The 144,179-nt window shown below is 41.0% G+C and overlaps 1 protein-coding gene, 1 non-coding gene, 3 pseudogenes and 11 gene segments (V, D, J or C); 3 read left to right on the plus strand and 13 right to left on the minus strand.

Annotated features, from left to right (window-relative positions):
* Positions 1-1,558: 1,558 nt before the first annotated feature.
* Positions 1,559-2,040, minus strand: LOC126024186 (immunoglobulin kappa variable 1-16-like). The segment is given in 2 exon segments: positions 1,559-1,878; positions 1,986-2,040. Coding segments are annotated over 2 exon segments (369 nt in total).
* Positions 2,041-15,694: 13,654 nt separating this feature from the next.
* On the minus strand, positions 15,695-16,160 carry LOC126024188 (immunoglobulin kappa variable 1-39-like). The segment is given in 2 exon segments: positions 15,695-15,993; positions 16,106-16,160. Coding segments are annotated over 2 exon segments (348 nt in total).
* A 1,808-nt stretch (positions 16,161-17,968) lies between these two features.
* LOC126024533 (60S ribosomal protein L37-like) lies at positions 17,969-18,262 on the plus strand. The gene has a single exon (XM_049784968.1). The coding sequence runs from the start codon at positions 17,969-17,971 to the stop codon at positions 18,260-18,262; it is 294 nt and encodes a 97-aa protein (XP_049640925.1).
* Positions 18,263-28,166: 9,904 nt separating this feature from the next.
* LOC126024189 (immunoglobulin kappa variable 2-24-like) lies at positions 28,167-28,935 on the minus strand. The segment is given in 2 exon segments: positions 28,167-28,504; positions 28,887-28,935. Coding segments are annotated over 2 exon segments (387 nt in total).
* Positions 28,936-32,885: 3,950 nt separating this feature from the next.
* On the minus strand, positions 32,886-34,643 carry LOC126024190 (immunoglobulin kappa variable 1-5-like). The segment is given in 3 exon segments: positions 32,886-33,066; positions 34,199-34,481; positions 34,589-34,643. Coding segments are annotated over 3 exon segments (519 nt in total).
* Positions 34,644-40,838: 6,195 nt separating this feature from the next.
* Positions 40,839-41,315, minus strand: LOC126024191 (immunoglobulin kappa variable 1D-33-like). The segment is given in 2 exon segments: positions 40,839-41,158; positions 41,267-41,315. Coding segments are annotated over 2 exon segments (369 nt in total).
* Positions 41,316-44,827: 3,512 nt separating this feature from the next.
* On the plus strand, positions 44,828-49,534 carry LOC126024192 (immunoglobulin kappa variable 1-39-like). The segment is given in 3 exon segments: positions 44,828-44,846; positions 48,952-49,014; positions 49,122-49,534. Coding segments are annotated over 3 exon segments (495 nt in total).
* Positions 49,535-55,278: 5,744 nt separating this feature from the next.
* LOC126024193 (immunoglobulin kappa variable 1-39-like) lies at positions 55,279-55,752 on the minus strand. The segment is given in 2 exon segments: positions 55,279-55,598; positions 55,704-55,752. Coding segments are annotated over 2 exon segments (369 nt in total).
* A 16,759-nt stretch (positions 55,753-72,511) lies between these two features.
* Positions 72,512-73,192, minus strand: LOC126024194 (immunoglobulin kappa variable 2D-29-like). The segment is given in 2 exon segments: positions 72,512-72,843; positions 73,144-73,192. Coding segments are annotated over 2 exon segments (381 nt in total).
* Positions 73,193-77,756: 4,564 nt separating this feature from the next.
* Positions 77,757-78,238, minus strand: LOC126024195 (immunoglobulin kappa variable 1-27-like). The segment is given in 2 exon segments: positions 77,757-78,076; positions 78,184-78,238. Coding segments are annotated over 2 exon segments (369 nt in total).
* Positions 78,239-79,667: 1,429 nt separating this feature from the next.
* Positions 79,668-79,770, plus strand: LOC126025309 (U6 spliceosomal RNA). Its single transcript, XR_007501332.1, has one exon. It is a non-coding gene; the product is annotated as a U6 spliceosomal RNA (small nuclear RNA).
* Positions 79,771-116,934: 37,164 nt separating this feature from the next.
* On the minus strand, positions 116,935-117,406 carry LOC126024196 (immunoglobulin kappa variable 1D-33-like; annotated as a pseudogene).
* A 9,464-nt stretch (positions 117,407-126,870) lies between these two features.
* Positions 126,871-127,004, minus strand: LOC126025318 (uncharacterized; annotated as a pseudogene).
* Positions 127,005-131,445: 4,441 nt separating this feature from the next.
* LOC126024197 (immunoglobulin kappa variable 1D-33-like) lies at positions 131,446-131,912 on the minus strand (annotated as a pseudogene).
* A 3,980-nt stretch (positions 131,913-135,892) lies between these two features.
* Positions 135,893-136,371, minus strand: LOC126024199 (immunoglobulin kappa variable 1-39-like). The segment is given in 2 exon segments: positions 135,893-136,227; positions 136,323-136,371. Coding segments are annotated over 2 exon segments (384 nt in total).
* Positions 136,372-139,985: 3,614 nt separating this feature from the next.
* LOC126024200 (immunoglobulin kappa variable 1-6-like) lies at positions 139,986-140,470 on the minus strand. The segment is given in 2 exon segments: positions 139,986-140,308; positions 140,416-140,470. Coding segments are annotated over 2 exon segments (372 nt in total).
* Between the last annotated feature and the right edge of the window lie 3,709 nt (positions 140,471-144,179).

Consider the following 144,179-nt stretch of genomic DNA (forward strand, 5'->3'; position numbering starts at 1 on the left):
TTGGGGCAGATATTTAATTACCATTTTAATTTTCTCAATAGTAATGGGACTGTTTAGATATGCTACCTTATCCTTATTCAGCCATGGAAGGTTATAATAGTCCAGAAATTTGTCCATTTCTTCCAGGTTCGCATGTTTTGTGGCATAGAGTTTCTCGAGGTAGTCTCTGATTACTTTTTGAATCTTTGCAATAACTATAGTGATCTCCCCATTTTCAATTATAATACAGTTTATCAAGTTTCTCCCTCTCGCTTTCTTTATGAGTTTTGCCAGTGGTTTCTAAATCTTGTTTATTTTTTTTTCAAATAACCAACTTTTGCTTTCGTTAATTTTTTGGATTGTGCTTTGGATTTTTACTTCATTGATTTCTGCTCTAAGTTGTTTTTTTTTTTTTTTTTAATTTCTGGTGGAGAGGATCTAAATCCCAGCCTGCAGGACAGCAAAGATAAGGCCCAAGATGTCTACTGTGTTTCAGGTCACACAGCAGAAAACAGCCTACTTAAGGATTTTAATCTCCATGGTTTTTCAAAATCCTGAGACCTCTATTGCCATTCCATTGTATTGTTATTTCCTTTAGGTGTATTGCATTATGAAACTCATTCAATAAAACTATCTTGTAAAAACCTGAAAAAATTTTTTTGTTTGTTTTTGTGTTTTTGTTTTTGAGTTGCACCTGGAGGTCCCCAGTTTTTACTCCTGGCTCTTATTTCAGGAATCACTCTTGGCTGGGCACTGGAACCATATATGGTGCTGGGATCTAATCCAGGTCAGCTGTTGCAAAGTAAGCATCTTGTTCACAGTTCTATTACTAAAGCTCCTAAGACTTTATAAGATAAAAGGGACATGAAAGAAAGACTAAACTTAGGTGCAGAATACAAAGGAGAAAAAGTAACCGGAAACAGGTCACATTCATAGCATTCTGGAAGTGTTAAAACTATGGAGCAAGTAAAGGCCTCAGTTTTTTCAGAGATTGTGGGAATAACAAATGGTGGATTAGAGTATTTTAGGGGAGTGAAACTTCTTTGTAGGGTACTGTACAGCTGGACACAGTTCAAACTGTTACATTATTTAGCACCAAGAGGGAGTCCTCTTGTCCACTATGGGCTTTGGTGAAGGGTGCTAATGTAGGTGTAGAAACTATGATACTGTACCCCTGAGAGAGGCATGTGGACTTATAACAAAAGAAGATCCTGAATGCTAGTTAGCCAAGTCTCATAGAAAATATCTGTATGATTGGCCACATTTTGTAAGTAATATGACTATTTTCTTTTAAAAACAATTCTTGCTTGGACACTCGCGTGATTTTTTTTCCAGTCTTCTGACCCTGACTGATATTATCACTGAAATTTTTGTGTTTAACACCATCTAATGTTGTCACATTGGCAGAATTATTTTCATGTCTATGATGCTGGAATGAGGGTGAGGGGAGAGAATTGGGATATGCAGAAACCCCTTTGAGCCAGATCTACAATCTTCATCACATCAGAGCTTAGTTGTATCTGACTCTTAGGAGGAACAGCTGGGGCTGTCCAACCTCACACAGCTCAACTCTAGGGGTTTATATTGTGGCCTGTATCACTGTGAGAGGATAACTCATATGCTGCAGACAGTAATAATTGGCAGCATCTTCAGACTGTAGGCTGCTGATGGTGAGGGTGAAATCTGTCCCTGATCCACTGCCACTGAATAAGGAAGGGACACCTGTATCTAAATTGGTGGCCCAATATATCAGTTCTCTAGGAGCTTCCCCTGGTTTCTGCTGAAACCAATTCAAATACTTGCTAATGCCCTGACTGGCCTTGCAGTTGATGGTGACTTTCTCTCCCAGAGAAACCGACACAGATGGAGATTGGGTCATCTGGATGTCACCCCTGGCACCTGAGAGAGAAAAGAGAAACACTCATTACCACCATTCATCACACTTCATTTCCTTCTCTGAAGCCTAGTGAGCACTAAGCCCAGTGTGCCTTGGATTTGCACCTCACTTGGGAGCCAGAGGAGCAGGAAGCTGAGGAGCTGCACTACGGCCCTCATGTCCACTGTATGTCCTGACTGGGACAGAGCCTGTATAGGGAAACCCAGTGTTCTTGAGTGTCCTGGGCAGGGAGTTATGAGACATGCAAATGAGAGGGGGCTGGACCTGCTGGGCAGGCAGAGGGGTGGAGGGTTTGTGTGGGAGCAGCACAGCTGAGGGATGGTTATCTTTCAGTTTCCTCTGGGAAAGCAGAACTTTGTCCCCAGAGAGCATGCTCATCCCAAGGGACACAGGTGGCCACCAGTTTCAGTACTGAAGCAGTGTGTCTTATCGTTTACCCTTAAGTCAGGACATTACTTCCTGCTCTTTCTGCCCAGAGACAGACACATTAAAACACTCTGCAGATAGTCTTCAGAATGATGATTTCTCACCTATGCATTTTTAAGAAAAATTAGGTTTTGTATATTAATATGATGTTTTCATATATTCTTATACAAATATGTTATCCCAATATTATATTTCTCTGAAAGAAGTGAAAAACATATTTTCCCCTACACATTCCTGATGGGAGTTGTCTGTCTCTTTCTCATGCAATGCAATGTTCCCCCCTCACCCTCCCCTCAATTTATCCTTATGTTAACTACCTGCTTGTCTCTTATCTACTGAGCTACAGGTGCTGATCCATTTGCTGGCTCCCCATGGTTTTACAGACCCTGCATTAATCGTCCTGAAGACATCTTGGAGACTTAAAGTCTGGATCCCGCTCACTTGGAGACTTGAAGTCTGGATCCCTACTCACACCTACCCCCAAAATCTCTGGATTCCCCCATATCAAAGCCCATTCCTGTTTCCGCTGTAAAAATAACACAGCCCACCTGAAAACTGTATAAAACCCCCCTGATTTCAGACCTCGGGGTTCGCAACCTCTGCTCTGCTCTGAGCATGTTTCGAACCTCTGATCGATCAGATTAAAATTGGAACTTGCCTGCAATTTGCTGAGCACGTGCCTTTTTCACTATTCTGTGCTGGGCAACTGGGGGGGTCGGGTCGTCCGGACTTTTCAGTTTTTGGCGAGCCAGCCAGGAGACCCTTACACACCCCGCCCGAGCCGGACGAGTGAACAAGGTCTGCTTGGTAAGTTCCCTGGGATCCCTTCTCCCTCCTCCCCCCCTTAGCTCACTCTCTAGCTCCCCGCGTGCTTTGCTCTGGGTTTATCTGTGGGAAGCGCCGTTTTGCATTGCTATTGTAAACAGACCTGGTAATTCGACTAGGAGGCTTAATCGTGGAAGTGTGGCTTTGGAATCCCAGACTGAGATTCCCACTTGACTCGTATACCGAGTGGCAAAAGAGTCGATGGACCCCAACGCAAAGTCACATCCCTGGAAGCGCGCACCAGGGGGCCTAGGAGGCAATTCAAGGCAACAGGGAAGACGTTCCCTGGTTGCAGGAAGAGGTCTGTGTTGGCATGCTGCATTGTAGGGTCGCTTTCTGCCGCTATTATTGGATTTGAAACTGTTGTTGGAATATTGGCTTGCAATTTGAGTTGAATATCTGGCAATTCTGATATTGTCATTGTGTTTCTCTATTGTGAGTCCGTTGGGGGCTCGTCCATTGATTGTTACGCCGAAAAACTTTCTGTTTAAGATCTCTCTCTAACTGTATCTAAACTAACACTACTGAGTCCGACCAAAAAACTCCCCCGGAGCCAGGTTCCCGTCTTCTCCATAAAAGACGTGGTCCGATAGATAAATCCTGGTGAAGAACAAAGGGGTCTCAGACAAATCTCTCCAGATAGATTTGCCCTCCAGCAAAACTGAGAGCCGGCTAGGAACACATTGGTTTAAGCAATACACTACTCCCTCTAGTGGTCGGACATTCTTCTTCTATGTCTTCTGCGACTGTCTCTCTCTGTCCCCCTACTTGTGACTGGGCTGACCCAGCCGTGTATTCTGGCACACTCATCCCAGTGTGTTGTTTTCTCTCTACGGAACACCCTACCCTTGTTTTTGTGTTTCAAATCGGACTCTGTATTGTGTTTTATTTTTTTATTCCTTGTTGGTTGTTATACTGTTCAGTGTGGAAAGAGGGCTTGATACATTGCTGTCAAGTATTCTGTGTGAAAGAGAGGCTTGGTAACAGCTGTTTGTGTATAAGGCTGGTGAGATCAGGCAGCAATGGGACAAGTACAATCCACACCACTTACTCTTACACTAGAGCATTGGAAAGAAGTTAAGAAAAGAGCAAAGAAACAGTCTTGGGTTATAAAGAAGAGAAAATGGCAGGCATTTTGCTCTTCCGAATGGCCCTCCTTTGATGTAGGGTGGCCTCAGGGAGGCTCTTTTCATTTGCCAATGATACGGAAAGTAAAAAGCGTTATCTACCGCGCCAAACCCAAGGGACGCCCAGAACAGGAGTCCTATATTCTTGTTTGGGAAGATTTGTGTGAAAACCCCCCCGGAATGGATGCGCCCCTTTCTGTTTCCAACAGCTCCCGACAGCCTGGTCGCCATGCTGCCTGACCCTGAGCGCTCTTCCTTACCCCCACCTATTAACCATAGCATTCTTCCTGTAAGAACCCAAGAAGGAGGTGCCCCGGAGGAGATAACGAAGCCAGCCCCTCCCGGCTCACCTCTATGCCCACCACAGTTCCCCAACATTTATCCAGATACAACTGATCTTCTCCTTTTCGAGCCCCCTCCCTACAGGCCCACAGACCAAAGATCTGCTCCACCAATGCCTGCCCTGCCAGCATCTGTGAAACGGGAGACACCTGTCCCCTTTGTGCCTTCCTGTGAGGGCGTAGAGAAGCAGGGAGCAGGCCAAGGGGCGTGGCTGCTTGCTGCGTCTGCACAGCGAGAAGTGTCTACCCCCCCTGCATCTCCCTCAACTTGTGAGAGTTCAGAGAACTCAGACCAGGGGACGTGGTGGCTCACCGCAGCTCCTGCCCCCATCTGCGGGAATGCAGGAAGTGCAGACCAGGGGGCGTGGCGGCTCACCGCAGCGCCTGCATTGGGGAGAGGGTAACCGTCCACACTGTCTGCTCCCACTGCCCTTCCTCAGCCACCACCACCACCACTAATAACCAAGGGGCATGACCGGGTCCCTTGCCTACCTTCTGTTTTAACAACAGACGGACAGGAATCATACTATCCACCCTCCCCCCCTGACTCAGAGGGAGGGGATGGACACACAGGACCAGCTGCAGGGACCCGGAGCCAGCTAAGAGGACAAAGCTCTGCCCCTCATGCAGCATCTATCATGCCACTAAGACCAGTGGTCCCCAATGTTCCTTTGCCCGATGGGCATGGTGGAAATATGCCTACCTTACAGTACTGGCCTTTTCCTTCCTCTGATTTGTACAATTGGAAGTAAATCATCCTTCTTTTTCAGAGGACCCTACTAAGTTAATTAACCTTTTTGACTCCCTAATGAATACTCATCAACCAACCTGGGATGATTGCCAACAACTGATAAAAACCCTTTTTACTACTGAGGAACAAAACAGAATCCTGGCCGCAGCACAAAAAAATGTGATTGGGAATGGTGGTCTAATCACTGACAGGCCTGATTAAATAGATGACATCTTTCCTTTGCGCAGACCTGACTGGGACCCCAACGCTCCTGGAGGTAGGGAACATCTGTCCACTTATCGCCAGACACTCATGAGAGGTCTCTGGGAAGCTGCTAGAAAGCCCACGAATTTAGCCAAGGTGAAAGAAATAATACAAGGGCCAGAGGAGCCACCAGCTGTCTTCCTAGAAAGACTAATGGAGGCATATAGGCGATATACCCCATTTGACCCTGCTTCTGAGGTCCATCAGGCATCAGTAATCATGGCTTTTGTAGGACAGTCAGCAACAGATATTAGAAGGAAGTTACAGCGGCTAGAAAACATATAAGGCAAAAATTTGCAGGATGTGTTAAAAGAGGCAGAGAAGATATATGAGAAAAGAGAAACAAAAGAAGAGAGAGAAGAAAGGTTAGAAAAGGAACGTAGAGAGTGGGAAGAAGAGAGAGAAAAGCGTAAGAAGGAAGAGGAAGAGAAAGAAAGATTAGAGAGAGAGCGGAAGGAAGATCGGAGAGATTACAGGAGAACTAAGGAAATAGCACAAGCCCTGGCCATAGCAGTCAGTGCAGAAAGGGCAGACAGGGACCTGGGCCCACGTAAGAACCCGGGATGGAGCTCAGGCCCGCGTCGCGATTTAGGATCACGACGGAAGCCGCGCAAGCTCGAGAAGGACCAGTGTGTTCGATGTGGATAGATAGGGCACTGGGCACGGGAGTGCTCCCAACCCCCAAAACCTCGCTCAACAAAGACCCTAGCAATAGACTCCGAATGAGGGGGTCGGGGCTCCAATCCCCTCCCAGAGCTCAGGGCTAAGTTTAAAGTGGAGGGGACTCCCGTGGATTTTGAGTTAGATTCAGGAGCAGTATATTCAGTCCTGAAGAAACCACTAGGGCCATTGGCAAACAAACTAACTTTAGTACAGGGAGCAAATGGAAGCAAGTACAGACCCTGGACTACTAGTCGTACAATGGATCTGGGGAGAGGAGAAATAAAGCACTCCTTCCTGATCATTCCAGACTGTCCTTCACCTTTAATGGGTCGAGACCTATTAACTAAATTAAGGGCACAAATTACTTTTGAGGAAACAGGCCCTGAGGTAATTTTTAGGAATCCAAAAGTCCAACCTATTGGAACATCCATTTTAACCATGAGAGCTGAGGACGAGTATAGAATATTTGAGGAAGAAATCCATACCTCCAAAACAGATCTGAACTGGTGGTTAGAAATAGCACCAGCAGCATGGGCCGAGACTGCTGGACTAGGGCTGGCAAAACTATAGGCACCAGTAGTGGTGGAATTAAAGGCAACCGCAACCCCTGTAAGAATCAGGCAATACCCCATGAGTCAAGAAGCAAAGCAGGGAATAACTCCCCACATCAGAAAGCTCTTTAAGCAAGGAATTCTGGTAAAATGCCAGGCCCAATGGAATACTCCACTCCTCCCTGTCAAGAAACCTAGCTCCGGGGACTATAGACCAGTACAGGACTTGAGGGCAATTAATGCCCGGGTGGAAGACATTCACCCTACGGTGCCCAACCCCTACAATCTGCTTAGTACCCTCAGTCCAGACAGAATTTGGTACACTGTGTTGGATTTGAAAGATGCCTTCTTCTGCTTATCCTTGCACCCAGCTAGCCAGCCGTTGTTTGCTTTCGAGTGGACAGACACGGAGGCTGGCATCTCAGGCCAGCTGACATGGACACGACTCCCGCAGGATTTAAAAACTCCCCCACCATTTTTGATGAAGCTTTGCATCAGGACCTAAGTGCTTTTCGAGAACAACACCCACAGGTAACTCTGTTGCAGTATGTCGATGAGTTGTTGATCGCTGCCGAAACCGAGGGCAGTTGCAGGCAAGCCACTCTAGATTTGCTACAAGAGCTAGCCCAGCTGGGATACCGGGCCTCTGCCAAGAAGGCCCAATTATGCAGACAGGAGGTAACATTCCTAGGATACACCCTACGTGATGGCAAACGATGGCTGACGGAGGCTCGGAAAAAAGTAGTTGCCCAAATCTCGCCACCAACAACACAGCGTCAGCTGCGTGAGTTCCTGGGAACAGTAGGGTTTTGCCGTTTATGGATTCCGGGTTTCGTCAACCTGGCAGCACCTCTATACCATCTCACAAAGGGAGATGCAGCATTTGAATGGACTCCTGATTGCCAACAAGCCTTCCATGCAATCAAGACGGCCCTGCTGTCCGCCCCAGCGCTGGCTCTACCTGATGTGAGTAAGCCATTCACTTTATTTCTGGAAGAAAGAGGCGGGGTGGCCAGAGGCGTCTTAACCCAAACACTCGGGCCGTGGAAAAGACCAGTTGCCTACTTATCAAAGAAATTGGACACAGTAGCCAGTGGCTGGCCCAAGTGACTTAGGGCAATTGCAGCCGTGGCCCTTTTGGTAAAAGATGCTGACAAGATCTCCCTTGGGCAAAAGCTAACTATAGTAGCCCCACATGCACTGGAAAGCATCATCAGCCAACCTCCGGACCCGTGGCTCTCAAACGCAAGAATTACACACTATCAAAGTATTCTGCTAGACAAAGACAGAATTCATATCGGAGTACCTGCCACCTTAAACCCGGCCACTCTGCTGCCTGAAGAAGAAGCAGAGCCGATACTGCACAAATGCCAAGACATACTGGCTGAGAAAAGCAGTACCAGAAAAGACCTCCAGGACCAGCCGTTAAAGCAGTCAGATGTGATATGGTTTACAGACGGAAGCAGTTTTGTAAAAGGAGGAGAAAGAAGAGCCGGAGCAGCAGTAGTAAGCAATCATAAAGTGGTTTGGGCCCAACGGCTGCCAGATGGAACTTCTGCTCAGCGGGCAGAACTAATTGCATTAACAAAAGCTTTAAAATTAGCAAAGGGGAAGAAAGCCACCATCTACACAGATAGTCGGTATGCTTTTGGAACCGCCCACGTCCATGGCATAATTTATCAAAGATGAGGGCTGCTGACTTCAGCGGGAAAGGACATTAAAAATAAAAAGGAAATACTGGAATTATTATCTGCCCTTCAACTCCCCAAAGAACTGGCCATCGTTCACTGCCCCGGGCATCAAAAAGGAAATGGAGCAGTAGCAGCAGGGAACCGAAAAGCAGATGCAGAGGCAAAGGCTGCAGCTGAGGGACTACTGCCCTGCCCCGTCGCAGGACCAAGGCCACTTCAGGAGGAGGCATTAGTATGGGTCAGAGAAGACATCCCTATACCTCCACTCAAGCCGGAGTGGAAAACTACAAAAATTGCTGAACTAGATCCGGAAGAAATAGAAGAGCCTGACCCAGAGGCAAGAAGGTTGTTGCCACTCAAGGAAGTACCTAGACAAGAGAAAACTTCAAGAATTCAAGAGTACCTAAAAACATTCCATCGCCTCACCCACCTAGGGCCCAGGAAAATGTTAGAAATTGCAAGAGACTGGCTGGGGGGCACGCGCCCCGAGGAAATAAAAAGACTTGCAGAACAAGTTGTTAAGTCGTGCCAGCCATGTCAGCTGGTAAATGCCTACCCTGGAAGAATCAAAATGGGAAAACGATTAAGAGGAACACGACCTGGACAGCACTGGGAGATTGACTTCACCGAGATCAAGCCCACCAAATATGGACTGAAATACCTATTAGTTTTTGTGGACACTTTTTCCGGCTGGGTAGAAGCCTACCCCTGTAAAAATGAAACTGCGCAAATGGTATCTAAGAAAATTCTGGATGATATTTTCCCCAGGTTCGGACTTCCCCAGGTAATCGGGTCCGATAATGGACCTGCTTTCGTGGCCCAGGTAAGTCAGGGATTGGCCAGGGATCTGGGAATTAATTGGAAGCTACATTGTGCCTATCATCCCCACAGCTCAGGTCAGGTAGAGCGTATGAATAGAACTATTAAGGAGACTTTAACTAAATTATCTCTAGAGACTGGCGTAAGTGACTGGATTTCCCTCCTCCCTTCAGCCCTTTTCCGGGCTCGAAACACCCCTCTCCCCTCCCAGTGTAGTTTAACCCCTTTTGAAATCCTATATGGGGCTCCTCCCCCAGTAAAAGTTATAACTGATACTTATGAACCTTCTCTTGCTTCCTCTTCCCCCTTGACTGCCCGACTGGGCCACGCTGCAAAAGTGCATCTGGAAAAATCTTCAGCAAGCATACGAGCCCGGTGACCTGACAGTACCACACAACTACAAGCCAGGAGACTCAGTCCTCGTGCGGCGACATCGTGCTCTAACACTAGAACCCAGGTGGAAGGGACCGTATGTTGTCCTCCTCACGACCCCTACTGCAGTTAAGGTAGACGGTATTGCGGCGTGGATACACGCCTCACATTTAAAGCCAGCACCAATAGAATTTAATCAGAATGAGTGGGCAGTGGAGCGAGCAGAAAACCCGCTCAAAATCCGGCTTAAACACCAGCAAACTGCTCCTCCTGCCTCAACTCCTGTGGTTACTTCTAATGCCCCCAGTCTTAGGGGGGTTTGATCGGCCAGTGGAACACCAAAAGCTGTTAAGGACTCTCTACGGTAACCCCTGTGACTGCCCCGGAGGTCATCAGTTCAAACCTGAGTACCGAGCTACACAGGCAGTCGACTGTGGCACTAAAACGGCCTATCTCCAGCTCAAGCCATCAGCTTCCACAGGTGAAATCAAGGCTCAGTGGGTATGTAAGCAAAAACCCCAACCCCTTCCCCCGGACACGAAAGGAACCTGCCCCCCAGGATGTGTAGAGCTAACTCAGGTACACTCACGGTGCTATAAAACCTATCAGCAGTGCGTTAAAAATGGCCAACTCTACCTGGTGGCGAAACTAACTGATACCTACAAGGGGAGCACGGGAGGTGAGTGGGGTCCTGAAACTTTTAAAACTCCATACGGGGCAGCACATTGTCTAGCAAATATTGGAGATGTGGTCTGCTGGCCTCTAAAAGCCCCTTTACATATATCAGATGGGGGAGGGCCCACAGATCAAGAAAAAGAAAAGGAAGCCATAAAATGGGCCGAAAAGGAAGTTTATAACCTAATGCCAAACTGGCCCAAGCACCCCTCCCTTCAAGCTAGGATGCTAAATGAGGATCTGGATTCAAATATACACGACATTCTAAAGTACATTCACAAGCTATTAAATCAAACCAACCCAAGCTTAGCGGCTGACTGCTGGCTATGCATGAAAATGAATAACGATTGGCCATTAGCAATACCTGTGCCTAAACCAAATATAAGTAGCTTTTCAAACTGTACCTATACCAAGCCCTTTAAAGTAATCCCTCAGGGATTTGACTCCTCCACTTGCTATGTTAGAAATTACTCACTAACCATAGATTTAGGGCAAGTACCAACAACAAGGTGCTCTAATATCTCCAAAGTCTCGTTGGACTTGGGATGCCTCCCCCCAGGACAGGTCTGGGTCTGTGGAGGAAATTTGGCTTATCCAGTGTTACCCAGAAATAGCACAGGCATTTGTGCACCTGCCTTCCTGCTACCCAACATTGATGTTCTCCCAGGAACTGAACCAGTCCCTCTTCCCAGCATAGACCTCCTGGGAGGACACCGAACTCGTAGGGCTGTAGTATTACTACCCCTGCTGGCTGCGTTAGGGGTGGTCGGAGGATTAGGAATGGGAGCTGCAGGGTTAGGAATTTCATTGGACCGGTTTAATAAGTTATCTGATCGACTGGCCTCAGACATCCAGCAGGTTTACAAGTCTATCCAGGACCTACAAGACCAGCATGACTCACTCGCCCGGGTGGTCCTGCAAAATCGGAGGGGACTAGACTTAATCCTAGCCGAGAAAGGAGGATTGTGTCTAGCTTTACAAGAAGAATGTTGCTTTTATGTTAATAAATCCGGAATAGTACGAGACAGAATAAAGAAACACCAGGAAGAATTAGCAAAGCGAAGGGAGGAACTCTATGATCAACCGTTATGGTCTCTATGGGGAGGAATCCTCCCCTACCTCCTGCCTCTACTTGGTCCACTGCTAAGTGTACTCTTAATAGTTGCAGTAGAACCCTGTATCGTAAACAGAGTTGCAACTTTTATCCGCACTCAAGTGGGGGAAGTTAAGCTAATGGTGCTAAGACAGCAATATCAGGAAGTACCCACAAAACTCTGAGTAACCACTTGCTGCACCTTGAACTTAACCCCTGAAACTCCGCCCCACCTCAGCAGGAAGTAGTTACAGAAGAGAAACCGTCTGCCCAAAATCCCTTCAATGTTCTTGGCTAGCAGTGGTTACTTCTGTGTTAATTCTAAGATTAGAATTATTAACAAGAAGGAGTGGGAAATGAAAGAAGTGAAAAACATATTTTCCCCTACACATTCCTGATGGGAGTTGTCTGTCTCTTTCTCATGCAATGCAATGTTCCCCCCTCACCCTCCTCTCAATTTATCCTTATGTTAACTACCTGCTTGTCTCTTATCTACTGAGCTACAGGTGCTGATCCATTTGCTGGCTCCCCATGGTTTTACAGACCCTGCATTAATCGTCCTGAAGACATCTTGGAGACTTAAAGTCTGGATCCCGCTCACTTGGAGACTTGAAGTCTGGATCCCTACTCACACCTACCCCCAAAATCTCTGGATTCCCCCATATCAAAGCCCATTCCTGTTTCCGCTGTAAAAATAACACAGCCCACCTGAAAACTGTATAAAACCCTCCTGATTTCAGACCTCGGGGTTCGCAACCTCTGCTCTGCTCTGAGCATGTTTCGAACCTCTGATCGATCAGATTAAAATTGGAACTTGCCTGCAATTTGCTGAGCACGTGCCTTTTTCACTATTTTGTGCTGGGCAATTGGGGGGGTCAGGTCGTCCGGACTTTTCACAATAATGGGGTTTACTGCAGCCATTGTAACATATAACAGGATTCTTTGAGGACAGAAACTTGGAAATTACACCTGTGCTCTTAATACATTAGAAACACTTTTTCTGCCTCTTCAACAGTGTTGGCACAACTGGTTAGCCACTTGCAAAAAAGCAAGCTCAGACTCCCAGCTAACACCATGTACGAAGGTAAAATCAAAATGGATTAAAGACCTTGATATCAATCCTGAAACCACAAGTATATGAAGCTGAATTGAATCTGCTTTCACTCTATTGTTTTTCTGTCCCTGTAAACCCAGGCCAACTATTCAGATCTTAGCAAAACTGGTGCCTGACTCTGGGCAGGAGGCACTGCAACCATGTACCTGAGATCCAGAAAACAGAATCTCATTCTTCTAGATTTTGAACTCTGACTCCTGTCTAGAAAGGGAATATCCGGGCTCTTGGGAAGATGCCTGTGATCCTGAACTGAGATGAAAGTTTGCTCAGCTCCTGCATCTGTCATAGCTCTGTCTGATCAGGCAGCACAGTTTACTAGTAATATCTTGGGGGTCTTTACCTATTAACACAGATATATATAAAAGTTTATTCTCCACATCTGGAGTCCAGGGTAGCTTTTGGGCTCCAACATTCAGACTAATGAGAGGAAGTCTCCACACCTGTCAAAAGCACCAGATACCAGGAAGCTTCCAAAACATTGTCACAAGTCTCATACATAATAATCCTTGTATCAAACAAAACTTTCAATTGAAGGCCAATAATTATTGTGACCTTTTCTCTTTCTGTTATATGAAAACATAGTACTGAAAACACTACTATAAATAAGGTTAAATATGGTACAATTTACTTAGATTAAAGGAATACAAGTTACATGAAAATATAGCTACTTAGTATAGAAGGTATAATTTAAGGATCCAGTGGCCATTATGGATTCAGTGACACTATCAAGCACATTTTTCTTGTCACAGTGAAGTCCATGACAGGCATGCATCTCAGCTGAAGCAGCCATAATTTTCATGTCTGAGACCCAGAGTTATATTACTTAAACCAAGAACCACATAAGAATCACAATTGTCTCACAATTCTTGAAATATTGTAGTTGGTTTCCCATAATTCTGAGCTTTGCACTCAAACATGAATAACTCAGTCATGGTTCATAAGGCTGCTGGCTCCAGAAATGTTTTGCTGCTGTTTCACAGTGCAGCCACGAGATGGCAGAATCACCCCATAAGTGACATCACTGACAAGCGAGGAGAAGCCTAGTTTTCTTAGGCACCTATCCAAAGAGAGCTTGTCCCATTGTCGATAGGTACTGGAGTTCTGTGGACTTTCTGCAAAGTAGCAGTCGGCAAGTAGCTTTAGAGACCTTTTTTTTTTTTTTTTTTTTATAGAGAGGACCATGAGTTCTGTATGGTGAGTGAAAACTAGAACAACCTATCTGCTATGAAATCCTCAGATCCTAGAAAATAAATGCATGAGGAAATATATTAAAAAAATTGAAAATAAAAAACAATTATTCTGGTTAAAAATTTTTTAAATCTGGAACCATAATTAATGCAAGAAAGAGATTATCTGACAAGTGAACCTGAGTCTCCTTCTGAGACCTACATCCTCTCTCACTGCTTCATCCATTACAACATGTCATGGCAGGTCCGTGTCAATATCTGGAGGTACCTAAGAACTCTTTTTTAATTCCACCAGTTCTAATATCATCCACACTCAGTTTCCTGTCGTTTATCCCTTCGTGTTCTTAAGACATGTAAGTTTCTATGGCATATGGTCTCTGAGACTTGCTGTCTCTTAGTTATTTCAAGAAGTTGCTGATGAAGGTAGATGTGGGTGATGGGACAAAGCAGATTCAATAAGAAATTAGTCTATATGGATTGTATCATCCGTTCCATCTATCTAGACTTATATTCTTCTTGACAGTTCATGGATGATGCATGAAAGATATGTGGAGAAGTCAAATAGTCCATGGAGGCTGCAGTTCTAAAGTGACTCCGAATGGGGAGTGTGTCACGGCTTTACAGATATCAAGGGAACTTGATCTTAGCTAGAAGTAGCTGAGAGAATCTCGGCATTGAGGGAGGATGGAGGTCTCAGCAGAAGATTCTCAGGTTGGCCTGTCAGATACTTTCTTTCATGTACTTATTGTGGTTCTGGATTCTAAAAGTTTTTAACCAGAATACATGTTCTTTTATTTTCCATTTCTTCACATATTTCCTCATGAAGTCCAGCCTTTCTGGAAAACAAGAAAGATTTTTTTCTTCAAAAAACTGGAAATTGAGCTCTCATATGATCCAGCAATTATAGCAAACATTAATTTTAAAGTTTGAGAGCACAAATAAAGGATGTTAGAACCAGGATAAAATGTAAAGTGATTATGGTATATTAGAAAATGGAACTTTCCTCAGCATCCCAAAGACTTTACTTAAATTTTGATTTTGTTTTCATTTTTGTTTTTGTATTTAAGCTGCTCTTGGAGGTTTCTGGGTCTTACTTTTGACTCTGAGTTCAGGAATCCTGGCTGAGCACTGGAACTATATGTGGTGCCTCAGAGCTAATCCAGGTCAGCTGTGTGCAAGGCAAGCAAATTGTCCACAGATCTATTATTCCAGTCCCTAGGATTTTATAAAATAAAAAAGACATGAAAGAAAGACAGAACTTAGGTGCATAGTACAAAGGGCAAGAAAGCAACTGGAAACAGGTAACATTTGTGGACATTTTGCAAGTGATAAAATTATGGAATAAGTGTCAGTGATTTTTCAGGGATCCTAGGAAGGACAACTGAGTCAAAGAAGATTTTAGAACAGTGAAAGTAATCTGTTGGACACTGACCTGCTGGACACAGGCCATCACATATCAGTTAAAACCCTTAGGTTATTCAGCACCAAGAGGGGGCCCTCTTGTCCACCATGGGCTTTGGGTGAAGGGGTGCCAGTGTAGGTGCATCACCTGTAATACAAAGCCCCTGAGGGAGCCATGTGAACTGATTACTAGAGGAGATCCTGAGCTTGAGTTAGTTGAGGTCTCATGGAAAATCTCTGTAAGATTGGCCAAATTTTGTAAGAAGTATGACTATTTTCTTTTGAAAACAATTCTTGCTTGGACACTCAGGTGATTTTTCCCCAATCGTCTGACCCTGACATATTATCGCCGATGTTTCTGTCGATGATGCTGGAATGAGGGTGAGAGGAGAGAACTAGGCTGTCCAGAAACCCCTTTGAGTCATATCTCACAATCTTCAATCACATCACAGCTTAGCTGCATCTGACTCTGAGGAAGAACAGCTGGGGCTGCCCAGCCTCACACAGCTCAACTCAGGGGGTTTATGTTATGGCCTGTATCACTGTGAGCTACTATAACCCTGTTGACAGTAATAAGTGGCAGCATCTTCAGACTTTAGGCTGCTGATGGTGAGAATGTAATCTGTGCCAGATCCACTGCCACTGAATCTGGAAGGGACCCCAGGTTGCAAGCTTGATGCATAATAGATCAGGAGCCTAGGAGCTTCCCCTGGTTTCTGCTGATACCAGTGTAAATTTTGGTAAATATTCTCACTGGCCCTGCAGGTGATGGTGACTTTTTCTCCAAGAGATGCAGACATGAATGGAGACTGGGTCAGCTGGATATCACCCCTGGCACCTGAGAGAGAAAATAGAAACACTCATTATCACTATTCATTACCATTCAGTGCCTCCTCTCCCTGCAGTCCAGGGAACACTAAGCCCTGTGAGTCCTGGTGTTGCTTCTTCACCTGAGAGCCAGAACAGCAGGAAGCTGAGGAGCTGCACCAGGACCCTCATGTCCACTGTGTGTCCTGTCTGGATCTGAGCTTGCGCAGGGAGACCCAGTGTTCTTGAGTGTCCTGGGCAGGGACTGTGAGACTTGCAAATGAATGGGGCTGGGCTTGCTAGGCAGGCAGAGGGGTGGAGGGTTTGTGTGGGAACAGCACAGCTGAGGGAAGATGGAGGTTTATGTTCCTCTGGGGAAACAGAAATTTGCCCTCAGAGAACATGCTCATCCCAGGGGACACAGGTGCCCACCAGTTTCAGTACTGAAGGGGTGTGTCTTGTCATGTACCCCTTGAGTCAGGACACTGCTTTCTGTTCCCTCTGCCCAGAGACAGACATTCTAAGACACTCTGTAGATTGTCTATAGAAATCTCTAATTTCTCTATGCATTTTAAGGAAAATTAGGTTTCATATATGAATATGATAAGATATCATATGTGAATATGATATCCCAATATTATATTTCTCTATATTCTTAAGTAAAAATGTTTTTTCCAATATTTTATTGATTTTTGTTGGCTCTCAGACCCAATTGTCTCTATGAACAGCAAACATCAATCTGGCCCCTCATTGCATGGTCCCATGGAGGCAAAAGTATTGTGGTGCCTCAGTTCCAGAAACTGTCAAGCCTGTATCCAGAGTTGCACTGGGCCAGAAGGTTCCTGGGCTCTGACTTCACACAGCACAGATGTTGCTGAACCATCAACCCCCTCACGAAATGTGTCAGGTGGGAAATTGTCATTTGGTACTAGGGAGAAGATAGAGGTGTGACAAACAATAGAACAGCACAAAGATGGCTGTTTCACCCAACACAACCTGTTTCAATTTCTGGCACACATATGATACCCTGTGCACTGCTACAGGAGTAGTTTCTCAGCATCACTGGGTATGGCACATTAAACCCAAACCCAAACCAAAAAGATAACCACAGAGACCTGTACTGAGGGAAAAGGATCATAAGAGTCAGGATATTGATTCACAAATTAGAGAGAAACTAGAGTATGTGACATTATCATCAGTGTCTCCTTGAAGCCTGCATTCTCCTTCACTCTCAGATTCTTTCTCTCTCTCTCTCTCTCTCTCTCTCTCTCTCTCTCTCTCTCTCTCTCTCTCTCTCTCTCTCTCTCTCTCCCTCTGCCTTATTTTAGTGACAGGCTCCCTCTACCTCTGCTGAGATTTGTTTTCTTTCCAGCTCTGTCATTACACTGACTGAAAACCACCTTGCTCTTATTGAACTCTATTCTTTTTTTTTTCTTCCCAGAAAACAAATAAAAGACATGAGATTTCAGGAAAGGGCATGAGAACACCCCCAAATATGTAGGCATTCATAAATTGTAAAAGGACCCCTCTATGGGGAGCAGGAATGCCCATGCCCATGTGAGTTGTTGGAGTTAGTTTGGGTTGAAGAGTGACAGGAGAATCATCACTCTAGGGTGGAGCAGAATTCATTGCTGTTTGAGGGGGAGTGAGCATCATATCCGAGAGTAGTCATCCTACCACCAAACCACACCACTGCTGCTTCACTCAGAGGGTGTCCGGGAACTGCAAACCCAACAATCAGTTCATAGTTCCATGGTTCACCACCAATGACTTAAAAATTAATTGTACCTTCTTGCTTGGGATAAATTTCAGGTCAAAACCAGGGCAAAAAAGACTGTACAGTCTGCCATTCGTACCCCCAAATGCACCGGCAATATAATATGGCAACATTTTCTTTTGCATAGGCACAATATAAAAGGGTAAAATCTTAAGTATAGAAACATGCTCTTATCTATTAGGGATAAGAACCCATAAATTTTGCTCTTTGGTCCTGCCACAAAAGCGAGATGATGAAGGGGATGTCATCATTCAGGAAGCATCTCAACAAGACGCACACACTGTGCCACCACTGTGACTCCAAGGACTACCAACTGCAGAAGTTCACCTGCAGCAAGTGTGGCAACCCCGCAAAGCACAAAAGAAAATATAACTGGAGTGCCAAGACCAAAAGGAGAAACACCACTGGGACCAGTTGCATGAGACACCTTAAAATTCTGTACCACAGATTCAGACATGGTTTCTGTGAGGGAACAAAGCCTAAACCTAAGAGAGCAGCTGTTGCAGCATCCAGTTCATCTTAAGGAATTCAACAGCTAGTCTTGTGAATAAATGTCCTGGTTAAAAAAAAAAACTATAAATTTTACAATATGGGGTACCTCCCACCATGAACATTTGTCATGGGAACTTGTGTTTGACTCCATGTGATTGGACAGTTACCATCCAACCCCGATCCCCCAGATCCTAACCAAAAAACCAACACAGTTCTCTGCAACAACACCAGGAATCAAACTCCCCCTGGGGAGTCCCTAATACTGCTATGACACCAGCTGGCACCAGGTTGATAGGACATCCTAATAAAAAGGAAACAGCAACAACTTGATCTAAGAGTAGACTGCCCTACCTCATCACCTAATGGTAAGATGAATCAGAAGACACACTGTCCTTGATATAAAAAAAAACCAAGATCACTGATTAAAAAAGACTGCCTTTGACAACAGTGACTGATTAGAACTTTTCCTGGGACTAATAAGAAAGATCCTAGCCTAGGCTCTGGCCTAGGATTTATATTAAATATATATATATATATATATAATTTCAGAGGTCTGACTTTGACAACAGTGACTGAACAGAACTTATGGAACCACAAGGAAAGACAATACTCTAGGCTTCACCACAAGGAAAGACAATACTCTAGACTTCGTCTTAGGATCTGTGCAAAAACCAAGGTCACTCATTACAGAAGACTGACAATAACAATCTTGACAGAACAGAATTCCTAGAACCGTAAAGAAAGACTCGATCCTAGACTTCATCCTATAAACTGTGCAAATGCCAGGATCTCTAATTACAGAGGACTGATTTTGTCAGCCACAACTGAGGAGAACTAAGAAAGTCTCTGTCACTTTGTACCCTAAATATAACTGTGAAAGACTAGTAGTTAAAAAAATAATTGTCCATATTAAGCCCTCATGACATGGGGTTTGTGCACACTCAGGTCAAAATACTCCAGGAGTACTTTGAAGAGAGTGAAAGTTCCTCATAATGGGGCAGATAACAGAGGAGACCTACAGTGAACACAGAACTCAAGAGGAGTCAGTTTCTTTTTTGACTTTAGCCTGTGTTGGTGGCTGTCCTGTGCCTTCTGTCAGGAGACTCATGTTCTTTTGAATGCAGAGCAGGAGCCTACCAGGGCCATTTTCATCCCCACACCTGACTGAGAGATGGGCAGAATGATTCAGAAGAAGGCATGAAGCTGGGTTGACAAGTTCTCAGAGAATTCAGGAACCACTGCTTCACAGAGATCACTTCTCACTTAAACTGCAGATTCTTTCTCCTGCCAGAAATTCTTTCTGAAGTGCATGTTTTTTTATTGTAAGGATCATAGTTACTACACTGGATGACATTTCCCTCTTCGAAATCCTGGTCACGTATGAGTTATTTATGCTCAAATAGTGAAATGGTTTATGAAGCCAAGAAATAATTTTGTTTTTTTTTCTTCAATATTGATCTGGTGATAGATATTACAGTGTCTGTTTCCCAAAATGATGAAAAGTCTCTGGCAGCATCACTGGGATCAGAGCCTGAAATCTTAACGTGCAGTATCACAAAGCAGCCTGTAGATGGCAGACAGATCCCACATGTGACAAGACAGTGCTGGATGAATAACAGTGTCCCCTTGTCAGTATGGAGTGGAAACCTTGGTGTGATGGGTGCAGCATGAATTACTCTGTCAAAGGTAACCTGTCATGTTCACTGCAGTGTGATCCGAAATCCAGAATATCCAGTTTTCTAAAAACATTATTAGGGATTCCCTGATTTACACTGTCCCAATTAGTTATATGATTGCATTTCATTTTTAGTCAGGTGTGATAAACCTCATTTAATGTAAAATGAGGCAAAGGAATTAAAAAAAAAAGATGAGATCATAAAGAAACCCAGGAGTCCTTTCATTTATAGACATATTCCTTGGGGAGGCCTGTGTGAACAAGGTGAGAGAGGGGCTTCCAAAGACAGGAAGTAAAAGAGGGTCTCACCCAAAGTAGCTGTTATTTGTACTGTTTTCTTATCCCAAATATATCAAGCTCAATGAGCTGCTCTCTAAATATTCATGGAAGGAGGTGTCCTGTTGACCTTCAGTTATGCTCATGGGTCACTGCATGACCCATATATAGGGTCCTGGTTTGTTTCCCTGGACAGTATCACTCTCATGTACAGACCCCACAGAGAGTATCTTTGTCTCATTCTGAAATGAGGCAAAGACAGAACTAGAGAAAATATACAGAGGGCAAGCTCTATACTTACTATTCTATTACTCTGACCCACCTCGGTCTGATTTAAATGACAATTTACCACCTGACAATCTGGTGAAGGGATTGATAGTACATCAATGTCTGTGTTGGATCATCAGAGCCCATGAACCTCATGGTCCAGAGCACCTCTAGGTAAAGGCTTGACACTCCCTGACACGGCAGCACCACAATAGCTTTGCCTCCATGAACCCCTGCACTGAGACACAGCCCAGATGAGTGAGTTTGCTCAGAGTGACCACTGGATTCTAAAACTCTAAAGAAGTATCCAGAGGGCAAAGGAAGAGAGCAAAAGAGGTTTAGAAAAAGGGGTAGTAATGGAGAAATGGGAATCCTTGCTCTTGGGAAATCAATGTGGGAGATGGTGTTGCTGTATATCCAAAGCACACAGTCAAGCATTGAAACCATGAGATCAAAACTACAATTCTTGTACTTCAAAACTGTCTTGTCAAATGGACAGTGGAGTGAGGGAGGAATAATAGGGAATTTTTTATTTTGGAATTTTATATTCCTTGTACTTATTTATCAACACATTTGTAGTTCATTAAGTAATTAACTATGTAAAGATTAATGTATCTTTAACTTAATTTACCTTTAATTAAGTAAAACGATAAAATTAAATAGTAATTAACTAAAGTAATTAAATAAATAAAATATAGCCTTTGATGGCAAAATGAAATCCAATAATATTTATTATAAATACAATTTTTATAACTAAGAATTTTCCCTCATCAGAGTGTAAGGCAGGTGTATACAGATTCAGCATCCCAGAGTGAATCTCTCCCAGTGCATATTCCCTGCCAGGGGACCTTCTGATAAAGGCCAGTCAGAAAGTGTCTTTACAGGAGTCAGTTCCTACAGAAGTTTGGACATGAATAGTTATTAATGAAGAACATTAGTGACAGGAACAAAGATATTTTGGTATCTAAATCCTTGACTGTGAAAGGAGGTTTGGACAGTTGGTAAAATAAAGATTTTAAGGAAATTCAAGTGATAGGTCCCATGTAAAAGGAAAAAGTTCAGAGCCATGCTGCATCTAACACCATCTAAGTCTCAGGAGGAGATACCCTCCATCACAATGGTGTGCTTTCTGCCTGCTCAGGCCTTGAAAGTCACCAAGGGAAAGTAAACGTGTGAATCATCATTATCTAAGGGGATTCTTGTGGTGGTTACTATTTCTTCCCACTTAGGAAGCCCAATATCCAACATTAATTATAATAATTTTGATTGCCTATAGTTTTTTTTTCCTAGAACAGCAACATAAACTGAGGTCACAGCTATAAAACAAATCATGGCCTCTTTTCTAAGGAGAGAATCCTGATCTGCTTTTGCTGTTTTGTTTTTCTGTCTTCGTAAACTCAAACCAACTACTCAGCCTGAGCAAAACTGGTGCCTGATTCTGGGCAGGAGGTACAGAGCCATGTACCTTAAGTCCCCAATCCAGGCTCTTATTCTTCTAGAGCCTGAGCTCTGGCTCCAGCTGAGAAAGGGAATGTTGGGGTCTCATAGGTAGGTGCCTGTGATCTGGAACTGATGAAACCTTTGCTCGGCTCCTGTAGCTGTCATATCCTGGCTGATCAGGCAGGACAAAGCCACCAGTAATATCTTGGGGTCTTAACATATTAACACAGAATTATGTAAGAGTTTAGTTTGCATGTCTGGATTCCAGGGTAGCACTGTGGGCTGCAACATTCAGGCTACTTAGAGAACGTCTCCACACTTGTCCAACAGCACCAGAAACCTGGGAAGCTTCCAAAGAGCTAAGTTTGTATTTCTTCTTTGATAAAGTGTCTGTTCATCTCTTCTCCTCATTTTTTGATGGAGTTAGATGATTTTCTCTTGTTAAATTCTGTCAGTACCTTGTATATTTCAGCTATTAGCCCCTTACCTGATGAATATTGGCTGAATAGTTTCTCTCATTCTGTGGGTGGCTTTTGTATCCTAGTCATTATTTCCTTTGAGGTGCAGAAGCTTCTCAGCTTAATATAGTCCCAACTGTTTATCTCTGATTTTCCGTGTTTGGAAAGTGCTGTTTCCTCCTTGAAGATGCCTTTAGTCTCAATGTCATGGAGTGTTTTACCTACATGTTGTTCTATATATCATGTGATTTCAGGTCTGATATCAAGGTATTTAATCCATTTGGATTTAACCTTTGGGCATGGTAGAGGTCTGAGTTTGATGTTTTGCATGTGGCTGAGCAGTTGTCCCTATACTACTTGTTGAAGAGGCTTTACCTCCATTTTTCATGCTCCATATCACTAATCATCAGGGAGATGCAAATCAAAACAACTATAAGGTACCATCTCACACCACAGAGACTGGCATACATCACAAAAAAATAAGAACAATAAGTACTGGTAGGAATGTGGGGAGAAAAGAGCTCTCATTCACTGCTGGTGGGAAAGCCATCTAGTCTAGCCTTTATGGAAAAATTTTGAAGATTTCTTAAAAAACTGGAAATTGAGCTCCCATACAATCCAGTTATACCACTCCTAGGGACATAACCTAGGAACACAAAATCACAATACAAAAATGCTTTCCTCACACCTATATTCATTGCAGCACTATTTACACAAGCCAGAATCTGGAAACACCTTCAACAGATGAATAGCTTAAGAAACAGTGGTATATATACAAAATGGAATATTATGCAGCCATCACGAGAGATGAAGTCATGAAATTTTCCTATAGATGGAATCTATTATGCTGAATGAAATAAGTCAGAGGGAGAGATATAGACACAGAATAGTCTCACTCATCTATGGGTTTTAAGAAAAATAAAAGACATTATTGAAATAATTCTCAGAGACACTAGAAATGAGGGCTGTAAGGACTGGCTCATGATGTGGAGCTCACCACAAAGAGTGGTGCTTACAGTTTGAGTGATGACTGCACTAACAACTATGACAATGTTAATGAGTGAGAAAAGTAGAATGCCTGTCTAGAATGCAGGCAGCGATTGAGGAAAGACATTGTTGGAGGCATTGTGGTGGAAATGTTGCACTGGTGAAGGGGGGGGTGTTCTTTTTTATGACTGAAACCCAACTACAATCATGTTTTTTAATCATTGTGCTTAAATAAAGATAAAACAAACAATAACAAAAAGACCTCAAACATCTGAAAATAGTTTTAGCCACAATAATCCTTGACTCAAACAAAACTTTCCAATGGAGGCAAATATAATTGCGACCTTTACTTTTGGTGTTAACCAGAAACTTAGTAATGAAAACACTACAATTAATGAATTAAAAGTGGTGACATTTACTTAAATTAAAAAAATACAGTTACATAAAAATAAAGGTACTTTTTTTACATGTTATAATTTAAGGATCCTGTAGCTGCATTAGGCACAGTCACACTCTTGTTCCCATCAGGCATATTTTATCATCACAGAAATAATCCATGACAGGTATGCTCAGCTGAAGAATATTTTTCAACTATAAGACCCAGAGTTATATTCCTTAAACCAAGAACCACAGAAAAAATCTCAATTGTCTACTAATCTTGAAATATTATAGTTGGTTTCTCATAGTCAAAGCTTTGTACTCACACATGAAAAACTCAGTCATAGTTCATAGAGCTGATGGCTCCAGAAGCTTCTTCCTTTGTGTACCTGCTGCAGATCTCACTGCAAGTGTGAATAATTCTAGAAGTCTGGAAGCTGAATCAAAAAACCTAAAGCTGTATTGGGAGATCTCAGATTTCCCACCATGCCGCACTGCTCACCTGTCATTTCAAATGCAGGATCTTCCTTCCTGAAATTCTCTCTGAAATAACACCAGGGACTTCTCATGTAGAATCTCACAGCACCTCCTATGTGTGGTGACCATGTGCTACTAAAGTACTGCAAGCATCTCTCCCAAATTCCTGGTCAACTGGGAGTTATTTCTTCTCAAATAGTTGAACTATTTATCTAGGAGAGAAAGCAGTTGTGATGGTGGTGGTGGTGGTTGTCCTTACAGACAGGTCTGGTGATGGTATTCCAGTAGCTGTTTCACTGGTAAAAAGAAATCTGTCTGCAACACTGGGACCAATATTAGAAATCTTTTGCTGATCTTTCACAGTGCAGCCATGAGATAGCATATTAAACCCAGACCTGACAAAACTGACTTAATATGAGAGTGGAAGCCTGAATCTTCAGAGGCCATATTTTTTAGGGAAATGATCATGTGTTCTGTTGTGAGTGAAATCCAGTAAATCTCTCTGCGATGGAGATTGCTCCAAGATTCCCATACCCTAAATTCTATTTTGACACAATTTCACTATAACTGTTTGTAGACAGTGAAGATAAACTATACCATCATGTGAAATGAGGTTCCAGAAGGGCATTAGGTGAGAGTGGAGAGACACTGGGGACATTGTGGAGGAAGTGGACACTGATGAGATTAGTGTTGTGTATTGTATGCAAGAAACTCAATCATCAAAAGTTCTATACTTAATGATGGTTTAAAAGAATTTTTTAAGCATCCTAGCTGTTGCTGAGGGACAACCAGTCTTTGTCTCCATGTCTTAGAGTCTCCTGTGACATTGATATCCCCATGTTCTCTGGTCTGCTACCTGGAGTAATCATGGGCTGCCCGTAATCTCTGTTCCCCTCCATTTTTTTTTATCATTTTCTTTTGTCTCACCTTGATTTTGTTCCTCCTCTGTCCTCTCTTGCTCTGGAGTTTTTTTTTTTTTCTTCTTTGGTTTTTTGAGCCACACCTGTTTGATGCTCAGGAGTTACTCCTGGCTAAGAGCTCAGAAATTGACCCTGGCTTGTGGGGACCATATGGGAGGCCGGGGGATTGAACCGCGGTCCTTCGTTGGCTAGAGCTTGCAAGGCAGACACCTTACCTCTAGTGCCACCTCACTGGCCCCGCTCTGGAGCTTTTAAGCACACTTTTATGACCCCATTCCTTTCTATTCATTGTGGATCTATATAGTTTCAATAGTGGTTTCATAGTCAAAGATATTGTAGTTTGCTGTTTTAGCTCAGCCAATTAGAAATTGGGACCCATTTAGACCAGTGGCTGCACATGCCTACAGAGCAGTCCGGGTCTAGGCCTGGAGGATTACTATGTCCTTTTAGCATAATTGGGTCCTAGGATTGAATTGCTGAAGCAGATGACTGAGAATAGGTTCTAAGAGTATAGTGAGAAAGGTCTGCAAAATACATTGTTCAATTTTTTAACAAAATTTTCCTGTTTGGGGGCATACAAGGCATTTCTCAGGGCTTATTTCTGATTCTGTGATAAGGGAGATATATATATATATATATAGATATATAGATATATAGATATAGATATAGAATGGCTAGCAGACTCGGGAACGATATGAGACACCAGAATTTGTAAGGACAGGCTAGTTACATGTTTGCTTTTTTATTATTTCATATCCTATCAAAGAAATTCCATGACTTCAATTACATTCACAGATGTGCTTTCATATTTCTGTATTCTCTATAGAAACTTTCTCGATGGCAGAGGGAGTCAGAACAAGGGACACCAGGAAACTACCTTAATTTGGGGGGGGGGGAGGTTTGGGTCACACCCGGCAGCGCTCAGGGGTTACTCCTGGCTCTATGCTCAGAAATTGCTCCTGGCAGGCTCGAGGGACCATATGGGATGCTGGGATTTGAACCACCATCCTGCATGCCCTACCTCCGTACTCTCTCACTGGCCCTGTCTTAAATTGTTATTGCTCTTAGCATATCTTCAAACTACTTTTACAGGTAACAGAAAAACATAGCTATATTTTTAAATTTTATAGAGTCAGTAGTAAAAGGAAAAACATTGTCTAGGCTGGGAAATGCACAAGAGGGGGCCGGGAAGGTGGTGCTACAGGTTAGGTGTCTGCCTTGCAAGCGGATGGACCGCGGTTCGATCCCCCGGTGTCCCATATGGTCCCCCCAAGCCAGGAGTGATTTCTGAGCGCATAGCCAGGAGTAACCCCTGAGCTTCAAACGGGTGTGGCCCAAAAAACAAAAACAAAAACAAAAGAAATGCACAAGAGCAGCTGAATTAATAAACACAAAACTTCTCATACACTCATGGTTTTCTTCTCATAACCCCTGACTGCTTTTCCTCCATGAGTGTCAGAAACATGGGACTTGGCTTCTATCACTTAATCTTCTGTTCATGTAACTTGTCTCTTGCCAATAGATTTTCATTTCATTGCATGGTCCACCTGGTTCCAAAGTCAAACCACCCTCAGATATAATAAGATAAAGATCAACATCTTGAAGCTCACAGATACCCCATTGTGTTGATGATGTAGGTATGGTTTTATTAAGTCTAATGAGGAAGGAATTTCCTTAGCCCACTGAGCACTGAAGTCCTGGAGCCCTGAGATCTGCATTAGTCTCCCAGAAAGCTTTCAGCAGATCACTTTCCAACCTTGAAAACCAGGCAGGCATCTCAACTCTGGGATTCTCCCCAACACACAAATTTCCTCTGATTTATATAGCACCTGAGATACCCTTAGTCATCCAATCCCAAGAAACATGATCACAGGAGTTAAGTATTTCACCAATACTTTAACTTCACCATAGCTGTTCATGGTTATGTTTTATAAAGTGCAATTTTTAGAATCCTTATGTCTACTAGGGTGCAAGAAACATATCTCATATCATCTTTTATTCACCAATGTCAGTAAGCATCTGGCTTTTATTTTATGTCCTAGTCCTTCTAGATTGGTCACCTACTTTGTGGCATAGAAGAAAGCACTAAAGATTTCCCTCTTTTTGGCTTTAAGCTCTTGTATTTGGTTTGTGAAAGTCTATGTACAACCTTAATATAACTAACCTGACTATTTGTAGCAACTATTCTCAGCAGAGTAATAAGTCTAGGTTGCTGGGAACAAGTTCATGTGAGGAAAACATATAAGTGGAAGGAGGGATAAATACCTTAAAATCACCATATCAGGCAATAACTTGCATACTGGGAAATGCTCGTCTAAAATAAAATCTCTCTTAAATTGTTATATAGAGACCCAAATCTTATTTGTCCATGCCATTAAATGCATTAATTTTTATTTGTAATTTAAAATATTTAAAAGAATCAACCTGAGTTTCACAGTTACAAAAATGTTGATGATTGTGTTTCTGCTGTGCAGTTTCCTAATATTCATCCCTTCATTAGTGTTCAGTTCCTACCACCAATGTCCTCATTTTATCTTTCTTCCTCCACATGCATCAGTTTGCCTGTATGACACACACACTCTCTCAAGTATGCTCTCTCTCTCCCTATCTGTCTCTATCTGTGGCTCTCTATCTCTATTTTTTATTTACATACTGTGGGTTTTTTATTTTTTACTGAAGAGAGATAAAGCATATCACTTTATCTCCTTTCAGCATCCAGTTCTTGTCCACATTGATCATTTCCAACTACCATTCTATAGTGGTCCATGAATACTTTTATGCACAACCATACAAATGCAGAAGGAACAAGGATGACAGCTCCAGTCAGCTTTCTTTAACTTGTCTCTGTTCAGTGAGCACAGCAGGACTCCTCAATCTTTTTGCTGTTTTCAGGACAAGGTTGTGTCTCTGAGATGGTTTTTACTTGTGTTGTATGAAGTGGAACAGAGACTTATGATTCTATAGTTTTCAGCTGCACTGAGTTCCCCTAAAGTCTTCATCATTCTCACGCAGATGGTAAACATAGGAGGACATCTGAGCCCCAACAGGCAGGGAGGTTTATGTGCAGGGCTGTATCACTGTGTGAGGAGCATGTATAGTCTGCACACAGTAATAAACCCCAAGATCCTCAGGCTCCACCTTGCTGATTTTCAGTGTGAAATCTGTCCCTGACCCACTGCCACTGAATCTGTCTGGAACCCATGAATAACGATTAGAAACTCTATAGATCAAGCCCCTTGGAGGCTGGCCTGGCTTCTGATGGATCCAGTGCAGATAGGTGTTTTTGTTACTATGTAGGAGGCTCTGACTGGACCTGCAGGAGATGGAGATGGTTTCTCCCAGGACGATGGGCAAGGAGAGCGGATTCTGTGTCAGCACAACATCCCCATTGGATCCTAAAGCAATGAGAAAAAGAAAAACAGATTACAGAAGAATTTCAGGAACTATTTTTTGTGTTGGGGAGAGGGAGGTGTTTGGTTTTGGTCCATATCACTAAGCATTTTATTTAAAATGAGGGAAAATAATTCACAAACAGGGGTCTTGTGAAATCTCTTAACCTTTCTCCCTTTCTCTGCAACAGCGATCAACAAAGCACAAATCCTTGCTATCACTGTATGCTTCCCCTCACAGATTTGAGTGTTCCATCCCCAATCTCAAAAGTAAGAGTTGCAAATCTCAGAAGCAGGTATATTCTAGCTAAATCTGGAGAACAGTGGTGTCTGCCTCCAGACTCTCCCTCCTGATAAGTTCTCATGAGTTCTCATAAGCTGCCCTTACCTGGGATCCAGAGCATCAACAGCCCTAGGAGATTAGCAGGGAACTTCATTTTGAGAAGTTGAGCTCAGTAGTCCCTAAAAGACCAGAGTTCAATGAACTTTTATTTCAGAGTTGCAAGGGAAGATCCTCCCTAGGGGCTCATATGCAAATAACTGGATGACTGAAACTGCCTTGATGAAGTTGGGGAAGGTTTTAACTCTCCACTCAGAATCAAGTAGCATGCAATATTTTCTATGATTTGAATAAGATCATTTGAAAAATATAAGCAAACTAGAATAAAAAAATATTTCAGTACTTTTCTGTTCACTTTCATATTTATAAATTCATAGCAATTGCTCAAGCATATTTTATACTTAGTATAACAAGGTATTTCCATTAAAATAAGTGATTTGGGTAGGAAAATAGTACAGTGAATAGCGCTTTTGCTTGCACAAAACTGACCTTGTTCAATCCCTGGCATCCCTCCACCTCCTGGCACTGACAGGCATTATTCCTGAGTACAGAGTTGAGATTTAGTGCTGAGGAACATTAGGTCTAGACCAAAAACTAGAAAAGGAAAAAAAAATACAGGAAAGAAATAAAAAAGGAAGATAAATAAAAGAGCAAATTACTAATTTTTTGATCATATTTAAGAATACCAAAGTATTATGTTTGAATTAAACTTTAAATTCCTTTTTTAATTATATTCCTCAGATTTTTGTTGGGATCTAAGATATGATGAGTGTCTATAAATTGCATTGTATTTTTATGAAGTAATGTGACAAATATTTCTCAATGTCTGTTATCTATAATACATAAATTTTTAAAGCAGCAAACCATGGATCACAAATGTATAAAAGATAACAGGTCAAATATATGCTAAAAGTAAAAAAGAATTAAAATAATAACACAGAAATACCATAAGCAATATGGAAATGTTCTAAAATGTTCAGTTTAATAGTTTTTGTATATTCACTATCAATATAATCTCAGAATATTTTAAATTTTCTAAATTTATGTCCTAAATAAATTTTTCTATAAATAATTAAATTTTTCTCTCTCTCATAATTTTAGTTAATCATCTGTCTCCTACTAATCAACAGAACTTCTATATAGTCATCTACCAGTATGTTCATGCTTTATAAATATAAATTGAAGCATTTTTTTATTGTTCTTTACTATTGTTCCTTTTTTGATTTTGTTTATATTTCATCATTTTTTGTATCCTTAAGCCCTATCTGTATTTGAACTACTATTTCCCATTATTTCTTGTGTCTCTGAAGCACTTAAGCTCAGTGTGGGTAGACTATATATAAAATATATAGGTTGTGTCTATTTTTAAGAGAACACAGGTTCTTCAAGGGTTTTCCAAAAGAGTTTTTCTGGAGTTTTGAAGGCACAAATATGAATCTGGGCATTGTCTACTGAGGGCCTTGCACTGTTGACAGTACAACCTCTGAATGTTGCATCTTCATGGATGCTTCTGTCCCTTCTCCTTTTCTGAGAGTTCTAATGTTCTGGGGGAATCCTTGATGTCTGCCTCTGGGTGGTACCTCAGTTTCTTTTTTCCCAAAGAGTTCAGGGTTTGTATTTTTGAGAAGTTCCCAGATCAAATGCACATTCCCATGAGATCCTCACATTTCTTTTTGTCAGCTGAGTCAGAGCTCAGGGTCCAGGGGAGTGATAGCCCATATCTGGGTCTGTCAGGACAAGGTTTGGTGCATCTTGGCCAGAGGCAGGGATCAATTTTGCTAAGATTTGATTGTTCAGCCTGGATTAATGGGGACTGAAAACAAAACATAAAAAGCAGAGCTGGACTCTATCCTTTTGAGAGATATCATGATTTCTCCTACAGATATGACCTCATAGCTAAATGGTCCTGTTATAGGAAAGAAAATCCAAGCACAAATAATCCGGTTATAAAATGGTGGATTTTTTTTCCAATCCATAGTGGATAAAATTCTGAATAATGAGGAATCTTCTGATAAAAAGTATCTCCTTAGATGATGATATTTAGGAATTTCAATTCACTCTGTGAGTCTCAATGCCTGAGCAGGCCAGAATCATCATCTTTATTACCGAGGCTTGGCTAATATCACAGTTGTTGAAATTTTCCTCTTTTACGTGATCCCTCACTGGCCTGCAATTTTCTTGTAATACTATTCTGAGTCTAAATGTCATTTCATAATTAAAGGTGTTGATTAAATATAAAAATAATGTATAAAGCCCATGTGTTGGATGAGGCTGCCCCAGGCACCGCACCTGTAGCCCCTTCTGCTCTTCTGGGTCTGGAATAGCAGGGTAACGAAGAAGGAATAATTCACAAGCAGTCAGTTAAAGTTTCATGGAGTCAACTCACTTTATTCCATGGCATTTTATCTGTTTTGAGTCTTTCTGCTACCTGATCTCTTTGCTGAGCAGCTTCTTGCTTCTTCTCTTCTGGCTCTCTGCCTTTTGCTGCTCTCATCCTCTGCCCCTAGCCAGACTCTTTTATCCTTTATTTAAAACAGCCTGCCAATGCCAGGTGTGGGTTGGTATCATCATTCAGGTGGACATTTACATACTAAAATAAGAGGTTGGGACATCAGGAAGTTGAGGGAAGGGATACCTTATTGTATTGAATACAAAACATTATCTCTGTCAGTAACTAAAATTTGCAATCACAATTTCGGTTCAAATCTCCTAAGTCAAGGTAGTAGATGAAAGACTGTCTCCAAATTCTCCTAGACCCTAGTAATAAGCAGTTTGTCTCTCTAGCCCACATTAGCAAGTCTCTTGACAGGGAGGATGTACCATGTGAGATGTACTCTGGGAATCTATATCCACATACACCTGCCATCATACTCTGATGAATTTTGGCATTTGCTTCTGTTATGCTCATAGAAGCCTGTGGACACTGAACAGTTTCAGTTGCCCTCTATGAGCAACTAAATGCTGAGTTGAAGATGCAAAGATGCTGTGGTTCTGCAGGGCTAGGAGCCAGCATGTCCCCAGGTGGAGGTGCTTGAGGTCATGCATTTTCAGGGCCATTACTTGGGTCCTAGTACATGCTTTACTAGTTGACACACCGGCCAGCTTCTGATGTTCTTGGGATGAAAAATTGTTACAAAACCAGACAGAGATGCAGTGAGTAAATAGGTTCTTTAAAAAGTTTGAGATTTTACTCTGACAGAAATTAGAACTTAAAGAAAGTAAAACGATATCTTTCTTCAGTAACAATATTGCAAACTACAGTGAGAGAAAGAAGAAAGTTTTGGTAGATTGATAGAAATGTGTGTCATTGAGTTGAGCTGTGGGGGAATGGAGATAGGGAAGGAGTCTAGGGAAACTGGTGGTGAGAAATAAACACTGGTGAAGCTATGGGCTTTGGAATATTGTATGACTAAAAGTCAACGATAAAGAATTTGGGAGGGGGCATCACCTAGTGGCGCTCTGTGCTCAGAAGTTGCACCTGACAAGCCCTGGGACTATATGAATTTACAGGAGATCAAACTTGGGTGAGCCACATTCAAGGGAAACTTTTTACCCATTGTGCAATTGCTCGGTCCCAATATACAACTTTTAAACTCTGCATCTCCTGGTGATTTAATGAAAAAAATATAGAAAGAAAATAAATGTATAAGGAAATATATGAAGAAATTTAAATGAAAAGAACATGTATTATGGTTAAAAAAAACGCTGAGGATCTAGAACTGTAAATCAGTGCATGAAAGAGTATCTTACAGGCCAATCTGAGTCTTCTGCTGAGACCTACAGCCTCCTTCACTGCTGAGAATCTCTCAGTTACTTCCAGCTTGGCTCTAAGGTCAGGTTGCCTTGATATCTGCAAACCCTTGATACTTTTTTCATTTGGAGTCACTCTAATCCTGCAGCTTTGTGAACTCTCCATATTTATTTCCTTCTTCTTCCCATAAACTGTCCAGAAGGATATAAATCTAGATAGATGGGATGGATGAGACAATCCACCTAGACTTATTCCATATTAAATCTACTCAGTCCCATCACCCACACCTTCCTTGGTCACAAATCTCTTGAAGTAACTAAGATACAGCAGGTCTCAGAGACCAGAGACCATAGTACAAAGGAGAAATGTCTAAAGAAGACTGAGGGATAAACTACAAGGAAGTGAGTGTGGATGCTGTCAGAGCTGATGGATTTCACAGAGAGTAGTTGGACACCACCATATGTCCATAGGGAGCTGCCATGATGTGTAGTAATGGATGAAGCGTGTGCCAACAAGGGGAAATATCACAGTTGACTATTGTCTAGATCAATGGTGGGTGAGGTGAGTTGCCCCAATTATATCACTTTTCCTCACAGTCAAGAGGATGTGGTAATTCATAATTAAGGATCAGAGACGATGGGAAGAGATTGGAAAGGCTATCTTCAGAGAAGAGAGAATGAGCTCAGAGCTGTCCACAGAGCATATTCTCAGAGACACCAAGTGACAGAAGCCTCAGAATAAGAGCAGCAGCTAGATAGATGGATTAGTGTCCCTCAGAGTGGCTGTTACCCTGTAGCTCTTTCCTGGTGACAGACAGTCTGTGCCTGAACTCACTGTCTAGACCCTGCCAACCATAAGGAGAAACATGATTAATAAATTTTAAACTGGGAGCTATAGCCTGATTACTTCTGATTATTTTATTTTTGTGTGTAGATATTGGGGTTTGAAAGCCTGTATCCAGTACTGATAGCAGGTTTGGGAAACTCATGACAATTCTTGACCAGTTGAGACAAACACTTCTATGCATAGAGCTGAGGATATGCAGTTGAATATGACTACAGTGTGTACAGCTAACTTCACACTTTGTTGTGGGAACATATTTTATTATTAATTTTTAAGTAGAAATGAATACATAATTTCTAAAACATGTAGAGTGACTATTCGTTCAATATGAGTTCTGAGTAAAACTGTCTTATGAAAAAAATTTCCTTGGGGCTGGAGAGATAACCTAGCGTTAAGGCATGCAGAAGGATGGTGGTTTGAATCCCGGCATCCCATATGGTCCCCCTAGCCTGCCAGGAGCAATTTCTGAGCATAGAGCCAGGAGAAAACCCTGAGCGCTGCCAGGTGTGAACCCCCCAAAAAATCCCTATCAATGAAATCAACAGATCTAGGGTCATTTAAGTGCAATTAAGATGAGAGGAAAAATAAAGAACCTATAGTTTTACTTCCCCTTATTCATAATCCTCTTACCACAACAGAGTGAGGCTGCAATGTGACACTCTCTCAGCAGGTTGGGGCACCAGGAGGAGCAGCTGCAACTGCCCAGCCTAACATAGCTCATGTCATAGGTTTATGTTCTGGCCTGTATCATTGTGGAGGAAAATTTTTATACTGTAGACAGTAATAAGTGGCAGTATCTTCAACCTTTAGGCTGCTGATGGTAACAGTAAAATTTGTGCCAGATCCACTGCCACTGAATCGGGAAGGGACCCCAGATTGCAAGCTTGATGAATCAGAGATCAGTATTCTAGGAGCTTCCCTTGCTTTCTGCTGATACCAGTCTAATTTGCTGCTAATGTCCTGACTGGCTTTACAGGTGATGGTGCCTTTCTCTCCCAGAGATGCAGACACAGAGGGAGACTGGGTCATCTGGATATCACCCTTGGCACCTGAGAGAGAAAATAGAGACACTCATTCTCACCATTCATCACACTTCAGTTTCTTCTCTGAATCCCTGGGAGCACTAGGCCCAGTGAGCCCTGGCTTCCATTCTCACCTTGGTGCCAGAACAGCAGGAAGCTGAGGAACTGCACTGGGATCCTCATGTCCATTGTGTGTCTTGACTGTGACTGAGCCCACACAGGGGAGACTCAGTGTTCTTGAGTGTCCTGGGCAAGGAGCAGTGAGACTTGCAAATGAGAGGGGCTGGGCCTGCTGAGCAGGGAAGAGGGGAGGGAATGTGTGGGCAATCAGGTTCCTGACTGGGGAAGTAGAACTTTGCCTTCAGAGAGCATGCTCATCCCAGGGCACACAAGTGGCCACCAGTTTCAGTAGTGAAGGGGAGTGTCTTTTGGTGTACCAGTGAGTCAGGAAACAGCTATTTGTTCCCTCTGCCCTGAGACAGACACATTAAGACACTTTGTAAATTGCCTACAGAGATCTATAATTTCTCATCTATGTGTTTTTAAGGAAAATTAGATTTTATATATGACATTACTTGACATTACATATTAGATCATATGTAATATAATATCCCAATAGTATATTTTTCTACATTTTTTAAGTAAAAATGTTTTTAAGTATTTTAGTGATTTTTGTAGGCTCACAAACCTGATTCTCATTCTGAATAACATTCATTCATTTGGACTAAACATCAGTGCAGGGGCCCATGGAGGCAAAGATATTGTGATTCTGCAGTGCCAGAAACTGTCAAGCCTATACCTAGAGATGCTCTAGGTCAAGAGGTTCCTCGGCTCTGTCTTGACCCAGCACAGACATGAACTATCTATCCTTTCACTGATCCCAGAGAAGTATTAGGTGAGAAATAGCCATTTATATTAAACAGAGGTCTGGACAGAACAATAGAATAGCACAAAGAGGGCCATTTCACTCAATGGCAAACTTGTTTAATTTCTGTGATCACATATGTCCTCTCTCAAACTGAGGCTGATAGCCACTAGAAGGACTCCGCCCATTTTCAGCATATTTTTTAAATGCATTTAAAAAAAATTTTTTTTTGCTTAATTTTTACCCCATTCTATTGCCTTTCTTTCCCTCAAACAAAACCATATAACTCGATTTATCTAGGTTAGCCTCTCAAATTGAGGGAGAAACAAGGGAGGGCACCAGGACCAAACAGATGTATGATCACTGATAGTAAGCTAGACAAAGAGGGGACCACCTACTCTAGCAGCCTGGGGGGTGATGGTGGAGGATATGGGTTGCAGAAAGGGAATGGGGAAGTGAGGAGGACAAATTTGGTGATGGGTATTCCCCTGATTCAATGTTAATATGTACCTAAAATACTAATGTGAAAGATATGTAAGCCACTATGATCAAAATAAAAATTAAAAAAAAATTTAAAAAAGGAAAATGTCTGGGACCAGAGCAGTGGCACAAGTAGTAGGGTGTTTGTCTTGCATGCCTTAACCTAGGTTGGACTGTGGTTCTGTCCCCTGGCGTCCCATATAGTCCCCTGAGTCAGAAGTGATTTCTGAGCTCATATCCAGGAGTAACTCCTGAGTGTCACTGGTAGCCCAAAAAGAAATAAAAGAAAAAGAGAGTAAAATATCCACAGCCTGTGCTACATTGAACACCATCTAGGCCTCAGGGGAAAAACCCCTCTATCACAATGATGGGATTAAAGTTTAATTGGTTCAATTTGCTATAAAGACAGATAGTGTTAACCCAGAATATCAAGGCTGTCAACTGCCCTGTGTTATGTGTGTTGGGTTCAATTGTGAGAAAACAGAATTATAGGCTGAAGACATCACAGTTATCATGCTTCATCACAGTTATCATACTTCATGTATATGTGTTAAGATCAAAATTAATGCTAGATTATATATCCCAAACTCTTGTAATATAAATTGCTTTTTTGCATTTGATTTATCAGCTTTGTAATTTAAAGCTTTTCTTACATTTTCTATAATGTACACTTTTTTATAAGAAATTTTTTATAGTAAAAAGAGTGTTGAAATCACATAAAATTACTATTCATAGAGGGAAATGCATTGGATGTTTATTATAGAATAGGACTGCAGAAAGAGGAACAAGTAACTTAAAACCATAGCAGTCAGATACTCAGGACTGTCAGATTTTCTTTCCAGCCAGGAATTATTTTCCATCTAGCAGAGAACAAAATTCTTTCTTGAGATGGTGACTTGCCTTTCTTTAAATGAGACACAAAGTCTTTATGATAAGCCATATATTTTTTTGTTTTGAAATATATGATGAAAAATACAATTTTAATTCCACTTGCCAAGAATTCCATTATCTTCTTTTTTTTTTTTTTTTTTTGGTTTTTGGGCCACATCCAGTGGTGCTCAGGGGTGTCTGCTCAGAAATAGCTCCTGGCAGGCATGGGGGACCATATGGAACACCGGGATTTGAACCAACCACCTTTGGTCCTGGATCGGCTGCTTGCAAGGCAAACACCACTGTGCTATCTCTCCGGGCCCAAATTCCATTATCTTCAATAAAGCCATCTCTAATATGGCACGTGCATAATTTCCACAGTCTATACCAGTTATTTAAGGAAGTCTAGTCCAGAAACAGCTTGAACAGGGTTGTAACTTAGAGCTCAAGATTGACATGTCTTATAACAGAATGTGTCTTATAATAGATTGGTCTCTGCTGTGATCAATTATTGTGTTTCCCTCCCAGGTAGAAGTATCTCTTCTTTATTTTTTATATCTTTATTTAAGCACCATGATTACAAACATGATTGTAGTTGTAATTCAGTCATAAAAAGAACATCCCCTTCACTAGTGCAACATTCCCACCACCATTACCCTCCATATCATTCCTCCCCACTTCCTGCCCAGAAATAATTGAGATGAGAGCCAGAAGGACCAGCTAATGCTGTGAAGCTCACCACAAAGAGGGGTGAATGCAGATAGAGAAATAACTACATTAACAATTATCATGAAAATATTAATGAATGAGAGAAGTAGAATGCCTTTCTTAAATACAGGTTGGGGGTGATTTAGGAGGGAGATGGTGGAGCACTGGTGGTGGAAATGTTGCACTGGTGAAAGGTGTTCCTTTTATGATTGAAACCCAACTATGATGATGTGTGTAACCATAGTGCTTAAATAAATATTAAAAAAGAGAGAGATTCATTTCCATCTTGAGTTTTTATCAAGAATTGGTGTTGGCCTTATTGAATGCTTTCTCTGCATCTATTGATAGAATCATGTTTTTTTTTTGATATGGTGTATTTTGTTGACTGATTTATGTATAATAAACCATCCTTGCATTCCTCGAATGATACCTACCTGGTCGTGGTGTATGACCCTCTTGATGAGGCACTGGATCCTATTTGCCAGAATATGTTGAGGATCTTTGCATTTGTGTTCATCAGAAATATTGGTCTGTAATTTTCTTTTTTGGCAGCATCTCTGTCTGGTTTTAGATTCAAGGTGATATTGGCTTCATAAAAACTATTTGGAAGTGTTCCTATTTCTTCAATTTCATGAAAGAGTCTGACTAAGATTAGTAGTAGTTCTTCTTGAAAGGTTTGAAAGAATTCATTAGTGAATTCATCTGGGCCTGGGCTTTTGTTTTTGGGAAGACATTTGATTACCATTTTAATTTCCTCAATAGTGATGGGGGGCCCGGAGAGATAGCACAGCGGCGTTTGCCTTGCAAGCAGCCGATCCAGGACCAAAGGTGGTTGGTTCGAATCCCGGTGTCCCATATGGTCCCCCGTGCCTGCCAGGAGCTATTTCTGAGCAGACAGCCAGGAGTAATCCCTGAGCACCGCCGGGTGTGACCCAAAAACCAAAAAAAAAAAAAATAGTGATGGGGGTATTTAGATATGCTACATCATCCTGATTCAACCATGGAATGTTATGAGTTCAAGAATTTATCTATTTATTTCAGGTTCTCATGTTTTTTGGCATAGAGTTTCTCAAAATAATCTCTGATTAACATTTGAATCTCTGCAGTTTCTGTCGTTATCTCCCCCTAAGTGCAGATGGGATTGTGTTAAAAAGAATACAATCTAGGGAAAAGAGAACACAGTTCTAAATGACCAGTGTTCACCTGATCTAATATTCTTAAGAGTTATCTTTTTTATTTACCATTTTATGAAAAGACAAAGCCATAGTCTTATACTAAAATAATTAAAAATTAATAGTTAATAATTAATAACATTACTAATTAAGTCCCTGATACTAATGGGTATTAATAGCTGATGAATGCCTGGTGTTTGGTGGGCACAGAACTAATTCATGCCACAAAAATACATCTTTAAAGTCGAAGGGAGTCAAAAAAAATGGTATAGTGAGAAAAAAGGTTAATGAGATCGCCTACAAATCCCCTTACAAATTCCAAACACAAACAAACACATAAGACAGAAATTGTCTTTATCTTTTCCCAACACTCCTGGTCCCGGCTCTCACAATAAAATAGGTAGAGAACTCACGTAGTGTCTCATGTCAAGGAGGATTTAGGAAAACTGAATGTAGTTTATGAGAGACTTCCCCTAGGATACCCTGTAGGGCAAGATGACCAAAATTGAAAACTAACCCCAATACCATTGAAAAGGGAACAAAAACTTCTCTTTAGATACAAAAGAAAGGAAATACCCGTTCTCTCTGAAGTACCATTAGAGAGGGAAAGAGAGTAGTTAGGAAGAAAAGGAACCTTATAATACAACCTTATTCTTGATCCAAGAGTCTCTTCTTGAATTATAAAATATTTGAGAGGGAGTTTTATGTGGGATGGGCTTTGGACTATTGTATGACTAGAAGTCATTTTTAAACTATTTTGAAATTCTGTATCTCAAGGTAATTTAATGAAATAATAGTAAGAAAATAAATGCATAAGGAAATATGTGAAGAAATTAAAAGTAATGTAAAGTAAAAGAATGTATATTATGGTTAAAATGTTTAGGATCTGTGACCATAAGTCAGTGCATGAAAGAACGCTTGCCAAGCCCATTGTCTCCTGCTGAGATCTACATTCCTCCCTCAGCTACTTCCAGCTAAGGTTAGGTTCCCTTGAAATCTGCAAAGTCTGCTTTGGAGTCACTCAAGACCTGCAGCCTCCATGGACTATGTGAACTCTCCACATTTCTTTCCTTCCTTTTCCTGTGAACTGTCCAAAAGGATATAAATCTAGATAAATGGAATGGATGAGACAATCCAGCTAGACTTATTTCTTACGGAAATGGCTCTGTCCCATCACCTACATCTCCCTTGGTCACAAATCTCTTGAAATAACGAAGACACATCAGGACTGAGAGACCATATGATATTGTGACAAAGTGTCCGAGAAAGATTGAGGGATAAACTACAAGGAATTGATTGTGGATAATTTCAGAGCTGGTGGCATTCATAGAGCAGAATTTGACAACTCCATATGTCCACAACATAGTGGACTCTTGCCCAGATCAATGGTAAGTGAGTGAGTTAGAGTCAAAGGTTCTAGATGCAATGTTTCATAGCCCCAATTAAATCACTATTCTTCAGTCAAGAGGATGTTTTAAGCCAGGTGGAGGAGATTAGGTGGAACAGCTGTTGGAAGAGTATAGGGGTGGGGTCAAGTGAGAAGAGAGAGAGTTCAGAGATGTCCCTAAGGCATGGTCTAGAGACAAAAAGTGACAGAAGCCTCAGAATAAGAGCAGCAGCTGATTGAGGGGTTAGTGCCCCTCGGAGTGACTGTGACTTTGTGGCGCTTTTCTGGTGACAGAGAGTCTGTCTGAACTTTCTGCCTGGACCTGCGGACCACAAGGAGAGAATATGAATTAACAGAATAAAATATTAACTGGGTTCTTAGCCTGATTTTTTTCTGATTATTTGATTTCTGTGTGTAGATGTGAAGGTGGGGAAGTCGATAACAGTACTAATGGCAAGATTGGGGCACGCATAGCAGTTATTGACCAGCTGAAACAAACAGTTCTATGTGTAGAGCTGAGTATATGGAGTTGGATATGGCTACAGTGGGGTGCACCCTACTTTAACACTTTGCTTTTGGAAAATATTTTATTATTAATTTTAAGTAGAAATTAATATAATAGTTTCTAGAATGCATAGGATGACTACTTCAGTATGAACTTTGAGTAAAGCTGTCACCCACATTCTTAGGGATAATCATGCGTATTAGTTAAAAAAAGATCCATGGTCATTTCAGTGCAGATGGGTTGAGAGGAAGAATAAAAAGCCTCAAGTGTCACTTCTCCTTCTTTATAACCCTTCTAGCACATCACAGTGAGGCTGCATGTGACACACTCTCAGCAGGTGGAGGCACCATGAGGAGCAGCTGCAGCTGCCCAGCCTCACATAGCTCATGTCTGAGGTTTATGTTCTGGCCTGTATCACTGTGTGAGGATCACTTTCATACTGCTGACAGTAATAAGTGGCAGCATCTTCAGACTTTAGGCTGCTGATCGTGAGAGTGAAATCTGTGCCAGATCCACTGCCACTGAACCGGGAAGGGACACCTGTATCTAAATTAGTGGCCCTATATATCAGTAGTCTAGGAGCTTCCCCTGGTTTCTGCTGATACCAGTTCAAATAGTTGCTAATGCCCTGACTGGCCTTGCAGTTGATGGTGACTTTCTCTCCCAGAGATGCAGACACAGAAAGAGGCTGGGTCATCTGGATGTCACCCCTGGCACCTGAGAGAGAAAATAGAATCACTCATAATCACTATTCATCACCCTTCAGTTCCTTTCCCTGAAGGCCAGGGAGCACTAAACCCAGTTAGTCCTGGTTTCCCTCCTCACCTGAGAGCCAGAGCAGCAGGAAGCTGAGGATCTGCACAGAAGACCACATGTCCAATGTGTGTCCTGACTGAGACTGAGCCTTCACAGGCAGACCCAGTATATTTGAGTGTCCAGGATAGGGAGCTGTGAGACTTGCAAATGAGAGGGGGCTGGGCCTGCTGGACAAGCAGAGGGTGGAGGATTTGTGTGGGAGGAGCACAGCTAAGGGAAGATGAGGGTTCAGGTCAAAATGGGGAAGCAAATCTTTGTCCCCAGAGAACATGATCATCCCAGGGGTCACAGGTGGGTAAAAGTTTCTGTACTAAAGGGGAGTGTCTTGTAGTATACCAGTGTTTCAGGCCACTGCTTCCTGTTTCCTCCAAGCTGAGACACACACATTAAGACAATACATCCTCCACTCAGATTCTCTCACTCTCCTTCTGTCCTTTTTTTTTTTTTTTGGTTTTTTTGGGCCACACCGTTTGACGTTCAGGGGTTACTCCTGGCTAAACTGTCAGAAATTGCCCCTGACTTGGGTGGACCATATGGGACGCTGGGGGATCGAACTGCGGTCCTTCCTTGGCTAGCACTTGCAAGGCAGACACCTTACCTCTAGCACCACCTCACCAGCCCCTCTCCTTCTGTCTTAAGCCTAAGATATGTTTCCCTCCATATTTGTAGAGATTTGATCCCTTTCCAGCTCTGTCACTGTATTGACAAGAAACCCCTTTGGCCTTCTTGAACACTCTTCTTTTTTTCCTTTTCTTCCCTAAGCTGTCATATCCATGTGTCTACATGGGATGGGGAGACCAGTTCCTCATAAAATGTACTGTGTAACTGTGAAACTTAAGTTGTGCATTCCTTGGTCACTCAACTCTATTTTTAAGAGATCAAAGCTTTAAGGGAACAGATGAAGGACAGGGTGTCTCACGGAGAATGAGGTGTTAAGATTATAGGGAAGGCATGAGAACACTACCAAAGACGTTGGTATTCATAGACCATAGGTGGACACCGCTATGAAGAGCAGGATTGGCTCTGTAGGGTGTTGGAGTTAGTGTGGAGTGAAATGTGTGTTCACACAGAAGTATCTGTCAGGGCCGGAGCAGAGATCATTGCTGTCTGAGGGAGTGGGCACCATGGTCCTAAAGGATCCATTCCACACTAATGGCCCCAAATTCCATATTTCCACCCAGGGGAAGTGGTTGTAGAGCAAGGATCACCACAGGAAATAATCCAAGCAAAACTGAGAGTGAATTATGCTTGGCTGAGTAGCAATCTATCTCCTCCAGCTAAGAGCAAGAGGTTCCAGCCAGATTGCAGTTTTAATTGAGTACAAAGACAACCAGGTCAGGGGAACAAGGACAGAGGGCCTAACCTGAACTAGTTCTGCCCAGATTTGCAAGATACATGTTAAAATCAGGAAAATTCCTGTTTTGTGTAAAACCAAGTTGTAAAAAAAAAAAAGATAGAAAAAGCAGGGATGATATTTGTTTTGTTGGAATCAAATTGTGAATTGTAAACCAATATTCTACCACCCAACTACACAATCACCTTACTTCTGCTTCACTCACAGCATTTCCCAGAAACTGCAAATCCAACTATTGGTTTACAGTCCATGGTGTTCACCATCACACAATTAAATACTAACAGTCCACACCAGACTCTGGAGACCCTGAATTCTAGCACAGAAGTACATACACAGTTCAAAGTACTCGAATACCCTGAGGAGGGTCAGGGATCCTCATGATGTGGCAAGTAACAGAGGAGACCTACATTGAACATAAACCTCAAGAGAAGACAATTTCTCCTCCTGCCCTCTTTTGGGGGTGGTGCCTGTCCTGGTGGCTTTTGTTAGGAGCCTCAAATCTGCTGAGTGAAGAGCAGGAGCTTATCAGGGCCATTTTCATCCACATATCTGACTCAGAGAAAGGCCAAATATTCTAGAAGGAGGCATGAAGCTGGGATAACAATTTCCCAGAGGACTCAGCAGTCCTCTGTTTCCCAGTATTCACTAGTCACTTGAGGAGATTCCTCCTCCTGCCTTTAGAAATTCTTTCAGGGGCTGGAGAGGTAGCATGGAGGTAGGGCGTTTGCCTTTCATGCAGAAGGTCATTGGTTCGAATCCAGGTATCCCATACGGTCTCCCTAGCTTGCCAGGAGCGATTTCTGAGCATGGAAAAAAAAGAAATTATTTCAAACACTACTTGTTTTTTTTTTATTTTATAAGGATCATAGCTACTACTCTAGATAACACATCTCTCTTCTATCCTCATCACCTGGTGAGTCATTTATGCTCAAGTAATGGAGCAGTTTATGAAGCCAAGAAATCATTAAAACTAACCTGGTGGGGCCAGAGAGATAGCATGGAGGTAATGCATTTGCCTTGCATGCAAAAGGATAGTGGATCAAATCCTGGCATCCCATATGGTCCCCCATGCTTGCCAGGAACAATTTCTGGGTGTAGAGCCAGGAGTAACCCCTGAGTGCTGCTGGATGTAACCCAAAAACCAAAAACCAAAAAAAAAAAAAAAGAAAAAAAAAAAAAGAAACCAAAAACCTAACTTGGTGATAGATATTACAGTGTCTGTTTCCAGACTGGTGAAAAGTCTTAGGCAACATCATCTGCATCAGACACTGAAATCTTTTTCTTTTAATTTTTTATTTTTAATTATGAAAACGAAGATGCAATGAAAGAGGACAAGGTAAAGTTACAGTGGAAGGACTATCACCCATAAACAGAATTCTCAGAAGTCCCCTTGCTGATATCTTAACTTTGAACTTTCAGCCAAAGAACTTTAAGATAAATAAAACAGAACCCATGTACAATTACTTTATCCCTCAAGTCCTCAGATTGTAATACATTATAATATTTCTTAGCAGCACACAAAGCAATCCAAAGCCATAAAACTTATGTAACTCCTTAAACATTAAAGGCATAGTATTTTTTTACATTTCCATGCACATGCATATTAGTTTAAGTTAACCTCAAAAGTTTAAGTGTGTTTTTTTTTTTAAGGATTAGAGTCAAAGGAGCACAGTAAAAACGGTGTTAGAGTGGCAATTATTGTTTGCATAGACCCACCAAAATATGAGGGACATGTAAGGGAAAAACCTTGGTCTAAATATAAGGAGACCCTACCCCTGAAGTTTTCTGGATAAGACCAACTCTAGGCTCCAGGCAAGCTAGTTTGTTCAATCCAAGACATTGTCTGTAGTGCCAACACACTTTTATTTTTCACACAGTCTCTGTTTTTGGTATCATGTTTCTGTATTAAAGATCCTGGAATCTGCACATTCTACATTGAAGTCAGGATGTGGAGTGTCCTCTAGTTTCACTTCACCATTAAAGGGCAATGCAGAGAGCCCTATCCTGTAAGCAGGTCGTTGTTGTTGTTGTTAAGTCTTCTCAGTGTTAAGGGAAGTCTCTTTTGAGCAAGACACTGAGATCTTAACTTGCTGTATCACAAAGAAGCCAGTAGGTGACAGACAGGCCCTATAACTGACAAGACACAGCCTGGATAAGTAACAGTTAGGGTCCCTTTGTCAGAAATGAGAGGGATCCTGTAGTGAGATGGGTGAAACATGGTCTTAGCTGTCAAAGGTAAACTGTCATGTTCATGACAATATTAATGAATAGGAGAAGTATAATGCCCATCTAGAATACAGGCAGGGGGTGGGGGTTGAAGGAGATAGGGATCATTAGTGGTGGGAATGTTGCACTGCTGAAGGAAGGGTGTTCTTTTTATGATTGAAACCAAACTACAATCATGTTTGTAATCACGGTATTAAAAAAAAGAAATTTAAAAGAATTTAAAAAATTAAATAAAATAGAATGAATTAAAATAAAGAAAAGTCATGTTCACTATAGTATGAGTAGAAGTCCAGTACTGAAAATCTTCTATAAACATTATTGGGGTTGCCCTGATCCACACCACCCCAAATAGTACATGATTTTATTTCACTGTGTCTCTTTGTAGTCAGGTATGATAAACAATAACATAAAGTCAAATGAGACAAAGGAAAAAAAATAGAGATCAGAGCATAAAGAGACCCCAAGGTCTCCTTGTACCCTACAGACACATTCCACGGGGAGGCACAAGTAAGTTAGGGGCTCCCAATGAAAGGAAGAGGTTCTCACCCAAAGTGGCTGTTGCTTTTCTTGTTTGTATTCTTGTTTTTATAGTTTTCTGATCCCAAATGTATCAAACTCAATGAGCTGCTTTCTAGGTATTCAGAGGAAGGGTGTCTTGTTGTTGTTCACTTATGCCTGTAGGTTACTGTATGAACCAATTATTGCTTCCTGGTCTGTTTTTCGGAACAGGGTCACTCTCCTGTGCAAACCCCATAGAGTGTGACTTTGTCTCATTTTCAATTGAGACAAAGCTAGGACTAGAGAAAAAGTACAACGACTGAAGTCTGTGCCTTAAATCCACCCATATTCCCTAGCACCACAACTTCAGCAGCACTGATGTTGGGATTTCTGGAAGTCTCTGAGTACTATGTGGTTGGTCCTGGGGAGTCAAAGCATTGCGATGATCCCCTGAACCACAAGCTACATATCCTCAGTGTTAGGCATCGAAATATTTGACTAAAGTGGTCAAGAATTGCCAGGACCAACTCCACACCCAGGACAGGTCAGGGACCCACCTGCCTCCCATATAAAAACACAAAAATGAAATTAGGGGGGAGTCTAGCAGGAGGAGGTTTGGCAGGCCCCCGCCATGCCAGAGGCCTGCTTGGCCAGGCCTAGGGGGGGTGCGGGACTTGAGTAACCCCAGCACCCCTCTGCCGCCTTGCTCCAGATCTCCAGGGCTTCCCCGGGCCAAACGCCTGGGCAAGCCGGTGAGTTGGGTCCCTTGGTGGAGCTTGAAGGTACCCTAGGCCTTCCCCCACTATCCATGCGGCTCCTTAGGGAGGGTCTGGGTGGGGCTCTGAGCTTCTGGTCTCCCAGCTTCTTGAAGGATCTCTCCTTCCTGGGAGCCGGGAGTCTAGCAGGAGGAGGTTTGGCAGGCCCCCGCCATGCCGGAGGCCTGCTTGGCCAGGCCTAGGGGGGGGGGGTGCGGGACTTGGGTAACCCCAGCACCCCTCTGCCGCCTTGCCCCAGATCTCCAGGGCTTCCCCGGGCCACACGCCTGGGCAAGCCGGTGAGTTGGGTCCCTTGGTGGAGCTTGAAGGTACCCTAGGCCTTCCCCCACTATCCATGCGGCTCCTTAGGGAGGGTCTGGGTGGGGCTCTGAGCTTCTGGTCTCCCAGCTTCTTGAAGGATCTCTCCTTCCTGGGAGCCGAAGTCTAGCAGGAGGAGGTTTGGCTGGCACTGGTAAGCTCTGCTCAGTCTACATTTTCAAAATCGCGCGGGGGCTATCGCCCGCGCGCGCACAAGAAACATTAATAGTACTCTCAGAAGAAACATTAATAGTACTCTCACAAGAAACATTAATAGTACTCTCACAAGAAACATAAATAGTACTCTCACAAGAAACTGTAATAGTACTCTCACAAGAAACTTTAATAGTACTCTCACAAGAAACTTTAATAGTACTCACTATCATTGAATTATGTTTTTATGTATGCAAAATGTCCATTTTTTACTCTGCCCTTTTGCATACCCCTTCATAAGTTCATATTTCTCTTTAACTTCTTTAACTCCTATCATCATTACTCCTTTTATACCCTTTCTAACTTAAGTACTGTTGAGTCCTAAGTCACAGACCAAAGTGGTGCCCTAGAGTTAACACCCACCCAACTATTTTAAAAGGCATAAAAAGGACACATATCTTTTCAACATTTTATGGGTGTTTTCTTTGACGGCTATAACTTTTGCTAAATACTTTCTTATACAGTGATGATCCCCCCCCCCCATGTTTTTTATCTTCTCTTTGTGAACTGCTCAATATGGAATTTGGTGTGAAAGAATCCCTCAGTTTAATACTTATGTTTGAACCAAGACATGGGTCTTGTTGGAAATGTTCTTATGCCCCCATATATCTGATAGCACCACGTGGCTTTATATCTTGTTTGCGTAGGCACACTAACATGGAAAAATACTACACATACCAATAAGTTCTTATCTAATAAAAATGGGAACACACAAATCTTGTAGTGCAATGAGACCTTACACCCTGAACATTGACATAAAGACCTGGCACAGGCCTCAGAAGAATGGGCATTCTCCATTCACCCCTTGATCTACAGAAGACATTTACAAAACATCCAAGGTTGTATATAACATCACCTGGTGGCATTCCTGTACCAGGAAAGACCCTACAGCTGCTCTGACATCTACTCAAAAGAAACACCCCTTAACACTGAGAAGACAACAAGAACAAAGACCTGCTTACTGGACAGGGCTTGCTGTATTGCCCCTTAATTGTGAGGTTTGTCTATAACATCACCTGGAAGCAATCCTCTACCATGGAAGACCCTACCACTGCTCAGACATCGTCCTGCTCAAAAGAGACTTCCCTTAACACTGAGAAGACTTAACAACAACAACCTGCTTACAGAAAAGGGCTTTCTGCATTGCCCTTTCATGGTGAGGTGAAACGAGAAGGCACTCCACATCATGACTTCAATGTAGGACATGCAGATTCCAGAATCTTTAATACAGAAACATGAGACCAACAACAGAGACTGTGTGAAAAGTGTGTTGGCACTACAGACAATGTCTTGGATCGAACGATAACTTTCCTGAGGCCTAGAGCTGGTCTTATGCCAGGAAACTTCAGGGGTAGGATCTCTTTGTATTTAGGCCAAGGTTATTCCTTTCCATGCCTCTCATATTTTGGTGGGCCTATGCAAACAACAATTGCCACTCTAACACCATTTTTACTGTGCTCCTTTGACTCTAATCCTTAAAACGCACCCACTTAAAATTTGAGGTTAACTTAAGCTAATATGCATGTACATGGAAATGTTAAAAATACTATGCCTCTAATGTTTAAGGATTTACGTAAGTTTGATGGCTTTAGATTGCCTTGTGTGCTGTTAAGAAATATTATAATGTGCTACAATCTGGGGACTTGAGGGACAAAGTAATTGCACATGGATTCTGTTTTATTTATCTTAACTTTCTTTGATGAAAGTTCAAAGTTAAGATATCAGCAAGGGGACTTCTTCTGATAATTATGTTATGGGTGATTGTCATTCCACTGTAACTTTACCTTATCCTCTTTCTTTGCATCTTTTGTTCTCATAATTCAAAATAAAAAAAATTATAAAAATAAAAAAAATGAAATTAGGTTTTGCTTTAGGATTCCCACTAATAAAGAAGTATTAAGTCAATGTAAAGACAGAGCTGGAAAGGGAACAAGTCTCTGCAGATGTGGAGAGAACATGACCTTAGCCTTCAATTACTTTCACAGATGTATTTGTGTTTTCTGTGTTGATTCATGGAGTCTTTCTCTGGGGCACAGGGATCAAGAAGCACAGTCCTGACTCTCAGGGACACCAGAGGACACTACCTTCAGTTATCATCCTGCTGCCCTTCTGTGACACCTGGGAAGAGCATGTTCTCTGTTGCTAATTTCTGCTTCCTCTGAGTCACCCAAAACCCATGCCTGCCCTCAGCTGTGCTGCTCCCACACAAACCCTCCACCCCTCTGCCTACCCAGCAGGCTCAGCCCCTTCTCATTTGCAAGTCTCACAACTCCCTGCCCAGAACACTCAAGAAAACTAGGTCTGCCCTGTGGAGCCTCAGTCATAGTCAGGATACACAGTGGACATGAGGGTCCCAGTGCAGTTCCTCAGCTTCCTGCTGTTCTGGATCTCAAGTGAGGCCTGAATCAGAGCTCACTGGGCTTAGTGCTCCATGGGCTTAGGAGAAAGGAAGTGAAGGGTGATGAATGGTGATAATGAGTGTTTCTCTTTTCTCTCTCAGGTGCAAGGGGAAATATTCAGATGACCCAGTCTCCATCTATGTCTGCATCTTTGGGAGAGAAAGTCTCCATCTCCTGTAAGGCCAGTCAAGACGTTAACAGTTATTTGAACTGGTATCAGCAGAAACCAGGGGAAGCTCCTAGACTACTGATCAAATATATATCCAACATGCACTCTGGGGTCCCTTCCCGATTCAGTGGCACTGGATCTGGCAAAGATTTCCATCTCACCATCAACAACCTAATGTCTGAAGATGTTGCCACTTATTACTGTGAGCAGCGTCTGAGTTATCCTACCACAGTAATACAGGCCATAACAAAAACCCCAGGGATGAGCTGTATGACTGTGCAGCTGCAGCTTCTCCTGCTGGTGCCTCCAGATGCTGAGAAAGTGTCATATGCAGCCTCATTGTGATGTGGTGGAAGACTTATGAAGAAGTGGAAGGAACACGTTCAACTCTATATTCTTTGTCTCATCTCATCTGCACTAAAATGACCCTAGATCTGTTAATATTTTTAAGAGGCATTATTATTCTTAAGAATTTGGGTGACAGTTCTACTCAGAGTTCATATTGAAGTAATAGTCACTCTAAGCATTATAGAAATCATTTATTAGGGACTTCAGGGGAAACTTTTATCTCTGTCTGCCTGAAACTGTGCTTCTGAATCCCTGAAGGATTCCTCAGAGGCCTAGGGAGTGCAGCCCCAAAAAACTGCATTTTGAAGCTGCTTAGTGAGTACATTCTGGGGCTGCAGGATTGCTCTGCCCTGCTGTGCCTTTGTTCACTCTGTGGACTGTCAACTAGAGGCAGCAGAAGAGCACTTCGCTTCGCTTTGTGGCCGCACACTCTTTCTAATCAATGAAACCCACCACAACACGCAGGAAAAACCACATTACAAGTGTGACAATGGGGAAACCTCACAGGCAAACACCATCCACAGAGAATGAAGATGAAAGCTCGGATGACCTAATAAATTCCAACTACCTGATTAACCTTTCAGATAAGGAGTTTAGAATAAAAATATGGAATATGTTCATAGAACTCAAAAAGAGCATAGATCGATCTGAAGAAAACACAAAGACAGAAATCAGAAAACTCCAAACTGAAATAACAGATCTGAAAAACACAGTTGCTCAACTGAAAACCTCAATGGATAGCCTTGCCAACAGGATATCAGCAGCTGAGGAGAGAATCGGAGTACTGGAAGATGTGATGCAGAAAAACTCAACACAACAGAAGAAATTGGAAAAGAACCTTAAGAAAAACGAACAGGCAACGGAAAAAGTACTCAAGGCATGCAAACAGATGAAAATAGAAGTCTTTGATAAACTCAATAGAAACAACATAAGAATCATTGGAGTCCCAGAAACCCAGGAAGGAGATCTCCAAGAAGAATCAACTGTCAAAGACATCATCAAAGAAATACTGCCAGAGTTAAAGACTACATGCAATCAAATCCTGCATGCCCAAAGAATACCAGCTAAAAGAGACCCAAAGAAAAACACCCCAAGACATATCCTTGTTACAATGACAAATCCCATAGATAGAGATCGAATACTGAAAGCAGCAAGATCAAAAAGGGAAATTACATTCAAAGGATCATCCCTAAGACTTACAGCAGACATGTCACAAGAAACTCTCTAGGCCAGAAGACAGTGGTGGGATATTGTGACAAGACTTAATGAAATGAATGCCTCTCCAAGAATACTGCACCCAGCCCAACTCACGTTCAGGTTTGGAGGAAGAATACACAGCTTCATGGATAATCAACAGCTCAGAAACTTCACAGATGATAAATCAGCCTTAAAGGAAAAACTGACAGGTCTACTCTAAGACAAGAGAGACCAACAAACACAGCAAACTTATCTACAAAGATGACATTAAATCCTATGACAATCATCTCCCTCAATGTCAATGGACTAAATTCACCAATTAAAAGACACAGAGTGGCAAAATGGGTCAAAAAGATGAATCCAACCTTCTGCTGCCTACAAAAAACACATCTGAATAGTCAGAACAAACATAGACTCAAAATCAAAGGCTGGAGGAAAATCATCCAAGCAAACAACACCCTCAAAAAAGCTGGGGTGGCCATATTAATATCTGATGACACCAACTTTATACTCAGAAAAGTGGTAAGGGACAAAGATGGACACTATGTACTAATCAAGGGATATGTGCAACAGGAAGAAATCAGACTATTAAACATATATGCACCCAATGAGAGACCAGCAAATAATCTAATACAATTACTGATAAATCTGAAAGAAGAAATTAATAATAACACAATCATTGTGGGAGACTTCAACACGGCCCTATCAACACTTGATAGGTCAACCAGACTGAAACCCAACAAAAACATACTAGCCCTGAAAAGAGTTATGGAAGAAAGAGGACTAGTAGATATATACAGGACACTCCATCCCAAAAAACCTGGATACACATTCTTTTCCAATGTACATGGGTCATTCTCCAGAATAGACTACATGCTGACACATAAAACATACCTCCATAAAATCAAGAGGATAAAAATCTTGCAGGCTACCTTTGCTGACCACAAGGCTCTGAAATTAGATGTAAACTACAAAGCCACACAGAAGAAAAACTTTAACAATTGGAAATTAAACAATTTGCTACTGAACAACCAGTGGGTCCGAGATGAAATCAAAAAGGAAATCAAAACTTTCCTGGAAACAAATGATAATGAAGACACAAACTGCCAGAATCTATGGGACACAGCAAAAGCGGTCCTGAGAGGGAAATTTATAGCTCTACAAGCACACATCAGGAAGGAAGAAGGAGCATACCTGAATAACTTAATGACGCAGCTCAAAAAATTAGAAAATGACCAACAAAAGGAACCAAAAATAGGGAGACAGAAGGAAATAACAAAGCTGAAAGCAGAACTCAATGAAGTGGAAAACCAAAAAGCAATCTGAAAGATCAACGAAAGCAGAAGCTGGTTTTTTGAAAAAATAAACAAGATTGATAGACCATTGGCAAAACTCACAAAGAAAGAGAGAGAAATATGATAACCCATATTAGAAATGAAAAGGGGGAGATCACGACAGAAATTGCAGAGATCCAAAGGTTAATCAGAGACTACTTTGAGAAACTTTATGCTACAAAACATGAGAACCTAGAAGAAATGGAAAAATTCTTGGACACTTATAACCTTCCACATTTAAGTAAGGAGGATGTAGCATATCTAAACTTCCCCATCACTATTGATGAAATTAAAATGGTAATCAAATGTCTACCCAAAAACAAAAGCCCAGGCCCAGATGGTTTTCCTAATGAATTTTTTCAAAATTTTCAAGAGGACCTACTATCAATCCTAGCCAAGCTCTTCCATGAAATTGAAAAAATGGGAACACTCCCAAACAGATTTTATGAAGCAAAAATCACCTTGATACCAAAACCAGACAGAGATGCTGCCAAAAAAGAAAATTACAGACCAATATCCCTGATGAATGCTGATGCAAAGATCTTCAACAAAATCCTGGCAAATAGGATCCAATGCATCATCAAGAAGATCATATACTACGACCAAGGAGGTTTCATCCCAGGAATGCAAGGATGGTTTAACATCCGCAATCTGTCAACATAATACACAACATCAACAACAACAAAAAATAAAAATCACATGATCATATCAATAGATGCAGAGAAAGCATTTGATAAGATCCAACACCCATTCTTGATCAAAACTCTCAGCAAGATGGGAATGGAAAGAACCTTTCTCAAGCTAGTTGAAGCCATCTATCACAAGCCAATAACAAATATTATCCTCAGTGGAGAAAAATTAAAAGTCTTTTCTCTAAATTCTGGTACAAGACAAGGCTGTCTGCTCTCACCACTCCTATTCAACATAGCAGTGGAAGTACTTGCTATAGTGATTAGGTAAGAAAAAGATATCAAGGGAATCCAGATAGGAAAGGAAGAAGTCAAGCTCTCACTGTTTGCAGATGACATGATACTCTACTTAGAAAACCCTAAAGACTCGACCAAAAAGCTTCTAGAAACAATAGACTCATATAGCAAGGTGTCATGCTATAAAATTAGCACACAAAAATCAATGGCCTTTCTATACACCAATAGTAATAAGGAAGAAATGGGCATTAAGAAAACAACCCCATTCACAATAGTGCCACACAAACTCAAATATCTTGGATTCAATTTGACCAAAGACACGAAGGACCTATACAAAGAAAACTATAAAACTCTGCTCCAAGAAATAAGAGAGGACATGTGGAAATGGAAATACATACCCTGCTCATGGATTGGCAGGATTAACATCATCAAAATGGCAATATTCCCCAAGGTATTATACTGATTTAATGCGATCCCTCTAAAGATACCCATGACATTCTTCAAAAAAGTGGATCAGGCACTTTTGAAATTCGTTTGAAACAATAAACACCCTAGAATAGCTAAAGCAATCATTGGGAAAAAGAATATGGGAGGAATTACTTTTCCCAACTTAAAACTTTACTACAAAGCAATAGTTAACAAAACAGCATGGTATTGGAATAAGGACAGGCCCTCAGATCAGTAGAATAGGTTTGAATACTCAGAAAATGTTCCCCAGACATACAATCACCTAATGTTTGATAAAGGAGCAATAAGTCCTAAGTGAAGCAAAAAAAGCCTCTTCAACAAGTGGTGTTGGCACAACTGGCTAGCCACCTGCAAATAATTGAACTTAGACCTCCAGCTAACTTTATGTTCTAAGGTAAAATCCAAATGGATTAAAGACCTTGATATCAGACACAAAACCATAGATATATAGAACAACACATAGGCAAAACACTCCAGGACATTGAGACTACAGGCATATTCAAGGAGGAAACTGCACTCTCCAGGCAAGTGAAAGCAGAGATTAACAGATGGAAATATATTAAGCTGAGAAGCTTCTGCACCTCAAAAGAAATAGCACCCAGGATACAAGAGCCACCCACTGAGTAGGAGAAACTATTCACCCAATACCCATCAGATATGGGGCTAATCTCCAAAATATACAAGGCACTGACAAAAATTTACAAGAAAAAACATTTAATCCCTTCAAAAAATGGGGAGAAGAAATGGACAGACACTTTGACAAAGAAGAAATACAAATGGCCAAAAGACACATGAAAAAATGCTCCACAACACTAATCATCAGGGAGATGCAAATCAAAACAACTATGAGGTACCACCTCAAACCACAGAGAATAGCACACATCACAAAGAATGAGAATAAACAGTGTTGGTGGGGATGTGGGGAGAAAGGAACTCTTATCCACTGCTGGTGGGAATGCCGTCTAGTTCAACCTTTATGGAAAGCGATATGGAGATTCCTCCAAAAACTGGAAATCGAGCTCCCATATGATCCAGCTATACCACTCATAGGAATATACCCTAGGAATACAAAAATACAATACAAAAACCCCTTCCTTACACCTATATCCATTGCAGCACTATTTACCATAACAAGACTCTGGAAACAACCAAGATGCCCTTCAACAGACCAATGGCTAAAGAATCTGTGGTATATACATATATACATATATACATATATACACAATGAAATATTATGCAGCTGTCAGGAGAGATGAAGTCATGAGTCATTTTACTTCCTTTCCCTCCCCTCCCCTCCCCTCCTCTTCCTTCCCCTCCCCTTCCCTTCCCTCCCCTCTTCTTCCCTCCCCTTCCCTTCTCATCCCCTCCCCTCCCCTCCCTCCCTTCCCCTCCGCTTCCATCCCCTTCCTTCCTCTTCCCTTCCCCTCCCATCTCCTTCCCTTCCCTCCCTTCCCCTTCCCTTCCCTCCCTTCCCTTCCTTTCCCTCCCCTCCCCTCCCCTCACCCCTCCCCTCCCCTCCCCTTCCCTCTCTTTGGCTTGTGGTTTGCACTATTCCTATTGGGTTGCCATGGATGTCCCTTTCATATTATACCCTTCTTTACTCTAACTTCACTCTCCACTCTTTTTGGCAAGCTTCTTACCATGAACTGTCCTCCTAATCTTCATTTCTGAATATAGAGGCTAAAGTTTTACTTCACCTTCTTCATAATCCTTCTACCATATTAAAGTGAGGCTGCATGTGACACTCTCTCAGCAGCTGGAGGCACCAGGAGGAGCAGCTGTGGCTTAGCAGCCTCACACAGCACATCCCTGGGGTTTATGTTCTGGCCTGAATCACTGTGGGACAATAATTATAATCCTGTTGACAGTAGTAAGTGGCAGCATCTTCAGCCTCCATGCTGCTGATGGTGAGAGTGAAATCTGTGCCAGATCCACTGCCACTGAACCGGGAAGAGACCCCAGACTGCAAAGTTGTTGCATAATAGATTAGTAGTCTAGGAGTTTTCCATGGTTTCTGTTGATACCAGTTCATATAATTTTTAATGTCCTGACTGCTCTGGCAAGTGATGGTGACTTTTTCTCCCAGAGATGCAGACACAGATGGATTCTGGGTCACCTGAATATCACCGCAGGCACCTGGAGGGAAAATACAAACACTCATCATCGCCATTCATCATGCTTCAGTGCTTTCCCTGAAGCTAAGGGAGAACTAGCCCAATGAGTCCTAGTTTCCCTCCTCACCTGAGAGCCAGAACAGCAGAAAGCTGAGGAGATGCATCTGGGCCCTCATGTCCTCTCTGTGTGTCCTGACTGGGACTGAGCCTGCACAGGGAGAACCAATGTTCTTGACTGTCCTGGGCAGGGAGATTTGGATTTGAGACATTTGCAAGACATTTGAGACTTGCAAATGAAGGGGGCTGGGCCTGCTGGGCAGGCAGAAAGGTAGAGAGTGGGAGCAGCACAGCTGAGGGATGATTGGGGTTCAGGTTCCTTTTAGGAAGCTGAATTTTGCCCTTAGAGACCATACTCATCCCAAGAAACACAGCTGTGCACCAGTGTACAGAGATCTATAATTTCTCACCTATGCATTTTTTAGGAATATTAGGTTTCATATATGAATATAAAATATGAGTATGATATCACAATATTATATTTATCTACTTTTTTTTTTGTTTTGGGGCCACACCCGGCGGTGTCAGGGGTTACTCCTGGCTGTCTGCTCAGAAATAGCTCCTGGCAGGCACAGGGAACCATATGGGACACCGGGATTCGAACCAACCACCTTTGGTCCTGGATCGGCTGCTTGCAAGGCAAACGCTGCTGTGCTATCTCTCCGGGCCCTCATTTTTAAGTAAAAATGTGTCTTCCAATATTTTATTGATTTTTGTAGGCTCTTAGACCAGATTGTCACTCTGAACAACACTCATCCATCTAGGACCAATGGAGGAAAAGCTACTGTGGTGCTTCAGTGCAGGGACTGGCAAGCATCTACTTAGAGGTGATCTGGGCCTATGAGGTTCCTGGGCTCTGATTTGACCCAGCACAGACACTGCTGTGCTATCAACCCTCTCACTGATCCCTGAGATGTCAGGTAAGAAAATGCCATATAAACCAGACAGAGGTCTGGGCAGAACAATAGAATGGTGCAAAGAGGGTTGTTTTACCCTATGGCAATCTGGTTCTATTTCTGCACACATATGGTATCCTGAGCACTCCCAAAAGTGTTTATTCAGAACCAGGAATAACTCCTTAGCTTCACTGGCTGTGTCACAGTAAATTCAAATAAAAAACAAATGGAAAAACAAACGGTCCTGTAATGAGGGGAAAGGAATGTCAAAAACCTAGATGATGATTTTTATTAGAGAGAATATAGAGAGTATGTGACATTTCTATCGGTGGCTCCTTGAAGCCTACATTCTTCTTCACTCTGATAATCCCTCTCCCTGTGTTTTAGCTCTAAAGTCTGGTTCCCTCAAATCTAGAGACTTGTTCCCTTTCAGCTATGTCTTTACACTAACCAGAAACCCCCTTGTTCTTCTTGAACTCTCTTCATTCTTTCCTTCTCTTCCCTGAGCTGACACATCCATTGTGCCCACATAGGATAGGGAGATAGTCCATGGAGATCAGTTGTTCATGGATATTAATTTGTACCATAATTTGTGCATTCCTTGGCCATTGATCTCTTGCTATTTTGAAGAGAATAAAGCTCTCAGAGAAAATATTAAAAGACAAGGTGTCTCAAGAAGAATGGGTTGATGAGATTCAAGAAAAAGACATGATGACAACCCTAAAGTTATTGATATTGATAGACAGTCTGATAGACAGACACCTCTATAGGGAATAGGATGCCCCTCTGTGGTGTTGGAGTTAGTGTGGGGTGAAGATTGTGTGAAGAATTGGGTGAAGAATTATCAGTATGAGCTGAAGCCAAGCAGTGATAGTTTTGCAGTAATGCCTTATGAAAACAGGTTCTTGAGACCCTGAGCTTTGTTTAAAATATTAGATGATTGCCTGGCCAAGACCAAACAGTGATCAACTGGTATGATAAAGGCCTCCTTTTTCTCCCACCAGAGATTGATTTTTGTACTTGAATAATTAAATTCATGTTACAAGAGTGTCACAAATCAAACCCACGACCTCAAGCATGACAAACATGTCTTCTAGGGGATCCTAGAATATTTTCAATCATGATAAAGTTTTGCTTGAGTGTAACTTGTCCCACATATGACCATTTGGATACTTTATACATTAACTTGCACTGATAAGCAGCTTTTATTACTTAATTTGAAAAATTTTGTTAATCTTACTACAGTATTTGACTATAAAACTTGGTCACATCCCCAGGACAATAGACTTTAAAAGTTATTATTTTCGGGGCCGGAGAGATAGCACAACAGTAGGGTGTTTGCCTTGCATACAGCTGACCCAGAATGGACAGTGGATCGAATCCTGGCATTCCATATTGTCCCCTGAGCATGCCAGGAGCGATTTCTTTTTTTTTTTTTTTTGTTTTTGTTTTAATATAATTTTTATTTTGATCATAGTGTCTTACATATTGTTGACAATAACATTTTAGGTACATATTTACATAAAATCAGGGGGGATTCCCATCACCAAATTGTCCACCCTACCCCTCCGTTTTTGTCCAACCTCTCATTTCCTCTTCCCTCACCCCCAGGGCGGCTAGAATATGTGGTCCCCTCTGTATCCAACCTCCTACTTAGTAGTCTTGCACCTGTTTGGTCTCGATGCCTCCCTTATCTCCCCCTCTAACTGTAGGCAGGACTAGCTAATTCAAGTTGCGTGGTTTTGCCTGAAGAAGAGAAGATAAATAAACTGGAGTAAGAGTCTAATACTCCCAAAATGGGCGGAATCCTTCCAGAGGCTCTCATCATCGATTTGGGAGATGAAGGAGAGAAAGAAGGTGAAACACTCCACCAGTACCAAAAAAAGTGTCAATTATCCGGTGAGGACTCCAGCTATATCGATAAGCACCACAAAAAACAGACGAAAAACAAAGCTAAAAACAAACAAACAAACAAATAAACCAAAAACATGCCATGGTCTTGAAATAAGAAACATGGCATAGCACATAACGAAAGAAAAGAAAAGAAAAGAAAAAAATAAGTATAATTGGGGACAGCGATTTCAATAATCACACCCAAACAGAGAAATCGACCAAAATAGATAGGTAAATAAAAATAATAATAACAATAATAAATGAAGGTAAAATATATATATATATGTATATATATATAAAATAACCAAGGTATTGTGCTTTTTGTATTTTTGTTTTTTCCCCTCCTGCCCTGGCACAGTAAATATTGGGGTCATTCGAAAAGGAATTCACTTGGCCTAGGAAATATGGGGTTTCTCCGTCCTTGGAGTATACTGTCATGGGATCAGCTCTAGACTTTGCTCAGGATCATTTATTTTCCCAGTGGTGTTTTTTTTTGGTGTGTGGAAGACTTCTGTTCTGTCCAGGGTGATACACTCAGAGTTCTGTGTTTAGAGGTCTCAGTATCTGCACAGATCCTGAGGTGGGACTTATGATGAAGTCAGTCTTTGTGGTTCTAGAGGTTCTGTTACCTCAGTGTCGTTTTAATCCATCTTCTGTGGTTGGTGACCTTGGTCTTTGCACTGAACCTAGGATGGCGCCTAGGATAACGTCTTTCTTTGTGCTTCCAGAAGCCCCATTCTGTTGCAGTTGTCTCTGTCAGACCTTTGGGACTGGGGATCATGCTTATTGTGCAAGTCATAGTTCAAACCCTAAACTAGGGCTTTTTTATTGGTCCCAAGATGTATACTGTCTGGTCGTGGTTCTAGTAGCCAGTCATCTGTAAGTCACGATCTTGGCTTTTGGACCTACCAAAGGGTGTCGAGTCTTCTGGTTTTGTCTTGTCGTTAGCTGGTAAGGTAGGCTAATCTGCTCTAAGGTCAAGTTGTTCACATTTTCCTCGTTGTCAGGATATCATGTTAGAGCTGGCCCTTGTTGTTGACCCCGCAGTATTAAGGCTGTCCCGGGTGGAGTTTGTTTCCTGCAGCTGTTGTGAAGAGCTGAGCCGATTCTTTGTCTGGGATCCAGGGTTCAAGGCTGGGTGAATGGTATCTAATCATCTGAGGTCTAAGTTGATTCCACATGACATATTTTCAAGGTAGGAGATATCCCTGTATTGTAAACAACTATGAGTTCCTATCTCTAGTAGATAAGAGCTCTTTTTTTATAAGTAAGATTTCCCCTTTATTTAGTGCGTCTTTGCAGGGGGAAGTGGAGCTTCATTGTATTGTCGGTATAGTTGGGGGTGGACAGAGGGGATAACAGACACAGGTCAGATACCCAAAAATGATAAAAAATAATAATAATAATAAAATAGAATAAAATAAAATAAATAAAAATGTATGTGCTCGCAAATGTATATATAGGACCAACATTTAAAAAAATAAATAAATAAATTTAAGGGGAAAAAAAAAAACAAACTAAAATGACTTAGCTAAGTTCTTAAAGGACCAAGATGGTGCAAAAGACTACCTTACATTTGGGGGAGAGCAGGTAACGAGGTGGTGTATTACAGGTCTTATGTCTATGTTGGAAGTACAGTTTTTCCCATTGTCTTTTGGGTTTTTCTTGTGATTTGTGGGTTCCCAGGCATCTTCCTATCCCACCCGCTGACCTTCTTCAGGTTGGTAACAATTTGCGGCAGGGATGTCTTGGAAGAGTTCTTGCATTGGGGATACTTTTGGACCTAGGTCCGGTTTCAAGAAACAGTCCACGTTAGGGGGAGTTGGTAGGGAGGGCCTCGTAGCATGAGTCCACAGGGGAGTTGGCTATCTTTTCTTGCCCGGGACAAGGTGTGGGTTTGACTGGGTGTCCCTTCTCTTGGGTGCTGGGTACTGGTTCGTTGGGGTAGGAGGTCGATCTTGTTGCCTAATAGATTAAGGACTGAGGGTGAAGTGTTTTAATATAGAGGGAGGTCTGGATGGGATTGAGGGGTGGAGGGATAGTTGGATTTCCAGAGGGGGGAAAGGGTAAGGTGTACGGAAGGGGTAGGGAGGGAGAAAAGAGAAAAATACATTAGAAAGAAAGGGAGAAGAGAAAGGATAGAAAGTAAAAAAAAGAATAGAAAAGAAAAGAAATAGCTAAGGAAGTGGTGAGAAGAGAGGAGAGAATAGCAAGGGAATGCTAGTTTGCTTGAATGTGTTCAGTGAATAGAACATGTAGCTTGGGTCTGTACGTCGCTGTTACTGCTTCGGTGGTCTGACTGATCACGTGCTTGAAACCCTAAAAGAGGTAAACCTAGAGATAAAGTGTATGTTAAAGAGTTTTCTCGGGGCCATCTCGTAGTGCAAACTGGGCATGGTATCTCGTGTGGTATCCCAAGCTGCCAACTTAGCTTGTCCGCCCTTTGTATCCAAGAACGCCTGTGGACAGAAAAGCTGAGAGGTTATTTTAAATATAGTAAGATAGGGGCATTAATACGTAGTTTTATGGGATGTTTCCCTTGGAATCAGTGGTTTGCCATGGTATTCTTTACCTGTGTTCCTGTATACGATCTCTACAGGATTATTATGGGCCATTATTGTAGAAGGTTGATTACGTACCTGTTCTCTCTATGCTGCTGTTCTGGTGTTGCTGCTTTCTTTGTGGTATAATGTGTAGTCGAGAGTTTGTGTTGTTCCTTTTTCATGTGTTTTGGGCACTGTTCCCAGGTATATGTTGACTATTACAGTGATTGGAGTTTCTACCCTGTTAGACCCTGTTATTCGATTGTTAAGTATTAGTTGTGATTGAGATGTATGTTCTATGTGCTTCAGAATAGTGCTACCATTCTGTGTTTATCTTTTGTCTTCTGACTTACTTCGTTTAACATAACATGATCTAAGTCCATCTACGTTGCTGCAAAATCTGTGATTGTATCATTTCTGACTGCCATGTAATATTCCATTGTGTATAGATACCACATCTTAATGATCCATTCATCTGTTGTTGGACATCGTGGTTGGTTCCAAGATTTGGCTATTATACTAAGTGCTGCGATAAATAGTGGGGTGCACACGTATTTTGGAATGAATGTTCTTCCAACTTGGGGGTATATACCTAGGAGTGCAATTGCTGGGTCAAAAGGGAGCTCAATTCTGAGTTCTTTGAGTACTCTCCAGACTGTTCTCCATAGATGTTGGACTAGGGGGCATTCCCACCAGCAGTGGATGAGAGTTCCCTTCATACCGCATCCGCGCCAAGAAAGATTGTTCTCAGTATTTTTGATGTGAGCCATCCTCACTGGTGTTAGGTGGTATCTCATTGTTGTCTTGATTTGGATCTCTCTGATGATGAGTGAAGGTGAGCATGTTTTCATGTGTTTGTTAGCCATCTTTCTGTCTTCTTCAGAGAAGTGTCTATTCATTTCTTCTCCCCATTTTTTATGGCTTTATTTGGTTTTGAGGGGGTCAGTTTTCTGAGTGCTTTGTAAGTTCTAGATATCAGCCCTTTATCTGATATGTCTAGTGAAAAGATTTTTTTCCCATTCTGTTAAATGTCTTCTTGCATTAAGTAAGGTTTCTTTCGCCATGCAGAAGCTTTTTAGTTTGATGTAGTCCCATTTGTTTATGTTTGCTGCTAAGGTTCTTGCCATTGGTGCTCCATTCTCGAAGACCTTTTTGATATATAGGTCTTCGAGTGTTCTCCCTATTTTATTCTCGATAAACTTTATAGATTCGGGTCTGATTTCAAGGTCTTTGATCCATTTTGAGTTGACTTTTGTATAAGGAGTGAGGTATGGGTTGATTTTCACTTTCGTGCATGTGGTTTTCCAGTTGTGCCAACACCATTTGTTGAATAGGCTTTCTTTGTTCCATTTCAGATTCTTGCCTCTTTTATCAAATATTAGTTGGCTGTATATCTGGGGGTTTATGTCTGGGAATTCTGTCCTGACCCACTGGTCTGAGGTCCTGTCTCTGTTCCAGTACCATGCTGTTTTGATTACTATGGCTTTATAGTATAGTTTCAAGTTGGGTAAGGAGATTCCACCCAGCTTCTTGTTTTTCAGTATGTGTTTGGCTATCCTGGGTCTTTTGTGGTTCCAGATGAATTTTGTGAATGACTGTTCTAATTCTTTAAAGAATTGTGTCTGGATTTGGATAGGGATTGCATTAAATCTATATAGGAGTTTGGGTAGGATAGTCATTTTGATTATGTTAATTCTACCTATCCATGAGCATGGGATGTTCTTCCATTTCTTTAGATCATCTTCAATTTCTTTCTGGAGTGTTTTGAAGTTTCCCTGGTATAGGTCTTTCACTTCTCTTGTAAGGTTGATTCCTAGATACCTGATATTTTTTGATACTATCTTAAATGGAATTGTATTTTTAATCTCTCTCTCCTCAACTTCATTTTTTGTATATAGAAACGCTACTGTCTTTTGTGTATTGACGTTGTATCCAGCCACTTTGCTGTATTGGCTGATAGTTTCTAGGAGTTTTACTGTGGACTCTTTAGGGTTTTTGATGTATATCATCATATCGTCGGCAAATAGAGATAGTTTGTGTTCCTCTTTCCCTATTTGAATTCCTTTGATTCCCTTCTCTTGTCGGATTGCTATTGCTAGGACTTCTAAGGTTATATTGAATAAGAGTGGAGAGAGTGGACAGCCTTGTCTAGTTCCTGACCTTAGTGGGAATGCTTCTAGTTTCTCGCCATTAAGTATAATGTTGGCTGTAGGCTTTTCATATATAGCTGTAACTATCTTGAGGAAAGTTCCTTCTAACCCTATTTTGCTGAGTGTCTTTAACATGAAAGGATGTTGGATTTTGTCAAACGCCTTCTCTGCATCGATTGATATGATCATGTGGTTTTTGTCTTTCATGTTGTTGATGTGATGTATCAAATTGATTGATTTGCGTATGTTGAACCAACCTTGCATTCCTGGTATGAATCCCACTTGGTCGTGATGTATGATCTTTTTGATGAAGTGTTGGATTCGGTTTGCTAAGATTTTGTTAAGTATCTTTGCATCTATGTTCATTAGTGAGATTGGTCTGTAGTTTTCTTTCTTGGTGGTGTCTTTGCCATCTTTGGGAATGAGTGTGATATTAGCCTCATAAAAGGAGTTGGGGAGGATTCCTGTTTTTTCTATGGTTTGGAAAAGCCTATGGAACAGTGGTAGTAAGTCTTCTTGAAATGTTTGATAGAATTCCCCTGTAAATCCATCTGGGCCTGGGCTTTTGTTCTTAGGGAGTTTTTTAATTACATCTTCAATTTCCTCTGAGGTGATTGTTCTGTTTAGGCTTTCTAGATCTTCCTTTTCCAGTCTTGGAAGAGGGTGTTTGTCTAAGAATCTGTTGATTTCTACTGGGTTTTCTAGCCTAGTTGAGTATAGTTGTTCATAGTATGATCTCATGATATGTTGTATTTCTTGGGGTTCTGTTGTAATCTCTCCCCTTTCATTAGTGATCCTATTGATTTGGGTGTTTTCCCTCTTTTTTTTGGTGAGTTTTGCCAATGGTTTGTCTATCTTGTTTATTTTTTCGAAAAACCAACTCCTGGTCTCATTGATTTTTTGTATTGTTTTCTTAGTTTCGATGTTGTTTATTTCTGCTCTGGTTTTTATTATTTCTTGCCTTCTGGTTGTGGTTGGATTTCTCTGTTGCTGTTGTTCCAATTCTTTGAGGTGATCTTTTAAACTGTTGGTTTTGTTATTTTCCTGTTTCTTGACATAGGCCTGTATTGCTATGAGTTTCCCCCTAATTACTGCTTTTGCTGTGTCCCACAAATTTTGACATGTTGTCTCTTCATTGTCATTTGTCTCAAGGAATCTTTTTATTTCTTCCTTGAGTTGTTCTTTGATCCAGCAGTTATTGAGCAGCATGTTGTTTAATCTCCAGGTATTAGTTTTTCTCCATTGTTTCTTCTTGACATCAATTTTGACCTCTGTTGCATAGTGATCTGAAAGGGTACTTCTAATGATCCTTACCTTTGTGATCTTATGTAGGTTGGCTTTGAATCCTAAGACATGGTCTATTCTGGAGAAGGTTCCATGTGGGTTTGAGAAGAATGTGTATTCTGCTTTCTGGGGATGGAGGGCTCTATATAAGTCTATTAGCCCCAATTCTTCTAGGTTTTCATTTAGGTCTCTTATTTCTTTACTATTTTTCTGTTTGGAGGATCTGTCCAGTGGTGATAGTGGAGTATTTAGGTCCCCTACTATTATCACATTTCCCTTCATGTGTTTCTCCAGATTGGCCAGTAGTTGTCTCACATATTTTGCTGATTCTACATTGGGTGCATAGATATTGACCAGGGTTAGTGTTTCTTGGTCTAATGTTCCCCTGATCAGTAAGTAGTGACCCTCTTTATCTCTGATCACTTTCTTGAGGTTGAATGCAATTTGGTCTGATATAAGAATGGCTGTCCCTGCTCTTTTTTGTTTTCCATTGGCCTGAATAATTACTTTCCATCCTTTGATTCTAAGCCTATGCTTATCCTGTAGCTGTAGGTGTGTTTCTTGTAGACAGCAGAAGTCTGGTTTATTTTTCCTAATCCAGTTCTCTACTATGTGTCTTTTAATTGGAGAGTTTAGTCCATTAACATTTAGGGAAATTATTGAGAGAGAGGACTGTTGTGCAGTTGTGTTGTGTAGGGTGGCTTTTGTTACAATCGGGGGTTTGGATTGTGTAGTTCATCTCTGAGTAGGTCATTTAGGATCGGTTTTGTTTGCACAAATAGCTCTAGTTCGGTCTTGTTTGAAAATGTTTTTAGTCTGTCCTCCCATATGAATGATAATTTTGCTGGGTATTGGACTCTAGGTTGGAAGTTTTTTTCATTCAGTCGTTTAAATATGTTATTCCACTGTCTTCTTGCTTGAATTATTTCGACTGGCAGATCTGGTTTGATTCTTATGTCCCTACCTTTGTACTTGAGGTTTTTTTTCTCTCTTATTGCCTTAAGAAGTTCCTCTTTTTCTTTGTTTTTTGCCATTTGAATTACTATATGTCTTGGTGTCAATTTATTAGGATCTATTTTATTAGGGACTCCCTTGATTTCCTGGATTTGGCCTGAAGTTTCATTCCAGAGGGTGGGGAAGTTCTCTGCTATTATCTCTCTGACTACTTGTTCTTCCCCTTTCCCTATTTCCTCCCCTTCTGGTATACCCACGATTCTTAGATTGTTTCTTTTGTCCTTGTTCATTAGGTACTGGACTTTTCCTTCCAGTGCTTTGCCTTTTATTTCTTTGTTGGTTTCTTGTTCATTTTTTGTTTGCAGTTTTCCTTCGAGTTCTTCAATGTGTTTCTCCAACTCTGTGTTTCTGCTAGTAAGGCTTGTTACTTTGTTAATTCCTTCACTTCTTTTTGTATGGACTCTCTCATGGTATTTAACATTTCTTCTTTAATTTGGCTGATTCGTTCCTCCATAGATATCTTATACTCGTTAGTTAAGGTTTCTCTCATTTCTTTTATTAATTCTTGTGTTTCCTTCCTCATTGCTGCTTTTAGGTCACCTTCCCATGGATCTGTGCTTTTTGGCGGACTTGGAAACTTGTTAGGTTTTGTCTCTGTATCATCAGATCTAAGGGATCTCTTTGATTTACCCATAATTCTTTGGTTTGTTGGTGTGCTTTGGAGTGCTGTTCCTTCCAGTTTCAGCCTGTTTCTATCCCCTGTGGTGTGGGAATGGGTCCCCTCCCTGAGGGTGGATCTAGTGGTACTATTAGGTGGGCTTGCTGCGGTTTGGCTCCTCCTGTGGTCTTTCTATGGCCTGATTCGTTGCTTTGCCCTATTGTTGTCAGCTGGTGCTGGTAGGTAGGAGATATCCGCCTGGGGGCGGGGCACGTTTGAGCGGTTGGCGTGGGTGGGCGTAGTTTCCCTACCTTCCCGGGGGTAATGGAGACCCAGCAGGAGCGGGGTGGTCTTCCGTAGTTTCCCTACCTTCCCGGAGGCAAGGGGAGCCCGGCAGAAGCAGGGCAGCCGTCCATGCGGTCGGCGGAGTCTCCCGACCCTCCCAGGGGCAAGGGGAGCCCGGCAAAAGCAGGGCAGCCGTCCACGCGGTCGGCGGAGTCTCCCGACCCTCCCAGGGGCAAGGGGAGCCCGGCAGGCGCCAGGAGCGATTTCTAAGTGCAGAGTCAGGAGTAATCCCTAAGAACCACCAGATAGGATCCAAACACCACCCCCAAAGTTATTTATTCTCTTCAGAAGCTTGTTTTGGTGTCAAAGTGGTTGACCTGTAGGATATATATTATATATTTATATATAATAATATTCCAATATAATATCATATAATCATATTATTATAATTATATACATATAAATGAACATTTACATATAATTATATATTTATGTATTATAATATAATTAATTTATAATATATTGTATATATTTACATATAATATAACATATTATATGTTATATATAATTATATATTTTTATATATAATATGTGTAAATTATATATAATTTCTGATATTCTGATGCTATTGGACAGTTTTGGGAATTCCGTCAAGATACAGTAAGACACACTAAGTGAAAGTGAATATCAGAACTCACAATGCTATTATGGAACTAAGAACATGACTTGAACATATGCTTCCACTAATTTGTCCTCTAAGTCTTGCTAATGAAACTGTGCTGCTGGTGAGGTGGAACTGTGACTGCTGCACTTGCACCAAAAGATATCTGTCATCTTGTCCCAGATCACAGGCATCTTTCCATGACCCACCCACAGTACATTTCTTAGCTGGCGCCAGATCTGAGATTCTGGAGGAGTCAGAGCCCATACCCAGGGCTCTAGTTATGTGGCTGCAGTGCATCCAGCCAGATGCATGGACCAGTTTAGCAAAGGTTCTGATTGGTACAGCTGGTTATGATGGACCATGGAAATGCAACATGGATGCAGATCTGCACTTCTGTATTCAGCCTCATTTTACATGAGTGATGGTGTCTCTGTCTACTTCATAATGAGAATAGGTCCATAAATAAATGTTTAGATATTTGGGAATAAATCTACTAATGTGTATAACAGGCAGATAGGATTGGATAATGTGTACGACAGGCAGATAGGATTAGATTTTCATTTACACTACAGAGAACATATTTCACCCAAACCTTCAACCACTGAGAGCTATTTACAGACTTTCTCCATTTCATCCATGGGACACTGTCCTTATTGACAAGAGACACTCATTCTGTTTCTGTACCAGAGCTTCTAGGATCCAGGATTTCTCATTAGTAGTAGGGTCTCTCTGTCCTCTGGTGGCTGCTTTGGATACAGCAATTGAAAAGTTTTCTTATACTGGTTCCAGGTCTGTGAAACTGATAATTAGAATATGCAATCATCGCCAGGCCTGTCTTTAAAACACCAACACCACCAAAACAAGTAATGCTTCCTCTCCTTAGTAAACTCTTCAAATATTAAAGAATAAATAAGTTAGAGTTGGTTGGAATTTAGAAGAGATTTATTCAACCAAGGGCTACTATTATCATTTGGTAACAGACATACAGCAGTTGCTATGATCAACTCGAGAAGCCACAGATGGGATTTTAGAAAGAATCTCAGCCAGGAGGAGGATTCTGTAGGTGAAATAACCAGTTAAAAGTAGTAGAATGTCAGGATGCAGAAAACAAAACTTATTTGTGAGCTCTTTAGTCATGATATAGAATCCAATTTCAGCAGTTAGTGGTCAATAGCACTTTTCGGTGCTAAAACCAGACCTCAGACTTGAAAAGCATGAGCACCAACTAAGTGAAAACACCTGGTCCTAGAGTCCTTTTTGTAGCAATAAACCTGTGCTTGTGTATCAAATAGTGTGATGGTGCCCAATATGATCTGTTGATTTTTTATATGATCTCATATCACATGCACCTTCCCATGAGACCCACACATTCCAAACGGTTTTAAGTTGGAGGCTGAGCAGCGGGTCAGCTCGAGGTATAAAGTAAGAGCCTGTGCCTAGGGCTCTAAGGTACATGGTTAAGGTGCATCTTGCCCAGAGGTGGGGACAATTTTGCTAAGGTCAGCTTGGTCAGCTGTTAAGCTGATACTGACAAAACTACCTAAGACACTGAACACAAATTTCTGAGTCACTAAAATGGATATAACTAAAAATCTGTTTAACAGACTCATAACAATAACTCATAACAATATGAGTTTCTATAATTATTTTACTTATAATATATATTTTATTTATTTTATTTTAACTTTTCTTATTTTAATTTTCTTCATTTTGGGTTCTCACACATGGTGATCTTAGGACCCAGAGATTCCTCAGTCTTCTGGTCTAAACAATTCAGTCCTAGGATCTAGGGAAGCAAATGTACTTTGGTGTTATTATACAACTGTAAAATCACTTTTTACTTTTTTTCTTTACCTTTTTTTTTTGAGTTAATTAGCACACATACCTTTAATTGCACCAACCCTGACCCTCAGGTGATTTTTGTTAAACTCTGGCTAATAAAAGTGGCAGGGAAAGCAGCAGAGAGCTAGAAGCCTGGCTGGCTCGATAATATCCAATGACAACACTGCCTGATCAAAATACACTTTCTCCCATGCCTTTGTCTGGCTTCTTATGCTCTGCTCCATTGCGCGGTCAGCATGACCATGAGCATAGAGAATATCATGAAATACAAGCTGCTGAAGGGAAGCTGCAGATGTAAGGGTCCAAATTGACAGCAGTGTCAGTGCTGAGAATCAGACACCACCTCCAATAATGCAAAATGCAAAAGGGAGTTATTGTGGTAGCCAAGGTCCAAGTTTCATTCCCCACAGTGGAGTCTTAAAAAGGATCCCAATTTAAACTTCTAAACTGTTTATATAGGGCTTTACAAGTTTCAACAATATAAGCATTTCATTGGTTAGTACAAGCAGGTTATCCTTCACCACATACATTATTGGCCCATTTCCATTTGCACACAAATCACATCATGTTTAGCATTGATGTCTCAACTCATTGCTGATTCAACTTTGTGTCAAGGGGTCCTTATCTGGTGGAACATTTGGACCTGGTTAGATCTTCTATTTTATCAGAACACGTGTGTGTGTGTGTGTGTGTGTGTGTGTGTGTGTGTCTGTGTGTCTGTGTGTCTGTGTTGCCCTTAGAGGGTATATTTTGCAGTTTTATCTTTGGAATAACATGCTCTGCCTATGGAAAAAGTTGGAGAGTAGAAAAGTACTTTATGGTGGCTTTCCCAGGGGCTTGGAACCACCATGGTTCTAGGCCCAGGGCTTTTGCTTCTCACACAGGCAGCAGTCTTTAACTCCCAGGAAACCAAGCAAACAGCGAGTCCCAGAACTTACCCCCCTCACTGTGGTATAGCAGTTCACAGCCTGCAGGTCTATACCTGAGGTGCTAAGGGGCCATGAGTTGTGACTGAACTAATACTTGTTTAGCCAATTCCTGATTAGATTCATTAGATTAGAAACTACCATTAAAACCAGAGTTGCACTGAATGAAAAGGATCATAAAAAAGTGGACTCATGGGGCTGGAAAGATAGTACAGCAGAAGGGTGTTGCCTTGCATGCAGCCAATCCTGGACAGAGGTGGTTTGAATCCAGGCATTCCATATGGTCCCCCAAGCCTGGCAGGAGTGATTTCTGAACACGGAGCCAGGAGTAACCTTTGAGCACCGCTGGGTGTGGCCTAAAAGCCAAAAGAAAAAAAAGTGGGCTCATAATTCACAAATAAACACCATGTTATAGAATCTCTAACATGCCAAGTTGCATCTTCTGGGATTCCTATACTTATCTTCACTTCTAAGATACTAAACCAGTACTTCAACCTTTGTCCTTTCGCTTCTGCTAACATTTACACTAGTCTCATCTTTCTCATTCCTCTCTCTATAATTTCTATGTCATCTTCTATTTCAGGGATGATCATATGTGGTTCTAAGATTCAAAATGTGGTCAGTGTGTGCAAGGAAATTTTTTAAGTACTGTACAATCTCCATGGCTACCAAAGAGCACTGTATAAATATAATGTATTTTAACATAATTTTACTGTATATTTCAGCTGAATATGCAATCTAGATTCATTCTCATTTTATGAAAACTTATATTGGAAAATGTTATTTTTACTGGATCAAATTTCTAGTGCTTATGCATTTTTTTTCGGGCCACACCCGTTTGGTGCTCAGGGGTTATTCCTGGCTAAGCGCTCAGAAATTGCCCCTGGCTTGGGGGGACCATATGGGATGCCTGGGGATCAAACCGCGGTCCTTCCTTGGCTTAGGCTTGCAAGGCAGACACCTTACCTCTAGCGCCACCTCGCAGACCCCAGTGCATTTTTGTATGTTGGGTTTGTTAGGATGTGCTTCGTAAGTGGGATTGAGGAAAAAGAGAGCCTCCTCCTGACAATTCTGGGTAATTGGTTGACTGTAACAACCCAAGGATGCAGAACTTTTTGGACTCTTCAGGACTTGGGGTGACAGGAATCACACTGGGGTGCTTGAGATGTCTACGAGACCACAAGGTATTTTAAGAGGAACATACATGTGCCTGAATCAGGTTTGTAGAAAGAAAGAAAAGTGTCTTTAACTCTGTACTATCTCTCCAATCTCTCAACTCTTTATTTTGGAAGGCACACCTGGCAGCACTCGGGGATTACTCCTGGTTCTGTGCTCAGAAATTGGTACTAGCAGGTTTAGAGGACCATATGGGATGCCTTTGATTGAACACGAGTCCGTCCTGGGTTGCCCACTTGCAAGACAAACATCCTATTGTTGTACTATCACTTGGACCTCACCTCAGCTCTTTCTTATTATGACAATATTGTGCCAAAATTGTCCTTTCTCAAATGAAATTGAAATTAAAAAATATTAATGGTTTTTTTATTAGGGAGAGAAGAGAAAATCTCATGTCATTCTGGATTTCTCTGTGGTGTATAAAGAATATGTTATCTTTTATGCTGTGTTTTCAAAAATCACTTTTGAAATTTGGGTAACAGTTTATGTACTTAATAAAATTCTATGTAATGGGCCGGAGAGATAGCATGAATGTAGGGCATTTGCCTTGCATGCAGAAAGTCGATTGTTTGAATCCCGGCATCCCATATGGTCCACCAAGTATATATAAATACATACTATTTAAGGAAAAAAAGGGCTTTAACATAAGACCACAATCTGTGACTTTTAAGAAGTCTACATGAAGGGTCAGAGTGGTGGCACATGTGGTAGGGTGTTTGTCTTGCATGCACTAACCTAGGACAGACCATGGTTTGATCCCTGGTATCCCATATGGTCCCCCAAGCCAGGAGCAATTTCTGAGCACATAGCCAGGAGTAATCCCTGAGCATCACCAGGTGTGTCCCCCCAAAAAAAGTGAAAAAAGTTTTAGGACCCCTGGTGTACAATATATGTCATAGCATTGTATTATAACTCTGATATATCATATGCAATGAAGATGTATCTATATATATGTACTATACATAGAATAACATGAATAACAAATTACATAATAGATAGATAGATAAATACACTGCCGATAGATGAAGTGCTAGAACTATATGCATGTTTGAAATACCAAATCAGCATTGAAAATCACAGAACCACATTTAAAAAAATTAAAAGACAAAGTAAATATTCAAAAAATGTAAATATACACATTATGTTTCTATCACAAATTTTATTATGAAAGTTAAAAAGTTGAGAATGTGGGAAAAAACCCATCTACACTGTTACCAAGTAGCTTCCTTAAAAATCAGAATATAAAAGTAAATTCCATCCATTATGTTTAAATCTCTTTTTGACAAAAACTGGTCATTGCATTAGTTAGATTCCACTGATAAATGTAGACAAGGCAGGGAAGATTAAGAGCAACTTCCTGGTTCTTTCCAGCACAGAAGCATCCCATCTCTCTGCTGCTCTTCCATGCCGGCTATACCTCTTACCTAGCCTTCATGTTGGGGTGTCTGAAGTACTGCAGGAGCTCTCATGGTCCAGAGCCCACAGCTGCAACCTCCTCCCCTGAAATCTTAATGCCTTTCTTTTTATAGGCTCTAGAATCTTCTGTCTGCCAATCACCCCAAAGCACGTGTGGGCATCTGGCCCAGGCTAGGCAAAGAGATTTGTGTTTAGAGCTGTATCACTGTATGACATGACTTTGTAGCTAGAAAGCAGTAGTAAACTCCAACATCCTCAGGCTCCACCCTACTTATTTGAAGAGTGAAATCAGTCTCTGAACCACTGGCACTGAATCTGTCTGGGACCCCAGTTTCCCGATAGGAAATTTGATAGAACAGGCGCCTTGGGGGCTGGCCTGGCTTCTGATGGTACCAGTAAAGATAGGTATTTCCATCATTGTACAGCAGAGTCTCACTGGATTTGCAGGAGATGGAAGCCAGTTCTCTGGGGACAACGGAGAGGGAAAGTGGACTCTGGGTCAGCACAATATCACCTTTAGCTCCTGGAAAAATTGAGATTTAAATACATAAGTTTACCATCAAACATCACAGGCCATTTTTATTGTTGCCTCTCTGTAAGATAAGAAAAGACATTGTTGATAAGGAAAGAAGCCTACAAAGTCTACATGTGCCAGCCCCACTTCCTCATGTTTCTCCTCTCACAGCTCTGACCATCACATGCCCAACCAAAGAGAAAGGCACACGAGCCTGAGTCACTGTCCAAAATACAAATCACACCAGTGAATCACCAGCACTCCCCCTTCCTGACTTCATCCTCATTTCTCTGATTCCTGTGTCCTTACCTAAGATCCATAGCACCAGCAGACACAGAAGCTGAACAGGGAACCTCATTTTGAGAGTTGTACGGAGAAGCCCTATATGAAAGCCAAATGAGATCTGAGCTTTATGTAAGACTGTCAAACATAGATCCTTCCCAGGAGAGAACATGCAAATGCATGTGGGTACATGGGTATGAAAAGAACTCCAGCAGGGAGATTCTTCTCTTGTGGGCAAGCGAAATTCTTATTATTCTTTGAAAAACATGTTAACAATGACTGAAGCTGGATGGTAGCAGTTAAGTTTGAACATTTTTCCATTATTGTAGCTGATACAGGTGTGTGTCCTTGAGTCTCTTATGATTAGTACATTTCTGACTCATCTCATTATCTTGCCAGGTAAATATGTGTCCAGGTGAGCCTGAGATAAACAACTGACAGATGATCTGTATCCCATAGCTTCTGTGTAAGGAAGCTCCCTATTCTGATGTGTAGTCGCAAATTTGAAGACAGACATGGGAGAATCAAGATTTCTCTATAACTGATGTCATTAGGTTAATAACTTCACATTGTTGCCACAAGAGTTGCAATTTGCCTTTCTCTAGCTGTCAGTGAACTGAATTCTTAATGAGAAGTATGTGCAAGGGGTTTGACACAGACAAAAGAAATACCCATTTTGTTGAGATCGTGAATGTCTTGTATAAGATCTAAGAAAGAGCACATTTATTTACATTTTTCATTGAGTATAAAATTTATAGCAGCTAAATGCTACAAACTGATGAATTTTGCCATAGAATCCAGAGTTACTGTCAAGATTTCTGGGTGCTATTTGGAGCTATATAAAATCTAGTGAAATCAAATATATATCTGCACAAAAGTTCTTGTTAAGTTGCTATAATGTTAACAATTTTGGCTTATATATTTCACCTTAATATGGTATTATATATCATATATGCATTAGATAATCTTGTAATAATTACATGAATATATACTATGTAAGCTAGTTATAATTATATACCTATACCATTGTATGAGAACTGACAATTCACCTATATTCCCCAGGCACAAATATGTAAGCCATATATACACACATATATTTCACCATTAGAAAATGGATCAGAACTATAAGAATTCACTTATACCCAACTAATTTATTTCATTGATTTAAATGGTCACTGTGAATATTACATATATAAGTGAATCTTTGTTTTTCACTTTCACATTTCACTTCAACTGTCACCACATGTTCCTCTCATTTCATCTCCAAAGATACAATTTAATCTCGACAAATCAGACTGATGTTCTCTCTGATCATCATCATCATCATCATCATCATCAGCAGCAGCAGCAGCAGCAGCAGCAGCATCCAGCCAGTGAATTTAGAAATAATAAAAAAAAAAAACAATAAAAAAGTAGTTTTAGAGAAATAACTATTGGGATCTCTAAAGGAGGAAAAGAAAGATTGGGAAGGAAGTTTTGACAGTAGAAACTACAATCAAGAACTTGCAAATGGAGGGGGGCTGGGCCTGCTGGGCAGGCAGAGGAGTAGAGTGGTGTTGTGGGAGAAGCACAGCTGCAGAAATACTGTTGTTTAGATCCCTGGGGAAAACAGAACTTTATTCCCATAGAACATGCTTGTCCCTGGGGACACAGTAGGGCAGCAGTGTGGGTAATTAAGATGGTGTTCTCTGGTATTTTTGAGATTCAGGACATTGTTTCTTGCTTCTTCTGCTCCAGCAATAGACACTGATACACTCTATGAAGTTGTTTGAGTTCTCATCTGTAGATATAAATGAGGTAAAAAAAAAAGTTTTTTCCTAGCTCTTATAGAACAATAGCTTATGTTTCTACAGTCTTGATGTTAAAATTGTCATTTAAAATTTTCTTTCTTTTGCCCTTACCCCACATTGTCCTCATAGGACCCAGTAGCCACTCAGAACAGCACTTAGACTTCCAGGATGAGCACTTTAATGCTAGGCCCTGTTTGTGCAAAGCCACTCAGATATTCAGAGGTGGTGATTCAAGCAGGCCCACATATGAAGGTGCTTTATGGCCACTTGAGGCCTGAGCTTCAATTTGTGTCCCAATTCATACTTTCTGAGCTATCACTCACAGCCAATCCATTATATTCTTAGATTACCATACACCAGATAGAGACACACTGAATAAGAAAGACATAAAATGTTTTTGATATTAAATTATAAATTAATACATGATAGAGTTTCAGACAAGTCAACTTGTGTCTCCTGCTGAAACCTATTGGTCTTGCAAGTGAAGGATCCTCACCTGGAAGCTTGTAGGATTAACGCAGGGTTCTCATGGTGTCCTCATTCTCATCTGATGAAGCCAAAAAAGACAGAACACTCCAGCATTAATACGGAGCAGAAAGGTCATTTGGTAGTGTATTCCTGAGCAAAATAAAGCAAGCAAAACTTCACCATAAGACCATGGCAGGTTCATCAAGCCTGTGATGAAGCCAGAGTCCTACTTTCTCAGCCGTCAGGCACAGGGCAGCTTTTGTGATGATAGACTGGAACAAGAATCCAGTTCTTTTCAATAGCCTATGTGTGATCACCACAGTTCCTTCAACCACCATGGTAAAGCCAGATTTCCCTGGCAACTCGAGTGAACAGGTACTTAACAAAGTTTGGGATTTTACAAGAATTAGAACTGCAAAGAAGTAATGTGATATCTTTCTTCAGGAACAGTATTGCAAACTACAGTTAGAAAGAGAAAGAGGCACAGGAATAGAGAAAAAGAAATATAGATTGAAAGAAAAGTGTCTCTCATAGAGGTAAGCAGTGCTGAAAAGGAAGGAAGGAGCTGGGAAATTGGTGGCAATAAATGAACACTGGTGAAGGGATAAGCTTTGGAATATTGTATGACTTAAAGTCAACTATAAACAACTTTGTTTTTTGGTTTTTGGGTCACACTTGGTGGCGCTCAGGGGTTACTCTTTGATTTGTGTTCAGACATCAAATCTGGCAGGCTTAGGAACCATATTGATTGCCGGGGATTGAACTCTGGTTGGCCATGTGCAGGGCAAACGCCCTTTTCCCGTGTTCTTACTCTGGCCCCAATAAAAAACTTTTAAATTCTGCATCTCATGGTATTTTAATAAAAATATTAAGAAAATAAATGCATAGGAAATATGTAAATTAATTTAAAATAAAAGAATGTGTATCCTGGTTAAACAATGTTTAGGATCTGGAACCATAAATCAGTACATGAATATCTGACAGGCCAACTTGAGTCTCTTGCAAAGAGATGCATCTTTCCTCACTACCGATATCCACACTTGCTACTTCCAACTTAAGCCTAAGGTCAGGTTCCCTTGACAGCTGCAAAGCTTTGACATCTTCCCCATTCAGAGTCACCTGCAGCCTTCATGAACTAGTTGAACTCTTTACATTTCTTTCCTTCTTTTCCATGAACTGTCTGTCCAATAAATCTAGATAGATGGGGTGGATGAGATAATCTATCTAGACTCATTCCTTATAGAATTTGCTTTGTCCCATTACCCATATTGCCCTTGGTCTCAAATGTCTTGAAATAATAAAGACACAGCAGGTCTCAAGCAGGACTTGGACAACTCCATATTTCCACAGGGAGTTACCATGAGGTGTTGGAATCGATGAAACTTGTTTCCACAAGGGGAAATATCACAGTTGACTGTTGTCCATATCACTGATGAGAGAGGAGAATTAGCATCCAGAGTTCTACATGCAACACCCAATCACCTCAATTACCTCACTTTTCTTTAGTCAAGAGGATGAGTTAAATCAGAACCAGAGATCAGAAAATCTTTACCTTTCAGTCACCCTCAGGGAGGCAGAGGACAGGCAGTGGAGCTATTGACGGAAGAATATTGTGAAGGGGATTTGAGGAGAAGAGAGTGTGAGCTCAGAGCTGTCCACAGGGCATATTCTCAGTGACATCAAGTGATAGAGGCCACAGAATAAGAAAAGCAACAGGATGGAGGGGTTAGTGCCCCTTGGAGTATCTGTACTGCTATAGCCTTTTGCTGGTGACATAGTCTTTGTCTGAATTCACTGTCTGTACCAACCCAACCACTTGGAGTGAAATTAAATGAATAAATCAAAACTGGGAATGTAGTCTTTTTTATTTTGATTATTTGATTTCTGTGTGTAGATGTTGGGGTGAGGAAATCCATAACCAGTACTGATGGCATGTTTGGAGCAATCATGAATACTTATTAAGTTGAGACAAACAGTTCTGTGCATAGAGCTGAGGATATGGAGTTGGATATTGCTACAGTGGGGTGCACCTATCTTTTTAAACAATTTTGATGACATAATTCATTATTAAATTTAGTCAGAAATTAATAAATGGTTTCTAGAATACACACAGTGACTATTCCTTCAATATAAATTCTGAATAAAACTGTCACCCACATTCTTAAAAAAAAAGTAACCCTTATCAATTAAATCAGCAGATCTTGTGTCATTTCAGTGCATATGGAATGAGACGGAGAGTATAGAGCTGAAAGTTTTACTTCTTCTTCTCCATTAACCTCCTATCACGTTATAGTGAGGCTACATGTGACACTCTCTTAGCAGGTGGAGACACCAGGAGAAGCAGCTGCAGCTGCCCAGCCTCATATAGCTTATGTCTGAGGTTTATGTTTTGGCCTGTATCACTGTGTGAGGAGAACTATCCCACTGGTAACAGTAATAAGTTGCTGCATCTTCAGACTTTAGGCTGCTGATAGTGAGAGTGAAATCTGTGCCAAATCCACTGCCACTGAATCGGGAAGGGACCCCAGAATGCAAGTTTGTTGCATAATAGACAAGTAGTTGAGGAGCTTCCCCTGGTTTCTGCTGATACCAGTCCAAATAATTGCTAATGCCCTGACTGGCCTTGCAAGTGATGGTGACTTTATCTCCCAGAGAAGCCGACACAGATGGAGACTGGGTCATCTGGATGTCACCCCTGGCACCTGAGAGAGAAAAGAGAAACACTCATTACCACCATTCATCACACTTCATTTCCTTCTCTGAAGCCCAGGGAGCACTAAGCCCAGTGTGCCCTGGATTTTCACCTCACCTGGGAGCCAGAGGAGCAGGAAGCTGAGGAGCTGCACTAGGGCCCTCATGTCTACTGTGTGTCCTGACTGGGACTGAGCCTGCACAGGGAAACCCAGTGTTCTTGAGTGTCCTGGGCAGGGAGTCCTGATACTTGCAAATGAGAAGGGGCTGAGCTTGCCAGGCAGTCAGAGGAGTGAAGGGTTTTTGTGTAAGCAGCACAGCTGAGGGCAGGTGGGGGTTCTGGTCAAAATGGAGAAACAGAACTTTGTCCCCAGAGAACATCTCATCCCAGGGGACACCCATGTGTCAGTACTGAAGGAGAGTTTCTTTTGTTGTCCCCACTCCTTTAACCCAGAGAAAAACACTTTAAGACACTCTTTAGTCTACAGTGATTCTCTATTTCTCATCTATGTATTTTTTTTTCCTTTTAACTAATATAACTTCTTTTTTTAATTAATTTTTATTGTGGTCAAAGTGAATTACAAATATTTCACAGTAATATTCAAGGTTCATAGTGACAATATATCAAGGAGATATAGAAAATGGAAATGTAAAATAAGAAAAACAAAAACCAAAAAATCTAGGAAGGGTCCTTCTATGTGTTGTAGATATTAATTTAGGAGTGGGAAGGAAAAAAGAGGAAAAAGGTAACAAGACAAAAAATAACCAACTAAAAAACAACCAAGCAATAACAAAAAATATGAAAAACAAAACAAAACAAAAAATAACAAAGTTGTCAACTACAAAAAAGACCCCCCCCCCGAAAAAACGGCCCAACCACCACCAGTGATGTCCTCCTTCCACCCCTCTTCCCAATATACATCTCATATCTCCCTTCTTTAACCCCCAGAATACTAGTGTAACTAATCCCCACTTGTAGAATTTGCTGTGGATTAGGTATAGATTCTGTTGCTGTTGATTTTGGTTTGATGTTCAGGTCTGATCATTTTTTATTTCCACTAAATGGTCATGTGGGTGTCTGGACCTGGTATCAGTCATTTTCTCCCCTCAGTTTATGAGTCTGAACACGTTGATTCAAAACATCTGTGTACTTTTAAGGAAAATATGGTTTCATATATGAAATGATATTCCAATATTATGTTTCTCTACAAAATGTTGTTTTCCAATATTTATTGATTTATGTAGACTCTCAAACCCAATTGTCACACATTCATCCATCTGGGCTGAGCATCAGTGTAGGGGTCCATGAGGGCAAAGCTATTGTGGTGCTGCAGTGCCAGGGACTATCAAACCTCTACCTAGAGGTGCTCTGGGCCAAGAGGTTTCTAGGCTCTGACTTGTCCCAGCACAGATATTGCCAATTTATCAACCATCTCACTGATCCCTGAGATGTGTCAAGTGAGAAAATGCCATTTAAACCAGATGGAGGTACAGACAGAACAATAGAATTGTGTGAAGAGAGCTATTTCTCCCTATGTTAACCTGGTTCAATCCCTGGCAACACATATGGCTCTCTGAGCACTTCCAAAAGTATTCACTCAGGTGTTTGCTTAGGCAGCACATATACTAAAATTGGAATGATTCAGAGATTAGCATGGTCTCTGTGCAAGATGACATGCAAATTCGTGAAGTGTTCTATATTAAAAAAAAGTATTCACTCAAAACCAGGAATAACTCCTTAGCATTACAGGGTATGACACAGAAAACCTAAAAACAAACCAAATAGAAAAGCAAATAGACCTGTACTGAGGGAAAAACATAATAAAAAGTCTGGATAATTAATTATTTATAAATTAGAGAGAATATAGAATATGAGACATTTCTATTGGTGTCTCCTTGAAACTGGTATCCACCTTTACTCTTATATCTCTCTCTTTCCCTGTCCCTCAGCCCAACTGTCAGGTTCCCTTTACATCTTCAGAGACTTGTTCCTTTTCCATCTCTCATTATAGTTATTAGAGACTTCCACCCCTTAGCCTTCTTGAACTCTCTTCATTCTTTCCATTTCTTCCCTGTGCTGACACATCCAATGTGCCTACATGGGCTGCGGAGAAAGTTCATGGAGCCTAGTTCCTCATGAAATATACTTTTTATATTAACTGGTGCATTTTGGCCACTCATCTCTTGCTATTTTGAAAGGATTAAAGCTTCCAGAGCGGGGCTAGAGAGATAGTTTGGAGGTAGTGTATTTGCCTTGCATGCAGAAGGACGGTGGTTCAAATCCCGGGATCTCATATGGTCCCCTGAGCCTGCCAGGAGCAATTTCTGAGCATAGAGCCAGGAGTAACCCATGAGTGCTGCCGGGTATGACCCCAAAACAAAAACAAATCAAAACAAAACAAAACAAAAAAACCTCTTAGAGAACAGATGCCTTCACAGTGTCTCAAGGAGAATGGGGTGTTGAGATTCTGTGAAAGGGCATGAGAACACCTCCTAAGTTGTTGGTATTCATAGAAGGACGCCTTTATGGCAGGAGTGCTCCTGTGGGGTATTGGAGTTAGTTATTGGGTATTGGGCTGAAATGTGTTTACACAGAAGTCTGGGCTGGAGCACATATCTCTGGAGGGAGTAAGCACCATGGTCCTAAAGGACCATCCCATAGTACTGGCTCCAAATGCTGTATTTCCACCAAGATAAACTAGTCTAGATCAAAGAACCCCACAGGAAATAATCCAATCAAAGCTGAGAGTGTGTGGTTAGTAGCAATCTGTCTCCTCAAGCCAAGAGCAAGAGCTATCTGCCAAAGTGCATTTTTTTTTTATTGAGTAGAGACCACCCAGGGTAGGAGAGTAAGGATAGAGGCCTATCCTGAACCAGTTCTGCCCAGGTTTGCTGGATACATGTTAAGTCAGGAATATTTCTGTTTTGGATAAAATAAAACCAAGTTATAAACAAACATATACAAAGAAACCAGGAGTGATCTTTGTTTTGGGTGGAACCAAGTTGGAAGTTGTAAACCAACATCCTACCTCTTAACCAAGCCACTGCTTCTTTATTTAGACTGTGTCCCCAAAACTGCAAACCCAACTATTAGTTATTAGTTCCATGGTGTTCACCACCACACAACTAAACCCTAAGATATCACTTCAGACTCTCAAGATCATTATCATGACTTGTAGCCCAGAAGTGCATACAACAGGTCAAAATACTTGAATATCCTGAGAAGGGTCAGGAACCTCATGATGTAGCCAGTAATAGAGGAAACCTACAGTGTGCACAGAACTCAAGAGGAGACAATTTCCTCTCCTGACCTCATCTGAGATGGTGGTAGTCCTGGTGGCTTTTGTCAGGGGCCTCACCGTCAGCTGAGTGTAGGCAGGAGTCTACCAGGGCCATTTTCATCCCCACACCTGATTCAGAGATGGGCAGACTGATGCTCAAAAGAGGTATGAAGCTGCATTGACAATTTCCTAGAGGACACATGAGTCCTCAGCTTCCCAGTACTCACTTGTAACTTAAGTAAGCTTCAAGTTATTCCTCCTGCAAGAAATTCTTTCTGAAATTACATGCTTTTATCTTATAAGAATCTTAGCTACTACTCTGGATGACAGATCACTCTTTTGATACTGATCATATGTGAGTTATTTATGTTCAAATAGTGGAACAGTTAATGAAGCCAAATAATCATTTTTTGATTTTGTTCTTCAATACTGACATGGTGATAAAATTACAGTGTCTCTTTTCCAGATTGGCGAAAACTCTTGGCAGCATTACTGGGATCAGATGCTGAAATCTTTATTTGCTATATCACAAAATAGCCAGTAGATGGCAGAGAGGTTCCATAACTGACACGACTGAATCTGGATGAGTAAAAGTTAGTGTCCCATTGTCAGTAGGAACAAGGATCCTGTGATGTGATGGTTACAGCCTGGTCTCAACTGTCAAAGATAAATTGTCATGTTCACTGTAGTATGAGTAGAAATCAAGAATTGCTGATCTTCTATAAACATTATTAGGTTGGCTCTGATCACACTGTTTCAATTAGTACATGCTTCACTTCATTGTGTCTCTTTGTAGTCATCACATTATGTAAAATGAGGCAAAGGAAGAAAAAAAAGAGATGAGAGCATCAAGAACCCGAGGGGCCCCTTCCATCCAACACACACTTACCACAGGGAAACCTGTGTGGATAAGATGAGTGAGGGGCTTCCAATGACAGGAAGAGGGTCTCATCCATAGTGGTTGTTGGTTGTATTGTTTTCTGATCCCAAATGTATCACACTTCTCTCTAGGTATTTATGGGAAGAGTGTGTTGTAGCTCTTCACTTATGCCTTTGGTCACTGTATGACCCAATTATAGCTTCCTGGTCTGTTTCCCTGGACAGGGTCACTGTCATGAGCAGACCCCACAGAGTGTGACTTCGTCTCATTCTGAATTAAGACAAAGCCAGGACTAGAGAAAAGGAACAAAAGGTGAGATCTATGCCTTAAATCCATGTTTAATCTCAGTTGTGGGGTGCACTTGTGGTCCCCATGATTGTAAGCCACATAGGCTCAATGTTATGCATTGAACTGTTTGGCTCAATTGGTCAAAAATTGCCTGGAGAAACCAACTCTCCACACGGGGACCCAGAAATAAAATTATCAGAAAATTAAGGTTTCCTTTAAGATTCCCATGAACAAAAAGGTTTCAATCAGTGTCAGGACAGAGCTGGAAAGGGAACAAGTCTCTTTAGATGTGAAGGGAATCTGACCTTAGGGTTGGGGAAGAAAGAGGAGAGCATCTCAGAGTGAAGGAAGATGTACACTTCAAGAAGATGAAAAGCAAATGTCACATATTGTTTCTTTTTACTCTAATTTATGAATTATCCAGCACTTTTATGATTCTTTTCACTCACTTCAGCTCTGTTTAGTTTTTTCATTTTGGTTTGTGTTTACTGAACCCCACCTAATGTTGCTCAGAGGTTACTTCTGGTTCTGTGCTAAGGAAAAGCTTGTGGCAGTGCTCAGGTATAGAACCAGGATCATCATTGTATGGAAATGTTCTATACTTCTTGTTCTATTGTTCTGGCCCCATGTCTTTCTAGTTTAAATGACAATTTCTCACCTGACACATTTGTTGAAGGGGTGATAGCTCAGCAATGTCTGTGCTAGGTCTAGTCAGAGCACAAAACCTCATGGCCCAGAACACTTCTAGGAACAAGCTTGACAGTTCCTGACACTGCCTCACCACAATAGCTTTGCCTCCATGGGCCTCTGCACTGATGCTCAGACTAGATGAATGAATGTTGTTTAGAATGACCACAGGGCCGTTAAAGCCCTACAGAAGTATACAGAAGGAAATGGTTTAGAGCAAAAGAAGTTTAGGGGGAAAATAAGAAGATAAGTAGTGGTAGTTTTGGAGGAAATAATTAAGTGTTCTGGGGAAATCAACATGGAAAATGGTGTTGCTGGGGCCAGAGAGATAGCATGGTGGTAAGGTGTTTGCCTTGCATGCAGAAGGAAAGTGGTTTGAATCCTGGCATCCCAAATGGTCTCCCGAGCCTGCTGAGGGTAATATCTGAGCGTAGAGCCAGGAGTAGCCCCTGAGCACTACCGGGTGTGATTTCCCCCCCCCCAAAAAAAAGAAACAAAACAAATAAAATGGTGTTGCTGTATATACAAAGCACACACTCGCTGCACTGAAAACATAAGATCAAAACTACAATCATTGAACTTTAAACTTGCCTATCAAGGGGACAGTGGAGCAAGGGAGGGATAAGAAGGAGTTTGGCGACACTGGTGGAAGGAAATAAGAGTAGAACTGGCAGGAAGGACCTCCTTCCTTCCTGGGAGCTGGGAGGTTTTCCTAGGCTTTCCCCATTTCCCTCCCGTCTCCAAAGGGAGGGTCTGAGGTAGGGGCTCTGACCTTCCAGCCCTCTAGCTCAGGAAGGACCTCCTTCCTTCCTGGGAGCCAAGAGGTTCTGCCAGCATGGCGTTTGGCAGCCCTTCGCCATGCCAAGGCCTCTTTAACCAGGCCTAGGAAGGGGTGCGAAACATGGGTCACCCCAGCACCCCCTACCTCCTTCCTCCGGAACTCCAGTGGCTTTTCCTGGCCACATGGCTGGGCAAGCCAGCGAGTTGAGAATAGCAGCACAATAGGTTCTGGCTTTAGGACTTACCAGGGAAGTTTCCTTATTAAACCTGTCCATTGGGAAAACGTGCGGAACACTATAACAAATATTTAGATAGCATTGTGTTTCATCTGTTTGTCATATCTGAAAGACGTCCAGGAGTTCGTTTTATTCCTTTACTCCCTCACTCCCATCTCTTGTTACCCCACATTTAACCATTTTTCTGTACTAATGATTTTTGTTTTGGCCAAGGTGGATTACATATCTTTCACAGTAATTTTTTGGGTGGAGTCTGAAGCTTCAGCAGGCAACACGTCACGGCAAGGTTCCATGCTGTAGGCTTTTTGGCCAAGGTAAGGTGAACTTGCAGCCTTGGCTGCCTTCCACAGCCTTCTCTCTCCTTCCTCCCTGATCCCAGGTTATTCCTGGGCACCTGCTCAGGGTCCCAGCAAGTGGGTTCTGGCGAGGTGCAATTTAAAAGAGACCCCAGGTTTCCTTTTTCCTGCAAGGGACTGGGAGGGGACTGGTGAACTTTCAACTTTCAGCAATTAGGAAGCAAACACCTCTCGGGGAGTCGGAAGCTTCAGCAGGCAACAAGGGAAGGACATGGTTCCATTTGCTCTTCGCTTGTCCAAATCACAGACCAAAGTGGTGCCTCAGAAACACCCCCCTCCCTTTTGACTATTTCTAAAACATAAAAGGGACACGTGTATCTCCTTTGTATATCTCAGATGTATTCCCTTAACATCTATAACTCTTTTCAAACATCCTCAGATAGTGACAATTTTGTCCACTGGACTTGTTATTTGATTGTTTGATTTTTCCCCCTTTGAGATCCGTTTTATAAGCAATACTGGTAGAAGAGTATCTCTATAGATTTCAAGTTTGAACCAAGTTATGGGGAATGTTGGTCTTTATTAGTCAGCCCCCAGATGCACCAACAATATCTTGTGGCATTGCTTCTCTTTTGCATAGGCACATTAAAATGGGAAAATAATACATATGCAACCAAGTTCTTATCTAATAGAGATGGGAACACAAATTTGGTAATGTAATTAGGCCTTTTACCCTGAACATTGGCATAATGATTTGGCTTAGGCCTCAGAAGAATGGGCATCACCCACACCTGAACAATGGATACCATCTATGGAAACAACCACAATTGTCTATAACATTACCAGGATCCAAGCCTCTACTAGAGAAGACCTACCACTGCTTTGGCATTGACTTACTCCAAAGAGTGCTCCCAACACCCAGAGGACTCAGCAACAGTCTGCATGCAGGGCAGATCCCTCCGCATTTAATGGTATGCTGAAACTAGAGGATGCTCCACATCAGCCTGGCATCGATGAAAGAGATGCACAGAATCCAGAGTCTTTAAATATAAGAATCTGATACCAACAATAGCTAAAGTGTGAAAAAGTTTCACCAGGACCACAAAGAATGACTCGGGTTTGAAGGACTGTTATGCCTGGAACCCAGAGTCAGTCTTATCCCAATAAACTTCTGGGGTGAGGCCTTTTTTTAATCAGGCCAAGGATTTTTTTCCCCATTTTCTCCATTTTTCTGGACGTAGGCAAACAATGGCAATCGCCACTATCACACCTTTACTATATTTTTTTTACTCGTATCCTTTAAGGAAAAAAAATTCAACTTACTGAACTTAAAAACAAATAACTGTAGTAGAATGCCTGTCTCGAATACAGGCAGGGAATAGGAAAGGGGGAGGGGGTAATGTTACACTGCTGAAGGGGGGGTGTTCTGGTTATGACTGTAATCCAACTATGATCATGTTACTTAAATAAAAAATATATTAAAAAAATAAAAAAATAAAATTACAAAAAATAAGAGTAGAGCTGGGATTCATTTTGGAATGTTATATTCCTTATACTCAATAATTAATAAATTTGTAATTAATTAAAATTAATTTATCTTTAACATAATTTATCTCTAATTCAGTAAAGAGGATAAAATTAAATAATAATTAACTAAAATAATTAAATAAATAAAACAATCTTTGGTAACAAAATACAAATCCAGTAAATTTGTCATAAATATGATTTTTATAAATAACAAAATATTCTCCCTCATCAGACTTTGAGGCAGGTGCATACATATACAGCAAAGTAGACTACATCTCAACCAGTGCATCCACCCTGTCAAGGGACCTTTTAATATCGGCCAGAGGTAGAAACTGGGTCTTTCCATGGGTCAGTCTCTACAGAGCTTGAGGAAAGTGCTTAGGTTTCCTGTGTTGTCTGGGAAAGTTTGGACATAAACAGTCATTGATGAAGAACATTATTGACAGAACAAGGATATTTTGTATCTAATACCCTTGACTGTGAAATAAAGTTTGAACAGTTTGTAAAATAAAGCTTTGAAGGAAATTTGAGCAAGTGATGGGTCCCATTTAAAAGGAAAATTTCCACAACCTGGGCCCGGAGAGATAGCACAGTGGCGTTTGCCTTGCAAGCAGCCGATCCAGGATCTAAGGTGGTTGGTTCAAATCTCGGTGTCCCATATGGTCCCCCGTGCCTGTCAGGAGCTATTTCTGAGCAGCCAGGAGTAACCCCTGAGCACCGCCGGGTGTGCCCCCCCCCCAAAAAAAAAAAAAACAAAAAAAAATTTCCACAACCTGTGCTGCATCTAACACTATCTAGTCCATCTAGGTGGAGATACCCTCCATCACAATAATAGTGCTTCCTGTCTGCTCAGGCCTTAAAAGTTCCCAAGTAAAAGTAAATGTCTGAATCATCATTATCCAAGAGGATTCTCTCTCCTCTAAAACCCAACATTATTATAAGGCCAAAAATACAACATTATTATAAAAATATAGATTGCCCTTAGTTTTCTTTTTTTTTTCTAGAACAGCAACATTTATTCTGAGGTCACAGCTATAAAACAAATCATGACCTATTTCCTTAGGACAGAGCCCTGTTCTGCTTTTGCTGTTTTATTTTTCTGTCCCTGTAAACTCTAGTCAACTACTCAGACCTTAGCAAAACTAGTCCTGACTCTAGGAACCACAGTGTGGAAACAGGGGGACTGTCCTCTGAAGTCTTGAAAGTTAGGACATCTCTTCTTGCCCCATCTGCTCCAATATAGACTTCTTCAGATAAACAGACACAAATACCTTAAGAAACTTAAAAGAAATTTGTGAATTATTGAATGAATTTAACTAAGAAAAAGTCTGCTTTCCTAGCTGAGATACCAAAATATAAAAATTTCTACAGCTCTTTTACCTATAAAATATTTTATGTATTTAAACTTGTTTTAATTTTCTTAATTTTGGGTTCTCTCATATAGTGCTCTTAGGACTCAGAGGTCCTTCAGTCATCTGGTCTGAACAATTTTTTCTAAGACTCTGGGATGCAAATCTACACTGGTATTGTCATACACCTATGAAATCACTTTTTACTCTTTCACCTTTTCTTAATTAATTAGTGCAATACCCTTAATTACATCAATGCTGACTTCAGGTGATTTATGTTAAACTCTGGCTAATAAAAGTGATAGGGAAAGCAGCAGAGAGCTAGAAGCTTGGCTGGCTCAATAATATCCAAGAGGCTGCGTTACACTTTTGACCAAAATACATGCCTCTGTCTGTCTTCTTGTGCACTGTTCCTTGCTGTCAACCCACCTATTGCAGGTTTGGGATAACATAAACACAGAGAATAAAAAGCATGTAGTGTAAGCAGCTGAAAGGAAGCTGAAGATAGCAACCATCAACTCCTAGGGAAACCAGACAAAAAGAGAACCCCAGAATTTACACCCCACACTTGTACAGCATTTGGGAGCCTGCAAGCCTATCCCTGGGGTGTTAAGGGGCCATGTGGTATGGTTGAGCTAATACTGCAGCCAATACCTGATGTCATTGGATTAGAAACTATCATAAAACTAGAGTTGTATTGAGTGAAAAGAGTCATAAAAAGTGCGGTCGTGGGGCCGGAGCTATAGCATAGCAGTAGGATGTTTGCCTTGCATGTGACAGCCCTGGGAAAAAAACCGGGTTAGATTCCTGGCATCTCATATGGTCTGCCAGGAGCAATTTCTGAGTGCAGAGACTGGAGTAACCCCTGAGCACTGCCAGGTGTCCCCCCCCCAAAAAAAAAACAAACAAACAAAAAGAGGTCTCATGATTCACAAATAAGTACCATGTTAGAGAGTCTCTAACATGCCAGGTTGTGCCTGGAATTCCTATACTTTTATTTACTTCTAAGATACTAATTCAGTACTTCAACCTCTGTCCTTCAGCTTCTGCCAACACTTACTCTTGTTTAATCTTTATGGTCCCTCTCTCTGTAATTTCTATGTCACCTGCTATTTGAGGGGTGATCATATGTGGTTCTAGAATTCAAAGTGGTCAGCTGTGTGCCAGGCAAGTAACTTAAATCCTGTACAATCCCCATTACCCCTAGAGTACTGGTTAAATATAATTTATTTTAACATAAATTTTCTGTATATTTCAACTGAATGTGCAATTTAGGTTTATCATCTTGATATGACCAACTTATATTCGAATAATGCCTTTATATACTGGATCAAGTCTCTAGGGTTTGCGCATTTTTGTATATTGAGCTTTGTTAGGGTGTGTTTTACAAGTGGGGTTGGGAAAAAACAGGTTCCCTTCCTGACAATTCTCAGCACCTGGGTAATTGGTTCACTGTAAAACCCCAGGATGGATTTGGCAGGACCTGGCATCACAGGGATCACACTTAGGATGCTTGAGGGATCTACAAGGCCACAACAGTTTTGTTTGGAGGAACATACATGTGTCATAGACCAAACTCAGGTTCATAAAATGAAAGACAAGAGTCTTTAGCTCTGTACTTTCTAACCCCTCAAATCTTTATGACAATATTGTGCCAAAATTGTCTTTTCTCAAATGGAACTGGAATAAAAAGTATTAATAGTCTTTTCATTTGGGAGAGAAGAGAAAATACATTTCATTCTGGATATTTTTATGGTATATAAAGAATATGTTATCTTTTATGCTGTGTTATTTCAAAGATCACTTTTGAAATCTGGTAACATTTTTTGTACTTAGTAAAATGCTATTTAAGCAAAATAAATCCTTTAGCATAAGACTATAGTCTGCAACTTTAAAGGAGTCTATTTGAACACTCAAAATGTAAACATATTTGTTAATTATCTCATTCATACTATTACTGACAAAAGATTATGGAAGAAGATTTCTCAAATGCATTAATGTAAGAGATTGTAAGTGTAATAATGACTATGCTATTATTATTATATTATAGAATTTATATACTATATATAATAAAGCATAGTGTACAATAGGGGTCTTCAAGCTACAGCCCGTGGGCCACATGCAGCTTGCTAAAGACATTTACCCAGACCTCCAGATGTTTCTTGCTGATGACACCTATCCTGCTTAGCAGCCAACTAGTCCCTGGTTGCAGTGTACATGTGTCATGTGTCATGTGCTCCACATCCTCAATCTCCCCTCCTTCTCTCTGTCTCTTGATTCCTCCTTTCAGTCCTGGGCAGAGGTCCTCAAGCTACAGCCCACCAGAAGCAGGTCCATAACTATCATTGAAATACTGGTAAGTTTGTTGATTTAACTTTACTTCTTCATTTTCAATATTGCATTTGTTCCCGTTTTGTTTTTTTATTTTAAATTAAGCTATGTGCAGTGTGCACAGGATTTGTTCACAGATATATATACATATATATATATATCTATATATGTATATATATAAACTATAATCTGCCCTCCAATAGTCTGAGAGACAGTGAATTGTCCCCCTGTTAAAAATGTTTAAGAACCCCTGATGTATTATATATGTTGTAGCATTAAATTGTAACTCTTATATAACATATGCAATGCAGATATATCAAGACTACTATACTTAGAATAAAATGAATAACAAAAATGTACTTATATATTTATATATGATACACTGCTGATAGATGTGGTGCTGGAATATATGCATGGTTGAATTCGCAAAATCAGCATTGTAAATCACAGAATCACATTTAAAATAATTAAAAGACAGTAAATATTCAAAAAATGTAGGTGAGACATATTATGCTTTATTACATATCATATTATTGTGAAAATTAAAATCTTAAGAAAGTGGGAAAATACCCATCTATTTTGTTACCAAGTAGGTTCCTCTATAAAACGGAATCTTGGGGCTGAGTGGTCGCCCAGCGGTAGGGCATTTGCCTTGCACACTGCTGACCTAGGACAAACTGTGGTTCAGTCCCCCGGTGTCCTATATGGTCCCCCATGCCAGGAGCAATTTCTGAGTGCATACCCAGGATTAACCTCTGAGTGTCACTACTGTGGCTCAAAAACAAAATAAATAAATAAATAACAATTTAAAAAGTAAATTCCATTATACTTAGCTCTTGTTGGCAATAATTGATTAGTGGATTAGTTAGATTCCACTGATGAATGTCGATAGGGCAAGGAAGATTATGAGCAACTTCCTGGTCCTTCCCAACACAGAAGCTCCCATCTGTCTGCTGCTCTACCATGGTCTATTCTTCATGTTGGGGTGTCTGAAGTATTGCAGGTGCTCTCATGGTCCAGAGCTTACAGCTGCAACCTACTCCCCTGAGATCTCAATGTCTTACTCTTCATAGACAGCTGTCTTCTAATCAACCACAAGCATGTGTGAGCATTAGGCCTGGGCCATGCAAGGTTTGTGTTCAGGGCTGTGTCACTGTGTGAGGACTCTTTAGACCTTGAAAGCAGTAGTAAACTCCAATATCCTCAGGCTCCATCCTACTTATTTTAAGAGTGAAGTCAGTCCCTGAACCACTGATACTGAATCTGTCTGGGACCCCAGGTTGCCTATAGGTATATAGATCGAACAGGAGCTTTGGGGGCTGGCCTGGTTTCTGATGGAACCAGTAAAGATAGGAGTATCCATCAAGGTACAGCAGACTCTCACTAGACCTGCAGGAGATGGAGGCTGGTTCTCTGAGGACGACGGACAGGGAAAGTGGACTCTGGGTCATCACAACATCTCCTTTAGCTCCTGGACAAATTGAGATATAAACACATCAGTTTATATTCAAATATTACAGGTCACTTTTAGTCTTCATGTCTGTAACTTATTTTAGGTAAGAACCGTCTCCACAGAAAAGAAGAGGTATTAGTCTTAGAAAAAGAGTCCTCTAAGTCTACATGTGCCAGCCCTATTTCCTCTTATTTCTCCTCTCACATGCCCTATCAAAAGAGGTAAGTACACAAGCCTGACACACAGTGGGAAACACAGGCACCAGTGGATCATAGGCATGCCACCCTCCTAAATTCATTCTCCTTTCTCTGCTACTTGCTGCTCTTACCAGGAATCCAGAGCATCAGCAGACCTAGAAGCTGAGCAGGGAACCCCATGTTGAGCATCATACTGAGATGCCCTGATACTTGAAGCCAGATGAGATCTGAGCTTTATGTCAGACTCTCAAGCATAGATACTCCCCAGGGAAGAATATGCAAATGCATGTGGGTACATGTGTGTGGAAAGACCTCCAGCAGGAGTAAAAGTGACTAACCTGTCTTATATTCTTTGAAAAAAAAAAAAACAGTGGAAACAATGAGGGAGGCTGGATGGTAGCAGTTAAATTGGAACATATTTTGATTACTGTGTCTAATACAGGTGTGTGTTACTAAGTCTCTTATTATTAGTACATTTCTGACTCATCACATTCTCTTGTCATGTATATATGTGACCAGATGAACCTCAGACAAACAACTGACAGAATGTTGTGCAGTTCTGTTGTGCAGTCTCAAATTTGAGGATGGACATGGGAGAATCAAGATGTTGCTGTATCTGATGTCATTAGATTAAGAGCTTCACATTGTCACAATTAAGAGTTGCAAATTGCCCTTTTCCAGATCTAATGGACTGGATTCATGATGACAGGTGTGTGCAAGGAGTTAGACACAAACAAAAATTATCCATTTTACTAAGATTCTGTAGACTTTGTTTAAGATCCAAGAAAGAGCACTTTTATTTACATTTTTTACTAAGTATAACTTTCTTGGCAGCTAAAAGCTACAAACTGATGAATTTTTGCCATAAATCCAGAGTTACTGTCAAGATTTCTGGAAGCTCTTTGGAGCTATATAAAATCTAGTGGAAGCAAAAAAGATTTATGCCTAAAAGTTCTTGTTATTGTAATATTAAAAACTTAAGCTTGGGGCCGAAGAGATAGCATGGAGGTAAGGCGTTTGCCTTTCATGCAGAAGGTCATCGGTTCGAATCCCAGCGTCCCATATGGTCCCCTGTGCCTGCCAGGAGCAATTTCTGAGCATGGAGCCAGGAATAACCCCTGAGCACTGCCGGGTGTGACCCAAAAACCACAAAAAAAAAAACCTTAAGCTTATATATTTCTCCTTAACATGGTACTATAAATAATATATTAGATAATTTTTAATGATTATATAATTACATTATTATAAACTATATACATTAGATAGTTATAATTTCATAATGATACCAGTGTATAAGAATTTACAATTCACATGTATTCCCTCAAGCAAAAATAGCCAAGTCAAATGTACATACATATATAATTGGCCCTTTATGAATGGATTAGAACTGTAATAATTTACTTCTACCCACCTATGCTATCTTCATATTACATATATAATGGAACCTTTGTTTTTCACTTTCACATTTTGATTAAAAATATCACCCTATGTTTCATTCATTTTATCTCCAAAGACACAATTTCATCTCCAAAAATCAGACTGATGCTCTCCTTGACCATCATCAGCATAATCCATTCAGTGAATTTAGAAAGAATAAAAAGCAATAAAGGGCAACTTTAGAAAAAACAATTATTAAGGTTGCTAAAGAAGGTAAAAGAAAGATTGAGAAAGAAGTTTTGACAGTAGAAACTACAGTCAAGAGCTTCTCCAATCTTCTGAATTCTAAAGAGAATAAGCAGAAAGTTCCCAACAGAGTAATCCCAAACAGAAATACATCAGGACACATACTTATTAAATATGAATCAAAGATAAAGATGTGATTCTAGGAGAAACAAGAACAAAAAGAAGAGTAACTTACCAAGAAGGATCTATAAATTTATAAGAAGGACAGGAATATAGAATGAAATTTAAGGCAATACTTGATTTGAAATTGATTTTTGGTACCATAGACCCTGCAACATTGCTGGACATAGCTTTAGAAGTCCAGGACACTTCTGATGTGATCTTTAATGCCATCTTGCATCACCTGCATGTTTAGGATCACTCGTGGCAAGGCAGACCAGGGTCATGAGCTCTGATTTGTTTAATCTTTTGGTATCTTGGGATCAAGAAGGGGCTGCAATCACTTAGAGAAGTGCCACTGTGGTCAATTATAGAGAAGTGAACTGAACAAGAGGGTAATTAGTGGCCTTACCCCCTTACTGAACAGTGACCATGTATTGCTCCATCAAAGAGAAAGTGGCCTAATGGGCTGTGGATTAGGTTAAGGCCAAGACTCTAGATAAATACATTTCTATTAGGGTTAACTCTTCTCAGAGTAGAAGGAAGAAGGCAAAGCTCATGGAGCTGTTATAAAGTACAGAGGGGAGGGAAACTGGTCTGGGGTGAAGACAGAGGCAATGCTGCCTGCATAACAGACCAAAGAAAACTCATGTTCTCTCATGGTGACAAATAGCATAATTGACAACACAGTTAAATTACCCATGTGCATCAGGTTGTCTGATGAATTGACACAGCCAGCACAGATGGTTGCTCTTAAGTGTTTAGTGTTTTTCCTCAAGAATTCAGTTATATTTCTTCCTGATAAGATACAAATGAGGCTTCAAATTCTCTTTCAAGAACTGCACAAGCTTTATGCAGCTGTGATAAGGTAAAGGCTCATTCCTCTTTCCATAGTAGAACCAGAATATTCATGGCCCTAAGTTACACTGAAGCTGGAAATTGGGTGGTGGCTCTGGGACCCATCCATGCTGGATAGGAGAGGCCAGCCACTAGCAGACACTGAGTACAGACACGTTTGGGCACACTCAGCACACAAGGTGATTTTTCCTGTGTCCCCATCATTCATAGACAAGTCTTGGGTTCCTCTGGATAACAAGAAGATTCACCCTTCTCAGAAATAAAAAGGAACAAGGTTTAGAATTGATTGTTTTAAAGAGTTTTTTATGTCATCTACTGTTTACTTTCTGTTACAGCAACTTCATATATTTTTGGGATAGATTCTTCAAGGCTTTTCTGTATATTGGGTAAAGAAACATAAAAAAACATATTGGGTAAAGAAACAGTAGATCCAGCAGTCAATCTTCCCTTTATTTTTATTTTATTTATTTTTTGGGGGGTTTTTGGGCCACACCCGGTAACGCTCAGGGGTTACTCCTGGCTATGTGCTCAGAAGTTGCTCCTGGCTTGGGGGACCATATTGGACACCGGGGAATCAAACCGCGGTCCGTCCAAGGCTAGCGCAGGCACCTTACCTTCAGCGCCACCGCCCGGCCCCTCAATCTTCCCTTTATGTCCTCTTCAGTGTACGTTGTTGTGATGACTGTGTTGCCCATAGTTAAGGTCTCACATCCACTTCATTTCAGAACATATGCACCAGAGGTTCTAGCAGCAGAAGCAGCACCTGAAGGTAGGTCAACTTCATGTCAAGTAATTCAGGTCTTGACAAGCTGGTGCTGCCTATAAAGCTCAGTGAAAGAATTTTATTTTTTATTGTGATGGAACCAGAATATCCATTGGTCTGAGGCATTCAAAAAATGGTTCATTAAGTTTTTATGTATACTCTAAAATCACAATCCAGAGCATCAATAACAATCATTGAATTACCTACATTACATTACAATGTGTAAGACATGTTTACTGACATGTACAATTAGGTTCAAACTCAGATACAGCCATACCCACACAGATTATATCTGCATAGTCAGCATCACGGCATGATTTTTGCACTCCGAGTCTATGAGGGACTTTTCAGAGTAAAAACTAAAAAGTAGAGTCTATGAGGGACTTTTCACCAGGGTGTCTCATGGATTAACAGAGCAAGCACAGATGCTTGTGCCTGCGGGTGGTGTGTGGAGACACCAGGCTATGCTGTGTGGTGTCCTGGAGCCCTGTAGCTGCTCACAGTGTTTTGACTAGTGAGCACAGTTGTGGTAGCTGACAACTATAGGGACAGGTAGCCCTGATGTCCATAGGAGTCTCTTCTCTGACTTCTGGAGGAACACTGGAGAAGCATCGTCTTCTAAACAGGTTTCTTCCCATTATTTAACATTTAAAATAATATACTTAAGCTGAGAAGCTTCTGCACCTCAAAAGAAATAGTGCCCAGGATACAAGAGCCACCCACTGAGTGGGAGAAACTATTCACCCAACACCCATCAGATAAGGGGATAATGTCCAAAATATACAGGGCACTGACAGAACTTTATAAGAAAAAAAAAAAACATCTAATCCTATCAAAAAATGGGGAGAAGAAATGGACAGACACTTTGACAAAGAAGAAATACAAATGGCCAAAAGGCACATGAAAAAATGTTCCTCAACTCTAATCATCAGAGAGATGCAAATCAAAACAACAATGAGATACCATCTCACACCACAGAGACTGGCACACATCACAAAGAATGAGAACAATCAGTGCTGGTGGGGATGTGGAGAGAAAGGAACTCTTATCCACTGCTGGTGGGAATGCCGTCTAGTCCAACCTCTATGGAAAGTGATATGGAGATTTCTCCAAAATCTGGAAATTGAGCTCCCATTTGACCCAGCTATTCCACTCTTAGGGATATACCCTAAGAACACAAGAATACAACACAAAAACCCCTTCCTCACACCTATATATATTGCAGCACTATTCACAATAGCCAGGCTCTAGAAACAGCCAAGATGCCCTTCAACAGACAAATGGCTAAAGAAACAGTGGTACATATACACAATGGAATATTATGCAGCCGTCAGAAGAGATGAAGTCATGAAATTTTCCTATACATGGATGTACATGGAATCTATCATGCTGAGTGAAATAAGTCAGAGGGAGGGAGAGAGATGCAGAACAGTCTCACTTATCTATAGGTTTTAAGAAAAATAAATAAATTTTTGCAACAATCCTCAGAGACAATGAGAGGAGGTCTGGAACTTCCAGCTCACTTCATGAAGCTCACCACAAAGAGTGGTGAGTGCAGTTATAGAAATAACTACACAGAGAACTACCATAATCATGCAAATGAATGAGGGAACTGGAAAGCGTGTCTGGAGTACAGGTGGGGGTGGAGTTGGATGGAGGGAGATTTGGGACATTGGTGGTGGGAATATTGCACTGGTGAAGGGGGTGTTCTTTACATGACTGAAACCTAATACAATCATATTTGTAATCAAGATGTTTAAATAAAGAAAAAATTTAAAAAATAATATACTTTAGGTATTAATTCTCTGTTTTAAGTTATTTTCTCACATTCTCTAGAGTGATTTGTCTTGACACTTACATGCATACAAAATGTGCCAGCCAGCAGCTTCAGTTTATTCATGGTCGTGGAAAAGGTCTGCACCTGAAAAGGAAATGGGTGGGAGAAAGGGGACCACCAAAGATTCTGATTATGGCGTCAATTTATTTTTGAAATGCCAGGACTTATATAGTTTTTACACAAAGGGAGGAGGGGAAAATGCAAATATTTGTCAAGCATACATTTGTCATCATTCAGTTCAGAAGGTTCGGCATGTGCCTGTTAATTTAATACAAGTTTCCTGAGGAATATCCTATTATCACACCAAATGCTCTATCTATAGGTCTGAGTTTCCTGAGCCAGAAGAGTGTGACCTTATGGTTCTTTTGATCTGCGTCAACTCATGGCCAGTTGGCACGTACACAATTCAACTAAAGGACAGGCCTGTTAGAAAATGGCAGTTTGCTACAAGATGGCTGTGCTTATGCCAAGATTGTGAGGGACAATCGGGCTCCCTACAGTTCCCCCTCTCTAGTATAGTAAAGCAGAAGGGCAGTACAAAGTTATGGGCGATGCACCTGTCTTAGGCTACCTGGGCAGCTACCACAAGGGGCACCTGAGAGAGGGGCAAGTGTTGCATCCACCTTGTGGGCCCAAGCTAATCCCGTCGTGGGCAACATCGCAGCCGGTTCCACCAGGGAGAAGCCTGATCTGTAAAAGTCTGAAATTCTTCAAAATCTAAAGATTCAGATGGAATGACAGCCAATTGTTGGTAATGAACTGCTACATGCTTTTTTGTGGCACTGTCCACTTGATGTTTAACAAAATCTGTTAATTTTCTAAATGCCCATGGCCCAAATGAGATGAGGCAAAGAAAACCCGGCAAGGGTCCCATAATGTTGGGGACGAGGGTAGTGAGCCATGGAGAAGTTGAAAACCAATTTTTGTACCAGGACTCACTTTGTGTAGTGACTTGATTCCATTCCTCAAGGCTTTTTTCTAGCTCTTTAACACTATTTCTAACAATACCAGTCTTATCTTTATAAAAATAGCATTCTTCCTTGAGGGCCACGCTGACTCCCCCCTCCTTGAAAAAGGCGAGGTTGAGACCGAGGAGCTTTTGCAAAACCAGTTCCGCAAGGGAGGACATTAAGACCAGTTTGAACGGTTTTGATGTCTTGCTGAACCTTTAGGGAGAGAAAGTCAAAGTTTTGTTGAGAAGTAACTAGGGCAGCAATGCCAGTGTTAGTGCCCATGGCACCAAGACTGAGAACAACAGCAAGAGTAATGGCCCTAACAGGCTCCCTATGGGCTCTAGAAAGGGATTTGAGGGAGTGATACCAGAGAAAGTCATCGGGGGAGCGAATAGTAAAATGGGGGAGAAGAAGAACAAGGACACAGTAATCATGATCCTTAAGGAAAGCAGGAACAATAATGTGGGGGGTTAGGCCAGAGAAGCAAGCAAAGAACAGAGGTGCAGGGGCAGTGAGATATAAGGATTGAGGAGAGATAATAAGGGAGGTGTTACAAACAGGTTCAAGTTCCAGAGGGGGAAGCAAAGGGGGCCAAGGAGACAAAGGCCTGAGCCAACAACTTGGCGGAAGGTAATGGAAGCAGGGTGATCAAAATCCCAATGGAGGGAAGAAGATGTATTGGAAAAGAGTAAGTTGTCGGAGAAAGAAGCAGCACCTTCATAAAAAGGTGGTTGATCAGAGAAACAAATCCAACAGTGATCATAATGGTGGTCAGACAAAGCAATGGCAGAGGCATTAACCAGATCAAACAATAGTTGTGCAGAGGAAGGGGGCCCAGGGGGCATGGTGGGGCAAAAGTAGGGGGAAGGAGTGGCAGGAGGGTAAGGAGTGTGGGAAAGAAAGGGGGAGGCAGAAGAGGGGGAGGGAGAAGAGAGCGGTAAAGGACGGGGCGGAGAAGGGGGTGGGGTGGGTGGAAGAAGGGATTAGGGCCAACAGCAATGCATTGGTACTGGGGAAAGGATTGTTGAAGGCGAATGGTGAGAAGTCCAGCCGCAGAAGGCTTTTTGTAAAGTCTGAGTCCCCATGTAAGACCAGTGGAAAACTTAGTATAATTATATCGGGCTTTGTCAGTAAAGGAGAACAAAAGGGGATTACATCAGGCATGAGCACATTGTCGAGCAGTCTGGGGACCCAGAGTTTTATTTTTGACAGTAATGTAGTCCCAATCGGAGGTAGGGTTCCAGTAACCATCCCCAGTGGTTTCACAGCCCCATGAGGCACAGAAAAAGTCAGAAATGTCTCCACACTTGTAATTCCAGGAATGGGGAAGGTGATGTCCGGGGCAAACATAGATGGCAATCTCACTAATGTTGGAGCAATCGTTGGTGTTGCCACAGTTGGACGGTTCAGAAGCAAAGGCAAATGCAGAGGCAACATGAGCCGAGGGGGGGTATTTAGGGTCGCCCATGACAGCAATAACATTGACCCAGGGGTGGTTGAGGCCAGAAATGAGCGGGAGTGCCCCACCAAGTTCCAGCGCCAAGGGCAAATGTGCAGAGGTCGACTTCCAGTGTAGGGAACCTGGGGAGTGCTGCAATAGTTGTGGAAGAGTTGACAATATCACCAGCCTGGTTGATGACTTGCCAGGTATAATTGTAGATTTGATTTTTGCCTGGAACTTTGGCGGCAGCGGCAGCCATCGGGAGGTGAAGGAAAGGTGGCTTCAGAAGAAGCAGAAGAGACAGAAGGAGAGGAGGTGGCATCTGCACTCGCAGCTGGAGGATCGGGGTTGGTTGGAGGGCTTGTAGCAGCATCTGAAAGAGAAGGGTTAACCTCAGGGCAGAGAGCTCTGGGTGGGTTAAAGAGCTTGATAAGGCATTCAGGGAGCCAATGAGTATTGTTGGAAACGGGGTCCTGGATGCAGGCATGTCCCTTGCCCCAAATGAGGACTGAGTGAGGTCCTTGCCAGGATCCTGTAAGTGGATCCTTCCAAAGGACTTGTTTAAAAGAGGTGGCAGTGGCAGGGTGACAAAGTCTGTCTGCCCTCTTGATCATAAGAAAGAAAATTAAGAACAAAAAGGGCATGACTGAGCAAGGGGCGGGGGTTGCCCTTGCGGGAATAGAAGAAAAATTGATTGGAGGAGAGTTTAGTTAGCATGGTTTTAAGAGTTTGATTGGCATGTACAACAATTGCTTGGCCAGTTGGGTTGTGGGAAATACCAAAGATCTGTTTGATGTGCATTGCAGCACAGAAGGAACGAAATTTTGAACTGGTGTATCCAGGGCCATTGTCTGTTTTAATGGCTGAGGGTTTGGGCAAAACTGAGAGGCAATGTAAAACATGAGAAATAATATGTGCAGTACTTTCACCTGTTTGAAGAGACACACAGAGAAAACCACTGTAGGTAGCCACAGTAACATGAATGTATTTGAGGGACCCAAAAGAGGTAAGGTGAGTAACATCCATTTGCCAGAGCTCACCAGGGGCAAAGCCACGGGGGTTCACTCTTAGGTGTGGCTCAGGCAAGAAGGAAAGACAGGTTTTGCACTGCTTAACTATATGTCTGGCCTGCTCACGGTTAATCTTGAAATGAAGGCATAAGGTTTGAGCATTAAGGTGATGAAGAGAATGCTTTTGTGTGGCCAATGCAACAGGATCAGATTGTACTGTAACTAGAAAAATCTGTGTGGCAGCATCAACAAAAGAATTTCCTTCAGTGAGGGGTCCAGGAAGAGTGGAATGAGGCTTGATGTGGGCAATAAAAAAGGGGGAGGTTCGGGAAAAAATGAGCCACTGTATGTGGGAAAACAGGGGAGAGGCATTGGTTGATGGTTTGATAAAGGGGACCATTTCTAACAGAGGGACAGAGGTGGTTATATAGGAACTATCTGTATAGAGATTAAAGGGTTCATGGACCGTGGAGAAAACTTGCACAAGTGCTGCCAGTTCCACTGGTTGTGCCAAGGAATAAGAGGTTTGGAAGGAGAAAATTTTTGCATTAACACTATAGGTCACTTTGCCATTAGAGGAACCATCTGTAAATATAAGAGCTGTGGCTGTAATGGGTAATTGGCTTTAGTAATAGTGGGGAAGGCCACAGGTGTGAGTGCGAAAAACTGGATGAGCTTATTGGGGGGATAATGGTTGACTAATCTTCTAGGGAAACCACAGACAAAGGCAGCCCAATCATCCACCGTCTCCGTGAGCCACTGGACTTGGGCAGCCATGTATGGAGTAACAGCAACATCAGGGAAATGGCCAAAAATCCAAATGTCATGCTGGCAGCCAGCTTGTAGCAAGGAGACTACAAGTGAGGGATAAGAGGAGAGTACTTTAGGGGGAGCGGCAGGTAAGTGTACCCAAAAAAGAGGATGTTCCTGCTAGAAGAGGCCTGTGGGAGAAAATGAGGAAGAAAAAAAAACAGAAAAAACAAGGGTTTGTCAGGGGGAAAATATGAGACATGTTGAGCAGTGGCTTGCTCAACCAAGCAAAGAGCCTGTTGGGCAGCTGGTGTTAGTTGCCTTGGAGAATTAGGATCTGAGGGCCCCTTAAGAATATTAAAAAGAGGTTTGAGTTGTCCAGTAGACAGGCATAGATAGGGTCTGAGCCAATTGATGTCTCCTAGCAACCGCTGGGAATCATTAAGTGTGGACAGGTGCTGTGACCGAATGGTGGCCTTTTGGGTGGCGATGTTATGTGGAAGGAGTTCAAACCCTAAAAAGAGCCGGGGGGGGGGGATTGCTGAATTTTCTCAGGGGAGATAGTAAATCCTGTGGAGCGGAGGGTGGTTATAAGTGAGGAGGAAAGAGAGAAAAGTTCTGCCTTTGAGGGAGCAGCAAGAAGAATATCATCCATATAATGAATGATATAGACATGAGGGAAGGTGCTGCGAAAAGGTCAATGAAAGTGGCAAAGAACTTTTGACAGAGGGTGGACTATGTCTTGGGGCAAGACCATCCACTGATATGCGGAGAAGGACCTGCACAATTAGTAACCGGAAGGCTGAAAGCGAAGCGCTCTCAGTCATCTGGGTGAAGAGGAATGGAGAAAAAGCAGTCCTTAAGGTCGATAACAAGTTTTACAAAATGAGAAGGAATAGCTACCGGAGAAGGCAACCCTGGTTGGAGGGCACCCATTGGAGCCATGGTGGAATTGATAGCTCAGAAATTATGTAAGAGCCTCCTTTTACCAGAGCGCTTTTTGATGACAAAAAATAGGGGTATTCCAAGGAGAACTAGAGAGTTGGAGATGTCCAGTGGCCAGCTGCTCCTGCACAAGGAGTGAGGCTGCTTCTAACTTCTCCAAGGTGAGTGGCCACTGATTCACCCAAACAGGCTTGTTGTCAAGCCAAGTGATCTTATCTGCTGTGGGAGTTGGGGGTGCGGGAAGAACCGTGGCTGTTAGGAAAAAGGCTGGGGCTTAAAGCCCAATCCAGCTTGACCAAATTGGGGTTTAGTGCCTCGGTCATACCCTGTCCAGATTTACCAAGGCCTTTGCTGGGGACATAACCCTGATTAAACATCTGCTGGAGGACAGCTTTGTTTTTACGCTTAACAAGGTAGACATTCATTTGTTCAAGAATATCTCTGCCCCAGAGATTAATAGGGAGGTCAGAAATGATGTAAAGTTGGAATGTGCCAATATCGCCATCAGAGTCCTCCCAAGTTAAGATCTTGGCACTCTGCATAACTTTTTTGGGGTGGGCAACACGGGTAATGATGTCCCAGGTGGGGGCTAGAGGTCAAGAGGAGGGCCAGGTAGAAGGGGACATGCAGGTTGTGTCTGCACCAGTATCTAGAAGCCCTAAGAATTCTTGGCCCTCAATTTTGAGTGAAAGAGGGGGTCGGATGTTAGTGAGCGCTTGGATCCAGTAAATGTTGATATCAGAGGAACCAGGGACAGAATCGCACGTTGGTGCTGCTGGGCAGGAAAGGAAGTGTTAAGGGGAAGTGGCAGTGCCTGAGCCAGACGCTGTCCCTGGAAAAAGGTGACCGGGCTGTGTAATGCGGTGGCAAGGACCTTGATTTCTCCGGTGTAATCTGCATCGACGATGGAGGGGAGGAATATAAGGCCCTTGATAGTTGTAGAGGCCCTGCCAAGAATGAAAAAGTAGACACCGGGGGGCGGTGGACCGAAGACACCAGTGGGGTTGATTTGGACGCCGTCTTGGGGGGAGATGGTGAGGGAGACGGTGGAATAAAGATCGAGACCAGCAGGGGAAGCCCGGGAGAGCACCGAGAAATCAGGATGCGATTTGGACGGGGAAGCTAATACTGGTTGGGAGAGGGGCTGTATTCCATTGATGTTGGGTTTGAGGGGGGTCGGAGGGGGACATCCCAAATGCAGGAGATAGTTGGGAGGGTTGCAAAGGTGTGGCATTTGAAAGCCCCGTTGCCGGACGGAAAGATTGGGACAATGGGGCCTGGAGCTGGCCCTGTCGCCCCGTTTCCGACAGCAGCTGGAGAGGCTGACCAGTGATATCTGTTTTAGAGCGACAAAGATTAGACCAATGAAAACCCTGTTTGCATCAGGGGCACACCGTGGGGGGTATAGTAGGACGATGGTGGAAGGGCCTTCAAGGGCAGGAATGTTGCTCTGACTGGGGCAGTTGCGGGCAAAGTGAGCTGGATTTTTGCAAAGGGAACAGGAGCGCCCTTGTTGTGGTGCGTTTTTATTTAAGACAGCTCCAACCGCAACTCCACTGGCTTGTGAAAAGCGAGTAGCAATGGAGTCAGCATCCTGACAGAGCCTAATCATCTCATTTAAAGTCTTATGTTTATATTTGCCTCGGAGAATATCTCTACAGAGTTTGCATTTTCATATGCAAGTTGTTTCACCAGATCATTATCGCAAGCCCGTTCGCCCAGAGTGCACTTGGTCACTTCTAGAAGATGACTAATGAACTCAGTATAATGTTCCTGGGCACCCTGGATTATCTGGGAAACAGGTGTCAAGGGAGATCCCTTAAAGGGGACGTCTCTTCAAGCAGCCATAGCTGCGGCATGAGTGAGTCCCAGAAGGTTATTAGGGAGTTGTGATTGTTCAACCTCTGTGGCATAAGGGCCCACGCCACACATTTGCTCATAAATTTCTTGAGAGGAGTGTGGGGGCATAGGGTTAACATCAGCCAAGGAGCGGCAGCGGCTGGAAGCCCGCTTGCCATCCCAGATATTGTGGGGGAGTGAGGACTGCCTCAGCGATCTTGCGCCACTCTGAGGGCATAAAACAGGGGTCTTCAAACTACGGCCTGTGGGCCACATGCAGCCCGCAGAGGAGTCTGATTCGACCTGCCAGCAGTGAGCGCTGTTTGGTTGCCAAGATACCTGCCAGCATATACACTCAGTGTATATCCAAATATCAGGAACCATGCACTCAAAATGGTAACCATCTTTGGTAGCACTTATGCCTGTGAACAGACTTTTTCAAGAATGAAACATCTGAAATCTCCAACCAGATCAAGATTAACTGATGCCCACTTGCATCGCTAGTTATAGTTGGTAGTGACAAATATGAAACCGGACATTGACCATCTTTTTAGCCACAAGCAGGCCCACAGTTCCCATTGAAATACTGGTGCGTATTTATAAACCATTTATAAATGGTTTTCATTTTATTTATATAAGATATATGCAGTGTGAGTAGGAATTAGTAGCTCATATAGTCCGGCCCTCCAGCTCTCTAAGGGACCGTAGGCCAGCCCCCACTTTAAAAAGTTTGAAGACCCCTGGCATAAAAAGACCACCCTGGGAAAGGCTATCTAAAATGCATTGTGTAAAGCTGGAGTTAGGGCCATATTTTTCCATGGCAGCATGGAGATCTGCCAAGGTTTTATGCTGTAAAGCACGGTATTCTCTGTCTCTCAAAAGCTGATTGGCGTGGCACTCATTGCTGGGCGTGGGAGCTGGAGCCCGGGCTGGAGCCAGGGCATGGGCTGAAGCCGAGGCAGGAGCAGTGCCAGCTGCCTCAGCTTCTGCGTCCCCTCCATCCTTGAGAATGGGGGGCAGCCCAGCTTGACAGCGGCTGGAGCAGCGACCCTGAGGTGCCCAGGGACTCAATCAGTACATAGTAAATCTGGCCCCTACCTCTTGGCAAGACTCACCTAACAATGTCCTGACAGACCCAGACATGGGCTCTCACTCTCTAGATCCCGAGTTCTGACTCAACTGAGAAAATAGGATTGTGCCTTTGATCTCAGAACATTTCAAAAATCTAAAGACTATATCTGTCACCATCACATATTGGAAATGCAAGCACAGTTTTATCATCAAAGCAAGGAATCTAGGACTAGGCATTGCAGCCTGATTGGGGTGCATGTTTTTTTCAGGCCAAAGTTTTATTTCTGAAACCAGAACAACCAAAAAGTGTTACTGGCCACTAACTGCTGAAATACCACAGTTGGATTTCATACTCATGAGTATAAAAGTCATAAGTAAGTATAGTTCAAAATCATGAGTAACTCAGTCATGGTCCTGGCACATATTTCACTCTTACCATCAGCAGTCTAAAGTCTGAAGAAACTGTCACTTTCTTGTGTCAATAGGATAATAGTTTCCCTCCCACAGTGACCCAGGCCAGAATATAAACCCCAGAGATGAGCTTTGCGGCTGGGTGGTCACAGCTGTTCCTCCTATGCTCCACCTGCTGAGACAAGTGTCACGTGCAGCCAGGCTCTCAGTTTTATTGTTGCTGATTTTTAATCATTATATATAAATTTTTAAAATTCAATTTACTTCTTTAAGGACACGTATCACATAGTTCACATCATTGATCACAATACATTTGTTTCTATGTATGTGGGAGAAAAAATATTTTTATAAAGGAAGAAAATAAGATTAAAAATGGTATGCAATGAGAAAGTTTGTGAAAATTGATGACAGTAAAAAAAACGGATTTGTCGTCGTCACACTATTTAGGAAATACAAGCACTATGGCTGATATTGTGACTTTTGTTGTTCATGTTTTCAGCTCTTTGGCCTTTTAGAAGCTGGATGCAGGGTGCCTGCACTAATTCCAAAAAGAGTTTTGCTGATATCATCCCAAATACTGGCATATGTGGACCTTATGTCAGATTGGTTTATATTTCTAATAACATTTCATTATCAGATAAATACTTTGCACACTTTTTCCTTAAAATTTTTTTTTGTTATTGGCATCAGGAATTGTCTTAGTGTAATAAATTAAAGTTTAAGCTATAGTATTTTATGAACTATGTATGTGGTAGTCAGGAAAGCAAATAATAGAATTCTAGGAGTCTGGGGTACTGTTGTGGAGCCACAGTAGCTGTGTCCCTGAAAAGGACTGTGAAGTTGTGTTGTCCTCGGGCCTGCAGAAAACCCAGGGTAAAATATACTGTTGCTGTAGCTTCTCCACAGAAATTCTGTGATGCTACAGAAATCACTGTTTCTTCCCTTCAAGAGTTATGAACACAAGGAAACTTTTGTTTTCACTTTCAAAACACAATGAGGCCTTTTATGGTCAACACTAAAGAATATCACAATAGGAAAAAAAGTTTTGATAAATTGCTTCCAGAGTGAGGGTGGAGATGTGATATGAAATTCAATCAACCCAGCAAGACCCATTTCCATTCTCTGAGAACCCTGCAGTGTGTGACCCAAAATATTCATGCATGTGTTGGTAGGATACCTTAGTTACAGAATGAAAGTCCCAAGGATTCATCAACTCTGCAGAAAATCATATTATCTATTCAATATTTAAATATTTAAATTAAATTAACTTTAAAAATAAACATTTAATTTAAATATGATTTTTGTCTCCCACATACTAGAAAAAATGTATTGTGATTAATGATGTGAACTAGATGATACATGTCTGTTGCAAGTCAGCCCCTGAAGAGGTTGACTGATGGAGGGATGGAGGATGAGGTCTTTCCCCTCCAGCTAGAAGCACGCATCTGCCACCCTGTTCAGCCGGCGGTTCTGAGGAGAAGCGGTGGGTAAACAGCTCGCAGACAGTCAGGCTTGTGGAAATATTAGCTTTATTTGGTGGACGAGACTGAAATCTAAAGCCTCAGCAACAGTTCCAGCCAAAAGCCCTTCGCCTTCCACAGACCCTTGTTTTTATCCCCCAGAATCAGGTGTTGTGTGATTGTTGTAATAATGTTTTTGCCTGTCATCCCACCTGGATCTTCCAGGTGGGGGTGATTAAGGAAACAAATAAATAGCTTGTTGGGAAGGCATAGGGAGCTCTTTTGCCAGAACTGACTGCTGGTTCGGTTTGCTTTTTGGAGCTGGCTGCAACTGACAAAAGACTTTCTTTGCTGAACCTTTGGCCCCCTAATCTTTTGCATTCGTTGGTTATTCACGTCGGATATTATTATCAAAGTCTCCCCCAAAAGGGGGGACAGAAGAATGGGATTCAATTTATCTTTTTGGGAATCATTCTTTGACTTGGAGACCATCAACAAGGGGTTTGACCTACCACCACATTTGGCGCCCGGAACAGGTGAATCTGGACCCTCTGGAACTGTAAGTGAGATGTTTCATTGGAAATTACCTCTGGAGATCCTTGGCTGGTTATTATGGATACTCACGCTCACTATGCCATCTGTTATTAAATATATCAGTTTGGCATTACTCAAGTGCATTACTCTGCTTGGATATAAACCACTTGGTTTGATACTAGTAAATATCATTGTCGTTGGATGGTTGCTGCTTACAATTCAATCAAATATTTCTACTCCAATATTTGCATTGCCTGAATGGTCTCCATTAGTCATAGTTTGTGGAATTTCCGTGTTGGCTAATATGATTACCATATGCATAGTCATTGGCTGGTGGTTAGGAAATAGACAATGTGGAAATTGTAACGTGATGACCAGTATGGACAATAAAAAAATTTTTCCTTCAAAAATTCAGACTAAGATACAAGCTGATAAATCTAACACTGGCAGTAAAAGTATAGGTATTTTTGCCGGTAAAAAATCAACTCGGACACGTAATTTAGATACTCATAATCCAAATCAAGATCTTGACACTGATGATCAGCCTCCAGTGATAAGTCCACAAGAGAGTCCTGATTCTGTTCACAGTATGGATTCACATGTTAGTGCCAACTCAGATAATGAACCACATTCTAGTATTCCACACCTCAGGCATCAGAGTCCTGTGCAAGGTACTTCTGCTAATCCGGCCTCAACTCCATTTCAAACAGTATATGTTTCAAATTATGAACCTCTCGAAATGGAGGATGTGGAACGGTTTAAGAAAGCATGTAAAGAATATGGGGCTACCTCTCCATATTGTCAGGAGGTACTAAGCATGTGGTGTCGAAAATCAATTTGGACTCTGCATGACTTTAAAAAACTTGCTGAAATATGCCTGCCATCTAAACAGCGAACTGAATGGGAAATGTTATATGCAGAGGGTGTGAAATCCAAACTATATAGTCCAGATGGAACCAAAAAACGAGTGGCAGGGGTTAATCTCTCATATGAATTATTAATGGGAGAAAATCAATATTCAGATATACAGACACAAGCAGCTTTACCAAAGGAAATCTCAAAAATAATTAAAGACATTGCATTATCTGCATGGGAAAGAATTGATACTAACAGTACTGGTGAGGGAACCTTTTTAAGAATCATCCAAGGTCCCCAAGAGCCTTATGTAGAATTTGTGGCTAAACTCAAAGATGCTTTAAAAATACAAGTTAAAAATGAAGAGGTGAGGGGCCAGAGAGATAGCATGGAGGTAAGGCGTTTGCCTTTCATGCAGGAGGTCATCGGTTCGAATCCCGGCGCCCCATATGGTCCCCTGTGCCTGCCAGGAGCAATTTCTGAGCCTGGAGTCAGGAATAACCCCTGAGCACTGCCAGGTGTGACCCAAAAACAAAAAAAAAAATGAAGAGGTGAGGAAATTTCTAGAAAAATGTTTGGCTTATCATAATGCTAATTCAGCTTGCAAATTGGTATTGGCTCCGTTGCAGGAAAAAGCTGATTTAAATGAATTTTTATATGCATGTAGGAATGTTTATGATATACCCCATTCATTAGCAAATTCAGATCAGGTGCAAACCTTTGCAATTACTAAAGGAAATATACCTCTTTATCAAAGGGGACAAAAACTTGTCCGAAAACCAGGTCTCTGCCCAAAATGTAATAAGGGTTACCACTGGGCGAAGGACTGTAGATCTGGAAATCCCCCTAATAATAACATAGGAAGAGGTTTTAATACAAACCCTAGAAGACAATTTTCCTGTTACCATTGTGGAAAACAAGGGCATATTAAGAGGAATTGCCGTCTTTTGTTAAATTCAGTTCCTCCAGGATCTACAATTAAAAAACAGGGAAACGCCTACAGGGCCAATCCCCAGGCCCTTACAAATCAGGGGCAAAGTCATCAAACCATAATTCTCCCCAGCCCAGCCCAAGAAGATTAATCTCAATTAATGAATTAACACATGCCACTGTGGGCAGTGCTGGGCTTGATATAACTTGCCCAGTGGACATTACAATTTACCCAGGAGAATGCCCTTATATGTTACACACAGGCATAGTGGGACCACCACCCCCAGATACAATGGGTTTGATTCTGGGCAGAAGTTCCCTTAATGTAAAAGGTATATCAGTAACCACAGGTGTTATTGATTCAGATTCAAAGGGAGAAATTATTGTAGTTATCAATGTGCCAGTTACTTGGACTTTCAAAAAAGGGGAGACAATTGCCCAAATAGTAATAATACCTTATGTTAAATTTGGGACTTCAGATAAGAACTGGAGGTTTTGGAAGCACAGATCCAGGGGCTGCCAAAAACCCATTAGTGGCTCTGATTACTAAATGTAAAGATGAAAATCCAATGATTAAACTTCATATAGAAGGGCAAGTCTTTAATGGCATGATAGACACAGGTGCTCAGGTCACTGTAATTTCTGATAAAGAATGGCCAAAAAATTGGTCTCTGCAAGAAATTCCATATTCGTTAAAAGGAATAGGAGGCCTGAGTTCTTGCTTGTTAAGCACAAGAACCATGGTATTTTATGGCCCAGAAAATCAAAAGGCTATAATCAGACCTCATGTGGGCCCATTCTCACCATCCCTATGGGGCCGTGATTTGCATAAACAATGGAAGGCAGAATTCCATATTCCATTAGCTCAAGGTAAGCCTGAACCTTCTCCTGAATTAAAAACCCAAAATTTTTGGTAGGGGCCACTGCCAGAGAAACCCCAGCACCAATAAAAATAAAATGGAAATCTGATGAACCAATTTGGATAGGCCAGTGGCCCCTTAAAACTGATAAATTAAAGGTGCTGACAGAATTAGTGGAAGAACAGTTAAAATTAGGACATATTGAACCTTCGTTTTCTCAATGAAATTCACCTGTATTTACCATAAAAAAGAAATCTGGTAAATGGAGATTGTTAATGGATCTGAGAGCTGTGAATTTATCTATGGTACCTATGGGAAAATTACAGACAGGTTTACCATCACCTGTAGTAATCCCTAAGGAATGGCCACTAATTATAATTGACTTAAAGGATTGCTTCTATCATATTCCTATTCACCCAGATGATAAACACCGTTTTGCATTCTCAGTTCCTTCTATTAATAATACTCACCCTTGCAGGCATTTTCAATGGACTGTTCTCCCTCAGGGCATGCTAAATTCACCAACTATGTGTCAATATTTTGTGGACAAAATTTTGAGCCCTGCTCGTGAAAAATTTCCCCAAGCTATAATTTATCATTACACCAATGATATTTTAATTACAATGAATAATAAAACAGATTTACAGAAATTATATGCTTATGTGATTAATTGTTTGCAAATGGCAGGACTGAAAATAGCTTTAGAAAAAATAAGACCATGCCACCGTATCAATACTTGGGCTTTATTTTGGACAGAACATCAATACGTCCACAAAAAATTTCCATAAAAAAAGAGAACCTTAAAACGCTTAATGACTTTCAGAAACTTTTGGGTGATGTAAATTGGCTCTGCCCAGCACTAGGAATCTCAAATGCAGAGCTGTTTAATCTGTTTAAAACTTTGGAAGGTAATCCTGCATTAGATAGTCCCAGAAATTTAACACAAGCTGCTAAAAATGAATTGGACATTTTCTTGAACAGACTGCAAAAATCATTTCTCTTAAGATTTATCCCTGGAGAGAAGGTATTTTTATTAATTTTCCCTACAAAAGAAACACCTACTGCGGCTTTAATGCAACAGGCTGGTCCTTTGGAATGGGTGTATTTACATAACAAACAGCCTCAGTCTGTGATATCTTACCTGCAACTAATCTCAGAATTGATTATCAAAGCAAGACGCAGATCAATATCTTTGTTAGGTTTTGATCCAGATATAATAGTATTGCCAATACCAAAAAAGGAAATTGAGTTAATATTGCCTCTTAATGAATCTCTACAAAGGGCTCTCTCAGATTTTACAGGAGAGATTTCTTCTCATTATCCAAAAGGAAAGACCTGGGACTTTTTGAAAAAGACTCAGTTTGTTATCTCTTCAATTGTGAGGGATTCTCCTATTCCCAATGCAGAAGTTTTTTATGTAGATGGATCAAGCGGGGGACGGGGCGGAATAACCAGAGAAAATATGAATATAACAATAGAAACCAAATATAAGTCTGCACAGAAAGTTGAATTAGCAACATTAATTTATCTATTAGAAAATGTATCTGAAGCCATGAATGTCGTTTCTGATTCTTTATATGTTGTAAATTTATGCCCGGTAATAGCCACTGCCTCCCTCAATTCTCATAGTCCTATTATACAGAATTTATTAAAAAAGTTACAACACATTATTCAAAAAAGAACTGAACCTATCTTCATCACACATATTAGAGCTCATTCAGGCCTTCCAGGGCCAATGGCTCAAGGAAATAAAACTGCTGATTTGTTGGCAATGCCTATATTTAAATCACCTGTAGAGGAGCATTCAGCCTTACACACAAATGCTCGTCGTTTACATGTAAATTATCAAATTCCATGGAGGCAAGCGAGAGAAATTATAAAAAGATGTAACATATGTGCCCCGCTAGCACAAAAGACTCATATAGCAGGAGCAAATCCAAGAGGCTTGCAGTCTAACGAATTGTGGCAAATGGATGTAACTCAAACAGACTTATTTCCCAAAAAACCATACCTTCATGTGGTAGTGGATACATATTCTCGATTTATTTGGGCAATTCCTATGTCTTCACAAAAATCTAAGGCAGTTTGCAGTTTTCTTTTACAATGTTTTTCTGTTATGGGTATTCCGTATTCTATTAAGACTGATAATGGACCCTCTTATATAAGTAAAACTTTTGAATTTTTTTGTAATGAATGGCAGATAAAACATCTTAATGGAATTCCCCACAATTGTCAAGGACAGGCAATTGTGGAAAGAGCCCATAGAACTCTGAAAACTCAATTGCAAAAGAATAGAAAAAGAGGTTTAATGCCAACGGAACTTATCTTTGACTCTCATTACACTAAATTATCTAAATTTACCTCAGGGAGAGAGCTATACAGCAGGGGAAAAACATTTTAAAGAAGATAATCAGAGACAAGAAACAACAAATATTCCAATTTGGATAAAAGAGGATAAAAAATGGATTGCTGGTTATCTCCTCTTGAGAGGGAGGGGTTATGCTTATGTATCTACAAATGACAACCCTCCTAAGAAATTTTGGGTCCCCTTGCGTCTCGTTAAGAATCGGACTGGCACTGATGATCAAGGTCAGACTATAGACTCCTCCCCACATCAAGTACAGAGTGCTCAAGATATTGACAGTTGTGGTGCTGCTGAGGTGACTGGGAAAGTAAGTGAGGGATTAACTTTCATACCTCATATTCTCAGTGAATCTGACAAAAGTGAAAAATCCTTACAGTCTGGACTACAAACAGAAAAACAGAAACCTGTTTTTACTGGATTACAAAATTTGGGTAACTCATGTTACATGAATTCAATATTGCAATGCTTGTATAATATTACAGACTTGACTCAGTATTTTTACGAAGATCATTATAAAAAGATATTAACAGAGAAAATCCAAAGGGACATAAAGGTAAATTAGCAGATGAATTTGGTCATCTTATCAAAATTATGGGAAATGGATGCCATAATTATTTCAATCCTGAAAGCTTCAAAGCAACAATAAGTTTACTCAATGACCAATTTGCTGGACACAACCAACAGGATCCTCACGAATTATTAATGTTTCTTATAGAAGGACTACATCAAGATTTGCTTAAAAATTCAATAACAGATGAAACTGTATACTTTATAGATAATGATAAATATGAACAATTTAGAGCTTGCAAATCTATTATCTATGATACCTTTCAAGGACAGTTTAAATCTATACTACAGTGTCTTACATGTTATCAAAAGTCTGAGGTTTATGAAACATTTGTTCAATTGTCCCTGGCTGTCAAGTCTGCAGATAAATGTACTTTACAGGAATGCCTTGTTGAATTTTTTAAAGAAGAAGATTTGAGAGATAACAATAGAATTCACTGTTATAATTGCAACACTAAAAGGAATTTTTCAAAGAAAACATATTTATGGAAAATACCTCCCGTATTGATAATTCATTTGAAACGTTTTGCTTTTGATGGAAAACAGATTAAAAAATTATATACTTATGTGGATTTCCCTTTGGAAGACCTCAATTTAGCAGAATTCACTCAAGGAGATAATAACAAGATTGAAAAATATAATTTATCATCAGTATCAAATCATTTTGGTCAACTTCATTATGGACATTGTACTTCATATTGTAAAATTGCCACAGAACAATATTGGATCAATTTTGATGATAAGAAGATCAAGAAAATCCCTATTGTATCGGTAAAATCTACAGCAGCATATATCTTGTTTTATATTTCTCAGAGATCTACTATGAATACTTAATGATCATTTCCTTTATTTGTCGATTATCATTGATGTTTTAATGGTCATTTTTTAGATATGATTCCTTAATAGGAATGAATACGATGAATCCCCATTGTGGTTGTTTGTATGATGTATTTATGCCTTAATTTCAGTATTGTTTTAGGTCACTATTAGAAGATTTTGCAATATATTGATGTTACTTAAGACCTATATGAAAGAAAGATTCTTAATCATGTTAATGTTGCTTTATGATTGTGTATCGATATATATTCATTTGGCAACTTTTGACTTTTCATTGTAACATCAGTGTTTTATTGCTCTAAACATAGATTTTGAGATGGAGGTATAATCATAGTTTTGATATAACCATAATTTTGGGTAGACTCTGTTCACAGTGCTCATTATTGATGACTGATTATAATATATTTATTGTTTCATATTTGCATTATGGAATTTTATGGTCATGTTGTACATGAAATTCTTGATCGTCTAGATTTACTCGACTTTGATTTAAAAAGTTTTTTTTTCGTTACTATAATTTTTTGTTATTGTGAAATATTCATTTAAACAGTTTTTTCATTATTGTATTTTCAAAGTGTTTTTTCTTTTTCTTTTTTTTGATTCAGTTCAAATTTTTTCTTTGGCTTTATTTTGATTCCTGTCTAATAGATATTTCTGGCATTATAAATGAGTGTTATTCCCATAATTTTGTATAGTATGTATTTTCATGTTTATCAGTTTTATAATTTTTGTTTATGGTTTTCTTTTCCTGAAACTTTATGCCTTAATTTATTATTTCTCACAATTCATCTTTTTTTCCTAGTTCTTAACGTTTTATTTGTAGGAATCTCATCACAATTGCAAGCCCCTGATATCGAACTGAGGAATACATCATTAACTGTTCCAGTGCTGTGTTCTATATCAAGTTACAACTCGTCTTTCCTGATTCGTCAAATGTCTTTGATTGGACTTTTAGGAGTTCTATACTCCTTATTTTTTGAGAGTAACTTTGAACCTGGTAAAATTTTTTTTAACTTATATATTTGTATTTTTTATGACTAAAATCTTTTAAAGTATATTTAACTTATGATTAGTGTAATTAAATGTTTTTAATTAATTGAAATTAATGTTTTTAATTTTATAGTATTTAATATTTCATTAAAGTTTTGTAATTGTAATTAAGTAGTGTTGTATTGTATTGTATATTATTATTGTATTGTATTGTATATTATTATTGTTTGCTTACAAAAAAGGGGGAATTGTTGTGTGATTGTTGTAATAATGTTTTTGCCTGTCATCCCACCTGGATCTTCCAGGTGGGGGTGATTAAGGAAACAAATAAATAGCTTGTTGGGAAGGCATAGGGAGCTCTTTTGCCAGAACTGACTGCTGGTTCGGTTTGCTTTTTGGAGCTGGCTGCAACTGACAAAAGACTTTCTTTGCTGAACCTTTGGCCCCCTAATCTTTTGCATTCGTTGGTTATTCACGTCGGATATTATTATCAAAGTCTCCCCCAAAAGGGGGGACAGAAGAATGGGATTTAATTTATCTTTTTGGGAATCATTCTTTGACTTGGAGACCATCAACAAGGGGTTTGACCTACCACCACATCAGGTACCACCAATGGTGGGAGTAGAATCAGATACCACCCTAGGGTGGGGGCAGAATGCCAGATCACACCCTAGGGTAGGGCACAATCACCAATCAGGGTAGGGTCAGTAACATAATAATCTCATAAAATGTTTACAGACACAACACATGTCCTTTAAAAAAGTAAATTGAATTTAAATGTATCTATAAATGATGAAATCACATTAAACATAAAATATTCCTCAGACAATATAATGGTTTTGTTTCCTTGCATACAGAAGAGGGTTGAGTTGTATCTCTGCCTCCATATGCTTCACTAAGAACTGCCCAAAGCTACCTCTAAGTTTCAAGGCAGAAGTAGCCCCTAAGCACCACAGGGTCTGACCATAAAACAAACATGAAAGAAAGAAAAAAATAATAAAGTAAACATAGAATTAAGGAAAGAGGAAAGAAAGGATGGGAGGAAGTAAGGAAGCAAAGAAGGAAGAAAAGAAGAAAGGAAGAAATTTTTCTCCTTTAAAATTTTTTTAATTTAAACACCATGGATTCAAGGTTGTTCATACTATAATTTTTCCCATAGATAAAGTTGTTCACAATTGAGTTACAGTCAAAAAATGTATAGCGACCTTCACTAGTGCGTGTTTCATAACAACAAAGTCAACAATTTCTCTCTCACCCTCCCTGATGTCCTACTCTCTCCCATGCATCCTCCCTCACCTGTCTCTCCTGCAGGCATTTTACTTCACTTCTGCCATGCATGTTGGGTGCCAGATGTCACGGGCCACTAGGGGCTGGGCAGGAGCAGCTAGACACAGAAACATCAGTGTGTTTTCTAGGAGAGTGGGCACTGGATTTGGCAAATTGTGACTAGACCACACACCAGGAGAGAAGTTTGGATCTAGCCTGTTTATTCACTCAAAGAGCAGAGTTTTTATACATTTACTTTAGCAAGTCATTCTGAGTTAGCAAGGAAGAAGGGGTGATCAATAGTTTATATAGCAGGAAAACATGTGGTTTCTGTGAGGTATAGATGAACATTAAAATGTTCTATAGATTCATTGACACCCTCATTAATACAATGATTACAATACTTATTGATCTTTACCAGAGACATTATTTATTTTTGGTCTAGGATTTAACAATACCCTAATTTCCCAAAGTCTCCTAAATTTATTGAATCAGCTTTGTGGCTTGAATTCCCAGTTCCTCCTTTCCAGGAGGTCTTTTGTGTGGCTGTTTATTATATGCCTAATATTTTTTTTAAAAGATTATATTTAAAACCAAGTGCACATGGCTCAGGGATGGGTGCTTTGATTCTTCATTTTCACATTCTTATCTCCTATAGCATTCCTATACTGATTAGGAAGGCCCGAAATAACTAGGATTCACCATATTTACTTGGTAACTAGGAAACAGTTGTGATTTATAGAAATCTTGGTGGTCTTTAGAAGAACTCAAAGAGATGTCCTTAGCATGCTAGTAAATGATGTCTCAAACAAGAGAGGCCTGATCCTTTATCAATGTTAATATATCAATTAATATATCGATATAACAATATCAGTATATGCTGCAACCTTTATCAATATCCCCTAAGCAACTCATGGCAATTGTGGGTACAGGCTTTTTGAGCCCAGTGTCCTCCCTTAGCCATGGGCTCTAAGCTAGGTTTCCTTATACAGAATTAGGGACATATCTCACTTCACTTCACTTTAATTCACTTCTCTCTCTCTTTATCTCTGTCTCTCTTTTTTCTCATGGAAAGCTTCTTACCAAGAATTCTCATCTTTAAAGTAGAGGCTAAAGTGTTATTTCTTCATAATCCTTCTACTACATTACAGTGAAGCTGCATGTGACACTCTCTCAGCAGGTGGAGGCACCAGGAGGAGCAGCTGTGGCTGCCCAGCTTCACACAGCTCATCCCTGGGGTTTATGTCATGGCCTGTATCACTGTGGGAGGCGTATTATCATACTGTAGACAGTAATAAGTGGCTGCATCTTCAGACTGGTGAGAGTGTAATCTCTGTTAGATCCACTGCCACTAAATCGGGAAGGGACCCCAGATTGCAAGCTTGATGTATAATAGATCAGAAGCCTGGGAGCTTCCCCTGGTTTCTGCTGATACCAGGCTAAGTACTTTCTAATATCCTGACTGGCCTTGCAGGTGATGGCGACTTTCTCTCCCAGAGATGCAGACATGGATGGAGGAGACTGGGTCATCTGGATGTCACCCCTGGCACCTGAGAGAGTAAATAGAAACATTCATTAGCATCATTCAGCACACTTCAGTTCCTTCTCTGAAGCCCAGGGAGCACTAAGCTCAGTGAGTCCTGGTTTCCCTTCTCACCTGGAAGCCAGAGCATCAGAAAGCTGAGGAGCTGCACTGGTGCCCTCATGTCCTCTGTGTGTCCTTACTGGGACTGAGCCTGTACAGGGAGAACCAGTGTTCTTGAGTGTCCTGCACAGGGAGCTGTGAGACTTGCAAATGAGAGGGGGCTGGGCCTACTGGACAGACAGAGGGTACAGGGTTTGCTGGGGAACAGCACAGCAGAGGGATGTTGAGAGTTCAGGATTTTCTGGGGAAACAGAAGTTTGTCCCCAGAGAACATGCTCATCCCAGGGGACACAAGTGTGCACCAGTGTAGGTACTCAAGGGAATTTGGCTTCTGGTGGCTCAGTGAGTCAGGACACTGCTTCCTGTTTCCTCTGCCCAGAGAAAGACACATTAAGACACTATGTTAATAGTCTACAGAGAGCTATGATTTCTCACCTCTGCATTTTTAAGGAAAATTAGGTTTTATATATGAATATGATATAATATCCTATATGAATGTGATATCCCAATGTTATATTTATCTACATTTTTAAGTCAAAATGTTGTCTTCCAATATTTTATTGATTTTTGTAGGCTCTCAGACCTGATTATCACTCTGAACAACACTCATCCATCTGGGCTATCCTCAGTGCAGGAGCCCATGGAGGCAAAGCAGTTGTGGTGCTGCAGTGCCATGGACAGCCAAGCCCTATCTACAGGTGCTCTGGGCCATGACATTCCTGGACTCTGACTTTTCCGAGCACAGACAATGCTAAACTATTAACTATCTAACTGATCCCTGAAATGTGTCAGGTGAGAAATTGCCATTTACACCAGACAGAGGTCCGGACAGACAATAGAACAGTGCAAAGAGGCAGCTTTGCCCAATGGCTACCTGGTTCGATATCTGATACACATCTGGTACCCTGAGCACTTCAAAATCTTTACTCAGAACTAGAAATAGGTTGTTAGCCTCACTGGGTATGGCACAGTAACCCCCAATCAAAACCAAATAGAAAGCAGCACTGTATTGAGGGGAAAGCATCATAAAAAGTATAGATAATGATTCATAAATTAGAGAGAAAATAGAGTATGTGACATTTCTATCCATGTCTCCTTGAAGCCTGTATTCTCCTTCACTCTGAGATTCTCTTCCTCTTCTTCTGCCTCATCCCTAATGTTAGATTCCTCCACATCTACAGAGGCTTGTTCCCTTTTCAGCTCTGTCATTACACTGACTGAAAAGATCCTTGGTCTTCTTGAACTCTCTTTATGATTTCCTTCTCTTCCCTGACCTGACATATCCAATGTGTACACATGGGATAAGGAGACAGCCCATGGAGACCAGTTGCTCATGGAAAAAACTGTGTGCATTAACTTGTGCATTCCTCAGTCAGTCATCTCTTGCTATTTTGAAGAGATTAAACCTCTCAGAGAACAGATGAAGGACAAGGTGTCTCAGGAGAATGGGTTGTTGAGATTTCAGGAAAGGACATGAGAACAACCTTAAACTGATTATATTCATAAATAGTAGAAGACGCCTCTATGGGGTTTAGAATGCCCCTGTGAATGTTGGAGTTAGTGTGGGGTGAAGATTGTGCTCATACAGAAGTATAGTTTGGGCAGAAGCAAACCAGTGATAGTTTTGCAGTAATGTTCTATGAAAATAGGCTCTTTAGCCCCTGAGCTTTGTCTAAAATCTCAGGTTCTTGCCTCAATAGACCAACTAGTCTGATCAACTGGTATAATAATGGCCTCCTTGTTCTCCCACCAAAGAATATTTTTTGTTTTTGAATAATCAAATTCATTTTACAAGAGTGTCACAAATCAAACCCACAACCTGAGACATGATGAACATATTTTCCAGTGGCTTCTAGAATATTTTCAATGATGAGAACATTTTTCTTGAGTGTAACTAGTCCCACATATGACCATATGGATACTTCAAGTATTACCTTAGATTGATAAGCAGATTTTGTTAATTTAATTTGAAAAATTTTGTTAATCTTTTTACTATATTTGACTAATTAGAAAACTTGTCACATCATCAGGGCAATAGGCTCCAATACTTACTGATTCTCTTCAAAGCTTGTTTTGATGTCAATGTGGTTGACATTGCAATATATATGTATATATATTTAATTCACAGTTTTCTGTCACTATTCGACAGTTATGACAACTCCCTCTAGATACTCTAAGAGAAATTGGGTATCAGAACTCACAATGCTAATTTGGAAAAAGAATGTAGAGACTAATCTCAAATATAGGCTTGTGTTCATTTGTCCTCTAAGTCTTGCTAGTGAAATTGTGCTGCTGATCAAGTGAGAGTGTGACAGCTGCACATGTACTGCAAAGGTGTCATCTCCTTCTAGATCACGGGCACAGTCCCTTGACCCACCCACATCCACTTCTCAGCTGGCACTAGAACTGAGATTCTGGAGTAGGAGCATTGTGAGTTCTGAGACCCAGTTTCTTTTAGTGTGTCTAGAGGGAGTTGTCACTGTTCAATAGCAGCAGAAAACTGTGAATTAAATATATATAAGTATATATATATGCATATGCATATATCAGTGTCAACCACATTGAAATCATAACAGGCTTTGAAGGCTCTGACTTGTAGAGTCCAGGGCACTAGATATGTGGCTGAAGTGCATTCTGGCATGCAAAGACCAGTTTAACTAAGATTCTGATTAGTACATCTGGGTTATGGGGGACCAAGAAAATGCAACGGAGGATGATATCTGCACTTCTGTATTTGGCCTCATTTTACCCTTAGTGATGGTCTCTTGTCACTGTCTACTTCTCAATGAGAATAGGTCCCGTCATAAATAAGTTTTTATAGGTAAATTTAATAATGTCTTGGCAGATAGGATTGGATTTTCATTCACACTGCTGAGAACATATTTTTCCCAAATCTTAAACCACTGAGAGCTACTTACAGACTTTCTCCATCACACCTACTGGACCCTATCCCTATTTATAATGGACACTCATTCTGTTTCTGTACCAGTGCTTCTAGGATGCAGGTTCTCTCATCAGTTGGGTCTCTCTGCCATCTAGTGGCTACTTTGGATACAGCAAATGAAAAGATTTCAGATACTGGTCCCAGGTCTGCAAAACAGATAATTGAAATATGCTGTCATAACCAGGCCAGTCTGTAAAACAACCAACTCCACCACAAGAAATACTTCATCTCCTTAGTAAACTATTCAAATATTAGAGAAGAAATAAGTTAAAGTTAGCTGGAATTTAGAAGAGATTTATTTAACTACTACTATGACTTGGTAACATACACATATAGCAGATGCTATGATCAATTTGAGATGACCACAACTGAGTTATTTATTAAGAGAACAAAACTTATCTTGAGTTCTTTACTCATGAGTATGAAATCCAATTGTAGTATTTCAGCAGTTAGAGGCCAATAGCACTTTTTGATTGTTCTAGTTTGAGAAATAAAACCAAATAGGCTACAACTCTCCCCTTCAAGAACTGCACAAGCTTTATGCAACTATGATGAAGTAAAGGCTCATTCATCTTTCCATCGCAGAACCAGATAAGCCATGATTCCAAGTTACACTGAAGCTGTTTCTGCTCAGAATGGAAATTGAGTGGTGGCTTGGAGACTCAGCCATGTTGGATGGGAAGGCACAGCCCCTGGCAGACACTAAGTACAGAGAGAGGTTTGCATACACTCAGCACAAGGACAGTTCCTTCTTGTGTTCCCATAACTTCACAGACAAGACTCGGTTTTCTAGATAATAAGACAAATTCACCCTTCTCAGTATTAAAAAAAAATAAATTAAAAATAAAAAGGATTTAGAATTGAGTTGTTTTTTTTTTTAAGACTTTTTCTGCCATCTACTGGTCACTTGTTTTTGCAGCAACTTCAAATACTTTGGATGTTGAATTTCAGACTTTTCTTGGTTAAAGAGACAATAGAACCAGCTACGAATTCCCCTTTTTCTCTTCTTTGCTGTGTATGTTTTTGTGATGACTGCGATTCACTTAGTTTAGGTTCCAGATCCACTTGGTTACAGAAAAGATGCACCAGTTGTACCAACATCACAAGCAGCACATGCAGATCAGCTTCACCCCAATTGTCCTGTCAAAGCAATCTGTTCCTTCCTATAAAACTCAATGAAAGAAGTTTATTTCTCCATGATGGACACTATATATCAATGAGCCTAAGGCATTCAAAAATGACTTATTTAGGTTTTATTTATACTCTAAAATCACAATCCAAAGCATCAATAATGATCATTGAAGAATAACTATGTTGGGGCTGGCGGTGGCGCTAGAGGTAAGGTGCCTGCCTTCCCTGCGCTAGCCTTGGACAGACCTCGGTTCGATCCCCTGGTGTCCCATATGGTTCCCCAAGCCAGGAGCAACATCTGAGCCTTACCAGGTGTGGCCCCAAAGCAAAAAAAAACAACAAAAAGAAAACAAACAAACAAACAAAAAAACTATGTTACATTACTACATTTTGGGCTTTTTTGTTGTTGTTCTTTGTTTATTTGGGGCCACATCCAGCAGTACATAGGGGTTATTTCTGGTTCTGCACACAAAAATCACTCCTGGCAGGTGTGATATGGAGGAATTTATGAAATGTCAGGGATTGAACCCAGGTCAGCCTAATGCAAGGCAATTGCCTTCCCCATGTGCTATCACTCAGGCCCCTACATTATTATGTTTAAGATAAGAGATGGTTTACTGACATGCAGAGTTAGGTTCAAAAACATTTACTGCTATATACACAAGATTATCTCAAGAAAATCAGTTCAGGGTATGTAAATCAGAGATCCGGGAATGTAAATCCCAGTCTATGAGGGATATTCCCCAGGATGTCTCATGGATATACAGAGCAAGCACAGATGCTGGGAGCTACAGATGGCAAGTGGAGACACTAGTCTCCTGTGCGGTGCTTCAGAGTCTTGTAGCCTTTTACTGTTCTTATTTAGTGATCCCCTATCTGTGCTTCCTGACATATCTCAGCGCCAACCCCAGGGACATGTAATCCAGATGTTCATAGAAGTCTGTTTCTGACTTCTGGAGGAATACCAGAATATCACCTCCTTTTAAACCAATTTCTTTTCATTGTTTTTCAAGGCATTTGAATTGATATAGTTTAGACATTAATTCTTTGTGTTAACCTAGCTGTGCACATTCACTCAAGTGCCTTATTTTTGTTTTTGTTGCTTTCTGTGGGGACAGGCTGGGGAGGGATGCTCTCAAGAGTGCTAAATGCTCAGTGGCAACTCGTGACTATATGCTTAATGATCACTCCTGGTGGTGCCCAGATGAAATTGTGGTGACAGAGATCTAACTTGGACTGCTCCATGCATGGAAAACATTTTGTTTTATTAGTTCATAAACCCCGTTGCAATCATTTCTGTCTTTATGAAATTAGCACAGACATAATTATATCAATGCTGCCGAGTTTTAGGCAGAGAAAAGAGTTCATAGGTTCCTCATCTTTTCTGCTAAAACCTCTGTCTTCTCAGTGGCTGCATCTGAAGCATTCTCTGGTGGATGGAAAAAGTAGCCTGGCAACTGGGGTGGTCCAACTGCTCCCATCTCCTCCCAGGTGGATTATGTTCTGGCTTGCATCACTGTGACAGGTAACTCCCATTTTTAGGGTCAGGCCATAGACATGGAAGGTGAAATCTTTCCCAGGTCCACTGTCAATGAACTGAGAGAAAATCTCTGAGACAGACTGGGAGGCTGACTTTACAAGGAGCTTCAAAAATTGGATTGATTTCTACTGGTAAAGTAGAGGTTGTCTTGATGCTCTGATTGAACCTACAGGTGATGGTGACTCTGTCCCAAGGAGTCAAAGACAAGAATGCTGGAGACTGAAGCAGCAGGATCTCCCCAGTGGAGGCTGAAACCACAATGATATATGATCTGAACTAATGACTGCATGGAGACATCACAACCAACCTAGTTAGGGAGGGTAAATAATACATTTATTCCCTTAGATTTAAGAATAAAACTTAACCTTCATACATTAGGTTAAAAGATTCCCAGAGTGAAAGAAAGTAAGCATATGAAATAATCCCCACTTATTTTCATCTGTGAAGACAGTCTCACCTGGAACCCAGAGGAACTGTGAAAGGGCGCCATATAGCTAAATGACTCCTTTGCTCCTTCAACTGACGAAGATAAAGATCTTTTTATAAGGTCCTTAGAGGCAGAGCTACATCAAATACTGGAGGAAAGTTATATATAAATGACAAATGATTTATTTTTGTTCATATAACAATGCTTTGAAAAGCTCATATTCTCTGTACATTCTTTAGGAGTAATGAGCCCCCCTCTGCTGGCCATTTGTAATTGATGAGTGTGAAGGTTTGAAATCTTATTCCATGACTGACCATATATTTTCAGACTTTGACCAAACCATGCCTAAACCCATCATAATACTTACAATGGTGAATATGGTTCAGTGATGAGGCAAAAGCTAAACTGTATAATCTTGAAAAACGAGAAAAGAGGCTCTCTGGAATGAGAATAACCTTAAATATGCTTTTGGGAGAAGACGATTATGAAATCAGGCTATTCTGCTACTCAGATAATCCTGAATTACATAAGAGAAATAGCTTGAGGTATGTGGGAGAAAATGGATGTGGACTCTGAATTCCAGGGCAGTTTTACAAAAATTTACTAGAAGTTTACAAAACCATTTGCTTAGTTCATCAGCAGGTTGTCCAAAGCAGTACTAAGGCAATGAAGGAAAAGGAAATCCAGGATCATTTAATCAAACAGCTGGCATTTGAGAATGTAAACAACAATTGCCAGTTCATATGGAGGCCAATAAGAGAAAGGGAAGATGTGATGGGGTTTGTTACAGCATTCCAGACCCTTAGCTCCATTTCCCACCAAGCATGATTAAACAAGCACCATTGAGGCCTATTCAGTTCAAAGGCAGAAGCTGAAAACAGCACAAGCAGAGATACCCTATGCCCAAGCACTAAGTCAGGTGGACAAACTGGTCCTGGTAATCCAAGTCCTGGACACTGTCAAGTGGTTCATTGTCCAGAATGGTTAAAGATTTATAAACATGAAAGGGACCAAAGAAAATATCTTTGTTCACTAGACTGCTATTAAGAGAAATAACCCCAGAAATTTTCTGTGCATTGTTGGAGATAGAGAGACTAAGGAATTTGATATTATGAAAGGAGAGAAGTATGTAGCAAATGTATCCAGATCTGGTAATGTGCCAGTGAAAGGTAGCTTCTATGCTTCCAATAGATATAGATTCTGCTAGTTCATATCCAGCCTCGCTCAACTGCCTCACTACCCATGGTGGCAGAGGACCCCTCAGGTGGGACAGAAGCAGGTAGTGAGGGGGAGAGGGATGAAGTCTATGAGCAGCAAACCAGATGCTGACGCTTATTGCCATTCTTCAACTAAAGGTACTTTGTGCAAGGAATTTGGCCTGCCCCAACCTGCAATGGCTTACTGAGGTCATTGATTGGTTAGTATCCAAAAAGACATCCCCATTGGAGAGGGGGCCAGAAGAAGAGAGATAACTGATTTTCCCCACCCAGGTTCTGGCCCAGGTACCAAAGGACTTTTCATCTATCCTAGTGAATACTTACCAATTGCTGTGATGCTTGATTGGATGTATTATTTAGTAAATAATTATCAAATTAATTTTGTCTGCAAAAAATTTCTAATATCTTTTTTCACAGAAGTCTACTAAAAACACTTGGGTACTATAGACTCTTACTACAGTGCTTATTATAAGAATGTTTTAGCAAACTTATTTTCAAACTATATATTGAAACATGTTCTTATAATTTTGTTTAGAGAAGCTTAAGGAAATGGGAATTGGATGCTCTAGACTAGTATTATAGTGCTTGATGTAAGAATGTTTTTAGGAACTTGTTTTCAAATTAAGTATATCTGCAGAAAGGTTCTAATATTTATGCTCTGAGAAGTCTATGAAAAAATATTGTGATATACCTAAGACAGAAATATGAAAAAAGCTGATTGTTTTGAGAATTATGTGTGCACAATTTAACCATATTTTTTCTTTTTTAGTTTTTGGGTCATACCTGCTGGTGCTCAGGAGTTACTTTTGGCTCTGTGCTCAGAAATTGCTCCTGGCAGGCTTGGGACCATATGGAATGCTGGGATTCAAATCAGGGTCCATCCTGTGTTGGTCATATGCAAGGAAACCGCCTTGCCACTGTGATATCGCGCTGGCCCCAACCTATGCCATTTTTACAGCCACTTCTACCCTCACCAGCAGTGTTTCCTAGGAATTAGAAAAAATTTTCCCCTTACTTGCTGCTGAAGGGTTTTTCTTTTCTTTTCTTTTCTTTTCTTTTTTTTTTTTTATTTCTCCAGCTTTAACCATGCCATGCAGATTAATACTTTTCTAGTTCCTTTCTATGTCTTCATGCTTCTTGTGGAGAACAACAGAACAAAACTTATATAGTTCCTCTCAAAATTTTAACTGAAAAGGGTGAGTTGTTGGAACACCCTGTCTATACCCAAAACAAAGGTGTTCCCCAACTTCCTCTTTCTTTTAACTAACCTCTTTTATTTGTAAGAGTCCTCATGGATAGGTAATTTTGTCTCTCACTCAACCCTCCCAACTGAATTTGAGCTGGTTAATAAAGAGTGGTTTCAGTTTAGCTGGCCCAGAGAGAACACAAAATGAGAAGCTAACCTATACCATGATTTTCTCCGTATGAATGACTTGATGTATTAATTCTGCTTGGCTAATCTGCTTCAGACCCATTCACCTTGGGTTGAATTTAGTTTACAATTTAGCTCTATTTCCTTCTCTCTGAAGATTTCCTGATGCTTATGTTATCAACTACATGGATGATATTTTGAAAGCATATTCCAATGAGAGAGCCTCAAAGTCTTTATAAGGGTATATAAAAAATCTTCCAGCAGCTACATTACAAATTGCAACATAAAATAATTCAGATATTTTCTTCATATGAATATCTGGGTTATGTTAACAAGAGCACTATGGTACATCCTCGGAAAATTTCTACCTATGGGAGAGATGTCAAATCACCCAACAATTTTAATAGACTGCTAGGAGATATTATTTAAGTCCATTATTCACTTGGAATTTCTAACTCAGAACTAAGTAATTTGTTTTTTACTTTAGAAGGAGACTCTTCTCAGAATAGTCCAAGACAACTGACTCCAGAGGCCCAAAAAGTATTGGAATTTTTATGTATTACCTCCAGAAGTCCTATCTTATTTGTTTAACCCCAGGAGAGAAAGTATGGGTATTACTTTTTCTGGCACCACAATCATCAACAGCTGCTATTGTTCAATTATGTGGACCACTGGAATGAATATACCTGCATAACAAAAAAGATCCCATAATCATGCCATACTTGAAACTAATAGCTAAATAATAATCAAAGAGAGGTTGCAAACTCATATTTTATTGATCCTGATATCATAGTCCTTCCAATACCTAAAAAAGAAATTGAATCATTACTACCAATCAGTGAAGTTCTGCAAAGAGATTTAGCTGACTACTCAAGAGAATTTTCCTCACACTATCAGAGGAAAAAACTGGAACTTTTTCAGGACACATTTTACAAATTTGCATGTCGTCCTTCCACAGGCGTCATGCTAATTGGGCCATGCTAATCTGCTCTGTATTGTTCCAATTTTAGTATCTATGCTGCTGAAGCGAGCACTAAGGACACATTTCATAATTTTTTCCATCATTCACACCCCTCTTATTCCAGATATATCTGTGTTTTATATTGATGGTTCATCATCAGGAAAAGGTAAAAATTTTGGCCAATTCCTGAACATAACATTATGTACCAATTATAACTCTGACATCAAGTAGAACTTGTCAACTTAAGTTATCTACTATCACACATGTCAGGCCCTTGTAATATTGTGAGTGACTCAGCTATGTAGTTGGCCTTTTCAGGGGAAGTGCAGCATTAAATATTCAGAATCCTGTGGAACAATGTTTGCTACAACTGCAAACCATATTACAAAGATGCTCAGAACCTATTTTTTGTACCCCTATGCACTGAAAAATTCATGTGGCAGGAACTAATCCTCTAAGTCTGAGGATCAATAAAATATGGCAAATGGATGTGACTAATGTTAATTTCTTCCCAACGAACCATATCTTTATTTGGTTTTTGACAAATATTCTAGTTTTATATTGTCAGCCCCTGTGACTTCAGAAAGGGGAAAAGCAGTCTTCTCCTTTTGGATTACAAAGCTTTTTAGTTACGTGGATTCATCATAAAATCAAGACAAATAATGGACCTACACCAGCAAAACTTTTCAAGTTTTCTATAATGGCAGATAAAACATATAACCGGAATTCTACACAATCCAAAAGACAGACAATAGTTGAAAGAGTGCATAGGACACTTAAAAACCAGAAACAGAAAATTAAAAAATGGAGAATTTTTCCAATTGATTTTCTGTCTATATTATTGTTTTTTTTCCCTAAAATTTGTAAGTCTGCCACAAGGAAAACCATAGACAGCTGGTGATAAACTCTTCCAGGAAAACCTCTAAGTCCAAAGGAAAATAAACCCACTTACTTGGGTGAAAATGGACAAGTTACAGGAAATTTGATTATAAGAGAAAAAGGAAACACACAAATTTCCACAGAATTGTATTGCCCCCTAGCAACTGTCCCTCACAATAAAATTAGGTCAAGATATAAATTGAGTTGTTGGGCTTCAGGGAGCAACCATATTTAGGTCTATCGCATGCAGGAAGTATTGATCTTCTAAGCAAACTTCAGAAAACATTATCATTTCCCCAAAACTGCATTGACAGATTTATCTATCCTTGTCATACTCACAGCACCCCTGTACATGTTGACAACAGGACACTCATTCAATGTCTCCCTTGTCAATTATGGTGTCCTCTTTTATCTAATGTCTATTTTCTGATACAACAATTCAAAATATTTTACATGCTGGTCCTAGAGTTCCTGTGGAGACCTTTATTTCTTTTCATTTTTACAATTTCTGATTTTAATTAATCTCCATAAGATATGTAGTTCCAAAGTTGTTAATGTTTGAGTTTAAGTTATATACTGTTTCAACATCCATTCCTCCATTGGTGTAGACTTTGCACCACCAGGTCCCCTTTATCTCCTTCTCCTTGTTCTTCTCCTCCTCTCTTCCTCCTCCTCCTCCTCCTCCTTCTTCTCCTTCTCCTTCTTATCTTTCCCCTCCTCCTCTTTCTCCTCCTCCTCATTGTTTTTCTTCTTTATTATTCCTCTCATCCTCATCCTCTTTCTCTCTCTCTTTCTTTCTTTCTTTTCTTCTTTCTTCTTTCTTTCTTTTCTTTCTTTCTCTTTTCTTTCTTCTTTCTTCTCTTTCTTTCTTTCTTTCTTCTTCTCTTTCTTTCTTTTCTTTTTCTTTCTTTCTTTCTTTCTTTCTTTCTTCTTCTTTCTTTCTTTCTTCTTTCTTTCTCTCTCTCTCTCTCTCTCTCTTTCTTCTCTCTTTTCTTTCTTTCTTTTCTCTTTCTTTCTTTCTTTCTTTCTTTCTTTCTTTCTTTCTTTCTTCTTTCTTTCTTTCTTTCTTTCTTTCTTTTTCTTTTCTTTCTTTCGTCTCTCACTCTTTCTCTCTCTCTTTCTTTCTTTCTTTCTTTCTTTTTCTTTCTTTTCTTTCTTTCTTTTCTTCTTCTTTCTTTCTTTCTTTCTTTCTTTCTTCTTCTTTCTTTCTTTCTTTCTTTCTTTCTTTCTTTCTTTCTTTCTTTCTTTCTTTCTTTCTTTCGTTCTTTCTTCTTCTCTTCCTCTTCTTCCTCCTCTTCTTCCTTCTACTCTTCACCTTTTCTCTCCCCCTTTTCCATTATGCACTGAGATTTGAATAGTGTTACTAAGTGTATCTCATGCACATAACTTTAACTCCTTTCAGCATCCAGTTGTGCCAAATGATTATTCTAATATTCTGATAACTCTTTCTTGTCCTGAGAAAAACGTTTCACCAGTCTGTGAAATGGATAGTGTAATATGCATCACTAGGTCATATTTTAAAAACAATAATGACAACAAAAACAACAAACAACATCAACAACACAATTTCTTATAAACAGCATAAGTAGTTGATAAGTCACCAGTAACAGGTTTCCAAGAATTTAATACAGATCCGTGTCACTTAGAGCTAAGCACTAGGTTCTCTGACAAACTTGAGATATCAGGAGTGTACCTGCAGAAAAAAATGGCAGATGATCAGTGGGAAAATATGGGAGAACTGAAATGTCCTGACTCTCTTCCAGATTTTTCAATTCAGCCTCAAGTCTCCTTCCAGAATCTTCCTTACCAGCTCTGAGAACCACATCTGCTGCACCTATGAGAGGCTTCAGAGCCTCAGCCCTGTGGACCATGACTGGTGACATTTGTACTCTTGACTGCTTGAGTAACCAACTGTAAACTTTCCAAGATTAAAGTCTAGTATCATATTTTTATTTGTTTGTAGCCAGAAATTGAATTCAGCACTTCAGTCATGCAAAACACATGTTTCTCTAATCTGTGCTCCCAGAACTGGAAGATTTTTCTATGGCGATAAAGCTATGTTGTATTTCAAATGGTGTGAATCTGCCCACAAATGGTCATTGGATCTTTTATATATATGGTAATCAAATAAGTACCTTTGATTTTTTAAATGTTAGATTAATCTAGTCTGTCATTATATTAGGTTTATTCTTATTAACAGAGATGAAGATGGTAATACTCAGTCACATCTCCAGAACACCAGTTTTCAATTGTTACTTATATTCCCTTCAACAAGCTGGGATGAGTATTGTGCCAATGTGGATGATGCCTGTGGTAAATCTTTGAGACTCCCCAGGTTTCTGCTGTTATGGGATATTGGTGGTGGGAATATTGCACTGGTGAAGGGGTGTGTTCCTTACATGACTGAAACCTAATCACAATCATACTTGCAATCAAGATGTTTAAATAAAGGGAAAAAAAGTAAAACAAAAAACATACAACTTTCTTGGCTGGAGAGATAACATGAAGGTAAGGTGTTTGCTTGCATGCAGAATGTCAGTGGTTCAAATCCCAGCATCCCATATGGTCTCCTCAGTCTGCCATGAGCGATTTCTGATTCTGAAGCCAGGAGTGACCCATGAGTGCTTCCAGGTGTGAGCCTCCCCCCAAAAATACAACTTTCTGATAAAATAATGTTTTTTTTCCGCAAATCTCCATTCACTCTGAGTGTTTGAGTTTTAAGCAGACAGAAGCACCATCATTATGATCCAGGGTATTTCCCATTGAGGAAAAATACTATAAAACTGAGCTTAGACAGGAGGTTGAGATTTCCCTCATTTATGTGATTTCTCAGATCCCAGCATTTCTCCCCAAACCCCTTTTAGGTAACCAGTACAAACCTCATTTCACATTCAAGGATACAAAATACAACAGTTTCTGGTCTGTAGCAATAGTCTAGAAAGGAAGAGTGCTGGGCATCCCATATGGACTCTGGATCCCTTCAGACGTGTTCCCTGAACTAAGCACCAAGATTAATACTGTGTACAGGTGGGTGTATCCACAAAATAAATAAACAAATAAGCAAAAAATAAAACAACCGCTGTTTCTTTCATTTAAGTTGGCTTTTTAAAATTTTTATTGAGATCAAATCCACCAATCAAAGAACTATTTCTGTACCACTTTCCCTAGCTTTGCAACTCTGACCCCTGCAGGATGCTCCCTCTGGCCAACATCAAAGGTTCCTTGGTGGGACCAGGATGTGATTTGTGAAATACCTAGTAGGTTAAACAGTGGGAAGTAGCTTTGTTCCCACTTTGGTGTGGGAACATATTTCATTATTAATTTTAAAATAAAAATTAATACAATGGTTTCTACTATATGTAGAGTATATGTAGAGTAATTATTCCTCCAATATGAATTCTGAGTAAAACTGTCACACATATTCTTAAGACAAATAATCTCTAAATATTTATTAGCAAATTTATAATAATTTCAGTGCATATGGGATAGGAGGGAGGAGATAGAGCCTAAAATTGTTATTTCTCCTTGAAAGCACCTACAACATCAAAATCTGACTTCAAGGGTCACTTTCAGCAGGTGGAGTAACCAAAAGAGGAGCTGGAGCTGCTCAGCTTCACACAGCTCATATCTGAGGTTTATGTTCTGGCCTGTATCACTGAGGGAGGGGAACTATGTTCCTGTTGACAGTGGTAAGTGGCAGCATCTTCAGATTCCAGGCTGCTGATGGTGAGTGTGAAATCTGTGCCACAACCACTGCCACTGAACCTAGAAGAGACCCCTGTGTGTAAATTGGAGGCTCAATAAATCAGGACCCTGGGAGCTTCTGATGGTTTCTGCTGATACCAGTGCAAATAATTGCTGATGTCCTGACTGCCTGACAGGCGATGTCAACTTTCCCTCCCAGAGATGAAGACATGGATGGAGACTGGGTTAGCTGGATATCACCTCTGGCACCTAAAAGAAAATATACTCATCATCTCCATTCACCCTTCAGTTCCTTCCCCTGAAGCCCAGGCAGCACTGAGCCAGGTGAACCCTAGTTTCCCTTCTTACCAGGAATCCAGGGCATCAGGAAGCTGAGGAGCTGCACAAGGACCCTCATGTCCACTGTGTATCCTGACTGGGACTGAGCATGCACAGGGAGACCCAGAGTTCTTGAGGATCCTGGGCAGGGAGCTGGGAGACTTGCACATGAGATGGGGTGAGCCTCCTGGGCTGGCAGGTGGGTGGAGTGTTTGTATGGGAGCAGCACAGCTGAGGGAAAGCAATGGTTTAGGTCCCCTGGGGAAGAAGAATTTGGCCCCCAGTGAACATGCTTGTTTCAAGGAGCACAGGAGGGAACCAGTGTGGGTCCATAGAGCTGTGTTCTCTAGGGTCCTTGAGTGTCGGGACAGCTTCTTGCTTTATCTTTCCGTCTGTCATATGACACCAACACAAACACTCCAAGGACTCTCTTGATACCAGTAATTTCTCATCTTTACATTAAGGTTAGTAGGTTTCCTATTCACTGTAATATCTTATTTTTCCTATATACTTAAAATAAAAACTATATTTACAAACGTTCTATTAATTCTTGTGGGCTCTAGGAGGGGTGGTTACTCTGAACAACATTCATCACTCTTGGCTGAGCATCAGTGTAAGGGACCATGGAGGCAAAGAAAGCTATTGTGGTGCTGCAGTGCCAGGAAATTTCAAGCCTGCACTTAGAGATACTCTGGGCCATAAAGTTCCTGGGCTCTGACTTGACCCAGCACAGACATTGCTCAGCTATCAACCCCCTCCCCAGGACCCTATATGTGGTAGGTGAGGAATTGCCATTTAAACAAGACAGAGTTGGGACATTGTGATAGTACAGTGGGGGAGGGCTCTTGCTTTGCACAAGGCTGACATCAGTTTGATCCCAGCATTCTATTTGGTTCTCTGAGCACTACTAGAGTCTTCCCTGAGTGCAGAGCCAGGAGTAGTAACTCTAAGTACTGCTGGATGAGTCCCAATAAACAAAAAAATTCTCAACAGAATTGTACTTAGGAAAAGATAATAAAATTGTGAAATAATTCATATATTAGAGTGAAGATGTATGTAACATTCCCACTGTATGTCCATTTTGGGGTGGGGTTGGGCCATACCTGGCATAGCTAAGGGGTTACTCCTGGCTCTGCACTCAGAAATTGCTCCTGGCAGGCTGGGGATCATATGGGATGCCAGGGATTGAACTCAGGTCTGTCATGGGTCTGTCATGTGCAAGGCAAATGCCCTACCATTGTTATTGCTCAGGCCCCAACACCATTGTGTCTTCTTGAAGCTTGCATCCTCCTTTACTTTGAGATTCTCTCCCTCTACCTCCCCCTAAACCATAAGTTCAGGTTCCCTCCATATCTACAGAGACTTTTCATCTCTGTTATTTCCGTGACTGGAAACACCCTTTACTTTCTTTAACTCTCTTCATTCTTTCATTCTTTTTTGCCTCAAGTGCCATATGGAAATATGTCCACTTAGGGTGGGATGACAGTCCAGTTTCTCATGGAATAGACTGTGTATATTTATTTGTGTTTCCCTCATCCACTGATCTCTTGCATTTGGAAGAGATTAGAGCTCTTATAGAGCAAATAAAGGGCACATTGTATCAAGGAGAATGGGTGATGAGACCACAGGAAAGGGCATGAGAACACCCCCACAAGTATTGGTACCATAGACAGTAATGGATACCTCTATGGGGTGTAGGAGTGACCGTGTGGAATGTTGGAGCTAGTGTTTTGTATTTTATATCTTTATTTAAGCACCTTGATTACAGACATGATTGCAGTTGGGTTTCAGTTATTTAAAGAGCACCCTCCTTCACCCATGCAACATTCCCATCACCAATGATCTCCATTACTCCCGTCACTTGTATTTGAGACAGGCATTCTAGTTCTCTCATTCATTAGCATTGCTATGATAGTTGTTTGTGTAGTTATTTCTCCAACTACACTCACCACTCTTTGTGGTGAGCTTCAAATCATGAGCTGGTCTTCCGTCCCTCATCTCTATTGTCTGTGGGCATTGTTATAGTAATGTCTTTCATTTTTCTTAAATCCATAGATGAGTGAGACTTTTCTGTGTCTAAGTGATGCTTTCAGAAGCTTTTCACCAGTCTGGGAAAGAGACTCGGTAATATCTATCACCAAGGTCAGTACTGAAGAACTAAAAAAAAAAAAAAAAAAAAAAAAGAAAGAAAGATTTCCCTGCTTCATAACTATTCCTCTATTTGAGCCTAAATGACTCACAGGTGACCAGGAATTCAGAAAAGAGACATGACCGACCCAGACCTTAATATGTAGCTATGAACCACTATGGAGATAAAAGTATGTAAATCCAGAGAGAGATTCCAGGCAGGAGGAGAATCCCGCAGTGAAGTGATAGGTTGAGCTGGTGTTGTGTGTGTTGTGGTGTGTGTGTGGGTGTAGTGTGGTGTCTCTAAACAGAAAGCGTTTCTGAGTCTGGATGTAGTAGGTTCGTGCACCCCAGCTTCATGACACCTTCAGAATCATCCAGACCACCCTGAGTCTGAAAGTGCTGCCACATTGAGTCCTCTAAGGTCATCAGACTTATGCACCATGACTGTGAGGTTAGTATTCACACATGGCTGCTTAGAAACCAAACGTCATGTTTCAACTATTAGTCCCCAAGAGCACTTTTTAATCTGCCAGGAATCAAATCTAGTACTTTAGATATATATTCCAACAAATTTGTATCCAGATCCTAGATTATTTCTGTGATGTTAGAGCTATGCCTCAGCATATCTGGCCCCACATACAGCTGTTGGATAATTGTGCTGTTACTTTGCACAAATATATAACTATATTTTGTGTAACTTAAACATTTTACTTGAGACGAATGTAATATTTTTTCATTTTGCCAGAGTGATAGCACAGTGGTAGCGTGTTTGCCTTGCATATGACCGACCAGGGATGGACCCAGGTTTGATCCCCAGCATTCCATATGATCCCCTGGTCCTCTGAGTACAGAGTCAGGAGAAACCCCTTGAACACAGATGGGTGTGGTCCAAAACCCCATCCTACAAAAAGGAAACTAGTGATAAAATAATAATTAATTTTCACATATCTACAGTCACTCTGAGAACTTTAAGTCTTGTGCAGGTAGGAAGCACCACCATTGTAATTCAGGGTGTTTCCTGATGAGGCCAAATACTGTGGCATTGAATTTAGCACAGAAGGTTGTAATCTCAATATTTTATATGAGTTTTCACATCCCTGATTTTCCCCAAGACCTTCATTGTATGTAACCAATATAAACTCAATTTCATAATCAAGTTCCTGGGCTTGAGTGATAGTCAAGTGAGTAGGGTGATTGCCTTGTACACGAAAAACTAAGTTCAATCTCTGGCATCCCATATGGACTTCTGAGCCCACTTTCAGTGATCCCTGAGCACAAATCTAGAAGTAAGTCCTGAGTAGTACAGCATGTGTCCCAGAACAAACAAACCAAGAAACAAGTATCCCATAGTTCTTGTCACTGAATTAGGATTTTGTTTTCAGTCGAGTTTAGGACCAAATGCCCTCATCAAAGAAGCAGATCTGTACCCCTACCTAAGCTCTGAATGTTGGACCCCTGCAACATTATCCCTCTGATCTACTCAAACATTCTTTGGCAGGACCAGGATGTGCTTTGTGAGATGCCTCTGGAGGGGTCTTCCTTCACTTCACCTTCACTTTGGTGAGGGAAAATATTTTATTATTATTTATTATTATTATTTTGGTTTTAGGCCATATGAAGGGTGCTCACTGATACCACCCTGTGCTATCACTCAGGTCCCTCATTATTAATTTTTAAATAGAATTAAAACAATGGTTCCTAGAGAATGTATAGTATAGTCCTTCAACATGAACTCTGAATAAACCTGTCTCCCACATTCTTAAAGAAAAATAATCTCTAAAAATTAAACCAGCAGATCTAGTCAGTCATTTCACTGCACATGGGATGAGAGGGAGAATAAAAAAGTTTTTAACATATCACGTTGTATGTGCAAATGATACTCTCTCAGCAGGGGGAAGTAGCAGGAGCATCTGGGGCTACAAAGCTTCATTAATGTCTTCTCTGGGGGTTTTTGTTCTGGCCTGTATCACTGTGGGAACTATAACTCTCTTGACAGTAATAAGTGGCAGTATCCTCTGACTCCAGGCTGCTGATGGTGAAAGTGAAATCTGTGCCAGATCTACTGCCACTGAATCTGGAAGGGACACCAGGTTGCAAGTTTGATGCATACTTGATCAGGAGCCTAGGAGCTTCCCCTGGTTTCTGCTGATACCAGTGCAAAGAGTTGCCAATGTTCTGATTGGCCTTGCAGGAGAAGGAGACTTTCTGTCCCAGATTTGCAGACATAGATGGAGACTGGGTCAGCTGGATATCACTCATGGCACCTGAGAGAGAAAATAGAAACACTCATCATCACCATTCATCACCATTATTTCCATTTTCTGAAGCTCAGGGAACACTAAGCCCAGTGAACCCTCACCTGAGAGCCAGAGCATCAGGAAGCTGAGGAGCTGCACAGGGGCGTTCATGTTCACTGTGTCCTGCCTGGGACTGAGTCTGTACTGAGAATCCCAGTGTTTTTGAATATCCTGAGCCAGGAGCTCTAGGACTTGCAAATTAGAGGAGGTTGGGCCTGCTGGGCAGGCAGAAGAGGGTTTGTGTGGCAGCAGCACAGCTGAGGCAAAGTGGGGTTTCCTGTCTCTCTAATGAAGCAGATCTAGCCCTCAGAGAATATGCTCATCCACACATGGCAGGCACCAGTGTGACTGCTGATGAATGGTGTCCTCTGGGGTCCCTGAGAGTCAGGACCCTGCTTCTTGATCCCTTTGCCACAAAGAAAGACTCTATCAACTGACTTATATAAACACAGTTTGCCTTACATGGTTTTAATCTCTGTCATCCCATTTGGTCTCTGAGCCTGCCAGAAGTAACTTGTAAGTGCAGATCCAGAAGTAAGTCCTGGGTGCAGCTGGGTGTTACCCCCCCCCAAATATGGCCTATTATAACTACTTCAGATTTTTCCCATAACCTTTGCAGGGCCCCTGTCTCTATTGACAAATTCCTCCCAGAATTTCTAGGATCCAGGCTTTTTTCTTGTTGGTTATGGGGTCTCTCTGCCATCTACTGGCTATTTTATGATTCAGCAATGAGAAGATTTTTAGGGGCTGTTCCCAGTGATTCTGAAAAAGACTTTTCCCAGGTTGTGAAACAGACATCACCAGACCTGTCTGTATCATAACTGACACCCACACAACGAATGCTTCCTCTCCTTATTAAAATAGATAACTGTCAGAGAAGAAATAAGTTAGAGATATCTGGAATTTAGAAGAGATTTATCTAACCAAAGGCTACTATTATCACTGGTTCACTAACATACACAGCAGGTGCTAAGATCAATTTGAGAAGCCACAGGTGTAATTCCAGAAAGAATCTCATGCACATGAATTAACTTGCATGTGCAATGACAGGTGAGCAGAGAGGGAATGTTGGGAAGCACAGGGAACTTGGGTCCAAACGCAGAGTTGTCAACTCAGCTTCATGTCTAATTCAAAGTCAGTTGGAACCATAGATGCTGTTTCAGTGAGGATTACTCAGAGAGCATCAGCCATAAGGACCACAACTGAATTACTCATGATTGAGAGTAAAACTTATTTGTGAGTTTTGTATTCATGAGTATGACATCCAACTATAATATTTCAGCAGCTAGAGGCCAATAGCACTATTTTGGGTTGTTTTGGTTAGAGAAATAAAACTCTGGGTCTCAGTTCTGAAAAACATGTGTTCTGCCTAGGCTAAAATGATTATTCCTAGATTCCTTTCTGTGACAATGCAATTGTACTTGTCACAATAGTGTGACTGTGCCTATTATGGTCTTTGCATCCTTGAAATATGCCCAGACCACAGGTAGCTCCCATGAGCCCCCACATTCACTTTTCTTAGCTGGACACCAGCTTATGATCTAGAGGAGTGAGAGCTCATACATAGGGCTTTAAGGTACATGGATATGTGCACACTGCTAGGATTGGTTTTGCTATGACCTGAGTCACATCTGCCACCCTGTTCAGCCAGTGGTTCTGAGGAGAAGTGGTGGGTAAACAGCTCGCAGGCAGTCAGGCTTGTGGAAATATTAGCTTTATTCGGTAGACAAGACTGAAGTCCAAAGCCTCAGCATCAGTTCTAGCTAAAAAGCCCCTCATCTTCCACAGACACTTGTTTTTACCCCCCAGAATCAGGTACCACCCAATGGTTGGAGCAGAATCAGATACCACCCTAGGGTGGGGGCAGAATGCCAGATCACACCCTAGGGTAGGGCACAATCACCAATCAGGGTAGGGTCAGTAACATAATAATCCCATAAAATGTTTACATACACAACACATGTCCTTTAAAAAGTAAATTGAATTTAAATGTATACATAAATTATGAAATCACATTAAACATATAATATTCCTCAGGCAATATAATGGTTTTGTTTCCTTGCATACAGAAGAGGTTTGAGTTGTATCTCTGCCTCCATATGCTTCACTAAGAACTGCCCAAAGCTACCTCTAAGTTTCAAGGCAAGAGTAGCCCCTAGCACCTCAGGTTCTGACCATAAAACAAACATGAAGGAAGGAAAAAAATAATAAAGTAAATATAGAATTAAGGAAAGAGAAAAGAAAGGATGGGAGGAAGTAAGGAAGCAAAGAAGGAAGAAAAGAAGGAAGGAAGAAATTTTTCTCCTTTATAATTTTTTTAATTTAAACACCATGGATTCAAGGTTGTTCATACTATAATTATTCCCATAGATAAAGTTGTTCACAATTGAGTTACAGTCAGACAATGTATAGCGACCTTCACTAGTGCGTGTTTCATTCCACCAAAGTCAACAATTTCTCTCTCACCCTCCCTGATGCCCTACTCTCTCCCATGCATCCTCCCTTACCTGTCTCGCTTGCAGGCATTTTACTTCACTTCCGCCATGCATGTTGGGCGCCAGATGTCACGGGCCTCTAGGGACTGGGCAGGAGCAGCTAGACACAGAAACATCAGTGGGGTCTTCTAGGAGAGTGGGCACTGGAGTTGGCAAATTGTGACTAGACCACACACCAGGAGAGAAGTTTGGGTCTAGCCTCTTTATTCACTCAAAGAGCAGAGTTTTTATACATTTACTTTAGCAAGTCTTTCTGAGTTAGCAAGGAAGAAGGGGTGATCAATAGTTTACATAGCAGGAAAACATATGGCTTCTGTGAGGTATAGATGAACATTAAAATATTCTATAGAATTCATTGACACCCTCATTAATACAATAATTACAATACTTATTGATCTTTACCAGAGACATTATTTATTTTTGGTCTAGAATTTAACAATACCCTAATTTCCATCCTAAATTTATTGAATCAGCTTTGTGGCTTGAATGCCCTGTTCCTCCTTTCCAGGACATCTTTTGTGTGGCTGTTTATTACATGCCTAAGTTGTTTTTTTTTTTTTTATAAAAATAAAGTGCACATGGCTCAGGGATGGGTGCTTTGAGTCTTCATTTTCACATTCTTATCTCCTATAGCATTCCTATACTGATTAGGAAGGCCTGAAACAACTAGAATTCACCACATTTAGTTGGTAACTAGGAAACAGTTGTGATTTATAGAAATCTTGGTGGTCTTTAGAAGAACTCAAAGAGGTGTCCTTAGCATGCTAGTAAACGATGTCTCAAACAAGAGAGGCCTGATCCTTTATCAATGTCTAATATATCAATTAATATATCGATATAACAATATCAGTATATGCCTGCAACCTTTATCAATATCCCCTAAGCAATCTCATGGCAAATTGTTGTACAGGCTTTTTGAGCCCAGTGTCCCTCCCTTAGCCATGGGCTCTAAGCTAGGGTTCCTATATACAGAAATTAGGGACATATCTCACTTCACTTCACTTTAATTCACTTCTCTCTCTCATTATCTCTCCTCTGTCTCTCTTTTTCTCATGGAAAAGCCTTCTTACAAGAATTCTCATCTTTAAAGTAGAGGCTTAAGTGTTATTTCTTCATAATCTTCTACTACATTACAGTGAAAGCTGCATGTGACACTCCTTCTCAGCAGGTGAGGCACTCAGGAGGAGCAGCCTGTGGCTGTCCAGCATTCACACAGCTCATCCCTGGGGTTTATGTCATGGCCTGTATCACTGTGGGAGGCGTATTATCATACTGTAGACAGTAATAAGTGGCTGCATCTTCAGACTCCAGGCTGCTGATGGTGAGAGTGTAATCTCTGTTAGATCCACTGCCACTAAATCGGGAAGGGACGCCGGATTGCAAGTTTGATGTATAATAGATCAGAAGCCTGGGAGCTTCCCCTGGTTTCTGCTGATACCAGGCTAAGTCCCCGTAAATGCCCTGACTGGCCTTGCAGGTGATGGCGACTTTCTCTCCCAGAGATGCAGACATGGATGGAGGAGACTGGGTCATCTGGATGTCACCCCTGGCACCTGAGAGAGTAAATAGAAACATTCATTAGCATCATTCAGCACACTTCAGTTCCTTCTCTGAAGCCCAGGGAGCACTAAGCTCAGTGAGTCCTGGTTTCCCTTCTCACCTGGAAGCCAGAGCATGAGAAAGCTGAGGAGCTGCACTGGTGCCCTCATGGTCTCTGTGTGTCCTGACTGGGACTGAGCCTGCACAGGGAGAACCAGTGTTCTTGAGTGTCCTGCACAGGGAGCTGTGAGACTTGCAAATGAGAGGGGCTGGGCCTACTGGACAGACAGAGGGTAGAGTGTTTGCTGGGGAACAGCACAGCAGAGGGATGTTGGAGTTCAGGTTTTTCTGGGGGAACAGAAGTTTTGACCCCAGAGAACATGCTCATCCCAGGGGAACAAGTGTGCACCAGTGTAGGTAGCCTCAAGGGGAATTTGGCTCTTCTGGTGGCCTCAGTGAGCCAGACACTGCTTCCTGTTTCCCTCTGCCCAGAGAAAGACACATTAAGACACTATGTTTAAATAGTCTCTACAGAGAGCTATGATTTCTCACATCAGCATTTTTAAGGAAAATCTAGGTTTTATATATGAATATGATATAATATCCTATATGACTGTGATATCCCAATGTTATATTCATCTACATTTTCTAAGTCAAAATGTTGTCTTCCAATATTTTATTGCTTTTTGTAGGCTCTCAGACCTGATTATCACTCTGAACAACACTCATCCATCTGGGCTATCCTCAGTGCAGGAGCCCATGGAGGCTAAGCAATTGTGGTGCTGCAGTGCCATGGACAGTCAAGACCATATCTAGAGGCTCTCTGGGCCATGACATTCCTGAACTCTGACTTATCCCAGCAGAGACAATACTGAACTATTAACTATCTAACTGATCCCTGAAATGTGTCAGGTGAAAATTGCCATTTACACCAGACAGAGGTCCGGACAGACAATAGAACAGTGCAAAGATGCAGCTTTGCCCAATGGCTACCTGGTTCGATATCTGATACACATATGGTACCCTGAGCACTTCTAAAAGTCTTTACTCAGAACTAGAAATAGCTCGTTAGCCTCACTGGGTATGGCACAGTAACTCCCAACCAAAACCAAATAGAAAGCAGCACTGTATTGAGCACTGTATTGAGGGGAAAGCATCATAAAAAGTATAGATAATGATTCATAAATTAGAGAGAAAATAGAGTATGTGACATTTCTATTGATGTCTCCTTGAAGCCTGTATTCTCCTTCACTCTGAGATTCTCTTCCTCTTCTTCTGCCTCATCCCTAATTTTAGATTCCTTCACATCTACAGAGGCTTGTTCCCTTTTCAGCTCTGTCATTACACTGACTGAAAGATCCTTGGCTCTTCTGTAACTTTCTTTATGATTTCCTTCTCTTCCCTGACCTGACATATCCAATGTGTACACATGGGATAAGGAGACAGCCCATGGAGACCAGTTCCTCATGGAATATCCTGTGTGCGTTAACTTGTGCATTCCTCAGTCAGTCATCTCTTGCTATTCTGAAGAGATTAAACCTCTCAGAGAACAGATGAAGGACAAGGTGTCTCAGGTGAATGGGTTGATGAGAATTCAGGAAAGGACATGATAGCAACCTTAAAAGTGATTAAATTCATAAATAGTAGAAGACGCCTCTATGGGGTTTAGAATGCCCCTGTGAATGTTGGAGTTAGTGTGGGGTGAAGATTGTGCTCACACAGAAGTATCAGTTTGGGCTGAAGCAAAACAGTGATAGTTTTTGCAGTTAATGCCTCTATGAAAACAGGCTCTGTGGCACCTGAGCTTTGTTTAAAATCTCAGGTACTTGCCTCAATAGACCAACTAGTCTGATCAACTAATATAATAATGGCCTCCTTGTTCTCCCACCAGAGATTATGTTTTGTGTTTGAATAATCAAATTCATTTTACAAGAGTGTCACAAATCAAAACCACAACCTGAGACATGATGAACATATTTTTCAGTGGCTTCTAGAATATTTTTAATGATGAGAACATTTTGCTTGAGTGTAACTAGTCCCACATATGACCATTTGGACACTTCAAATATTACCTTTACACTGATAAGCAGATTTTGTTAATTTTATTTTAAAATCTTTGTTAATCTTTTTTACTATATTTGATCTAATTAGAAAACTTGCCACATCATCATGGGCAATAGGCTCCAATACTTACTGATTCTCTTCAAGCTTGTTTTGATGTCACATGTGGTTGACATTGCAATATATATGTATGTATGTATATTTAATTCACAGTTTTCTGTCACTATTGGACAGTTATGACAACTCCCTTTAAATACTCTAAGAGAAAGTGGGTATCAGAACTCATAATGCTAATTTGGAGAAAGAATGTAGAGACTAATCTCAAATATAGGCTTGTGTTAATTTGTCCTCTAAGTCTTGCTAGAGAAATTGTGCTGCTGATCAAGTGAGAGTGTGACAGCTGCACATGTACTGCAAAGGTGTCATCTCCTTCTAGATCACGGGCACCTTCCCTTGACCCACCCACATCCATTTCTCAGCTGGCACTAGAACTGAGAGTCTGGAGTAGGAGCATTGTGAGTTCTGATATCCAGTTTCTTTTAGTGTGTCTAGAGGGAGTTGTCACTGTTCAATAGCAGCAGAAAACTGTAAATTAAATATATATAAGTATATATACATATATACATATACATATGCATATATCAGTGTCAACCATATTGAAATCATAACAGGCTTTGAAGGCTCTGACGTGTAGAGTCCAGGGCACTAGATATGTGGCTGAAGTGCATTCTGGCAGATGCAAAGACCAGTTTAAATAAGGTTCTGATTGGTACATCTGGGTTATGGGGGACCAAGAAAATGCAACAGAGGATGATATCTGCACTTCTGTATTGGCCTCATTTTACCCTTAGTGATGGTCTATTGTCACTGTCTACTTCTTAATGAGACTAGGTCCCGTCATAAATAAGTTTTTATAGGTAAATCTAATAATGTCTTGGCAGACAGATAGGATTGGATTTTCATTCACACTGCTGAGAGCATATTTTTCCCAAATCTTAAACTACTGAGAGCTACTTACAGACTTTGTTCATCACACCTACTAGACCCTCTCCCTATTTATAATGTACAGACATTCTGTTTCTGTACCAGTGCTTCTAGGATCCAGATTCTCTCATCAGTTGGGTCTCTCTGCCATCTAGTGGCTACTTTGGATACAGCAACTGAAAAGATTTCAGATACTGGTCCCAGGTCTGCAAAACAGATAATTGAAATATGTATGCTGTCATCACCAGGCCAATCTGTAAAACAACCAACTCCACCACAAGAAATACTTCATCTCCTTAGTAAATTATTCAAGAAATAAGTTAAAGTTAACTGGAATTTAGAAGAGATTTACTTAACTACTACTATGACTTGGTAACACACACATATAGCAGATGCTATGATCAATTTGAGATGACCACAACTGAGTTATTTATTATGAGAACAAAACTTATCTTGAGTTCTTTACTCATGAGTATGGAATCCAATTGTAGTATTTCAGCAGTTAGAGGCCAATAGCACTTTTTGATTGTTCTGGTTTGAGAAATAAAACCAAATAGGCTACAACTCTCCCCTTCAAGAACTGCACAAGCTTTATGCAACTATGATGAAGTAAAGGCTCATTCCTCTTTCCATTGCAGAACCAGAAAAGCCATGATTCCAAGTTACACTGAAGCTGTTTCTGCTCAGAATGGAAATTGAGTGGTGGCTTGGGGACCCAGCCATGTTGGATGGGAAGGCACAGCCACTGGCAGACACTAAGCACAGAGAGAGGTTTGCATACACTCAGCACAAGGGCAGTTCCTTCTTGTGTACCCATAACTTCACAGACAAGCCTCAGTT

The sequence above is a fragment of the Suncus etruscus genome, chromosome 12 (genome assembly GCF_024139225.1).
Source record: "Suncus etruscus isolate mSunEtr1 chromosome 12, mSunEtr1.pri.cur, whole genome shotgun sequence".
Taxonomy (NCBI): domain Eukaryota; kingdom Metazoa; phylum Chordata; class Mammalia; order Eulipotyphla; family Soricidae; genus Suncus; species Suncus etruscus.

Coding starts and splice junctions, on each gene's coding strand:
- LOC126024533 (XM_049784968.1), top strand. CDS start 17,969: ATGATGAAGGGGATGTCATCATTCAGGAAGCATCTCAACAAGACGCAC.